This window comes from Patagioenas fasciata, chromosome 16 (genome assembly GCF_037038585.1).
Source record: "Patagioenas fasciata isolate bPatFas1 chromosome 16, bPatFas1.hap1, whole genome shotgun sequence".
Taxonomy (NCBI): Eukaryota; Metazoa; Chordata; class Aves; order Columbiformes; family Columbidae; genus Patagioenas; species Patagioenas fasciata.
This window is the reverse complement of record NC_092535.1, coordinates 5,165,621-5,294,417: the sequence shown is the minus strand read 5'-3', so window position 1 is coordinate 5,294,417 and position 128,797 is coordinate 5,165,621. Positions and strand designations below refer to the sequence as shown.

The 128,797-nt window shown below is 51.1% G+C and overlaps 7 protein-coding genes across 13 annotated transcripts; 4 read left to right on the top strand and 3 right to left on the bottom strand.

The window, feature by feature from the left end:
* The first annotated feature begins 10,808 nt into the window (after window positions 1-10,808).
* LOC136108253 (thyrotropin-releasing hormone receptor-like) lies at window positions 10,809-21,101 on the top strand. Its single transcript, XM_065849895.2, has 2 exons — window positions 10,809-11,966; window positions 17,694-21,101. The coding sequence occupies exons 1-2, from the start codon at window positions 11,181-11,183 to the stop codon at window positions 18,078-18,080; spliced, it is 1,173 nt and encodes a 390-aa protein (XP_065705967.1). The 5' UTR covers window positions 10,809-11,180; the 3' UTR covers window positions 18,081-21,101.
* A 3,124-nt stretch (window positions 21,102-24,225) lies between these two features.
* JPH2 (junctophilin 2) lies at window positions 24,226-56,799 on the bottom strand. Its single transcript, XM_065849750.2, has 6 exons — window positions 55,934-56,799; window positions 47,819-48,602; window positions 33,044-33,162; window positions 28,880-29,664; window positions 27,739-27,836; window positions 24,226-26,758 (listed from the first exon to the last, which is right to left on the bottom strand). Exons 1-5 carry the CDS (start codon window positions 56,310-56,312, stop codon window positions 27,756-27,758), a joined length of 2,148 nt encoding a protein of 715 aa, XP_065705822.1. The 5' UTR covers window positions 56,313-56,799; the 3' UTR covers window positions 24,226-26,758; window positions 27,739-27,755.
* Window positions 56,800-60,336: 3,537 nt separating this feature from the next.
* Window positions 60,337-66,821, bottom strand: LOC136108429 (oxidative stress-responsive serine-rich protein 1-like). 5 transcript variants are annotated; one of them, XM_065850204.2, is made up of 5 exons: window positions 66,740-66,756; window positions 65,187-65,262; window positions 63,719-63,833; window positions 61,915-62,028; window positions 60,337-61,152 (listed from the first exon to the last, which is right to left on the bottom strand). In XM_065850204.2, the coding sequence occupies exons 3-5, from the start codon at window positions 63,793-63,795 to the stop codon at window positions 60,459-60,461; spliced, it is 885 nt and encodes a 294-aa protein (XP_065706276.1). In that variant the 5' UTR covers window positions 63,796-63,833; window positions 65,187-65,262; window positions 66,740-66,756; the 3' UTR covers window positions 60,337-60,458. The 5 variants fall into 5 exon arrangements, with proteins under 5 accessions (XP_065706276.1, XP_071671702.1, XP_065706280.1 ...); XM_071815601.1 differs by lacking the exon at window positions 66,740-66,756 and adding an exon at window positions 66,613-66,732 and having other exon boundaries at window positions 65,130-65,262; XM_065850208.2 differs by lacking the exon at window positions 66,740-66,756 and adding an exon at window positions 66,613-66,732.
* A 43-nt stretch (window positions 66,822-66,864) lies between these two features.
* Window positions 66,865-71,874, top strand: LOC136108368 (oxidative stress-responsive serine-rich protein 1-like). Its single transcript, XM_065850109.2, has 4 exons — window positions 66,865-66,950; window positions 67,692-67,812; window positions 69,468-69,578; window positions 70,217-71,874. Exons 2-4 carry the CDS (start codon window positions 67,736-67,738, stop codon window positions 70,896-70,898), a joined length of 870 nt encoding a protein of 289 aa, XP_065706181.1. The 5' UTR covers window positions 66,865-66,950; window positions 67,692-67,735; the 3' UTR covers window positions 70,899-71,874.
* A 3,077-nt stretch (window positions 71,875-74,951) lies between these two features.
* GDAP1L1 (ganglioside induced differentiation associated protein 1 like 1) lies at window positions 74,952-87,980 on the top strand. Its single transcript, XM_065850235.2, has 6 exons — window positions 74,952-75,447; window positions 77,999-78,191; window positions 81,354-81,527; window positions 83,428-83,525; window positions 83,693-83,807; window positions 86,610-87,980. The coding sequence occupies exons 1-6, from the start codon at window positions 75,268-75,270 to the stop codon at window positions 86,951-86,953; spliced, it is 1,104 nt and encodes a 367-aa protein (XP_065706307.1). The 5' UTR covers window positions 74,952-75,267; the 3' UTR covers window positions 86,954-87,980.
* A 7,272-nt stretch (window positions 87,981-95,252) lies between these two features.
* FITM2 (fat storage inducing transmembrane protein 2) lies at window positions 95,253-99,691 on the bottom strand. Its single transcript, XM_065850201.2, has 2 exons — window positions 99,504-99,691; window positions 95,253-97,981 (listed from the first exon to the last, which is right to left on the bottom strand). The coding sequence occupies exons 1-2, from the start codon at window positions 99,674-99,676 to the stop codon at window positions 97,339-97,341; spliced, it is 816 nt and encodes a 271-aa protein (XP_065706273.1). The 5' UTR covers window positions 99,677-99,691; the 3' UTR covers window positions 95,253-97,338.
* Window positions 99,692-120,469: 20,778 nt separating this feature from the next.
* On the top strand, window positions 120,470-125,439 carry R3HDML (R3H domain containing like). 3 transcript variants are annotated; one of them, XM_071815659.1, is made up of 6 exons: window positions 120,470-120,635; window positions 121,264-121,603; window positions 122,977-123,095; window positions 123,615-123,747; window positions 124,600-124,715; window positions 124,804-125,439. In XM_071815659.1, exons 2-6 carry the CDS (start codon window positions 121,343-121,345, stop codon window positions 124,934-124,936), a joined length of 762 nt encoding a protein of 253 aa, XP_071671760.1. In that variant the 5' UTR covers window positions 120,470-120,635; window positions 121,264-121,342; the 3' UTR covers window positions 124,937-125,439. The 3 variants fall into 3 exon arrangements, with proteins under 3 accessions (XP_071671760.1, XP_065706064.1, XP_071671759.1); XM_065849992.2 differs by having other exon boundaries at window positions 121,261-121,603; XM_071815658.1 differs by lacking the exon at window positions 120,470-120,635 and adding an exon at window positions 120,648-120,936 and having other exon boundaries at window positions 121,261-121,603.
* Window positions 125,440-128,797: the final 3,358 nt, after the last annotated feature.

Below are 128,797 nucleotides of genomic sequence, written 5' to 3'. Positions count from 1 at the left end.
TGCCGAGTTGGGCTGTGGTGTTTTCCCTGGGTGGGGAGGCTGGTGGGAGTCAGAACTGCTGGAAATTGCTCTGCTTGCTGCAAGGTGTTGTTCATCTGCAAGATACGGGCATGACAAAATAGAAAATGTTACTCATTGTAGAGTCATATTATGTGCTTTAGAGGTAAGCTGCTTTGCCAGTTTGCTTAATGGTTCAACAGAGAAATACCGAACAGATTTAACCGGCATGCAAAGTTAATTTATTCACATATTTTTATTAAATATGACTAATTTACAAGCCTCGTTATTTGCTAAGGGATTTTCATCCCCCAGAGCCGCTCCATACTCCCACTCTCGCTTCTGCTCACTGCAGCTCTCATTGCCTTTGGTTTTGCTCAGCACCACCTCCCATCTCACAGGAGGAGAAAGCGGTGGTGGGGCTTTGCTGCCCCCCCAGCACTCGGTCTGGAGCCCCCGGGGCAGGTCCTGTGTGTCCCCATCCTCCTCAGGGTCCCTCCCCGCCGGGCAGCGCTGCTCCTACGCTAGCACAGTGGCTTGTTTACTGTCTCTAACCGCTTTCTGCAGAAAAGGATTTCATCACATCTGGCTTTGAGTTTTGGAAATACGTGAAGTTGAAAGTTCAGGATCAGATGTTTGTGTGCAACAAGGCAGATGCAGGGCTGGGGTTCTCTGAGAGAGACTGGGGAACATTTGCTGGTGGGTACCAAACCTCCTTGCCAATGCCAGCCCACATCTTTGCTGATGCCAGCCTTGACCCTGCTGTCATGGCTTGTCATTGTGACTCTAACCTGCTTCAGCTGCCAACTGTGGAAATGTTGCCATTGATTTTGGGGAGCCGGAGCCTCCCACTGTAGCTGTAGATGCCCTTTGCTGATGCTTGCTGTTATAGATCTAGATGCTGCAGTAACCCACCAAGGACAAGGGGGTTTCTGGAGCACCCTTCTCTGTGCGAAGCCGTCTTTTGAGATGTGAGGTCCTGGTGATTTGTAACATGATTGAAAGTGTCAAATGAAAAATGACTGCAGTGAAGGAAGACAAAAAAATGCTGATGCGAAGTGTTCTAGAAGGGGAGATCTTATCTTCCTCTGATTTGACCGCTGCAATCTCTTGCTTTGCAGAAGCTGGTGCTGTGTCTGGCCACAAAGAATCGCTCTCCGTGTCACCAGTGCTGCTCATTGCAGCAAGGCTGGGGGCACAGGGCCAGCTGGCACCGCACACCCGCAGGGCGCTGCCAGCAGCACCAGTGCCCAGCGGGACACAACAGGCAGAGAACTGCCGAGTCAGCACTTATTTAAGGGACTGCTTTGTCCACAAGTAGCCCCATCTGAAGGCAGCTCCGTTGTGCCGAGCGCTGTGTGGCCACCCAGCGAGGGCAGCTCCAGCTCAGGACATTTATCTTGTAAACAAGGGTGGGAGAGAGATGAGGAAATTCCTCAATGGCAGTTGATGAGGGGGAAAGCCCCTTTCAGATGGAGTTTTCCTTGCCTTTCCCCCAAGGACAGCCTACCCTGGGGCCTTGGCTGGGCTGTGAGGTACTGGTGCCAAAACAAGAGGTAGGGAAAACAGACAAGATTATCTTTAGAGGTAAGAGGTGATAAACAAGCCACTATCTAAGTGCAAAGGTTGCCAAAGGCTGATTTGAAGCAGCAAAGAGGTGTCAGCACCATGTTATCATGAACTGATGCCTGGCACTGGTGAATAGTGACTGTGTCTTGATTTGGGGCTGAAAGAACAAATCCATGAACCCCCAGGACTACTGCACTCCTGTGGTGTCTGCGACCTGCACTGGGCTGGCAGATGTGACCCAGGACTGTCAGGACCAGTAGCTGATGACCAGGCATCTCATCACTCCTGAAATGATACCCGAGAATTATCTTGAAGCAACTGCTAGGAGATGTGATGCAAATCAGGAACTGGCATCACAGCTGGTTCTTGTTCCTTTGAGCAAATTCTTTTAGAGACCAACATTATTTCCAAGGAGGTACCAAAATGTTTCAAAATGAGTTGGAGATGTGAGACAGCTGGAGAAAGCAAGAGATTTGCAATTCATAGGGAGACTTTCCCTAGTCCTGTCTTTTTTGAATGCAGATTGTGTCAGCATTTCACTCTGAACTCAATGCTTCACATTTTGCAACAGAAAACTTCCAAATTAGTTGTAACAGGCCTTTAACCTGCAAGAAAAGGAGCGGGAATGAGGAAGAAGCAATGCTGGTTATCCCAGAATCCCAGGATGTCAATACAGAAGCCAGTCCTCCAGGCATGTTTCTTAGCCCCGTGGTTTTCAGGAGTCTGTTGCACACCACTGATTTCTGAAGGTAACAGGAGATTTGAGGGCCAGCTCGCTTTTTGGGCACTCCGAGAAACCCCAAGATGTGTGATTTGAGCCAGCAACTGCAGTGGTTCACGGGGGACATGAGGTGTCACGGCACATTGAGAAGATGCTGAGGAAATCGAGTTAGTCGGAGGTTGACGTCAGTCACTTCAACAGCCTTTCCCAAGGACCAAGGCAGAACAGTTCTGGGTTTCTTTGCAGATAAGTAACTGAGGAAACTAAATCACCAGAAGATCACACACAAACATAAGGTGGGAAAAAGTGCCACGTTTTCACATTTTCCTTACTTATATGCTACTCCAGTCAAACCTTCTGTAACTCCTCATCCTACCTGGAAATAGCTGAGGAGGTGCCTTCAAACCTCAGAGAGGAGAGAAGTCATTTCTGTAAATTTATTTTCCAAGAGCTCTAAAATAAAAAGCACAGCGGTATAGCTAGTCAGGGGTGATCCATGGCTCGGCTAGGACATTTTCCTTTGAAGTAGATTGAGAAGCTGAAATGGTCAAGTTCAAAGGCTGAAAGCTTCATCTTGCTTTATTGGGAAATATGCCGTGGCTGTGCAGACAATAAAGTGGGAACTCTGTGAATTACAGGAACGAGCAGGTCATAGCTGAGGGCTTGGCTGGGCTGGGCTGAGTCATCTTTTCCTTTTACCAGGGCAGAGAAAAAATTGCTCTATGTGCCTGATGCTTTGTGCTCTGCATTACCAGTGCAGCGGGAACGCCAAGTTCATGGCCCCAGTCAGGTGGGTGTGTGGAGAGGGGGGAGCTTTGGTCCCACCTAGCCCTTTCCTAAACAAAAGGTGCCTAAAACCAGCATGGGTTTTGCTCTCTCAGGAGCAGCTGATGTTGTATGTGTGGTCCTGGGCTCCATGGGAGGTGAGCACAGTGCTCCCCGTGGGAGGAAGGAGCTTCCTCTGGATTAAAAAGGAATTAATCTCTGAGCAGGGAGAAATTTCTCCTCTGCTGGACACTGTGAGCAGCGCCTGCAGGAAAAACTGAGAAATGATCAAACTCCCCAATCAGCTGAAACCCTTTGAAACCACTAATTGGGTGGAGGAGGCTGCCTAGCACCAGGAGCTGCTGTAAAGTCCCCCCCTGAGCTTTGGGACTAATCATACTGGCAGAACTAGTGGGTAAGGCACAATCCATGCAGCACTGAGGTGTGAGGGCAGGTGGGTTAGAGATGCTTATGGGGGGAGCATCTGTGATGTGAGCTGCAACCAGACGTTTTTCTGCACTTTCATGCCATATAGTGTTACGCAGGGTGCAGTGACGGAGTTTGCTGGTGGAGAATAGTGTTGGAGTTCAGTGATGCAGAGCTTTATGGACACCAGTTCAAGTGGGTTCCTGGATATTTGCATTGGTGCTGACTAAGGACTCGAAGCATTTTGCCACCCCCATGGTGGACGTACTGTCACCGCCTGGGCAATTCTGCTGGGAAAGGGGGAGGGTGCAGTGCTCAGTGTGACCCCTGGTCACGGTGTGATCCCCCAGACCTGGGCTCCAAGTCAGGGTGGCCTCATGTCTCTCGGTGCACGTTGTGGCTTCGTGTGCTGGGTGGAAGGGGAGCAGGAGCAGAACTAAAGGCGGCTGCACCTCTCCTGGGCCGCGTACCTCAGCGCGGTGCTGCAGTCAAGTGTTTGTTGTTACAGGGTTGACATTTAGATGTCACAGAATCTGAAATAACCTGTAATTACAGCCTGATTATTCTGCCAGTGTTTTCTTCTTTCATAATACTGCATGCAGTGCTTTTGTCTCCCTGCAGCGTTATCACTGCTATTATCCCCTCAGGATGCCCCTCCAGCACCTCATCCACCCTAATTTTCTGTTTCTGGGATCTGCCTGTTTCTGTTCTTGCCCCAGGTGTATCCTACCCTGTGTAATGTCCTGAAGATGAGCACTGGGGTGGGTGATTCAGGTTGGATGTGACGCAGCCAGTGCCAAAAGGCACATTGGAAGATGTCTCATTTTTCACACGCAGCATGGCTTCAAGCCTTGCTGGCTTTGGCAAAGGCTCAGCTTTGGTTACCCAAACCAGTTTCCTCTTGCAGCCATCGATTTCTGCTCTGAGTGGGACATTTGGGAAAAACCCGTACTCTCGGGGCTTGCCCTTTGTTGTGCTGCCATGAAAGCCAACGCCTCCACCCACTCCTCTGGCTTTTTGCTCACCCAGATAGAATTCCTGGTGGATTGGGCACAATGGAGCAGGTGGCAGAGCTCAGCAGCAGCCGCAAGAGTTCTGAACCCCAGCTCGATGCTGTGGGTGATGCCTGGAGCCCTGGTCGGGCCATGGGCTGTGAGCTGATGCCACATGTGCTGGGCTCGGTGGGGTGGAAAAGGGCACTTTGGGCTCCTCCTCCCGTGGCTGAGTCCCCCGAGGCTCCCGCAGTGGGCTTGGAGCCAGTGCTGCTGGTGACACAGGGCAGGGAATTCCTCCTTGGCACGCAGGATGACAAGAGGCTTTGTAAAGACACACTGTGCCCCACGCTTGCCTGGCTTAAAACAAGCTGAACATCTGCAGCAATGGGGGGTTAAAAGTGGGAGGAAAGTGGCACCCTGAGAGCTGCACACAGCATCCTTTTCCATGGTGCTATTCTCTGCAGAGCTGTATAAATCGCTGCAGTTTGGTTTATTCCTCTTATCCAATCAGTCCAATACAAATTACTGCGGAGTCACTTTTCTTTTTTTTTCCACTATTTTGGTTGTGTATCTGAGAGCTCAGCCCTTCCAGGAGCTACTTGGAAGGGAATATGAAGGATGTACCTATTAAAATGTTAATAGGAACAGTTCACAAATAAGGTGTACCCAGAAGCAATGACTTAATTTGGGATGCTCCTGGCTGTACCAGGCAGCTGATGAACTGGGGGGACAGAGCCGGTGGCACAGAGAGGCAACATCCATCACACAGCTCCAAGAAGAGCAGCCTAATTCCTCTTTTATTATTAAAAAATTAGCCCTGTGACCCAGACCTGACTTCCTCATGCTCTCCTGCATCAGCAAACTACTGCTGCATTATTTTGCTTAAAAGCCAAACGCATAACGCTGGCCAAGAAAAGGCGACGTGGTCCTTCCTTCAGGCTCCAGAAGATGAATCTAATTTTGCAATGACTATGTGGTGATATATTTCTGGGGAAGAATCAGCAAATATCACCTCTTATTGTACTAAAAATTCTTGCCTTTTTATTCTTCAGCAGGACAAAGCCTAGTGCTGTTGGCAGAGGGATGGCTCCTGGCAACTGCTCCCCATTGCCTGTGCCACCAGTTGGACAATTAACCCTGACAGCAGCTCCCTGCTTCAGAAATGCAGGTTTTTACACCACTGCGAATCCCTGATGTGAGCCATGGTGTGTATCGGGAAGGGCTGGCCCTGGCCAAGATGCTCATTGCAATATCTGTTTTCATGTTTTCATCTGTTCATCAATCTCTGTGCAGTGAGTGGCTTTTTCCTTGAGGACTCAGGCTTTGAACACAGCAGGGCAGCAGGGGAGGGAAGATGGGATTTTTTTTTCCCCATAGTTTGTGAAAGCAGCCTCAATTTGCTTTCTTTAATAGCTCAAATTATACTTATTAGCTGAAGAAAAATCATGAAGTTCCTCTCTACCCTGAAGGCATTTCCAAGACATGGTGCATCAGCATCATAGATTTAACAAATATCTTTAGAAGAGATTATACAAACCAGAGAGGAGGGTACCCAGAAGCCAGGAGATGACTGTGCTGGCCAGGCAGGGCAGAGAGGAGGCCAAGACAACCTGCAGAGCTGCCTGTGCTCACCGAGTCTGGAAATAAGACAAACCATCCCTGTCCTCATTTGGGGCTGGGGAAACATCATTTCACCACGATAGCATTGCCCCAAGCTTTGCTACAGTAATTGGAAGGAGCTGCTTAAGCCCGGCACCCCCAGTCAGGTTTTCCTGTCCATCCATTCAGCACCTGCTGCCCCGGTGGGAGATGCTGCCTATCCTGTTCCTGGATCTACGAACTTAGAGATATTCTTTGTTGCCTTCAAGACTGAATTGTTTTTTACCCACAGACATCTGTATCATTGCCTTCCTCTTGTCTTTTTTCATTCCCTCAGCTTTCTTTTCATCCACAGAGTTTTCCAGAGGGACCATATGCTGTTCCCTTCCACATCACTGGCACAGATGTGATGCAGCTCGGCTCCATGGGCTGGTCCCTGTGGGGCTCTTCAGGACCTGCATCCTTCCAGGGATGCTTCCCTGATCACAAGAATCATTAGAAAACCACCAGATAGTTCATTTCTGTGTGCCTGTAGCATATACCCATGTCAATATTGCATCTTTTTAATTCCTTGACAGCTGCCTCTTTGCTTGGGTTTGATCTCGGCATTAACCCATAAAGCCCCAAAGCGATTTGCTTTAGGCTGTGACTCCAGAACAAGTGAAGGTAATTTTGACAGAACTTCTCTCTCCTTTGTCTTTCTGAGTGAGCAATAACTGCTGCTTTTAACAGACTGACTCATAACCCATCTCTAATAGTATTTGTCAGCCCTTGGGCTGCTCTGCAAAGCTGCTGAGCATCTCCCTGCCTGCTCCATGCTGAGCTGTGGGGGTGCAGAGGTAGGAATCACCTCCCCACCATTGCTCACAACTTAAAATTTGGCAGTTCCCCAGGGCAAAAACATCCTGTAACCCAAACCCTCAAAACCACTTGTGGCTTCTGCGGTCCAGCTTCTGCATGTTCACTGGCACCATGCAAATGTAGCCTCTGTGCCCCAGCTCTAAGAGTTTTATTGGTTTAATATTTGTAGATTATGAAGCACCAGAGAACACAGAGGAGTTTATCACAGATTTGGGTAAGAGGATTGCTTTCTCCAAGTGTTATTTAATCTGCTGAGATGCTGAGGTCTTTTCTCTCCATAGGACTAAATGAGCTGCCCGGTGAGGCTGAATGAAAGGGGTGAGGAGCATGGGGAGGTGCTGAAGCTGGTGCTGGACATCCCAAGCATGCAGCCTGGTCACAGTGCTGCTAACCCAGCCACAGCCACCCGTCCCAGGATGCCATTGCCATGTGGGTACACCCCAGAAAGTTAAGACTTTTCCTTCCTGACGATTCAGGTGGTGGGTGATGGTGGCTCAAGGCAGTGCTAGTGGAAAAGGAAACACTTTTAACAGTATGTTAAGATAACCTAACATGAAAGTTAGTTAAAAGAATCAATGTCTTTGGAGACCAAAATATTTGGATTTGAGAAAATATTTTATGTAAGTGCCAGAAAAGTTAGCTTGAGAAACCTTTACTCTCAGCTGGTTGGCCTCATCTTAAGTACACGCCTCAGTCGACTATGTCCCAAGCATTACAGGTATTGAAGGAGCTTATAATGGGAAATGTTAATGTCTTCACAGCAAACCTGACCATTCTGATGATGTAGGAGACCTCACCCAGGTGTGTGTGTCACACATAGACAGCACCAGCATGACGATGGACACACGATCAGCTCGGGGCCTTGGGCAGGAGGAGCTGGTTCAGCTGGGTGAGTTAATGCTGTTGTTATTGCTGTGCTAATAACTACTGAATTGTCAGTAAAAAGCATCAAGGGAAATAATTATCTGCAATGATCCCACACAATGTTCCAGGTTTGAACCAAAACAGAAACTTTATCTAGTCTCTCTGAGAGGTTTTTTTAAATTTATTTTTCTTTTCTGATCCCACAAAGGCAATTTCTGGAATGGGTTTGAGGAAGCAGATGAACCCCCAGTTCCCCCTCAGGACGTTTGTGCCTCTCCCACGCACAGTGCCACCATGCTGGCAGCTCACCCACCCATGTTTTGGAGTCAGGGATGTGCCAGGAACAAAGTTCCTGCCCATCTGTAACAGCTGTTCCGCTGCTCAGCACAACCCAGAGCAAACAGCTGTGGCTGTCCTGCGAGTGCCAGTGCCCTCAGAGCTGAACTCATTAGATGCAAGAACTCATCTTTTGGTGCTTGAGAAGCATTTCTCTGTAACTCTTTCAGTGTCTTTCTGAAAACCTGTGGGAGTTTTTATCATGGTGAAATTGTGCTGGGAAGTAGAGCACCCCATTGTGCACAAACCCAAGCAGGAGTGTCACACTGCGCTCCTGCAGAGCAGGGCAGCTTTGGCCAAGGTATGGCCAGATCCAGGGGACAGGAGGGTCTTCTCCCTCAGGAGGATGCTGTGAAAACCTCCAGCTCCCAGCCAGTTCATTTGCTTGTTGGAGGCCAGAATTCACAGGACAGAGATTACCAAATCCTCTATAAAGAGGAAGGGCAGACATACCTTTCCTCCTATTTGAAATAAATGTGGTTTTTTTCCCATAAACTCATGAAAAGCAGGTACTAATGACTGTATTTCTGAGGTCTCAGCTATCTCTGCCACAGTCTGCATCCAGAGGACACCCAGCATCACTGTGATACAGCAGCAGACTGACGAGCTGTTGGAAGCCTGTGTTAGAGCTGCTCCAGAGCAGCAGAGTGTGCAAATCCTTGGATTATGTGAGCAAATACACATGCCCACGCTCCCCATCTTTCCCACAGACACCTGCAATAAGATTAATTCTTGTCATTGCTCACTTATATCCTGTTCTTGTGCTGCTTCACAGCTAACTCCCAGTGCCATGCAGTGGCAGAGGCCGGTTTCTGACCACCACGATCCTCAGATCTGGGTGTTTCCTGGCAGGATCCATCATGGCACAGGGACCTGCCAGTGCTGACAGATTAACATCTATTGAAATAACTGTGTGCCAACCACAATGAACAATATGCAGGAATGGGGGAGTTTTTCAGCTTGGAGAAGGGCTGAGGCAGATAGGACAATGTATTGCAGCTCCGCTAAAGACACCCAATAAAGCAATCTGGATGCTGCACTCATAATAACCAGGCTGTGGTTATAACCAGAGGACAGAGATGTTGATTATTATGGATAACTGTAGTAGTACCTTTTGCCTGACAGCTGCCCAAGCAGAAGCGTGGTGGATGCCATCAGACTGGTCCTTACGTGGAGGTAGGAGATGTCTGTAACGCATACTGGAATGGCTGTGACTGCAAGCGTTTGGGTGGCTCCTGGAGAGAGGCTGCAGGGTGATGCAGAGAGAGAAGCAGGGGAATTTGGGCTGTCGGGATGACTAAAGTGAGCATTGCCTGGCTTCTGGAGAGGTGCCTGCCAACTCCAATAGGTGAATGCAGTCTAAATGGTATCATTAAACAGCTGTAATTTCTAGGAGGATTTTAAAGTACACGAAGTGCAGCCTGGGGAAGTCTCCAGGTGCAGGAATGGGACCTGCCATGCTTTTCCATGCCAAAGGTCAGGGGTGTGAGGCTGGCAGAGCCTCACGGGCAGGCCCTGGTACAGGCTGCCGGCAGAGCTCTAAGGAAAGCAAATAGAAAGAAGAGAATATTTGTCCTTTATAACTGACCCAAAGGTGAATGAAATGTCATGGGAGGGACTGAAAAATGATAAGGATTGTTCTCTGTGAAGTCAAAGGTGGGCACAAGATTTCTCAAAGAAAAGGAAAAAATATTATCTGCCACAGCAAGCCAGAGCTTGGGGCAGACTGGTGCTCCCTGGGAGAGGAGCGTGGAGCTGAGGCAAAAGGTATTTTATCCACTCAGGCAGCTCCGGATTGGAAACTGCCTATGAAACCCTGGGCTTGACTCACCCATCATCAGGACAATCCTTCACATTTTTGGATATGCGCCTCACTGTCTGGGACTAATGGGACAGCTCTGTCTCTAATTGAAAAGTAACCCAATAAAAAAACCAAGCTTTCCCCTTGTTCTTTCCTCCAATCCACAGGTTAGGGAATGCTTAGCACTTTGTCTTTGCAAACGCAATTTCTCTTTCAATTTGAAAACGCATTTTCTGACAGAATGTGGAGACATCAGGAGCAAGCATGGAGCTGGCAGCAAATTCTGGCTACTGCTGGCCATCGGGGAGGTACCAGGTATTCCAGTCTCATTGTTGGGGAGATAGAGGTTCTCCCAGCCCAGGATCGGGTAAGCCTTTCCCCAAAGGAGTGATACTCGTGTGCCTGTTTGGGACATGGGTGGCTGTAGGAAAGATGACACGAGGAGGTCACTACCTTGTGTTTAATGACCCCCAGGGAAGGCACACCTCTGCCCCAGCCCGAGGGAAATGGGAAAAGCCATGGGTGTCCATGGCATCACCCTGGTCCCATCCCCTGAGGATGAGGAAGGACCCTTCATCCTCAGCTCTCCTTGCCTGGGGGGGACCGTACAGTCAGTGGCTCATCTGGGGACACAAGGCACCCACAGCCCTGGGTCCCGGAGCGGACCCGCTCATTGCTGGGGTGCTCTCAGCCCCTGCGCCTCTCCGACAGCGGGTTTCCAACCTGCCACCCTTACCCCATGCCTGGGCTCCTTCCTCCTCCTCCTCCTTCTCGGCTCGGCGGTGCGCTAGGACCCGGCGGGTGCAGGCGGGGGGTGGAGGGCGGGAGGGGGATGGGGATGGGGGGTCCCGGGGCTGGAGTGGCCCTGGGGGATCGCGGGAGGTCCTGGCGGTTCCCGCGGGTCCCTGCGCCAGGAGGAGGTCCTAGGAGCCGGCTGTCCTCTGGGTGTCCTAGGTGGTTCCGTGTGGTTCCCGGGGCTGAGAGGTCCCGGGTGGTTGCGGGGGTGTCCTGGCCGTTCCCCGCCCCTCCCGTCGAAGGCTCGGCGGGGGAGTTTGCAGGGGGAGGTGGGAGCGAGGAGCCGGGCAGCTGCGAGACTGGGGGTGAATCGTAGAGAAGAAGAGGAGGGAGGAGCCGGGGAGGGCGGGGAGGGGGCGCGGGGGGCAGCGGGGCGCCGCGGTGCGGCTCCGGCTCCCCCCGCTCCCCGCCGCAGGGTGCGCGGAGCTCCGCCGGGAAGGTTCGGGGGGCGATGGAGAACGGCTCGACCAGCCCGGGGGCTGCGCTGGGTGGCAGCGGCAACCAGACCCTGGGCAGGATGCCCCGGCAGCCCCTGGAGCTGCAGGTGGTCACCATCCTGCTGGTGCTGCTCATCTGCGGCGTGGGCATTGTCGGCAACATGATGGTGGTACTGGTGGTGCTGCGCACCAAGCACATGGTGACCCCCACCAACTGCTACCTGGTGAGCCTGGCGGTGGCCGACCTCATCGTGCTGCTGGCGGCTGGGCTGCCCAACATCTCCGAAGTGGTGGCTTCTTGGGTGTACGGCTACGCCGGCTGCCTCTGCATTACCTATTTGCAGTACTTGGGCATCAACATCTCTGCCTGGTCCATCACCGCCTTCACAGTGGAACGCTACATCGCCATCTGCCACGCCATCAAAGCGCAGCTCCTGTGCACCGTGTCCCGTGCCAAGCGCATCATCTCCTCGCTGTGGCTCTTCACCTCCCTCTATTGCCTCATGTGGTTCTTCCTCGTGGACACGACCCAGGTCACCTTCTTGGATGGGACACAGGTCAGCTGTGGCTACCGAGTCTCCAGAAGCCTTTACATGCCCATTTACTTCTTGGATTTTGCTGTCTTCTACATCATCCCATTGGTGCTGGCAACTGTACTCTACGGCCTCATTGCCCGCATCCTCTTCATGAGCCCTCTGCCTACCACCCCACAGCAATCCTCCCTGGGCTCCACGCACCAAGGCGGCTCTCTCAAGCTCTCCTGCCGGGGCAACAAGGGGGCCCTGGGCTCCCGCAAGCAGGTAGGGGCTCCCTGCCGGGCTGGGGTGCACCGGGTTGCAGGCAGCGCTGTCAGGGTCTTGGTGCTTTGATGCAGGGGGTGGAGTGCCCCGATATTTTGCTTCCCTTTGTAGGGACAGTTGGGTGGGTCAGTTTGCTGCATGGAGGGTCCCTCTCAAGCCCAGCTGGGGTCTGGCAGCACAGATGGGCTCCCCCTGCCTTGGCTGCACTTGGCAGGGCTCCAGAGCTACTTGGGAGAGGCAGGAGTGCAGGGATGTTTGCTGGCTAATTAATTACTGATTGCCTCCCTGAGGAGGAGAGTGCTAAGTGATTTTATGCCAGTGGGACTCTCCCAGGCAGAGTCCTGGGCAGGTGACCTCAGATTTAGAGGAGCCAAGGGAGTGGAGAGTTGGTATAAACCTGCTCTCTGAGCCCAGCCCTGGCTGCAGCCCTCTGGTTCCTGCAGCCGGGGAAGGCACCTCGGTGTCACAGTGGCATGTTTGTCTCATGGTGACCCCTGTCATTCAGTTCCCCATCTCCTTCTCCTACCACCTCCTGTCCTTGTTCCTCCTCTTTCTTTGTCCACATGGACAATTACTCTTGTCCCACATGGGACACTCCTGCCTGCTCACTGGCTGTTTGCAGGAGACCACCCCATTCTGGTTCCAAATTTTGCATAGGCAGAGGCATGGGCTATTTTAAAGGAAAGGGCTGGATCTGGGAGTCTGGTTTAAGTCCCTGAAATCACCAGTTCTTTTGTGATTTTGAGTGAGCAGGATCTGATTTCCAGACAGCCTGAAATAGGCTTCAGCCTGTCTTCAAGTCTTCACTTTTCCAACTCAGTATCTTGTTGCCTGACTTGCACAGGAAGCTCCGTTCCCCAGGAGAGACAATTCAGTCACAGAGGAAAAGCAAACAGCCCAGAGGACGTGTATTTCTTCATGAACTTCTAAGTCTTCCCATTTCAGCTTTTTCTCCCTTCTGCTGTAGCAGAGGAAGATTTAAAGCAAGTCCTGACTTCTGCAAAAGTACTTGACCCTCTCTCACGATCATTGGCTGTTGTGGGAGTCTCAAGCAGGGGATTTGGCAGCGAGATCTCTAGTTGCTACAAGGCAGTACCTAAAGGTGCAGGATGATGGACCTCTCCTTCCAGAGCAGCCACTGCAGGGGCCGTGCGCTCCCCCCGCAGTGCTGTGCCAGGGAGTGGCCGTGCTGCACACAACGTGCTCCAGCATCATTAGGACGAGTGGCTGAGGCCATTAGTCCTGATAGGGTTGGATGACAGGCACTTCAGCTCCTGGAAACATCTTGTGCTCTCTTTCTGTTACATCAGGAGCTTTCTCAAGACAGCCATTACTTTCCAAAATATCTTAGCAAGAAAACACTTACACTGGTTGGCCTGATATTGCAGAGCTGGCGTCATTAGAAATAAAGATGGCACTGAGTTTTTAAGGTCTAAAGCAGTTTCTTGGGGCTTCCAGCTATGGTTTGTTGGATGCTTCCTTCTGATTTCCCACCAGCAGCTCTTCAGAGGAAGCTGTGCTGAGAGTGATGGAGGAAGAAACCCCAGCTGTGCCACTGGTGGCATGTGGGCTTGGTGGGTGACACAGGGCTTGGTGACTGTCAGATGGATGCAGTGCTGCACCCCAGAGCTGGCTGCGATGTCTGAAAGGGGCTACCCCAGAGGTGCCCATTTCTCTCGCTGCTTTCTTTTCAGAGCATGAAGATGCTGCTGTTCCCTCACTGGTGCCCCTAAAAGACGTAAATCCAGAGCAGGACAATGCGCGGTGTGAGTTTTATTGTGTTTATCACCTGTAGAAGCAAAACACCACAAACACCAGCCACCGTGTATTTCACCTGCCAGAAAAGGACCACTAGAGGGAGTGGGATCCCTAAAAAAGGACGCTTCAACTCAGGGGTGATGGTGCCTGAACACGGAGGGGTGACACTGGCTGGGAGAAGCATCTGTGATGTCCAGGACAGGGGCAGAGGCTGGGAGGGGTTGGAAGGGCTGTGTGAGGATGCAAGATGCAGATCACCTTGTGTGGAGCCAGAAGGATGCTCACAGGGGGTTTGCTCTAGGAGTTACATCGGGCTTGGCTCATGGAGGTGGAAGGTGAGCTGCCTTTTGTCTTTGGCTACCCCAGGATATAGTCAGGGGTCTGTACAGCAGATATCCTTGGCCAGCCAGCAAAAACACTGGCTTATGTTCTGAAAAATAGTTTCCAGCTAAATACCAGCTGTTCTAGTAAAACATCCCCTTCTGCCTACAAACCCATGTCTTCTATCCATAGCTCCTTTACAGCTGCTGTGTGCACGCACTGTGTGCAAGAGCTGTTGCAAAAATTGATGTCCCTGAGCTGGTGTTTCCCTGAGGGATGTTTTGAGGCTACAGCAAAGCTTTGGCTTTTTGGGTGCAGCTGGTTCTTGAGGGCCATAATTCAGGACTGTTCTGGTTAGGGATAAATGTTGGAAGCTCTCCTCAGTGCTTATTAGGTTCATTTTTCACATGAGCAGCAGAAGTTCGGATCACCTCAAGTGTGTTACAGTTACTCGTCTCAGCAAGACAGAGTGAGGAAAGGCACAGAGGTGCCATGGTTCCAGCCATGCATGCAGACAATGCTCGAGATTTATTTCCCCACAATGGAGATACAAGAGTAAGTTTGGGATGGACTGTAAGGTTTTATGGAGGGGAGACATCATGTGTTGACACAACTTCGCTGCAGTTGCACTCAGGAGAACATGGTCTGTACAGACAGTTTTCTTTAAAGGGCAAATTTCAATCTTATAGTGAGCTCAGGAAAGGGCTGCCCATCCCAGCTCGTGGTCTGGATGCAGCGTCCTTGGGGAGCATTGATTGGCATTTAGTGAAACAGAGGTAATAAATCCTCATGATGCTGTTTCAAGCTGGTGTCCCCTCCCAGGACGAAGACAGCTTTTCTGCAGGGCTGTAGGACGTGTAGCGGGTGGTGATGTTTGGATGACAGCACTTTGTGGTCTTCTGTGGTCTGCATGGAGGTGTTGGGAGCCAGTTTGGGCAGGAGCTGGGCAAGCGATCGCTGACACTGCCGACATTTCCACAAAAAACAGCCAAAAAACGGGGGCAGTTATGGCTAAAAGGAGATGAATCACTGGTTCTTTTCCAGACAATATTTCTTTCAGTCTCAGAAAGGACAAGAATGAGCTTGCTTTTCAGCCTTATTAGGATACTCTCTTCCTGGTGTTGTCACTCGGACGCAGAGTTCAGATCACTGTTCACAACCATCCTGGGTTCCTGAGCAGTAAAATAAGGCAGAGTTACAACAACTGAAAAGCCAAAGATGTTTCGGTCTCGGGAAACAGCACCTGAGCAATATGAATGGATTAGCTTTAAAGGAGACGTTTGGGGCATACAGAAACCTCCCGGCCAGGAGGGACACCTGCAAGGGAACTGAGCTAAGTGTATAAAAGCTCAAGGATTTATTCTCCCCAACACTGCAGAAGGTAACTTTGCATCTCAGGAACAGAGACAATTGCTGTGTTGGGTGAGGAGTGTCTGTGTCTCAGTGAGGACCTGCAGAACTGTTGTATTTTGCTTTCCCAGGATATATTTTGCAGCAATCCTGCTGCCTAGGGCTGTTGAAGTTGAGGGAAAGACCCCACCAGCCTTACCCGTAAGACAATCCTTTAACATGGACCCCTCCAGGCAGGACAGGGATCTGTTCAGTTTCCACATGGGATGGAAAAGCACAGAACCTGCCCTCATTGCTCAGGACAAATAAACTGCTTAGTAGAGGGAAATTAAATTCTGATTGAAATGATACTTAGGATCACTTAAGCTGAGGAGTTTGTTTCATTTTGCTGTAGGGTCCATCTATTAGCACGGTTTTGTATGGATCAACTTCATTCAAGTTCTTGGGGAACAAACCTCAAATACATCAAAAATATGGCAAAAGCAATTCTTTCTGCAGCCTTGAGAAGTGTTTTCTGTGGAAGGCAGTAGGGCGGCTGAATGTCCGTCACTGCCATGTCTATTTGCTATAAAGATACTTAGAACAGTAGAGAACGTGGGTCGCACCCATATGCACTGCTCATGCGGCATAGAGTGTTGAAGCAAAATTTGTGCCTCTCTGGGCTGATCTGGTATCTGGGAGCTCTCTGCTCCCAGGTCTTTCAGCACAGACCTCAGCGATATCGTCTCACCATTGCTGTCAGGATGCTCCTTGCTTTGGCAAGGGATGGCTGAGCCTGGGTTGCCCTGCCAGCCTCGGGGGGAGGCAGCAGCTGCAACCATGCTAGTACGCAGAGATTTTGACCATGGTCAACTGTGCGCTGAGCAGCTTCTGTCCACCCCCAGATTATCTGTTCAGGAGTATTTCTATAAACCAAATTATCACCCCAGCAGTTGCATGCTAGCTAGGGTGGCTTGAAACCGAAAGCTTCTGAGATGGCTCTTGCTCTTCTGCGTCCAGCCAGCCCTTGCAAAAGGCACTGAAAAGCTCCGAAGCTACTTTTTACTGACACATCTTGTACAATCCCTCATGTCTTTCCCAAAAGGCATCGAACATGCTGCAATCTTAGCAACAGCCTCAGCATTCACCGTATCACTGCAAGATCTTATTCTGGGAAGTCTCCCCATATTCCCGTTAAACCACACACAGCAAAACTCTTCTATTTTGGCCTCAGCTTGACAACAGTCCCTTTCTTGTAGGGAAAGTTTTGTCACCACTGCCAACCACCCCTGCTGTCTGCTCAGAGCAGTACAGGAGGGCGTAGTTGCTTGTGACTAAGTAAAAACAAAACAAACAAAACCAAAACACTACAAGAAAAGCTGAGAGACTGTGAACATGATGTAAGTGCTTATTTCCATATCGAGAACTGGAGTCATTGCACAACTCCTGTTCTGACGTTTGAAATGCCACTGTCTTAATATGTGTGCGGCACCAGTGTTTACTCATACTTTCCTCCTTGGGGACGTGTGTATTCTGTATTTGGTGAAGGATGATTGTCACCTATCAGAAATAGCTGTTGAAATTATTAGGATCACTGGAGTTTCTGTACAGAACCCCATTTTCTTAAACAATCTTGACTCGAGCTAAAGGCAATTACTGCTCCCTTCTGAATTCTCAATATCTTTTCGTTCCTAATATGTTAATGTAGTACTTCCTCAGTGTGCTGCAAATTAAAATAACCCATACCAATTAGCTAAGTAACTCCCACATCAGCACAAGTAAGAATTTGTGCAAGATCCCAGGCAGCCTCCTCTGCTCCCAGCGCTGCTCTGTACTGGGAGTCGATTCCTGGGAGCAGCACAGCTGGTATAGGAAGCCAGAGTTGATGTAGGCAGTGAGTTGAGTTATACCCCATCGCACCTCAAAAAATTAGGAGCCCGCTTTTGCACAAGTTATTTTCCCCACTGATTTATTGCTATGCGCAGTTTTTAAATTCGCTTTGTCATACAGAAATTCCTGTTATTATCCCAGCCCGTTTCCAGGCTGGTGGAGGCCTGCCCTGAAGAGTAAGAGTTTTAAGGGCTTTTCAAAGGTATGTGAAAAACCTGTCATTTTACAGGTTTATTTATGCAAGACTGTTCCATGAACAAAATGGATTCAGAGAGGATAGATTCAGTGCCTATTTTAAGTACTTAAAGAGAGATATAAGCAATTTGTGGACTGAATTAATTGTCTGCATCATTTCTCCAGGTGGGAAAGCTCTGCTGGCAATTTAGTATCACCTGACTATTTTTCTTTTTGCATATCCCCATTGGCAAGGTGACCAAAATGCTGGCTGTGGTGGTGGTCCTCTTCGCCCTTCTGTGGATGCCTTATCGCACTCTGGTGGTGGTGAACTCCTTCATGGACCCTCCATACCTGAACATCTGGTTCCTTCTCTTCTGCCGCATGTGTATCTACCTGAACAGTGCCATCAACCCCATCATCTACAACCTCATGTCCCAGAAGTTCAGGGCTGCCTTTAGGAAGTTATACAAGTGTGAAGAGAAGAGTGCCGAGAACCCCGCGCCGTACACCGCCCCGGTGTACTACAGTGTTATGAAGGACTGTTCTCATGACAGCTCCATTCACATCACTGAACAAGAAGATCTCAACAGTCTCCCTGCAAAGAAGAACAAGCCTGTCAAAGAAATCCTGGGACCCTGAGACAACACAGGCAGCGGGAGCTGTGTGGCTGTATGCGTTGTGTTGGAAAAGTGCCAACAGGAGTTGCTTTGGCATCACAGAAGGCTTAATTTAATATGTCTCCTGGGCATTTAACAAAGCAGATTCTTAGAGGCAAATTAATTTGCTTTTCCTTAACGCTAGCTTATTCTTGCTAGGTGAAGTGTTAGGTGCAGGTCACTGTTCAGCATCTTTAACGAATCTGTAGTTAAACACAGAATGCCGGTGGTTCCTGGGGTTGTCCGTAGGTTGACCCCAGTGTCACGCCAGAGGGGGTCTGGGCTTGACCCCGGGTCATGCCAGCAGAGTCCTGGTGGGGTCCTGGTGTAGACCGTGGCATCACACCGTGGGGGACTTGCCATGAGCCCAGGGTCATGCCGGCCGTTCCGGGAGGGTCCCTGGGTTGACCCCAGGGTCCTGCTGGCTGGGTCTCGGTGGGGTCCTTGGTCTGACCCTGGCAATACGCCGGGGGGGTCACACCATGACCCCGCAGATGGAGACTCCTACATCAGGAATGACTGAAGCTGGGTGTCATGGACCTCACCCCATGCTTTTGGAAATACTGCATAGCACATATACCCAGGGTCCAGACCAGTTGGATTTGTTACAGAAAAATGGACAAACTAATCATAAGTGTTCCCTAAGGTAATAGTAATCCTTCCGACATTGTGGCCTAAGCTTCTTTTGGCTAATTTTACACTTTCTGTCCAAATTCCTCTATTTGCTTCTGCTGGATACCGTAGCCTTGTCCTGTCAGCCCCAGTGTGGTGTAGCATTGCTCTCCATCCCAGCTACAGTTCTGTTCAAATGGCAGGTAAAGCAAATCTCTTATTTCCTGAAAATGATTTGTGGAAGTCCATCAAGTGTTTTGTGATAAATGACATGCTGACTATAAGACATTAACAATACTCACTGCTACTATCATCTCATTGATAAAGTGGATATTCATAACCTGAGGCATCCAAGAAAGCAGCACAAGGACACTTGCAGGAGACTATCTGGACTAGTAGTAAAATATAAAATTACACGTGAGCCAAACTCGAAGGCTCTTGACAAATAAAACGAGTGTCAAACACCAGTAACTGTGCAGTGACTGTAAAAAATTATTTGGACAGCTAATTCAGTTTCACTCTTCAACACTGTTTTTCACCAAACTATAGTGTTAAATGATCTTGGAATTTTGCATCTGCTTTGAAAAAGATTGGTGCGGTATTTTTAAGAGCATAAGAGGTTAAGTAACCGTTCTGTGTCTGTGGGAGATCAGTTCCCTGGGTGAGTCAGAAGAGGACCTCACATCCCCTGATGTGTTGGGAACTGTCTGGTATTGATTTCATTTTGGTGTAGGGTGGCCTTGCATGTATGATTATTATATTGTGAGTTATTAAACTATCTACTTTGTCCCCGAAATAACTGTAGGATGAGAAAAGAGAACATTGTGGGGGGTTTTTTTGCAATTATTTGAAATGGTTTGTGTTTGGAATGTAAGGATTAGTGTCATTTTTTGTGCTTTCATGTATATTGGGAATTTAGGAACACATTCCCTCTGTTGTTGTTCAGGTAGTTCTGAACGTAGATTTGGGATTTGTTTCTTGAAGGAAATGGAAATGTTTTTGCTATGATGTGAGGAAATTGTTCCACTTAGCAAAAGAAACAAGGAAATGAATCAATTTGCTTGCAACAATCTTTTCTCTAGTACAGATTTTTTTCCCTTAGAACAGATTTTCCCTTAGAAGCTCAGAACAAACCATTGATAAAAGCATCTGCAGACAAACCAGAGTGGTAAGGACCAGGGTGCCTTGAGGTATCACACAAGTAAGACAGAGGAGGAGGAGGGGGAGCCCTGGGGTGGCTGCTGGTCCCCTCAATGTGGTGAAATCCAGGGCTGAGGTTTGGATGTGTCAGCTCTTACCTTCAGATGCATCGGCTCCTATGTGGGCTGTGGGCTGGGTTGAGGTTAACAGGAACAACCGACTGCATAGCCCAGAGCTGACCTGGACTCTTGTGCTAAGAGATTCTTCTTCCAGCATGTCGGAGTTATCCCCTCAAAACACAACAGCTTCTTCCTCTGAAGCTGCTCCATGCCCTGTCTAACCAGCACAGGAATTAAAAAGGGTGTGCAGTTTGACAGACAGCCTTGATCTCTGCAAACCCAAGTGGCAGATCAACTCTGAACCACCTCCAGCAGGATATTTTCTGCCTCCCCCCATCACATTTCCAGTCTTCACTGTTTCCCTTTATGCTTTTTTACCCCTGACAGAGACATCCTAAAAGCAGTATTCTCTTAATTAAATCTCAGCTCCATGCCAACAGCTAATTGATGCTTCTGAAATTTTTGTTCAGCATACTTGGGATTCAATTAAAACCCAGTTCTCTTCTCCCCTTTCTGTCCTTATCTGCCAAGTGCTGCATGACCCTTTGCTATTTTTTGAGAAGTAATTGGCAGATAAATCCCCCTGGCACCACGAGATCTCCAGCAAATGCACCAGAGCATTAAACCCTGTAGATGAGAAATGAGTTTCTGCTCCTTCTCCCTGCATGTATTCTGACATGTTAGGAGGAGCTGAAAGAGTTTTCGGTGGAAGTGGAGGTGGAAGGTCAGCACTCAGCTTGCTAAGGAGATGCTGGTTGAGAGGACAGGCAGCTGCATGCTGTCAGGAAATAACTCACCAGCAGAAAGGAATTATAAGTAACTCATCACCGTAACTTCCTAAGGATTTCCAGGGTCTGAATAAAAACTTTAATTCCTTATATGAAATCAAAGAGCCCCCTTCAAGTTTGAGCCTGGAGCACCTTGTACCCTGCAACACCCACCCTGTTCGTAAAGTCTGACTCTGTATTTTACTCTCAGCATTTATCTAGTCTCGACAGCATGAGTGTAGGCTTTGAGTTTATAAATATGCCACCAAATAGAGAATCTATTACTACTAAATAATGTACCACATTGAAGCCACTCCTCAATTTGAACTAACATTAGTTTCTTAATTAAAACTCATTATATCTAAACCCAGTCCTTGTTAACCTGGTAAAATGCCATCTGCTTTCTTCAATTACAAGCAAACAAGTCCCCTGGCAGGAGAAGGGCAGACCTGGCACTGCGGCAGAGCTCCAGGGAGAGGGGATGGATTTGGGAGCGGTAGAGAGAGGGGGATGGAGGAGGCAGCAGCTTGGGGAAGGGCTGGCGGGAGACAGGTGAGTGAGGTTTATGGGCCTGAAGAACCATGGGTTGGCTGAAACTCAGGTTATTAATCAGAGACCTCCAGTGTAGGAGACACCACGTCCAGCATGTTCAGTCTGGTTGGTCCCAATGCAGTACTGGTGATAGAGGCCACGGAGTAATTGCCTCTATATAGTGCACAGGTCCTCAGCAAGGGCTATTCCCTCCTGCAAAATACAGAAACATAAATAACTTCTCAAAACCCTTCAATTTAAGCCGCAGTCAGTTTGTCTTCTCACCTCATCTCTAGATTTGGGTGGTGGAAAAGGTGCTTTCAGGGGCCAAATTGGGCATCCACGCCAGTCTGTGCTGGCGGAGAGTGTGGCCGCGCTGGTGGATCTTTGGGGGCACCAGCAGTTCCCTAAAATATGGATAAAAAGACCATGAGGGCACCCAGCAGCTGCCTGCAACCAGAGCAGATTGGTAGCTTGGCTTTTGCTCTGAGGCACAACCCTGCAAAGAGCACATTATTTTAATTAAAATAGTGATACCTTTAAATTAATAATCCTCAGGTCACTGAAGAGGATGCTGAGCAAGTGCTTAAACTTTTCAGAGCCACAAGAGAGGGTGGACCACCCACTAGGGAATGAATTAGATACAGCCCCTCTGAAGAGCCTGATCTGGCCCCTGGTTGCTGCTTTGAACTAATTAGTTCAGACAGGCCCCATGAAGGAGCTGCTAATAAAGCCCCAGGGAGCTTAGACTTAGGTTAGGGTCACGATCACGGTCAGAGGCAGCGTTAGGTTTAGGGCTGGGGTTTGGATTAGGCTTAGGTTATGGTCAGGGTAAGGGTTAGGCTTAGTCATTGGTTTAGGCTTAGGTTAGGATTAGGGTCAGAGTCAGGGTTAGGTCAGGGTTAGGGTTTGGATTAGGCTTAGGTTACAGTTAGGTTTAGGGTTAGGCTTAGGTTACAGTCAGGGTTAGGGTTAGGCTTAGGCATAGGTTTAGGCTTAGGTTAGGGTTAGGGTCACGGTCAGGGTCAGGGTTAGGGTTAGGATTAGGCTTAGACTTAGGGTTAGGTTTAGGGTTAGGATTAGGCTTAGGCATTGGTTTAGGCTTAGGTTAGGGTCACGGTCAGAGTCAGGGTTAGGTCAGGGTTAGGGTTAGGATTAGGTTTAGGCTTAGGTTTAGGTGACAGGGTTAGGCTTAGGCTTAGGTTTCAGTCTGGGTAAGGGTTAGGCTTAGCCAGGCGGGAGGGAAAAGCCAGCACTTGCAGAGCCAGGACTGGGGGCTAAACCATGGCCAGGCATGGAAAACTTTCTCTGGAGTCACGCACAGCAGGTATCCCCCAACGCATTAATTCTCCCGTGGCCTCACTTCGGTTTCATCCAGGAAGGGTCGTGGAGGGAAGGCAGTGGTGCGGAGCCAGCCCCGTTCCTACCTGCTGGGCCAGAAAGAAGCAGTAACCCCTCTGGGCTTCCCAGCATCACAGCCTGGATCACCTGCACCACAGCTCTGGCCCTTCTCCTCACACGAAGATGAAGTCTAAGAGAGGGGGTTGCTCCCACGAGCCTCCATGCCCCACAAGGATGGTGGAGGGTGGTGCGGCCATCCCCAGGATGCCTGAGCAGGTCAGTCTCAAAGGACACCGGGGCTCAGATTGCACCTTCCCTCCCGCCGGTGGAGGCTGAAGCTGCTGCCCTTGTCACAGGATCAGGCCAGCGCCTTTCTCCTGTTCTCATCTATCGGACACCTCCCTGCCTGTGCCCAGGGACGCTCAGCCAGGAGCAGTGTGGGGGACGTTACCCCTGAATCCAGCAGCTCCTGAAGCAGAGACCCAGCACTGTTCCCCCTACCCTGGGGAAGGGAAAGGATTTTTTGTTTTCCCTTTATTAATATTTTTGAAGCAATACGTCATTCCCTTAGCAGCAGACCCACCCCCCCTTCCCGCTGCGTCTGCCACACACACAGGCCAAAGATCTGCTCCGTTCATCAGCCTGAGATTTATGAGGTGCAAAGGGCTCCGGTTACCCTGCTGTCCCCAGCCTCCTCCCAGAGACTAGATGAATGAGATGCTGCTGGTTCCTCCCATACCAGAAGCAAAACAAGCTCAGAGGAGAGTAAAGCCATTATTTCAGCAAGCTCAGCTCCTTAAGTCTCTACCAGATCATGAAATGTTCTACCAAAAGACCCCTCATGTCCTGCAGAAGCCAAGGGAGGCCCTGCTGCCTGCGGGGGCTGAGCCTGCGTCCCGCCAGCCCCTCTGCACAGCCCAGCTTTGCTCATGTGAGACGCTCCAGAAATAGAAAAGGGATTGAAGGTTTTGGCTACTCTGGATTCCTCAGGCCCCCAGGCTCTGCTGTTCCTGGGTTCTGCTCTCCCATCCTCCCCTATAAATCACTCTTCCCTCGGCTGCCACTTCCCTGTCCTTTGCTCTCATTTTGGCCATTTGAAGCAGCTGAGTGAGAGGATGGCCGCAGGTGGAGGAGAATCGCTGCTCTCCAAATGCAAGAGGACTGTGGTGCCGGATGAGCCGGCAGCGACGCGCAGCTTGGAGGAAAGTTGGCAGCAGCCCTGGGGTCAGGAGGCAGCGAAGGGACTTGTCAGTGGCCGTCTGCATCGGCCGGGCAGGCGTGGGGCCAGTGAAATTCCTTTGCTCCTGGCCCTGTGCAACCCCTGGCAGAGGCCAGCACGATGGTAACACACAGAACTTGCTCAGAGAGCTGCACGTGTCCTCAAACATCGGGCACCAGACTTTCAAGAAGCAGTAAATGGAAACAATTCTTTTTGCAAAGAATCCCTCTATCAAGAAAAAGGCAGATTCTTAAATATATATTAGTGAAAAGCTAAAAACCATTCAGATGCCACCACGCAAATTCTGCACCAGATGTTGATGAGCTCGCCTGTAGGACTGGAATGAGCATGTCAACCCAAAATGAAACCTGGACATTGCCCTGCCAAGATCCACATGGGTACAGTGAGCAGATAACTGTTTATTATTGCACATAATCCAGCAGAACAACCAACAGAAAACTCTGGACAGTAGTACACAGATTGTAGTAAACAGCTTGCAAAATCTGTGATGAAGGTATTTTTGTGTGAAGAGTGAAAAGTATCTGCATCTTTGTAAGACCTGAAAAGTATAACACAATATCCTAGTCAGTTTTGAAAGCATGCAGTTTGAGGTAAATCTGTTATTTTGCATCTAAGAAAACGAAATCCCTAAGGGGCTATATATATATGTATATATATCCATATCTCGGCGCAATATGGATATATTTATACGTCACATAAAAGCAAATCTACCTACTTTTCTCAGAAGGTTACTAGGAGGAAAGCACATTACCGAGTGCATATCACATGCATAAAAAATTGAGGCGGGGGGAATTACCTTAGCACTGTTGAAAAAAATCAAGTTTTGTGCTTAGTGATAAATAAAAGCCCCTCGGGTCTCTCAACGGAAATTGTCTGGGTGGTTAATAGAAGCAGTCGGCATATTGAAACTGCAGAGCTGGCAAGTGAATGCCAGCAAACGTGGATAAAACGTCAAAAGCAGCAGAGCCTGGGGTTTGCAATACATTTATACTTATGAAAATTTAAAATTAAAAAAAAAAAAACAAAGTAAAGAAGCAAATTGCTACTGAACTATGCTCTGTGGAAGTGTAGATGATGCTGCACAGCTTTCTCAGGACTGGTATAGCCACGTGGCTTTTAGAAAGGGATCACATTCACTTCTCCCACAGTTAACACCATGTATTTGCTACTGTGGCAACATTCCTGAGCTGAATAAGGTTAAAAAATAAACTTGGTTCACAAAGAAAAGTACTGAATTATTCTCACTCTCTCATGCCATAATTAGAGCAGATAAATTAGGCAGGTTTTGCCCTATGTCTCCAGTCAGTGTAAACCCCTGCCTGGCTGCCACCCCATCTCTGAAATCCTTTCAGACTGACCTTTGGAGCAGACTGGGCATCTGGTTTTTGCCTTAACCTTCATTTCCCCATTCTTTCCAGTCCCTCAGATTTTCCCACCCAGTCCTGCGCTGTGGGACTTCAGGATACACAGAGGTGCACAGCTGACTATAAATAACATTTCCGGTTATCTCAAAAAGGGATAAAAAATACATATTGCTCTTAAAAGAAGGAAGAAACATGTCCAAGCACTCAGCTTCACACTAAACTGTAACTTCATCTGTGCCGACTTTCTAAGATCACACTGCTAAGGATCAGAGCAGATCATGGTAGAAACGTCTCCTTTCAAATATCACTCACTCTCTGTCACAGCTTTGGGAATATTTGATGCACATCGCCCAGGCCTCTAAGCCTCGCACACAAGAACAAGAGCTAGAACTGCCCCTCTGTACGCTACCACTGCTGAAAGTCTGGCTGCTGTGCATTTTTGAGCGTAACACCCAAATACAATGGAGTCACTCAGGTCTCTGCACCTTTTTCCTTCTGGAAATAACATAATTTCTCCCACGAGAGCCACCCTGCATCCTCTGGCTGGAAAGTCTGTTCACTGTTGCAATGAAAGAGCACAGGAGCCCCCCTGCAGCTCAGCACACCAAGGGGAGGAACCTGCCAGCGTGTGGAGGTATTTTTCAGTAAGAACCTCCTTTTCTTTGTACCTTGCACCATTTTCAGAGGGGAAAAAAAAAATGGGAGTAAAGGGACAAATTCGGCACACCTATTTCCAGTCTCCCGCTGCAGGACACTTCTGTGCAGAGCATTGCTGGTGGCAGGAGAGCGTTTGGGTAGCAAGTGGTCCCAAAACGGGCACCATCTCCACCCACAGCACCCCCTGCACGCACAGTGTCAGATCAGTCTGCCCCTCACACCCCATCCCGCAGCCCCTGTCCGTGGCACATCGGCAGGCACGGGCAGGACTCCGGTTACACTTCAACAAGCCCAATTTCAACTTGCTCCCCCTCTCAGTCCTCCATACATGGAAAATTACTCCAGGCGATGAGGAAAGACTTTTAGTTCATCCCGTTGGATGACTTACAAGCATGGAGGGTGATGTTGTCCAGTCCTAGCCATGGCATGGCTCTCATGAGTCATTTTGGTTGCTGTGTATTACTTCATCTCCATGCCATGGATGACATTCTTTGGGAAATCTCTGACACTGTGTCAACTAAGGGAGTTACAAAACACATCAGTGTGCATGGATGAGACCTTCTCACTAGCTTTCCTACAGCTACAGATAAACCCCTCATCCCTGGCATGGCAGGACAGTTGATGGCTTTGGTGAGAACAATTTAAGGCAACTGCTATTTTATACAAAGAAGAGAAGGAGGCTGAATTGCAGAAATCCTGGCTTTTCCTTGGCAGATTGCAGAGGCCAGCCACAGCCTCAGAGCAGGGAGACTGAACTGATCTTCAGGCACTTTCATTTAAGGTTCATGTTTGCCGTGCGACCTTGGGATTTCAAGTCCTCCTCTTTGGTGTTTCCAGGTGGCTGAGATTTGATCCCCACCAAGGTCTGTGGTCTCCATCAGCAGCAACACCTGTCCCAGACACAGATGAATGGGAGAGTCAAGGGGGAGCAAAACACATGACCAAGATGTAATTGCAGCAGTCTGCAAGGCTTTCACCTGTGCAGGCTGAGTGGGGACTAGTAAAGCCACAGAAAGCAGCACCCAGCAGAGCAGTTTTATCCCCAGGAGGCCACAGGAAGGCACCCCAAAAGCCTCACAGGTGCTTGGGAGGTGCCTATCACATTATGTTCATGTGAGGCCCATAGGTCAGGTTCAGCCTTGGTGGCTGAACCCAAAGCAACAGAAATCTTGTGCAACCCCATGATGCCTTCCTACGTGCAAGAACCCCACGGGCACAAGGAACTTCACAAGATTTTATTGCCACCAAATCCAAAAGCAAACCCTCATCCCAATTCAAGTGGACGACCTGAGCAAGCTCCTGTTTTGTTTTACACACCTTGGCTCATATTTACCTTTAGTAACACAGGTACATAACAACAGCTGCAGAACTAGCACTGGTGCAATTAGAGCTGCGAATTTCACAGTTGCAAGTTCTGTTTGTGTTCCTGCCTCTTGCTGGGCTGAGTGTCATGACATATTGCAATGCACAAGCCACCTGGCAGCAGCGGCCACAGAACAGCAATTTGAAAGTGTTTCTTGCACAAAACAAATTTCAAATTTAACATCACACATTCTTGCACTGGAAGTCTCCATGAATCATGTCCATATTGTGGGATTGTATCCAATCAACATGTTCAACTTTGAGAAGTGATTGTGTGAAAGGACTTGAGAACCATCCACTGAAATTACTCCACAAACACTCTTGGAACAGACCAGATGTAACAGAATCTCAGCACAAGACAATTGCATCTATTGAATACATGTCCATGCATTTCCATCACCAGGGCATCTATCAGTGAATGATTTGCATTGGCAATAAAGCCAGTGAACCTTAAATCATCTACAGTGAAGTCTACAAATAGAGGATAAAATCTTATTGCTCATCTTACCTTGTCCGAGGGGCATATCATGTCAAAAAATGTACAAATAGGATGGCCAGACCAATGTTCAATAAGATGACCATGCAGATCACGATTGTGTTGGGTCCCTGAAGGAAAAACCCAAAACAGAGTATTATACACCACAATTCCTGGTGAGGAGACCGATATAGCTTGATTCTGCTATTCAGAAAAAACAGAATCATCCCCTCCCAATGCACATAAATCGGGCACTTTGCAACCAGTCTGAATTTCAAACTAGTTGAATATCTATATCAGTCCCCATTCCTATCTATCATCTGCAAATTCCATCTAAGGAGGGTAAATCAGGCTGCTTCTGAGGCTGAACTAGATTCAAGGAGACCCTAACCACAGGCACTCAAAACCCATGTCAAACTGCTCCTTCCAACCACCTTCTCCACCCACATAGCCCACATTTGTGAAGCTGCCATTTTTAAGATGAACAAACACATCCGTATCAGATTGCTCTAATTTCAGACCAAAGCATTTCCAAGCTGAGCTTTTCTAAAGTCATGTCAGAACCATTCGTATCCAAAGGGCTGCAAGATGAGAAGCAGCAGGCTAACAAAACATCTGGTTTTACAGCTGTATTTGCTAACACCAAACTACACTTCAAACCTAAGGAATTAGCTAGTGATTTGAATCCAGAGATCAGCTCATGAGGTGCCCCTACTGCACAAGAGTAACAGGTAAAAAAGAAACCCCACTCAACTACGTTGTCCTACATTTCCCCCGGCATTTCCAGATCCATGTTGGCTGGAGAAAGGGTGAGAAAGAAAGGAGGGAAAAGTGTAAATAGTGTATCAAAAAACACCTGTTTTCCTCAAATTTTGAAACAGTGACATATTTGAAAGAATATCTGCCCCGGTGCAGAGAGGAGGTTAAAGCAAGAGGGTTAGGAACACCAACCAGGGCAGGGTAGGCTGGGAAGGTGGTAGGAGAGGTGAAACCAAGACCTTCCTCCAGCAGGTTTTGGGATCCTGGAAAGAGCCTCTGGGTGCCGCTCAGGGCCCGCTCAGCCCTGAGGCCATGGACTCTGTGACCCTCTGGGCCCCTTCTGACCTTCTGGGGAAAAATAAACTCAAAAACATAAAAGCAAAGACGGCTCCCAGGGGCGCCATCCCCACATCACCTCTTCGTACTCCTCCACCTCCTGCGCTGCTGCCACCATGGCCGGGCCCCTCTTGGCCACCGCCTTGGGCTCCATCTGCCCTGGCGCTCTGGCCTCAGTCTTCCTGTCGGCGCTGGGCTCGGCCCGGCCCGCGGCCCTGCGCTCAGGGCTGGGGCGCTGCTTTGGCTCCTTGTGCCGCGGCGGCTCCGGCTTGGCCTCCACCCTGGCCGCCGGCTTCTCCTCCCGCTCCTGCGGCGGGACGGGGGTGTCCCCACGGCGCTGGAGGTCCCCCCGGGGCTCAGGGGATGGGGGCAGCTCAGGCTCGGGGAGCGGCTGCTCCTCATAGTCCTCAGTGGGGGAGACTGGGGAGGTCCGGACGGCGTAGCTGTGGTAGCCCTGGAAGTGCTCAGCATCTGGCTCGTGTGCCATCCTCTGCAGCGGCCCGATCTCCATCTGCTCGGCGGGACGGCCATGGCCCCGTGAAGCCGGCCGGCTCTCGCCCTCGGCCAGCGCGGGGCTCCCACCGCCTGCCCGGCTGCCAGCCTCAGCCCAGCTGCCTGGACGGAGGGCACCGTCCTGGCGGGGAGCCGCCTTGGCCCGCTTGGGCTCAGGAGGGGTGGTGGCGGGGCTGGGGGCCGGGCTGGTGCGGCCGTGGGTCTCGTCCTGCTCGTGGAGCTGGGGGCTCTCAGGGGGCGTGGGGGGTGGCGGGGCGCCCTTGGGCTGCGGCACCTCCTCCTCCATGTTGACGGCGTGTTCCGCATTCTCCATGATCTCATGCAGCAGCTTCCGCTTCTGGTACTCAGGACCTGTGGGGACAGGGGTTGGTGTGAGGAGCTGCCCTGGGTACGGAGGGACAGCTGCCCCAGCTCCACGCCACCATCATGCCTTAGGCAGCCATGTCCCCAGCCCCGAGCAGTTTGGGGACAACCGCAAGAGGGTCTGGGCTGGAGCTACTGGGGCTGGGAGTGGAGCTGCTCCCAAACCAGAGCCTGCTTCCAGCAGGGATTTCCCCAGCAGCCCCACCACCTGCGGTCTGGCTGGGAAGAGCCAAAGGAGCAGATGAGGCACTCCAGATGAGGAAGAAACACTGAAAATCTGCAGCCAGGCTTTTTTGCGGTCATACAGATGGGTTATCTTGGAGCTAAAGGATCCAGGGCCCATCCAAGTTTAGATGCTTTTTTTTTTAATGGCTGGAAAACTCCTCCATGTGGCTTCTTTGGTGTCTAATAGTGTGGCAGCTTCACAAGTGATACAGGCAGTGCCTCATCTCCTCAGGAAAGGCAGGTATCCCCAAATGATCTACCTGTTGTTCCTCATGATGGGAAAACCACATTTCTCATGCTTGGTGCAGGGATGGCATTTTCGCAGCGCTCCTCTCTGCACTGAGTCACCTGGCACCATCACACAAGGTGGCTCAGGGCTTTGCCTTTCCTTCTGGCCTCATCTCCCATGCTGGCTTGTCAGCTCCTAGCAACATTGCCCTCACTTCAGCTATTCACCTATCATTAAATCTTTATTTCTTGTTAACCCTAGGCCATGTCTGAAAAGCAAATTGCAGCCCAGCTAAGGTATGGGGGAGTCAGCTAGAGCCTGACGCCAAAGATACCCATGATGCTGGGCAGATGGCTGAGGAAAATTCACCACCGAACAACTGGGAATACCTTTTGGAATGACAAACCTGCACAGTGCTCTGCAGGCTGGGACCTGCCCTGGGACAGGGGTGCCCTCACAGCACCGCAATGCACATTGCAAGTAATAACAACAAGAACATGCTCCTTATGGGCAGCGCAAGGTCACAAAGCAGCTTGTTTGAAAGCAAAGTGCCGGCTCTTGAAAGTGGCTTTGGCTTCATTCTGCTAAATCCAAGTGATGCTGAGGGGTGCAGAAGTACAGGGCTTGCTCTGTGCTCCTGAACAGCACAGACCCTGGAGCTGCACCGCCCCCAGACACCTCACGGTTCCTCCTCTCATCTACTCCACCCCAAGGTCTAATGCAGATTGGGTCTGGCTGCTTTCCCTCTCATCAATCAACGGTGTGATCCGCACACTGCTACCTCCTGCCCACGTAGGCAATGCCTCTGCACGAAAGGGGCAGTGGGGAGAAATTGGGCACTGATTATAGCTGCTCTGCCCTGCCTGCACGCTGCTGTCAATCAGCAGGCGACCCATTCAGGGCCATTTATTTCTGGCTGTGAGTGGATTATTTGGAAGCCATTTCAACAGTTGTTCAGACCCCTCAAAATAGGCTGCCTGCAGCTCCAGGCTCCTTGCTCTCTCCTGCTGCTTCTGAATAATTCACACCAGAAAAACCCAGCTGCCTGGAGGGCACTGCACAGCCCCGATCCTCCAATCCTCCTCACCTTCACCTCCCAACATAACATTTCAGCAAAGGCTTTGGCTTACATCCCTCTCCTCTAAGCTACCAGAGTTGATATTATAAATGAAACTCACAGCTAAATAGCTGTTAGAGAGGTGAGGCTTGCTGAGCAGCATTGCCTTGTGCCAAACCCAGGGACAGCAAAGGGAAACGCAGGTGCCGAACACTGCCAGGCTGTCCCGGCTGTGCGACCAGTTCTGACTCCCAGCAAAATCCAAGGATGGACTTTTGCCTGTTTGTTTCTGGGCAGTGCAGCCGTGCAAGAAGAGACATTTCCTCTTGTTGTGCATTTAGGGTATTTAGAGATTTGAAAGAATCATAGAAGAAAAATGCGCATCAGCAGCTTACAAGACAATTGAGAGAGACCAGGACGCAAGTGATGCCCTACATAAAAGCAGTGAGAGGATTCAGCACCCAAGGAGCCAGGAGCAGAGGCCAGGCTGCTTCAGGCATTTTGCAGCGACTGTTTCAATTGTCTCATTCAATTGCCATGGGTGGAAAAAATAATCTAGCTAGATGTCAAAAACCTCCCATCAGGAATTCCAGTTTCCTTTGCCTCTGAGATATAAATAACCCAGTGTGCGAAGGGTGAATGTGGAGCAGTGAGTGGCAGCTGGGGGGCTTATGTCAGGATCAAGCAACGTTTAACTATTGTTAAATGAAGTGCCACACACTGGCTCACACCCATGCCTGGGCATTGTGGTGTTTCTCCTCTCAAAGCCAAGTCCGATGGGCCTCGCTGGGCTGCGGGAAGGAACGGGCAGGCCTGCAGCACAGCATCTGCCCAGCTATCAGCTGCACGGCGAGGTGGGAGTACAGGGAATTTAGGCAAATCTGTCCGTATAACTCTCTCCTTGGCCAAGCACCAGGTATGAGCTGTTCCCCTTTCTGTGTGCCCTGTGCTGGGGCGTAGCACCAGAGACCTGGGGGCACCGAAATCAGAGCAAGAGCAGGCAGCAGGTTTTGCTGAGTGGGAACAAACATTTGGCTTCTACCCCCAGTTTTGCGACCGTAGTGGTCCCTTGTGATCCTGCCTCAGTGGCCACAGGGCACTTGTTCTAGGTAACAAAACAGTATAATAACAAAGGCAGGATAAAAATGTAGGAACTTGGATCCTTGTTTCCTGCTCTATTACCTTCCCTCTCTGGAAAGGAAAGCTTTCCAGGAAGAACATATCTCTAGCTAGCTCGGTCTAGAGAAAGGTAACAGCATTCACAATGCTGCTTCTAATATTACACTTCCTATCTACTAATCCTCAGTGCTCGGTTGCATAGAAAGAACCTCCCAAGTGTTTTCCCAGCAAAAAAAAATCAGCAGTGATGCTAATAAGTAAGTAGGGAATCAGGGAAGTAGTATTTTGCATTAGCAAACTTCTTATAGAGTATTACAACCCCTAAATAGCTGCGTCTGATCGTATTCTGGTGTGGTGTGGGGCCCCACAGGGTGTGTGCTGTGAGTCAATGTGCAAAGACGTTCCAAGAAAAAGCCACGAGGGATGTATCTACAGGAGCACTGCAAATAGACCCGAGCCCGCTGCCTGCTGCCAGAAGGGCTTCAGCATGTGGAGAAACATGAGGGGAAGTGGACAGACTGTTAGTTTTCCCTTCAGGCTACGGTAACATATTCTAGCAGGTAAAACAGTGGTGTAAGGAGGACAGCGGATCATCCAGGGCAGGGGGCTGGCTGAACTTGCGCAAAAGAGGATTTAGGATACACAGGAGAGCAACATGTGGAGTTACAAAGTGGGTGAATCATTTGAACAGATTTGCAAATTGCAAAATGCCTCTTAAATAATGCCTCTGATCTTACCTGGCTGGTAGAAGTCCGGAGAGAGCTCCCTGGCCATCATCCTGGCTATGCCCGACTCACTGTTTGCTGCCTGAGCTGCCTGCTCAGACCCTTCAGCCTTGGCTTTGGCATGAGCTGTCCTGCAGAGGGAAGAGGGGACAACAGTGAGCAGCAGCCGAGCTGAGATCAGCCCAGCTCGAACAGCAGACCTTGTCCAGCAACAAAATCAAATCAGCCCATCTGGCCTAACACAGCGCTCTCAGCCTGCCCACTCAACCCCCAAACCCCACACTCGAGAACAAAGCACCAGATTTTCAACAAGTTAGGGGCACAGATGCTTACAGTTGAGGGTGCAGGGTGCGCTTAGCCACACAAGGAAATGGGGCAGGTATATTTGCGAACACAAGGATGTTCATGTGTTGCAGTAAGGTGGCAGGTGCTGCAAAACAGGCTTCTTGCTGTGAAAACCTTGCTCAGAGGAACGCCTGCAGAACCAACACAGCCACCTTTGGAACATAAGGGGACAATAACGCGATGGCTGAACACTGCTGTGCTGTCACCAGCTCTGAGCTGCAGCGTGTCCCTGCCCAGCATACCAGACACGTTTTACCCCCAATGCTTGTGCCGTAGCTCTCCAGCAAACAGCACAACTCATCCAAGGGGCTCCTGCACTTGCCACAGCCTGGGCAGCTGCTCTCCCCAGCGCTAGAAAAGGCAGAGCTATTGCCTCCCTCGCAGCTTGGCTCCCCAAGTCCTCGCCACTCCTTCCCAGCACATCTCCTCCTTGCTCCACAGGGCTGCAGGGCTATCAGAGTTATTTCGCTGGCCGGCTGTCATATTCCTTGCATGCCTCGCACTCGAGGATGTGTGATCTTTATGCTAAAAGCAGGGCTGGCTTTACAGGCCAGCTGCTCGCAGTTTGGGAAGGAGCTGACTTCAAACAGCAAAATTGCACCTTCAATAAAAATAAGGGAGGGCAAAGCACTGTATATTCAGCTGCTTTGTTGCCCTCAGTGCTTATGGAGAGCTGCTTTCCCCATGCTCTCACTATCACATTTGCCGAGGCTTCCCATATCTCCCTTGCTGCACATAAAGGAGCACACACTGGCTGCACATGCAGAACCACATATTTTTGTGTGGACAGTTAGATAAGCAGTTAGCAGCCCGCAAATGTCAATTCACTACAAATTACAGCCTTTAATGTGGTCTTATGGTATCTGATGAGCTGTTTAAATGGCACCCAGACACCGTTTTCAGACTCAGGTTGGTCTCTAGTCATGTTTTGGGACAAGAAATGAGGAAAGATGCCACTCAGGTTGGTCTCTAGTCATGTTTTGGGACAAGAAATGAGGAAAGATGCCATTCTCATCCCCACAGTGCAAATTCTCCAGAGGAATTTGGAATTTTTGGACTGTCAGTCAGGAAATCAGGATTAATTCTTTCCCATTAAACTGAGATGCAGCACGAGGACAAGACTAGCTTTAATCTGAATACTCAGTGGGCGCAATGAAAAGGTCATGGAAATGCTATTCTGAGACCCTTAGAAGGCAGAATACACACACACACACAATTATTAGTAGCTGCAGGGAAAGAATTAAATGCAGGGCCTTATCCCAAACGATACAGGCAACAGTGTGACTTGACAGGGAGCCGAAAACACTGTTCAGGGCTCTGCGATAGAGAAGAGGCTGCGGAGCTGCTGCGGCTCAGCCTGTCTCTCCCTGGGATGACGTCCCGCTCTGCCGGAGCCATGATTCACCTCCCTGCCCACACTCACACGTTATCTCCCTGCTTTCTCCGCAGGCTGAGCTGCCTGGGATTGCTGTCATTCTTGGTCTTTTTTACCCAAAATTGTTACAGTTCCTGAAAAACCCAGAGACAAGACACGATGAGGCAGAAAACAGCAATTTTAAGCTGCTGCTCGCAAGCAGGAGGTCTGAGGCAGCTCTGAACAGAAAAAGCACGTCCTTTTTTGGTAGCATATAATCAGCGTGATTAATTCCGCTATAATCTGGCAGGGGCCAAGGGGGATGTTTCTGCGCTCTCCATGCCTGGGGGATCAGAGCGGGCTGGGTGCGCTGTGTGGGGGACACGCAGCCTGCCCGGCGCCAGCCCAGAGAAGGACCTTGCAAAGTGAGCATCCACCCCAGCAAGACGTGCTCCGACCCCTGGCTTTGTCCTGCTGCTCTCAGAGGATGAGTTTCACCATACAGAGACAGAATTCCCCCTTTAAGGTGCTCGCTGAGCCAGGCAGAGGCTATTCCAGCCACTTCCCAGCCAGACAACCAGCCAGCTGGCCTCAGCTGGGGAGCAGCAAGCAGCTCCTGGCAAGCAGGTGGATGCTTTCCTAAAGGTGACTTACAAAAAAGCCATCTGGAGTGGGCTGGATGCAGGGTCTGCTCCCTCTGCTAGCAGTGACCTAGCCAGGCTCAAGCCAATGCGTTCTCAAATGGGTGCAGATGGCTCCCACATACTCAGCTGTCCCCCTGCAATGTTGGACAATGCAAGGGAACAGCCTGGGGGTGTCAAAGGTGACAAGGCACTTCCCAGTTACACTCATTGCCTGATGGAGATTTCCTTTCCTCCAGAGAAGCTCCTGGATGCTATCTGGCTACTGCATGGGGCTTGAGTACTGTAATTCCCACAGGCAAAGAGGTGGTGATGCCAGGGAGACCTCAACCTGGGTTGCAGAGGCTGCAGCAAGGACGCTGTGGGGGCTGAGCCATCGCTGCAAGCCACCATAGCCCCAAGGCTACCAGGGCTCTACAACGAGCCCTCTTGGGCACAGAGTGGTGCGAGGCCTGGGAAGCAACAGGGCAGTTCTTGAGCTCCAGGTGTGACTTTGGGATCCTCCGCTGCCCTGGGCCACAGCAGCTTTGCCCAGCTCCCTTGCTCGGGGGGACATGCCTGACCTCTGTTACTGTCCCCCTGCTTGCAAAATCACTCAGAAGCACTTGATTTGGGGGGACTGAGATCACCACAGCTGCAGCTTCACATCTGGCACCTCTGTCCCACCATGTGTTGGCTGTGCCAGCATCCCGGGGAAGCTGTGGCACCTGGCAGAGCACTGTTTTCCCCCCACAGGGATGCTGATGCCCTGTGCTGGGTACCATCATCACTGAGATAACTTATTCCAGCAGCAGGCAGGTGACAAACATCTGGCTCACAGAGACACAGCACAATGTTTTAAATATGTCTTCCCCAGCTCCCCTGGTCATGCTGTACATCCCCAGGGCAGGAGAGGAAGGCACTTCTGCTCACAACCCTCCAAAAACCTGCACTGAGGGCTTAGTAATGCCCTGACAAAGCACAGCCTGGATAGAAGGGGCCCCGTCATAACAATAACATCTAACTCATGTAGAGTATTTCTGAATTAATTATTTATCCACAGGGCTGGCAGAGCCTGGGAGCTCAATGCACAGAAAGATGTGGTCCCAGCTGCAAAGCAGGAGACAAATACCAGGTGCCCTGGGAGAGCTCAGCACATGCAACAGGCAGCACAAAAGCCTCTCCCAGCCCATGGCCCAGGGTCTGCCAGGTGCAGTGGTGAAAATAAAAACACACCAAAACACAAATGCTCAGGAGGTTTAAAGGAGGCAGGAAGGTGATCTTTGAACCTTACACATGAAATTTGTAAGTGGAAAAATTTCTTTCAGAGTCAATATCTGCTCAAAAAACAACCAGCTTTTGCAAAAAGGCAAATGCTGGTCTTTTATTATATGCATATAAATTTGATACTATTTGGGTAGCACTTTAATAAGGGCCCCACTTTTTTATCTACTGCTGGTTGTGTTGTCAGCCCCCATCCCCTCTGCAGAAAGCAGCCCCTGCAAAAACCAGCAGAGGAGAAAGTCTGAAGATGAAAGAGGTCAGGATGAAACTGAAACAGAGGTCCACGGATTTTATAGCACCCAGCAGCAAAATTCAAAAGCCACTTTTCCAAGCAGTGCTGGAAAACAAACCATGAACAGTAAAGATGTCCAACTGGCAGCAATAAACACAAAGAAGGGCCTTTACAAACCACGGCTGGTGGTCTCCATCCCAAGTCAGGCAGCACCACCTGGGATGAGCACTGCCCGGTCTCACCATGAGCCATCTCCCTGGGCAGAGCTGTTAAAAATAGCTCTGGTGAATTCTTTGCAAGGAGCAGCAGCCCCGCACAGAGCCGAGGGGAGGGATGTGGGCAATGCCTGCAGCCCCCATCCCAGCCCCGCTGACACCGGCTTCACACCCGGGCTGGACGGGTGGGAAAGGGAGGGTTAAACACGCCTGCTGTTTTATTTGCTCCTCTGGCACGACTCTAATGCTCTAATTGTTTTTCTACGATTCAGGACTGAGCACTGGTCCTGTCGGTCCTGGCCGCCTCCCAGGAATGCTGCCCAGATCATTCCTCCGACTGCGACTAAAATCCCCTGGGGACACACGAGCCGCAGCTGAGCACTGCGCTAACAGGTGAGACCCAAAGCCAAGCCAGCGTGCCCGTCTCTTTGGACAGTTTATGTGGTTTTGCACATCCACATTGGATTAGACTGTAAATGAGATTGGAGTTAGCAGAGAATACTGCAAATACCAGACGGGTCTGGCGTGCCTGCAGGTGCAGCAATGACCTTGTGGCTAGAAATAGGGGAAGAGCTCAGCTCTCTGCCCAAGCTATTGCACATTTGCTTATTAAGGAAAAGACAGACCCATCCAGAACTGTCCTTCCTTCTCCAGGGTCTCTCTCAATCCACTGCGTAAGCAAACCCTGAGGAAGGACCAACCGAACACCTTTTTCTTGCCATTCTCAATAAACTGGGAAAAAAACCCAAAAGGTCATTAAACAAATAAAAATCACCAGTCAGCTCTAGGAAGGAAGACTTCTGCTAAACTCCCCTGTCCTGGAAACCGGCTTTTCCACCCTCAGCCAAATTCCAGCTCCAGTATCTAGCAGGAATAATTTTGTCCTTCTGAAGAAACTTAAGATAACAGTTTGTCTTGGCAGGAATGTTTGCAGCACTCAAAAGGGATACAGGGAAAGCTACAGAAGTGTTTTTACTGATGGCAACATGGTGCCTTCTGCATTCACATTGTGAAGGGCAAGGACACACAGACCTGACCAACACAGACCTGTGTTGGGGGTTGGACTAAATGACCTTTAAAGGTCCCTTCCAACCCAAACCATTCTGTAATTCTATGACCTGAGCAGGACAGACACTTTCCAGCTTCTTCATTTTCCATACTGTCTTTGGACTTGTGCCACCTCTATAGTTGGGTCATTCTTTTCTGCCTGCTCAGTCCCAACCCATCTCCTTTGTGCCTCTCCTCCTGCCTCCCTGTGCATGCAGAGCCCAGCAATACAGCTCTGCTGCTCTCGTTTGCCTGTAACCAGCCCATGGGACTGAAGATCCTTTCTCAGTTCATCACTTCTGTCACTTTCCCTGCCCACATTCAAACCCACCCGTGTTCCAGCCCATGGGTGTTCTGCCCTGAGAGCCAGCAGTACCTTTTACTCTTCTCTTTTTGCTCCATCACTGGTGTACATGCACCCACTCAATTTAGACCCTGACATCCCTAGAGCATGCGAGTCTTTGCTGGTTTATATTATGGACTCTGCATTTGCAAGGTGTGGTCTTAATGGTGAATTAAGCATAAAAAAATTACAAACTGCCTCCTAGAGGAAACACGTCCATGCCACTGTAAAAGGAACACAAAAAGAGAAGCCACCCTGACCTCGCAGAGCGGCTCTGCCCTCCAGCCTCCCTTCCCTTGCAGCCAGCTGACACGATGCCCCAGGGTTTTCACTCCTGGTACCAGCACTTAGACAGAAATGGTGGCACTCTGTACATGCCCAGGCTGCTTAGCTGGATAAATCAGAGCTTCTCTCCTCCCTTCCACAGAGAGGGCACAAACAGGCCATTCAACCAGGGGAAAAGCATCCTTTTCTGTGCAGTGCTTCAGGAGCACAGACCTGGCAGAGCTCCTTGCCACCTAATGAGCTCAGCAAGCATTAGCCTTTATGATTACTTGGTGAATTTTTAAAATACCGAAATGTTATCCTCAGCTCTAAATAGCTCAGAGCCACTTGCATCTTTCACCAGGGGATACTTCCCCTCAGAACAGTTAAAGTGATATTAATCTTACAGCAGACAGATCTGCAGCTGTCTTCAATAAGACGACAACCTACGCACCCCAGCCCTGCATACGTGAGATTTGCTCAATTAATCTCCACCACCCTAATTGCCCCGCGAGCCGAGCGGGGCTGGGTGGGCAGCTAGCCATCAGGGCTTGGCCGTGCCAGCCCGCACGGGAGCCCGTGGGCTGCGCCGAGCCGGCGGGACCGGCACAGACCACAGCTGCTCTCTGGTTCCCCGCAGCCCTGGGATGCCAGCGGCAGCTGCCCGGAGCCAGCTCTAAATGGAGCGGTGCAAGCCAGAGCCTGCCGGCTCAAAGGGCCACCGGCACCATGGTCCTGGGGCCACTGCACTGGCTCCTGATGGGCAGGACAGGCAGCTCTGCACCCCACCAGAGCCCGTTCTGCCTGCACAGTCAGGCTGGGGCAGCTTTGAGAGCATCCAGAGAGACATCTTTGGGGTAAGAAAGGGGTGATTTGCAGTTGTCAACTGGATTCCCTCCTCCCCTTGGATTTTAGGTCTTCACTCCTTGTGCTGCCCTGGGCATGGGTCCAGTGGACCCCAGAGAAGCATCTCCCAGAGCAGCACAGCCTTGGGACTTGGCACAAACACCACTGAACTAGTCCAGCTTCCACCACACCTTGAATTAGCTACCACAACAAGATCAAAGCAACCAGGTTATGCCACTGACAAGTGTATCAAAATTTCTTTAGAGCACACACACAATCAGGATCTTCCAGCCTTTCACCCAGCTGGTGCTCCTGCCTGCTCCCTGTCCTGCCCAGGGGAATGAATTCCCCCTCCCGAGACAACACCAGGGTGCAGCAGCCATTGGTTTTGAGGGAGCCCAGCCTGACTGAGGAGCTCCTGCCCAGGCTCAAGCTCTGCCAAGCAGGGAGCATCCACAATCTGAGCACGTTTTACCTGATTGCCAGCCTTCCCAGCACTATAAAAGGTCAGAAAGTGTGTTTCTCCATAAGATTGTCGATTTTCTATATTTAAAAGTTTTAGCAGCTTCTAAGTCCAGTATGTTTCAGATTTCAGCAATCCAAACCAAAAGAGTAAAGAACTGCATTATCTGTTTTGTCATTTATTTTTCCCAATCAAGAAAGAAAAGCAGGATTATTTTTGAATTATTTTTTTTTAGAAAATGAAAGGAAGCAGTTATCTCAAAATACTGAATTTGGTGAGAAGCCCAATTATTAATGAAAATTTAAGGCAGAAGCATTTTTCTCCCAGGCCCATAGGTCTCTCAAGTTGACATTCCCATATCTGAGGTCCAGGATAAACAAGAGGGAGGAGGGAGCTGCAGGGGCGGCAGTGCCCGTGTCCTCTGCCCCTGCACCTGGGGCTGCTGAGGACGCCCAGGTGAGTGGCACACCAGGTCCCTCCTGGCCCTGTCTGAAGGCTCAGCAAGCCTCGTAGGAGCAAAACAACAAAAATTTGGACTCAGAAAGCCAAAGTGCTCTGGCTCAGCACCAGGATAAACTGAGAAAAAAATGCTCCTCCTCCAGGAGGAAGGAGGGTTTCCGTATCTCAGGCTTTATATTTAAATTGGACATTTTACTTAAATATTTCATATTTTTCAAGATTAGCCTATTTCACATTCCACTGAAATGACGATAACCTCTGAGCAAAGCCTGACTGGATCAGATGATTTTAAAGCCCAGCTCCCTGCCAGCTGATTTCAAGCACTTGGACGGGAGTCAAAGCCTTCCTGCTCCATGCGGCAGCAGATCAATTGAATGACAAACTACCATTTTCCACAGCCATTTTCAAAAATTGAAGTCACACTTCATTTTTCCCCTCTCTGTGTTTGTAAGCTGTTGAGATAAGGATTTCCCACAAGGTCAGAAGAAACAGCCCGTTAATTCCACTTGCCCATCCCTGGCACTGATGTCCTGCCACCCGACTCTGCTCCTCTTGAGAGGATCCCTGCAAGCCACCGCCCCACTTGCTTCAGTCCCAAAGACTTGGGAAGTCCTGGAGAAAGCAGTCTGCTGCCCAACAGATGCTTTCTCCTTGGACCTACTGAAAGTGCACGCTCCCTCTTACCCTAATAGGGCATGAAAGCGCCTAAGGAAATTCATGCAAGGCGGGTGGAAAACAGATAAAGCCGTGCACACCCTCATCTGGAGTGAAAACGCATCTCAGCGTAACGAGCACGATGGGCCAAAAATGTGTCAGTGCCGGAGCCGCAGCCAACCTGGGCTGGAGATGAGGCCATTCCAGGAAAAGGTTGAAAGAAAGGGGTGAAGGCGTCACTGCCATCACTCATGTCATGGCACCAAACCCCTCCAGCCCGCAAAGTCCTGCACAAGGTGGGGAGACATGGTGGGGGTCCTGGGGCAGATGTCTGATCCTGGTGCTGGACCCTGACCTTGGGGTCCACTGTCCCCACAGGACCAGGAATGGAGAGGGGCTGACTGGTGTTCTGAGGCAGCAAAACCACAAAAACCCAGCCCAACTGAGCTCAAACCAGCCCAGCTCAGTCCTGATCATGAAGCTCTAAAAACCAAGCCCTGGCTCTGGGACAGGGCTGCTTGTCCCCTGTCTCCAGGACACAAATGACGCAAACTTCCTAAGCTCCTCATCCGCGTGCAAGGGAGCTCATGTGGAAGTATTCCTCCTCACCAAGCCACATGCAGTGACAACACAACACCATGGCACGAGGCAGCCAGGGGTGTTCTTGCTCCAAGAGCTGTGAAGGAAACCCAAGCTGAAGTGGTCCTGGCCACAGTGACACAGCCCAGGCAGGTTTCCCCTCACAGCCCCCATGGATAGTTATCCTGGACACTGACTTCAGTTTGTGCTGATAAGCCATGTAGAGGAGGTCATGCCTGCTCAGGACCTGCAAGGAGAAAAGGTCTTTATTTGGTGGTTTTCACGGGAAGGAGGGAGCTGTCACCAGTGCCATGCAGAAGGCAGAAGAGTCCCAGCCCTGGGCTACGGTTGGTGTGGAAATAGATGCCAGTGACTGGGTTTCTATTAACCAAGAGTGAATTAACAAGATAATTCTTTTTATAAACACACTGAGCTTTGCTGGGAGAGCAGGACCAAGGAGCATCCCCTCACCACTGTGTCCTGGCACCCAGCTATGGCAGGAGCCATGCAGCTGCCCTCATTTCTGCCCTCCTTCCTCCCTGCCCACGTGTGCGCTGGCTCTCTCCAAGCCCTGTCTATGGAAACACCGAGATCCTCATTCCCACTACAGGGGGTGTGGGGCAGCCAAAAGATCTGGCCAACAAAAACCTGCCCTCAGGTCCCCCTGCTCAACCACCTCCAGGTGTGTCTGCACTTTGCTTGGTGTGAGCCTCCCCCTGCACCCCACAGGGAGTCTGGGTGGGATTAATGAAGCCAGGGCAGTCCTGTCCCCACTTCACCTGCACTCACCCATCTTTTAAGCCCCTTGAGACTGTGGCATCTTCAGTGTCTGATCATACAGCTGCAGAAATGCTGCTCCCATCGCTCACGTCTCTCCCTGGCAGCTCCCACTCGGAGGCGAATCACAGCCAGTACCCCAACCAGGGCCAGGACAACTCTGCCCATCTCCTGCCAGCTGCTGCCTCCTCATTACACACAGATCCATCACACAGCGATGTCAGTCCTGGAGCAAAAGGAGGATCAGCAGCTCTCCTGAGAGGGGAGCCTGCCCAGCAGGGACCACCTTGACCCCCTGCTGCGCACTCTTGCAGGATGGCTGTGAGCATCCCGCTCTCCAGCCTCAGCCCTAAAGGTCTGGGAAAGCCTGTGCCCCTAGCTAAAAGCTGAGGAAAACAGAAAACAAAGGATATTTTTAAAAAATCCTAAAACTCTTTCAGAGCAAAGTCCCAAATCTGAGTTTGAGGGTGCAACAGACCTGAAAATCCCAGGTGCGAACTGGCCTCAGGGGAGCCGAGCTGCTCCATCAGCCCCAGGATGGTTGAGGCCACCGTGGCCATCAGACCAGCCCCACTCTGCTCTCACCAGAGCGCTGCACCAGGAAGACATTGCTTTGGTGGCTCATCTTCCCCACTGGTGGCACAAACCCCCAAGGGTGCCAGGGGGACTAGCCGAGGCAGAGTTGTGCCAAATAAAGCACCTTATCGGTGTAATGTGCAGCTGAGCTCCAGCAGTGTGGGCTGCCATGGGCCTCGGCTCTCAGCTGTCGCGCTCGGGCAACGCTGATAAAGCTCTGCTCTGCCTGCCCTTATTTAGTCAGAAGGCTCTGCTGACTCCAGCGATTTCGGGACGTCATTTGCACCATACACCCGCGTTCCCCAAGGAGCCGCTCGCTGCTGCCTGGCCACACAGGCTGGAAATGCTGAGCACAGGGAGACGGCAGCAGCGCTGCCGAGAACGCGGCTGGGCAGGGGAGGTTTGGAAAGTGATACGGGAGCCATCGAGCACTCTTGTTATTTGAAAGGAGAGCTAAGACATGCTCCAAAGTCATGGGTATGGACAGAAAAACAACTTGGGCTTAAAAACCAGGCAACAGCCCACGTGTCACTGCCAGGGAAGCCTCATCAATGTGATTTCTGGTGCCAAGTGCTCACCACAGCTCTGGGGTGCCTAAACACAGCCCAGGCTCACTCCAATGAGTAAACCCTACGTTAACAGGAATGAAAGCCTAACATTTCAGAATGCAGTTCAGAAATTCTTACAGGTATCTATCCAAGCAGCAGCATTGCAGGGCCTCTATAGATATAACATCAAAACAAAAAATAATTCCAAAATGTATTCGTTTTCAGTTGTACTCTCCAGGCACAAAACACCTCAGGTGCACAGTGGCTTCAGAGTCAGTGTCTGAAGACAAACAGGTGAAGCACCAGCCATTATTGCCTCTATTATCTTGCTTTCCTATTGATCCTGGGACATCTGGCAGATATATCTGAGGTGTTGTTTACAGGGCATACTCCTGTCAAACGATTTCAGAGTCTGGCCAGACCTGTGCCTTGCAGGACACACAGCCAAGTCCTTCCATTGATTTTGGTCCAAGTCACTGGAAAGCACAACCACGTGCAGCAGCAGACCATGGCAGACACTACTGCAGTGGGACAGAGGTGGGATTTGTAGTAATTGCGCTCATTTTGACCACCAAAAGCACTAACGAGAAGGAAGCGTCCTGTATGAGCTGCCTGGTTGTGAAGCATACAGCTTTCAAAAAAATCAAAGGTTCCTCCTACAGTCAGTCCTGCCCTTCCTCTTGTTTTTTATTTCATTTTAATCTGTTCTGAAGGGACAAAAGCTGACTACCTCCATGCTCTCTCTCCCTGCTCTCAATGGGACCATCCTCCCCACCCAACAGGCGAGCACATGCTGCTCCCCAAGCACCCAGGGGTGCAGAGCACCCCATGTGGCACCAACTCATGTGCCCAGCAAACACCAGGGCCACCATTACACACCTTGGGGTGGTTTTTAACTGGCTCACTCACAGCTTGGCGGCGCCTTCACCTGGCACCACGGGAACGGATGTGTTCCAGCTCCAATGCGAATCCCTTGGGACCACAGGAAGGCAAGTCCCAGGGCACCAGCAGCACAAGGCAGAGCTAACAGATATCCTACAGCATGTGTTAACCCCATGTCCACCTGTGGTTTCCCCTGGGCAGGAGTAAAGCTGTGTCTGCTGGCTGCCGCGAAGGCTGCGCTCCAGGATGACTTTTCTCCCAGCAGCCTGGGCAGGATTCAGCACACTTGAACTTCCAGTAGCTCCAGCCCATAACTTGATCCCCAGTACTGCTGACAGATGTGCCCTGGGTTTCTGTCTGACACCTGAGCAGCACCAAGGGGCTCTGCCTGGGCCGAGCTGGGATGGGCTGTTCAGGACACCATGACCCCATGCCAAATGATTTTCATCAAATTAATTAAAAAAAAAAAATCGCCATTCCATCATCCAGTGGCAAGGAGATGCCAGCTCTGTCCTCATCCTCTTGCACAACAGGGAAAGCAGCTGGATTTCCAGCCCGAGAGGATTCAGGAGGGAGCCAAGGAGGCCAGGGCAGTGTCGCTCAGGCAGAACAGGCAGCAGGGCAGGCAACAGCTGGCCACTTGGGCTTGTTTTCCTCAGGATTTCTATGCCTTCTATGGTACAAAAGAGTGAAATCTGGTCTTCTCCTGATGTTTCACCCCCAGACAGCAGAAGGCTGGGTATCACAGTAGTTTAACTCTGCAAGGGCCGCCGCCACAAGCACCAGAAGCAAATGTAACTCAAACATCTGTATGCAAGAGCACAGGTATACGGAGACTGTCAGGCATCTGCACAGCTGGGTCTTGCTAATAAGTTCCAAGAGATAACCTTACATACAGATATGTCGTATCTCCCTCAAAAAAAGGATTTGTGTAATTTGTGTAGCCTTAAGGACATTTTTTTGGGTAAGGTACACACTGCCATCTCAGGAGAAATACAAATGCCCCATCTAGAAAATGCCACCAAGTAGTTACAAGCCAGGGCAATGCTAATGATAGTACAGCCCTTTTATAAACCATAATAATTGATTTGCACAATCTGTCTGCAATTACTCTCTGTCCTGGGTGTGGAAACCGAGGCAAGGTTCAAGACCAAAGAGACAGTCAGTGGCAGAGCTGGGATTTAATGTGAGGACCTTCTCAGGGTAGAATTATCTATTTACTTCTGACTCTAAAGCTGAGCTGAAAGGAGGAAGAAGGAGAGCATGAGCCAGATTTTCAAAGCGCAGCAGGTAGAGAGAGTGGCTCTGCCCAGAGCAACATACACCAGGAATAAACGCTGATGGAAACGGTGAGTTATAGTTGACAGGAGCCCAAGTTCTCCTCCTTGTAGAGGCTCCAGCTCAGCCGCAGGAACGGGACTGGGGGCTCCGCACGGCTGGGGCGAGCGGCCGCCTCTTCCCTGCACAACAGCCGCTCTATCGCAGGGTCTGCGAGGGGAGGACTCCCTGGAGGAAAACTGGCTTAACGTCTTATTTCCTCCAGCTCTGAGGTTTCCTTAATAGGAAATTATTCCCCAGCCGTGCCGGGGAGGGATGCAGTCCCCCGTCAGGGCAGCAGGCGCATTCCAGCCCCTGATGGAAAACACTGCAGAGCTGCTTTTGATCCGAAGTGTAAATAGTGTATAATAAAAAGAGGCTTGTGTAAACCGGCCGAGCTCTCGGGGAGCAGCTTTTGCAGCTCCAGCCTCTTTATTTACGGGCACCCTATGCCGCAGCCGCACGCTTTTCCCGGGCAGGACGAAGCTGGTGTTGGGCTGAGCCTGCCCTGCCAGCAGGATCTGGTGGGCCCCACGCCACCCCAGCCTGTTATTTTTATCCTAGCTGGCCCTGCACGGCGTTTCACTTGCAGTCCTGCTGGTTTGTCTCTGCTGGGCTCCGAGGAAACTGGGTTTTGCTAAAAAAACAATAAAAAAAATCACATTCTCCACAAAACCTCGGAGCAGAAACGGCCACGGGAGGAGTCCAGCCGGAGTTTCTAGGAGGGGAGGGATAGGGCTTGGGAATTATTAGTGGCCATCATTCCCTATCTCTGCTTTGTAATGAAGGAACTTTGATAATTAAACAGCACTAAAAAGGAACAAGGCTGGAGAGGCCTTGAGTCCCACCTGCTGCCCAGCAGCTAAGCAAAGGCTGAGCGGGGCGAGGTTTTGATGGAGAGGCAAGGTAAAACCTCGAGGTCTTTCGTAACCATGTTTCCCCGAGAAAGAGGAGAAGAGCGAAGACTCCAACCCTGCTTGATGATCTCTGGTCCCTGCCAGGCCAGCATGCTGTGAGAAGAGGACCGTGCTGCCAGCACAGCTTGGACACGGGCAGGAACACGAGCAGGAGGATGAGGTTTCCCCCTGCCCTTCCCAGGCAGACCCCAGAGCTTCGCTTTTATCTCCTGCCTCCTCCGTCCCAGGAGGGATAGTAGAGCAATTAGCACTACACTTTCCTGCTAATTTCTAATGCAGCTAATTCTGAGCAGGGCCCATCTGTCTGGTCCCAACATACCGGGCAGTGCAGGGACAACACAGTGCCCACGTGCTTGCCAACACAAGGGACACTGGTGTGACAAGAGATGCCACATGCTGCAGCAGCCCCTCGCATGTTCCCTCTTGCACGCCATTGCACATGCATCCCCAGGCATGCTGCCGGCTGCCGCAGCCCCCTGCCCACCCCTGGGGTCTGGCCAGGACAAACTGGGGGGACAAAAGGGGACAATCCCAGCTAAGTTAAGCCAATGCATCACATAAACTCCACACAGAGCCACGCTGGTGCCTCTAGGGCTGAGCTGCGCTCTGCTGGAGATCCGATTCATCTGGGACATGTCCCACCAGCTGCTCAGGAGCCTGCTGGATTTACAATCAAACCCCACTGCCATCCTGTCCTGTCAATGACACCCAGCAGCTCCAGCAGCCTGGCATAGCGCTCTAGAGTGCTCCCCGTCCCACCAGCTCCCGTTCCCTGTCCCGCTGAGCATCCCTGCTGGCCACTGGCTCCCCCAAGGACTGGGCAGGTGGACAGGAGAGGAAGCAAGAGAGCTGACAGGTCCTGAGCACTCCTGGGCTGCCAGGAGCGACCTCAGCCCCACTCTGCCAACATTCAGTGAAAATAATTCGATAGAAATTGTGAGGAGACACACTTGACCCCACTGCCAGTGCACAGCGAGGAGGCACATAACACAGCTCCAGAAGGATACATGGGATGGGGACCACCACCACCATGGGGACCTGTGCATTGCAGCCCCAAACACCTACCTGGATGCTGCGATCTCCGACTTCTGCCGGGCAATGGCCGCGGCTCTCTGAGCCCCTTCGACGCTCCTGTCCACCTTCTGCCGGATCTTGGCGCTCTTGAGGGGTATCACGCGCTTCTTCATGCCCTTGACGAGGACATTGTGGCGGTACTTGCCCTCCTCCTTCTTGCCATCAGGCAGCGTGGTGCAGCCATAGCCGTGCCGCAGGTTGTCCAGCCACTCACCCTCGTACTTCAGCCCGCTGGAGCGCTCGCTGACACCAAAGCCGGCGCGCTTGTCATTCTTCCACTCACCCATGTAGGTCTCCGTGGTGGTGGCATCGATGTCGGACTCAAAAGGTGGGTACTCCTCGCCTTCGGCGCCCTCGCCCAGGCTGACGGTGGAGGTGGCATCACTGGCGGCCGAGCTGATCCCGCTCTCGCTCTTGAGAAAGCTGACACGACTCTTCTGGCTGGCCAGGGACGACTTGGACTCGGACTTCTTCAGCTTCCCCAGCAAGGAGCCCCTGCGGAAGAGCCCCCCCTTCTTGGGCTTGCCAGCCTCCGCGTCCGCGTAGAGGCTGAGGGCAAAGCCCCCGCGGGTGATGGTGGGCGAGAGGGGCAGGTTCTCGGGGTTGGCGGCGGGGGAGTCCTGCTGGGGCAGGGTGCCATTGCTGTGCTCGCTGCGCAGGGAGGACAGGGAGGTGCGCAGGGGGGAGCGCACCACGGAGGCCATGCCGTAGGGCACGCTCTGCCGTACCCCGTAGCCGTGCCGCATGCCATTGGTGAACTGGCCCTGGTACGTGCCTGCGGGAGAGAAGAGGGACAGGGTGAAAAGGCAGCTCACTCCTGCAAAGCAAGGTGGGCTGAGGGGCAGAGCTGCCCTAGAGAGACTGCACCCCCCTTCCCTCCAAAAGAAAAGCCACAGGTCTGCTAGTGCTCACCCACGTGCAGCTGTCCCCAGGGAGCAGAGGGCAGAGGACGCGAGCCTGAAAGCCGCTGCTGGCAGGTGACACCTCACTGGGAAGGGGCTGGGGTGCCAGGGGACATTGGTGCAAACCCAAAGTCACTCAAGGGATGGGGTCTGGATTTGCATCCAGAGCTGGAGGCAGCCCCATGGGGCTGGAGTGTGGGCTGTGCCAAGAGGATGACAGCAGCCCCAGCAGACACGCGAGCTGCAGTGACACAGCTCTCCTTGGCTCCGTGACAGTCCCTTTCAGCCCATTCTGCAGTTCGTCACTCACAGGGTGCCAGGACCGGCTCTAGACCCCTGAGTCGGGCACCTGGCCCACAGCAGTGGCTGCCTCTGTACCTGTGGCTGCATCTGCTGGGCTTCTCCATGGCCCCAAGACCAAGGCTTATGCCACACTGCACAAACCAAGAGATGGGTGAAAAAGGGAGGAGAGGAGCAGAGTAGCTCTGTGTGGGGTTCCTCCAGCTCTGCCTTAGAAACCACCACCCTCCCACACTCCTCCAGACCCATCTTTAGAGGCCACACAGTGTCAGATGATGGGAGACACAGAGAGGATCATGCTCACCATGGCCAGGGCTGCACCCTGGGTACGAGACCCTGCTAAGAGCCAGAACGACCTTGGCAGCAACACCTTGAAAGACTGGGAAAAGCACATCACTCCTCTCCAAACCCCTTCCAGGTCTGCACCTTTGCTGGCTCCAGAGGAGTGAACTGAAGATGACCACTCTGATTTTCTCCCCAGGATGTCAAGAGACATAAAGTAGTAGCATCAAAGCCCCCTGTGGGAAGAGCTCCTAGGATGGGCAGGAGGGCTGGTGGGGCAGCACCCACACCCCGGGCCAGCACAGCGGGTTGTGGGGTCAGCACATCCCACCGAGTCCTGAGCGATGGGACGGGACAGGATGAGCTGTCTCCCCAGCCCCGCTCTCCTTGCTCTGTAGATACAGTTGCCTCAGAAACCAGCAAACCACCCCAAACAAAAGCAGCATTCAGCTCTGGTCCCAGCATTACAGGACCCAGAACAGGCCATCTCATCCCAAACCAGCATGCTGGGGGCAGAGGCCGCTGGCAGCCCTCCTTCCCGGGGTGCAGGAGAACAGGCAGGGTGTGCTGGGGGAGGACAAACACCCCTGGAAAGGCCACCCCACTTCTTTACTCTCCTGGGTGCTGCTTCGCACAAGTGAAGGGCCAGCCACACTGGGGGCGTTTTCACGGGCATCTGTCCTAAACCTGGTTTTCATTAAGCAGTGACCTACCAGGAGGCACCAAATTTTGGGAGAGCAAGCACTCCCAGGGCCCTGGGGAGGCTCAGCGGGGCCAGGCTGAGAAAGAAGGGGGTGACCTATCTTCAAGGCATTTATCTCCCCCCTCAGATGCTGTTACTGAGACCACAGATGACCCTGCTCCCCAGGGAGCAAATCCAATTCCTTCTTTGGTGATTGTGGGAGTGCATATTTTACGGTCTCCCAGGCTACTTCTGCAGCATAATCTCTCCTCCCAAGCTTCAGGTTTCATTGAAATCCTTTTGGACCCGCCTGTGGAGTGTTAACTTACAGCGCCAGGGGCCAGGAAAGACAAGAAGTGCCCGAGCGGGCAGCAGCTGCTGCCCCGGGGTGAGCTGCCCCCTGCCAGCCCCTGCCCACCCCACAGCACAGGGGATTTCGGGCTCCCTGCAAACATTTGGTCTCTTCTATTAAAAACAAAAATAAGAGTTCGGGTAGTGCAGAGCATCTGCGGGATGTAGCTGGGCACGGGGAGCAGGCTGCCAGAGCAAGGGGCCACTGCCCAGTTTCTTGGCAGAGTTTGAATCTCTGTTAGGAAAAATAAGATGGGTAGCATGGATCAGGAGTCTGCGCATGAGCAGGGAGCCAAGGACCATTGCTGGAGATGCCCAGGTGTCTGGGGGTGTTCCTCACTGTGCTCCCAAATCCCTCTCTGTAAAATGGTGATGACTCTTCCCAGCACAAAATGAAGTTACAAGGACCCCTGTGGTGCCCCCATGCCCCTCCCCAGCACCAGCCGGTGAAGCCAGCGCTCCATCCTCGCCCAGCCAGCGAGCAGGGCTGACACACGATCGGGGTGACATTGGAGACCTCCTCCTAGGAGGGGACAGCCTTGCACATAGCAGGCTGCAGCTGGTAGTGCTGCCGTGTTAACCCCATGGAATAGGAACTCTGGCAAAGTCTGGCAGGTTTAGGGGACTCAGCTGCTCCTCGGAGGCCCTCCAGCAAGTCCCTGGCCCCCTCGATGCCCCCAGGCAGCACCGGGGTCACCTGGATTGGAAAAGCCACGTGGTACAGTGGATCTTCAGGGAGCAGAGACTGGGGTGACATGTCTTGGGGCCACATGTGTCCACCCTCAACACGAGGTTTCACACCAGCTCTTCAGACTGGCCCCAGCTGCCTGATTTCAGCCCACACGGCACAAGTAGTACTGTCCCTCCAGCACGTGGTGTGACCAAACCCTCCAACCCAGCCTGGCTTAACAGTGGGCACCAACACACAGCACTGCCCAGTGACTGTGGGGACGAGCAGGCGGTGCCGTGTCCCTGTCACGCCACCGTCCAGTGCCCGGCTGAGGCTTCGTGCCAGGGCAGAGCCATAAATCACCCCTGGAGAGGAGCCAAAGGCTGCTGAGAGTGGCTGCAGGCGCCGGCAGCCGTGCATCGGGGCACGCAAGGTTTGAGCAGAGCCAAGCCCTGGCTCACCAGCACGTCCCAGTGCAGCCAGTTCAAGAGAGAAAAGGGGCTGTGCAAACCCCCTGTGCACCGCTTAGCAAGGCTGTACCTCCCCGAGCCACTGACACCCCCTGAATATCACAGCAGCCTGGGCATGGGGGGACAGGCAGGATGCAAAGCTGCCAGCCAGGCAGCTCACATGCATCTGAGGTGCTGTAAAAATTAATCTAAAAAGCAGTGGATGTGCAAAAAAAAAAAAAAAAAAAAATCTCTATGTAGGAAGAAAATGGGACAGTGTTGCCACTTTCCCGCCATCCCTGATTCACCAGGGTGGTGGGACAGAGTCACCTAGCACCATTGAGGTGTGGTTACTGGGGCACAGGACCCCAATCACCCTTTAACTGGTTGCATTTTTCCTCATCCTAATGACAAGAAAACACTGGTTCCTCTGCAATCCCCAGGCACATGGTTCACCACCTCTGCCCATCCCCAGCCAAAGTGGATGGTGGCCCTGCCTGGGTACCTTCATAGGATGGGGAGGATTAAATGATGGGATTGATGGAAATGGTATCCCTGCAGCCTTGCCCTCCAAACACAGCGGAGGGGTGGCAGCACCCTCCATTTCGCCCTGGCAGCAGAACAGGCGAAAGCTTGAGCTCCTGGTGCACACCCAGCCTGGCAGTGAGCGCCCGCTGTCAGCAGCATCACATCTCCACTTCACAGCCACCTCTAAGCTCTCGTATAATTAGCGATGGATGTAAATAATACAAACAACCAGGTAAATAATGCAAACAACTCAAACCGTGTCACTGCCCTACAGTCTTCTGCTGTTACCCAAATACTGTGATGACAGACGTGTTGGAAGAACTCAGTGTAAAAAGGCCACGGACATTAAATCAATGCACAGCATCACGCGTGAGACAGGCGAGCAAAAACTAAGTGCTTGTTTTTTGTGCCAACAGTACTATCTGATGGATTCTGTTGGAAAAGAGAGAGGGGTTGGAAAAAGAAAATCACAGCATTAATTCATGGGGCAAATTCAGCCACATAGGAGATTTGCTACAAAGGCAGCACCATCTCGGCTCACCCAGAGCCCATTCCTGCTTTCCCGGCCGCTGCCCCACAGATGCTGCTCCCTCTGCCCCATCCCAGCCCCTTCCCACCGCCCTGCCCGGGCACCCGAGGAGCTGGCGCTGCTCCACATCACCCCGGTTCATCTCTCCCCGAAAAGCACACTTCTGCATTTCTTTGGCCCTTTCTTGTAGTCTGGTGATTGCTGAATGGTCCAATTGTTTCTGCACAGAGTTAATAGACACAGCTATTTTCTCTTAGCACCCTAGAGAGCAAATTGCAGTGTCAAAAATAAGTTGGTTTTAGGCTGCTTCAATTGTTTTTCCCCCCAATATTGATATATAGACCGTTATTTGTATAGCAAAGTCCAGCTATGGGACAGATCCTGGATACATAGCATCATTCTGCATTAGCAACAAGATTTTTTTGTTTTTTGCAGTTTACTGGGTCAAGCAGTCGGAGTCAAAAGCAGAAAAGTATCCCTGAAACGAGGCCTTCCTGACAGCGAACACAAAACTTACAGGTAGAAGCCAAATAACTAAGTATTTACTCGTAGTTTAGTTTTCAAAGTGATGAGTTCCGTCACACTGTGCCTTCCACAACCCCAATCACTGCCCACATTAGCTGGTGCATCCTGCCCCTATAAAGGGCTCTGAGGTCTTTCCTGGTGACAGCAGCACACACGTCTATTCAGTTTGGATACCCAAGGAACTACATCATAGTGCTACTGTCTTTACCCCACCACATCAGCAGCTCTGAACTCCTTGGCTGATTTCAATCAACGTTACACAAGGCAAGCTCTCCAAGCCATCCTCTCACAGAGCTTTAACGAAAACAGGCATTTGGTAGCAGAGAGAAAAAGCAAAATGATCCACACAGTGCCTGGGCTAAACCATACCATGAGTTCACTTCTTATTAGACACCAAAAATCTAGACGGGGTTTCAAAAAGCTGCACTCCAGTTTTGGGTTTTATTAGCCACCAACCTCGGCCAACCACAAGCTACAGATCACAAGCAACTCTATAAGAATATTCTAAGTATATTTTGAAGTATAAAGCTTTTACGTATGTGTATATATATATATAAAGTTAATGTAAAGTCTATTTTAAAACATTTGGAATCAACTGCAGCCCCTTGAAATCCACAGGCAGTTCAACCATGACCTCAACCTTCTAACGACCCGGCAGGACCCACGCGTTCCCAGAGCTCTCTTCCTCATGTGGCTGCTTCCAGGGGGCTTGGGAATCACGTCCCCTACTCAAGGGACGGCAGATTTCCAAAGCCCTTCCAGATGTTTATCTTGGCAACCTCGAATCCAAATATTAACAGGTCCAACCAGCAGCCTGGTCACATCTGGATCTTGCAGATGGTTACTGTGTGCAGGTGAGGAAACAAAGCAGGGGTGAGCCCTGCAAGTCCTACCCATGTGATACTGCTGGCAATCTCCACCCTGGCTTTGGGTGCAGCTTTCTACACGTTCTTGTAGCATCAGGGAAGCTTGCGTGTTGAATGAATGGCTCGGACCAGCCCAGACGTGACACCCAACGCAAGGAGCAGCAGCTGGGCACCCATGGCACAGCCCTCATAAGCCAGGTCTGGCTGGGCTCAGCTCAGCACTGCCCAAGGTGGAGGGCACATCTTCAGAGATCAGGGCTAAACTGTCAGCCCCAGGCAGCATCAGGGATCACAAAGACAGCACTTTTCTGGGTGCAGGACAACATCCTGGGGAGCGCTATGCTGACAGAAGCAGTATCATATATATCCTTACAGGAGAGAACCTTGACTCGTCTTTTTCCCTTTCCTGTCCCCAGTTTTTAGTCCAAGATCTAATCAAGTTCAAACTCTGTCAATTTTTGCCTCTCAAAATTCTCTACGGCATTAACTTGAAATCCAGTTGCCTTGCACCCTTAGAAGAAGATGCATTTTAGGAAGCAGGAAGGAAACGACTGCAGATTCATAGGAGACCTTTCAATCTCCAGAATAAAAGACCCAACAGCAGCTGTTGCCAACAGTTACCTGACGGCTGGCTGTTACTCATCAGAGCACCTTACACGTAACCTACGTGTCTTACAGCCACATGTGAAGTTTCTGCAGCACACAAGTGTGTTAACCTGAACTCTCACTGCCGCAGTTCAACCCCCACAGCTTGCGGTTTAACCGGTCCACAGCCACGGGGCAGAGCGGGGAGAAAATTTAAGGGGATGGAGGGATGAATCACCTTGTATCTGTACCTGCAACTTCAAATGGCACAGACAAAAATCAGTCAACTTCGGGACTACATTCCCAGGGGTTCAAGTTAGCCGCGTACCTAGGCAACTCATTGAAAAATACATCTACAAAAGCAAAACCCCGTCAGCCAGTCTTGAATTAGTCCATTTTTCTAATCTCTATGAATCTGATGTTTTTCATTCTGAAGATTTACATCATTACCACTATTTTTCTTTACAAACTAAATTAATTGCCTGTCCTAGATAAATATAGATGTAATTCTGATCCATATTTTGAAGAGTATTTCTTTCAAATCGCCCTCTCTATTTAGGTATCCTAAATATGGCAGCCTGGAACATTACAGTACTGAGGAGCCACAGAATTACTTGCAGAGAGATTCTTGCAATGTTTCTAACCCCTAAATTGCCACTAATGCAAAAACACAATCAGATGAAGCAATTACAGAGCACAACAAATATCTGACTGCACAGCGCGTTTGTATACTAGCAAGGGTTGAGAGCATCCAAGTAATCGAAGGGATTTATTTTAGGGAAAGGCGTGTGACTACATATTCTAGACAGCTTAGATAAACTCAGTGAAAACAGTTCAGTAAAGCAGATGTCCAGGCAGCCTCTCAGAGGCACACCAGCAGTGTTTAATGCATAAGCAAAGCATGCTATGGTGCTGTGGGCAGCTTATATGCAACGTGAAAACATTCGCAGCTTGCTGCCCGGTGAGCAAGTGAACAGCTCACTGTGGTAAAGCACCAGTGAGGAGTTTCTGTTTTGGTTCAATGATGAACTGCAATAACCAGTCCCTGGGGAACCAGGAGTCACAGACTACACAAAACCAAGTTGGTTGGTGTTAATATTGATACAGACGCTTGAAAGCAGCTCCCGAGGGAGGGATGGTGGGTGCAATGCTCCTGCTGCTGCTCCCTCGTGTCTGCAGACGGCGAGCTGCACACGCCGTGCCCGACAGCAGGGATCAGGGCACAAACACGTGTTTACAAGGGGGTTGCCCCCCAGGTCCGGCTTCTTGACCTAAGCACACCAACGGCTCCTTGTAGGCCACTGTGCCTGTCTGGATCTCACTAGTAGGGACAGGAACAGGTCACCCCTTCAGCGGGGACAACACGTAGCTTCTGCCACCGCAGTCTGGGTATCATGCTGTTCATCACCCTCCCAGCCCCTCCGGAGTCACCCTTACCTCCATCGGCGTATGTCTCGGTGCCATAGCCATCCTGCAGGCCGTTATTCCAGGTACCTTCATACTTGGCTCCGCTGCTCATGCTCTGCCTTGCGCCATACCGTCCCTTAAAGCCATGGGTCCACTCGCCTCTGTAAACCCACCGTCCTTTGGTCTCGATTCCTAGGCCGTGCCTCTTGCCTTGGGACCAGTAGCCTTCATAGGTGTTGCCACTAGGCCATGTGTATACACCCACCACTTCGAAGCCGTAGTTCCAGGAGCCCGAGTACTCGCCCTGGCCCTTGGGGCCGGTGCAGATGCCGTGCCCATGGGCTTTGCCCCCTTCCCAGCCCCCACAATAGGCACCTCCATCATCGAAATCAAACCTGCCGCCACTCATGGTGCCCCCCCAGCGCCCACTCAGCCGGGCAGCTCTCTCAGGGGCAGAGCTCCGGGACGCGGGGGCAGCTGCAGCATCCCCGAAGGAGCCGGGCTGGGCGCCGGGAGCAGCCGCTCCTGTCTCGCCTCGCCCGGCCGAGGGGCCGGGGAACGGGAGGAAGGAGAAATTGGAAGGAGGGGAGAGGAGAGGGGCGGGCCGGGTCCGAGCCCCCCCGGGAGGGGCAGCCGAGCCGCGCCGCTACCTGCCCCGCCGCCGCGCCCCCGCCGCGGGCATGGGGCTGCCCGGGGAGCTGAGCAGCCCGGGGAGCGGAGCCCCGCGGGGAGCCGAGCAGCCCAGGGAGCCAAGGAAGGGGGTCCCGAGCCGACTGCGCTCCCCCGGCCGCCGCTGCTGCCCGCCCCGGCGCTCTGCTCCGCTCTCCTCCCCCGCCGGGAGAAAGGTCAGCGCTGCCCTAACAAGGCCATCGGATCCCAGGAGCTGCTCCCAAAAATAACCCCCCAGAGCCCGGCCTCCGCCCGTGGGCCCTTTTATGAAGGAGGGAAGAGACATTCCCCCCCGTCCCGTCCGTCCGTCCCCCCCCCGCCCCGGGCAGGGATCCAGGCAGAGAACAGGCTGGGAAAGTAAACGTCTGCTTAAAATAGAGAGAGCATGGGAAGGGGGCGCGTCCCTCCCGCCACGCTGCCCGGCCGGGCGCACCGGCAGCCGCCCCGGGACGGGACGGAGCCGGCGGCGGAGCCGGGAGCCGCGTCCCGGGGCGATGCCCCGGGCAGAGCGCAGCCGCGGGGCCGCGCCGGGTTTGCTCACCCCGTCAGAGTTACAGCAGGGAGTCAGAGCACAGCTACACCTGCGTTACAGCGTACGTTCTGCTCAGCCTGGCCACTGCTTTAAAGTGAACTTCGGAGCTGCTGTAGGGTATAGAAAAGGATTCACAAGGAGACATTCCCTCCTCTCCCAAACAACAAACTCACCAAGATCACCCACTGCGTAACAGCTGGCAGCATAGCTTACTCTCACTGTATTTGGAGAAGGTGAGACCCTACACTTGGATAGTTGCAGACACATAGTAGTGACAGCTCACCTTGCTTGTAGTGATCCGTGTCACCAAATGCAGCTGATGGAGAAGCCGAGGAATGAAATACCAGGGTAACAGGATAATCCAAGCCCTCCCTTCTTCCAGCCACACATGTCCCATCTCCTAAAGACACTGGCACAGCAGGACCGTGAAGAGATGACCTTCCCCTCTCAGACCACAAGCTGCTGAGAAGCTGCAAGAGTTGTGAGGTGAGACTGCTGTCGGCTGTGCTCTGCCCTTTGAGATGGGCCCCGGAGACCTGCGCTGAGCTCTGGGGCAAAGCTGCCACAGACAACAGCGAGTTTCACACATATAACACAGCTTTACAACTTGCACAACACCCACATCGGTGTTTCTACAAAGAGGCATGGGAAAAAAAACACATACAAGAAAAGCTCAGTGTGTATATACAGCACAAACTATGAAATACCTGCAGGCACAGGTGAGACGGACCAACCGCTCACTATAAAGCTAATTACAAAAGTACCCACTTGTGTTCAGCCACAGGAGGGAACTGGCACTGCAGTAAGGGACTCTGGCACAACTGCGAAGTGCTGCTTGGCACAATTAGCCCTCTAAAGCTTATTTTTTTTTTCTTAAGTCAGATTTCTTAATTGGCTTCAGTTGGATTTATTTTTTCTAAAGCTAAGCTTTTAGACTACTCAGTCATGCTTTCAAGGTCCTCTATGCACAATTAAGGGTTGGAAATCCACATTTTCTTAAAGCAAAACCCAAAGTTTTTGTTTTGTGGTTTCTGGGTAGACCAAATCATTTTAAAATGCCCTGTAGTAACAGAAGGGAAAGTGTTAAGGCAGCAGTGGCAGCTGCCCATGGTCTTCTATTTCATGGTGTTCCAAGATTTACCAGCCCAAATATGTTGTAACTGGCCTAAGAGGATGCCAGATTCAGGACCACACAATTTACTTAGCAGCTCTTCCTAATTATACAGCACAGTTATGAACTGATAGTACATGCTGTTTCAATGTTAATAATTTATGCAGATGTTGGCATTTAAAAAGCCTTTCCTGACCACTAACGTACCCACACAGCCAAACCTCAGAAAGCACTAACACTGCCTGTGCACCACGGCACCACCCAGGGCTGCTCATGTTCCTTCATTTTGGCAGAAAAACTCAGATTCTTTCCCGAAAGCTGCGGAGCAGCATGCAGCACCCGGCCGGCAGCACCCGGCCGGCAGCACCCGGCCAGGCCTGACCTCTAGTGGCTCAGCACAACTTCATGTCTCTCCATTTTTTTTTTACATTATGTCCTGGATTTCAATTCACTTTATTTAACACATTACTGAGCAGTTGACATTGCAATCCTAAACCCAGCAGGTACAGGTCTGTGGTGACTAATGAAAGAAATTATATAAAGCAGCACCGTATTGAAGATGTTCTCAGCCCCACAACCTGTGCTCTGGCTGCCGCCTGCAAGCATTTGGGAACAGTGAAGAATCATTATTTGAGAGGTAAGGTCATTCTGCACTTCTCAGCCCTGTCCATTGCAGGAAATAGACAGCACACAATTGCCTTGAATTCGGAACACAGAAACACAGCTAGCTACGAGCAGGGAAGGACCCAAGTACGATCTACAAGGGATAGATGACACTTCAGAACTGGCAAACAGGTAAATATGCACAGCCACTTAGTTAAAATGTTAGGTACTGCCACAGAAATATACACAAAAAACCCCAAGACTAACACCAAAGAATTTCACAGGGCAATGTTTGTCTCCATTTCTTTTCCAGACCTTACTGTTAAGAAAAGTTCAGGTACTGCAAATAATAAAGACAAACTTAACTCATGCCCCCCTCAGCAAATCATTATTTGATGGGATGTCCCTTTGTTAAACACATATCTATGGAAGACAGATTGTGCTGATGAACACCAAGTATGGCAAACTGTTTGCTCCTGAAGAAGTAGATTCCAGGAAGAATACAAAGTTCCACCAGTATTTTGGACCTGGATGAGGCATCTAAAGTGACAATGGACAATGGTTTAGCAAAAAGACTGGAGGGTAAAGAAAATACAGTGCTCAACATTTTCCTACTGTGCATCTGACAACTGTTTGCTCAAGTCTACAAATCTTAACACTGGAAGAATTATACTTGGTTTATAGAGCAGGCTGAACAAAGCTGAAAGTATAGTGCAGGAAGTAGCACCACCGAAGGCTGTTTCAGCCTTCATAATAAATAAACTAAACAAGGTCCATCAACTCATTTCTCCTTTGGCTAATGAAGCAGCAATCCCCTTGGGGACAGGAGGGTATTTCTCCTGCTGCTGACAAGTCTCTAAGGCCTGTTGGATCTGCAAAAAAACTTACGCTTACTTTACATTTTCCACTAACCAACAATGCAGAGATCAGAACAAGCTCTCGAAACAATCTTGCTTTCATCAGAGTTCTTCTCATCGGGAAGCCTTGCAAACAAATGTTATGTTAACCTAAGAGCATCTGACTACATTGACATCAAAGGTAGGGCAGGGGGACGCCTGTTCAGCCTGTCAGAAATAAAGCCCCTTGAAGCACAAAGAAAAAACAGTGCCCCCAGCCCAAGAAAAGACAACTCTGCCTCCTGAGTTTGCCTGGAGTGGTAATAGTACCAAGGAGAGGACAGGAGATGGTCACTCCTTTATGAAACAAAATCAAAGGCATAAGTGTTCAGAACCGCAAGTGTCAAGTGTTAACGACCAGAGATCAAAGCAAATTCAAAGAAGCCAAAACCACACCAAGTTTCTCACAATAATAGGTCTAATCACCAAGCAATCTGGAGACTCTTCCAAATTGAAACAGGAGGACTTTGAAAACAAAGCAGAATTTCCCAAATGTTAGTCATTTAATTATAGTCAGGTATGCATTAAACACGTTCACCGTGTTTATTTCCTTACTTATTCCAAGCTGAAACTATAACACTTAAGCTAAACTGTTTGTCCAGCTTAAATAATGACCATTAGCTAAGATGAGAAGAAGTGTTTTTATTGCAAGCACAGTGAGCAGGGACTGGGTTGCATCTCACATGAGTGTGACGGGGAGCAGATTTAAACCACCCACCCTTCTGTTTCTAGTGCTCGTTGCTGTCAGGTGTACATCATTTCTGCCATGTGAGACATTTTCTTTGGGATATACAGGTAATATTCCATGTATCCTGAAAGATCTTCAATAGTCACATCATCCACAAAGGCCCTGGCTTGCTCAGAGCAAGAGCGTGGAGAACTGGAGGGAGTTCTTGATGGCAAAGCCTGGGACTGGTCCTCAGAAACTGTTCTGCTATCAGGTGCCAGCGGGAGGGTGTTCTGCAAGCCAGAGAATTTGTACACTTCCATATCTTGCCATCGTTTACAATGACAGGCTTTACCTGCACACGCACATGGCTTATTTGTGTTCAGCTTGGACACGGACTGAAAGTCAGAAAGCTCCGAGGTCTTTAGGCTCGCGTTGGATACCACAGCAACGGCAGCTGCAGAGTTCTCCTGCTTGTTCTCTGATGCCAGCGGTGTAACAGAAGCTCCCAAACACTCAACATCAGCTCCCTCCTGGCCAGCATCAGGAGCAGTACTGCATCGTTCGTGTGCACAAGCTTCCTTTGGCACTGGCATCCCAAACCCACTGCTGTCATCTGGGGCATCGAGCTGGCTCTTGTGCGCTAGCTGGTTGCATGTGGAATGTGATTTTGTGCTGCAATGGATAAACTTTGGAGGATGAAGAATTGGAGATTTGGAACGCCTGCGACGCTGGGTTCTCACAACTCCTCTTGAAGGCTTCTTCACAGACCTATCAGGGAAAGATACACCAGTGAAGATTCACTACAAGACTTGTAACCAGATTACAAACACCATTGTGCAAGATCTCTACAGTATATATATTGCATGCAAGGGTTTTAAGCTCAGAGTATTTGTTCAGGGTATTCTGTCACCTTGGAATTTGACTTTGTTCTAGTCAAGCAGCTGTATAAAATATAAAACACCTGAGAAATGAAACTTGAAATTTCATTTTCAGATTTTAAGGTTAGAAAAAAAGATTAGTAAAGCATGTGAGACATGACAAAACAAGCTCTAAGAGAAGGACAAAGCACAAGACAACAGCACAAAACTAATGAAGCACGGCCAAAGGGTTGTTTTTTTTCAGTAGAAGATGAGTGTTAAGTTCTGCATAGACACTCCAGAAAACAATTCTTTATTTTAATCTAGTTCCCAAGGCATATTGACAGTTTCTGCGATGTCAAACAATTACTGAAAGAGATGCTTTTATGGTTGTCTGATTCAAAATCAGCAGTTCACATTTATAGTATGAAACACCTGCAACATCTAGAAAGCTATAGCTGATCAGCATTTCCTTTCACTTCATATAACTGTAAATAAGAATAGGAGCCACATATGAACATAAAAATCTGTAGAGTACTTTAAGTAGTCTCTTTAATAAAGAAAACTTGGGTCCCTTGGGTAGGGGTGTAGCTACTAGAAAACTTGTCTATTTAAAATTCCCTTTCCATGCAGTATCATTTGAAGCAGTCTGATAATCCCAAGCTTCTCTCACCCATGCCACGTGTCCTTGGAAGTACACACAGTCTTAGGTTTGGTATCATCTGCTGCTGTTCTAACCAGTGCTCTTGGACTTGTCCCTTCACCCACAGCGAGAGGAGCAGTAGATCTGTGAAAGAGAGAAAAGTTAATAGCCTAAACCGGTCAGCATTATGAATACCAAAAAGCTTATGAACCTTCTTTCCCAGAAGAGGTGGCGACAAATCACTTACAGTATGTCTTAAAAGACCCACCCACAAAGGCAAACCAAATCAGAAAGTGTTTACATATTCCTATCTCAGAAGCGTGTACAACAGACTCTTTCACCAAACGTGATTCCGTTCTGCAACTGGACTGCAAATCCCAACTCCACAGACCAATGACAAAGCATACACAATGGCCAAATTTCAGTTTCCCGGGAGAGGGGAGGGCAAAACCACCACCACTGAGGAAACATGTCTCTTTTTCCAGAGACAAGTAAGCCATTCTTTCCTAAAAATAAATGTTCTTTGGACACAAACAGACTTTGTTTAATTGAAGAATACTTAGGCCTCTGTCTAGAACATAAGATAAAACTCTTCATACTATTGCAAGTTCAATCACTTGAGCAATAGAGTTGTCAGATCTTCAAGTTCTATTCAAGCCAGGGACCTTAGAAGATTTACTAATTTTTCTGGCACTACAAATTCATACCAAACTCCCATTTTTTCTCTTCACATATTACACCGGGATCCACAAGGAAATAATTTTCCAAATCCTCTATCAAATTGGTTTGTAAACAGGGCCGACTCCCTGCAAAGTGGAAGTGAGTCTCCACACACTGTTCTTTGACAGCTTTAACTGACATTTAATAGAGGCTAAATTATTAGTCAAACACCTGCTATTTTCCATTTAAAGAATAATGAACACAGAGCAGTAAACTGAAGGCCAACAGTAAGAACTCCAAAGTAACTAATGCCTGACTTGGGGGTGGGACTATAGATACTGAAGAAATGCGAGGCACTTGGGTACATTTCTAACAAGCTTAATTATTTAAACGAAAGATGGCTTTAGAAGCCCATCTACTCACCATCTAAGTTCCAAGGTAATTCTCGTTACCACACTGATTTTTACAAGCTGCCTTACCTACACTTTCATTTCCGTCACTAGCATAATTGCATCACTAACAAAACCTTACAGAAACACGGTACTATAAAGTAATATGCAATGGTCAACAGAAGACACGCTGCTTGTGTTCTTCCACCTGGGACAGGGAGGGTAAGTGCCACATGGCAGATCTCCCACAAAACAACACAAAAAGCATTCTTTCCCATTTAGTGATTTGGGTTATAAATAGGATATTTGTAAGTGACATCAATAAAAGTAGTTTGTGTGGGAATCATGCATTGCATCTATCATTCTCCTTTACTGACATGGAAAGAATGCTTCTCTTCTGGGAAAAGATGGGAGTTTATTCTCATGACTCACCTTCAGAGCCATGACAATACACTAACTGCAACAGCAGAGTTTGAGTGCTACACATATAACCTCTGGCAGCCCGATTAATGCCAAAATTCACTTCAAGCATGTTGTCAACTGCTGATTATTGTTAGGTTTGTTTCAAACCTGTCGGGAGCTGACAGCGATCAAACAAATTATAATAAGATTTCTTGAGAAGTGCAGTCTACAGGTGGTGAATTTATTTCAGTTTAACTAGAATGAAGACTTTCAGGGCTCAACCTTTTGGAATTATCTCACTCCTTCAAACTGAACAGCAAGGGCGTTCCCCTCGAGTCCCTTTGTAACATGTTAACTCCGTATCTCCCTGTGGTGTTACTTACGCGGCTGTGTCAACCCTTAGCTTTTTGAATGCTGTCTGCAGGCTTTCCTCTTCTCCGTCCTTAGCTTCTGTTTTCATTATTGGGATGGCCAGAAGTTGACAGTTACCATGTACTGCTACAAGCAGAAAAGAGACATGAATGTAAGAACCTTGTTAAAAACATTAGTTGCCCAGCAGCATCAGAATACACAAAACTAAACTCAAAATAGCACACTGAGCACACAAAGCTGAGGTCATTCTAGTAGAGCGTTTTTGAAAGCTGATTCAGAACAAGCTTTATGATACCCAAGAATGGAACAAACAGTCTCTTGTACAACTGCTTAGGTGAATTAGCAATTTAAAGTTAAATTAAAAAGGAAGTGATTAAAATTATTATTTTTTAACCTATTCTGGCTATCATTTAATCTACCTACAAATGAACTTCAAATCTTTCTAAATTCAATGGTCTTCAGTACCTCACAGTTCTACAATCACATGCACGTCTTACACCAGCCATCCTTCCACTAAAAAATACTCCATAAAGATTTGTTCCCTTAGCAAGGGCTTTGCTTTTGTCAAGCAGAAACCACCAACAGTAGCAAGTCTCAGATCTACACCAGACCACCTCAAGCTCTGTATTTCTTTACGTTGACGTGGCTGATTAGCCCCCTTCATTTAAAGCTTTTGACTTTACAGGGAACGTGCCCATGTGGCAAAAGGACTAACGGGCTGCAGGTGGAGGGAGTTGATCCTTCCCTCCGGTCAGCACTGGGCTCCCCACTAAAGAGACACCGACATGCTGGAGAGAACCCCCTAAGATGACAAAGGGACTGGAGCATCCCTCCTATGAGGAGACCTGGGACTGTTCAGCCTGGAGAAGGCTCGGGGGGATTCTCATTGATGTATATAAACACCTGAAGGGTGGGCACAAAGGGGACAGTGCCAGGCGCTTCCCAGTGGCACCCAGTGACAGGACCAGGGGCTGTGGGCACACACTGAAACACAGGAGGTGCTGTCTGAGCAGAAGGAAACATTTCTTTGCTGTGAGGGTGACTGAGCACGGGCACAGCCTGCCTAGAGACGTTGTGGAGTTTCCCTCCTTGGAGATGTTCAAAAAGCTTGCTGGATGTGGTCCTGGGCAACCAGCTTGGGGTGGTCCAGCCTGAGATGGGGCACAGGACCTCCAGGGTCCCTGCCAATCTCAAATGCTCTGTGATTCTGCATCTTCCCAAAGCTCTAAGAATACATTACTAAGATAATTATTCAAACCCAGCAAATTATAACAGCTCCTGCAACAAGAACACAGAGCACTAACTCCACCTAATAATACAGCAGTAATACCTATATTTGTTCTACTTTTACCAACTAAACACCAGCTATTTTGTATAACGGAAAAGAAGAAGTCTCAGTGAAAAGGGAGGAGCAATCTGAACCTCTACAGCTCAGTTACTTGTGTAGACACAGAGTGGGGATTTCTGTTCCCTCCCCACCTCATTCCACTGGAGGCGGCAGCTCTCCCCGCTGTTGCTCCAGCTGCTTGCTTGGCTGCGATTTCATCCGAACACCCTGTAGTGCAGACAGCTATTATGACACATGCAGGAGGATAAATTTATAATAACACCTTCAAGGCACATGCTGTCCAGTGAGTCAGACAGTAAGTAAACACGAGAGGAGGAAGCTAACACAGAGACTGACAATGTGATGCTCATCTGAGCAAGTTTTCATTCTAGACACTCCCCCAGTTAAATACTGCTGAGCTGGTGAAACATATGGTCCCTACTTCAGAAAGTCGTTTTTCCTTGACCCAAACAAAAGGTTCCTTAAAATTAAAAGCTTAGTCTACAACTTTTCTTTTTAACACCAAACCCCTGTATTATATAACCTTTGCAAGAAAATCACACTAGAACATTGTAAAATCACTGTACATTATTCAAAACATACTACCAGTATTGGACAAAATATTTCATTTTGCTGCCTTCCATCACTGACAGAGTAAACGCTCAAAACAATGCAGAATTCATTCAGATAAAAACCCACTCTGTGATAACTAACTATAAGATTAAGCATTTCAGACACACCAGCCAACTAGCACTGATACAAAATAAAAAATTAATTATTGTGAAAACAACCAAAGTTTAGTGTTGTATCAAAAAACACATGAAAACTTTTGCTCTTTATCTCCTAGGAAAATACAGTCATCCTTTCCCACTTTATTTCCAGCTGTTTCCCGGCAGTACAGGACTATGAATCCAGCCTTGTGCACTGCAAGACACCTGCCGTGACTCACAGAACCATTTTGGTTGGAAAAGACCCTCAAGATCATCGAGTCCAACCATGACTCAATCCCATGTCCCTGAGAACCTCATCTCTGCATCTGTCCAACCCCTCCAGGGCTGGTGACTCCAGCACTGCCCTGGGCAGCCTGTTCCAATGCCCGACAGCCCTTCGGGGAAGAAACTTTTCCCAACGTCCAATCTGAAGTTCCCTTGACACAACTTGAGGCCATTTCCACAGTTGATGAAGTTACGACGGTGCAACAAACCCCGCGTTCGGTTGTACAGACAGGCCCGTAAAAGGCTCCGACGCCCCGAGCCGTTCCCGAAGAACGCCCTGGCAACACGACAGGCACATGGCGCAGGGACCCCGCACACGGAGCAGGGACCCGTGGCCCCCGACTGCCGCCCCATACTGCCCTCCGGCCGCTTCACGGGCTTTCATCCCCCGGTCCGTGCCCGCCCGCAGCCCCGGGGAGCCCCCGACCCCCGTCGTCACCCCCCGCCCCCGAGTCGGGGCCCAGCGCACACCCCGCTCCGGGCCCTGGGCGGGGGAAAGGCCCAGCCGGCGGCGGGGGTGACTCAGCACAAGCCCCGCGCCCCGCCGGGGCTCCCCCAGAACCCTCCGCCCCAGCCAAGGCACCGGCGGCCGCTCCAGGAACCCGCCACGGAGGATCGCGCTGTGGGGACACGACAGCACCAGCCGCAAGGGAACCGCGGAAGGACCGCGGAGGGAAAGGCGGCGCCGCCACCCGCAGTCCCTCACTCACCGCGCTGGCCGGCCCCGCCGCCTCCCGCCGGGCCGCCCGCCGAGCCCCGCCCTGCACCGGAAGCGACGGTGGCCGGACGGGGGCGGGGTTAACGACGACTCTCGCGCACGCGCCCTCGGCAGGGCGGGGGTTCGGCGGGCACGCGCGGGGCGGTGACCTCACTTCCTGTTGTGTTCCGAGCAGCGAGCTCCGCTCGCCAGGCCGGGAGGCGGTGAGTGAGGGACAGGGGGCACGGACACCCAGGGACCGGGCACCCGGGAGCCGGGCACTCCCCACCCCGCCGGGAGAGCCCTCAGCGGCCCTGGGGAGCGGGGAGGCGCGGGGACGGGGCGGGGAGAAGGGGCCGGACGGTGCGGCCGGACGGTGCGGCGGAGCAGAGAGGCCTCCACGGGCCTTCCCGCCCAGTCGGTGAGGAGAGAGAGGCCGCGGGGCAGTTGGCGGAGCCGGGACAGGGCGCGGGTGGCGCGAAACCGCGTCGCGCTGTTTCAGGGGCTTCAGACCCTTCTGGCGGAGACGGGCCCAGGTGACGCGGCAGCGGCGTGTCCGTGTGTCCGCTCCGGCGGCGGTTCCTGCCCCTCGCTGCGGTGTTGGGTTGTCACCCGGGCATGTGCCACAGGGACCAGCCGGCCAAGGCGGCACTGCCCATCTGTCCCTGGCTGTTTGGGCGGTGTCATGCTCACAACTTAAATTGAAGTTATACTACTTGACAAAATACATATCTATATATCTATATGTATGTCTTGTCTGTTCACCCAGTGTGAAAAAGAAGCTTTGTTATTTTTTGATGGAGGCTGTGCTTGTTCTGGGAAGTGTAGAGTTCACAGTGAAGAGTACTGGTCAGAAGGCAGCGGGACTGCCGCAGAAGAACGAGCATTGTTCACGTGTGATTTCAGTTTTGTAGAGACCGTGTGTGTTCAGACCTCAAAATCAAGTTCTAATCTCTTTATTTCAGTCCATTCTGTATGGCACAGCTGGTTACACACTGATAGCTCATCAATGGACTTGGAAGCTAAAGATGAAGAGGAAGAGAGTCTGCAAACAGCTTTCAAAAAGCTGAGAGTGGATGCAGCAGGGTAAGCAAGCAACGAAAAGGACTGTGTAATTTGTCAATTTCTTATTACGTATTTGTAATTGTTTTCCATTATTTTGAATCTCAAAAATAAGTGACACAGTTTGGTAAAAGGTACCTTACTCTCCAAGAGGAGACAGCTGCATCACTTCACATGAAATGCAGTTATAATAGCCATCTAATAGGCAAAGTAATACTTCATTACTGACCAATTTTGACACAATATCCAGCTGAAATTACACAGTGACTGCATGAAAACATGAAATGACTCACCCAAAGCAGTGAACCTGCTCTTAACTGTTCTGGTAGCCGAAGTCACCTTGTGTGATACAGAACGTGTTCATCCATTCATGTAAATGCTGGTGTCTTGAGCCACATTCTCAACCTTTGCTGTAGCGCATCAGGATTTGCTTAGAAAGTGCCCAAAGGGTGTCACCATCGCTTTGCGGTGTGCTGGAGGGCCCAGTCTCACTGGAAATCGTCTGGCTAAATATTAGCACTGATTGTTTCAGATTTTGGGGGTTTTGTAGAGTAAAATGTCTGCAGACATTCATACACAAAAAACTTACTCCAAAACGCGCTGATTATACTGGTAATATGTAGGATAAGTGTCTTCCTTAAAAGTAGGAGTTTAGAAAATCAGGCAGTCTAACATTTTGTGAGATAGTTCACTCGAGATCTTTTGCGAATCCATAGAGAGAAGAGGAAGCTTTGTGTTGATAATTAATGTTATCGTGTTAACTCGCCTCCATAGCCACCAATACTCTGAACTATTGGCTTACTCTGCATGTTAAAATACATTTTTCTTTGCTGCTCGTTTCCTCTACTTCAGGCGATCTTCTGTTTAAACGTGTAGAAAAATAACCATTCTCTAACAAGGAACTATGCTCATTAAACATACCATTTTTGATGTATGACCAGTGACAGACTGTGTGGATTTCTGGTTGATTCCTAACAATATTTTCTTCGGCATAAAAAGATCTTGTTTTCCAGGCATGTGGTTTAAACAGCTCAAGTCTTGTGACTAATGCCTTCAGGTCAACTTTGGGCAGAGTACTTGGGCTATTCTGCTAGAATTTCAGCCCCATTTCCTGTCCTATGTTCCAAATCATACATAGAGCCATGCTAAATACAGATTTGTATGCTGAGGCATTTATGTTTGTTGGACCTCTAAGGCCAGATGTATTTTTCATTCCATGTTTATCTGGGAAATTTAATGAGAAATAAAGTAGTAATCTGCCCTTTGTTGTACCCCATCCGCTGCCCCACTGACTCCTCCCTAGCCTGCTGCTGTGGGTCCCTGACTTCACGTTTGAGATGAGTAGGAGTCCATCCCTAACAGCTATTGTCTGACAAGAACATTTGGAACCCAAATTTACATTCCTGCAGTGTGTCACTTTGGTACAAATAGGACATGACATCAGCCTCTGGGCATTTTGGCCTCCTTTCATTTCATCTCACCTATCTTTAGACACTTGACTGAGGTCATTATAGTAAGAGCAGTTGAATAAATACTTGTGATATACCATTTGTAACCACTGACTAGAGGAAGTCAAGGCTGCAAACTTCCATGTCTCAGCCAAGCACCTGAAGCGAATGGGACAAATCAAGACCTCATGTTCAGGCACCGCTGTAATGTGGCATTCCCTCTTCACTCAGATGTATTGCAGCCCTCTCTGTGTGCGACGGGACGATTCTCAGAACGGCGACAAGAGCAGCCATGGATGGAGCCAAGCACCAGCACGTCTGCTCAAAGGAAGCGTGGCACGGGTAAAACACACCGTTCACCGCACTGGGCCCATGGGTCTGGTTTGAGACATTTAGCACTTGTGTATTGTTTCCAGTGAAAGCTGTTGTTAATTAGTTGTTTCAACACATCTTTTCTCTCCTTTCAGTTACAAAACTTTACCATAACTGTTTGATAATATGTTTTTTAAGGGGTTTTTATCAAAGACTTTAAAACCAATATTGCCTCTTCTTTTAGAAAGGGTACCTGAAATTTTCTTTTCCACTAATTTCCTGAGAAATCCTTTTCTTCAATCTTAGGCCTTTGCAACCCCCTCTCACCTCTTTCCTGGGTTATTTCTTTACTGAAGTATCTGGATATTGAGTGCAATTCTGCCAGCTGCTGTTTGGGATGACAAAGTACCATTTGCTTAACACAGAAGATTTTGGGGGAAGTACCTTTAAAATGGGGCTGTTTGTATGCATCTTTCCTTTGGGGGAGCCCAAATTTCTTCAGACTCCTCCACTGTTCCTCTCAGAGATTTTAAGTGACCAGTCACCTGTTTTTTTCTAAGCAGGAAAAAAAAAAAATGTAAACTGTTTTTGTGGCACACTTTAGAGCTTACTGAGCTTTGGTGCAGATTCTGAAGTTACCTACTTGCTCACCTGTTCCAACCCTGCAGGTGCATACGAAAGCCTTCCAGAGGATCGGCCAGAGCCCCACGTCGCAGGCGCTCCAAGTCCCCTGTCCTGCATCCTCCCAAGTTTACATATTGCAATATGAAAGCCAACGACCAGCTGAAACACAAAACCCAGGCAGACGCAAAGGGTAATATCAGTTCCGACGTTTTTGTTACAGCAGAACACGGTACGAAGGACAGACACGATTCTCACTTTGAGGCCAGCGATGACAGAACTGACCCTTTGGAAGCTTTCACCACTGAAGAGCCTTTGGAGAAGTCAAGAGAAAATCACCCTCCTCTCTCCTCATCCTTTGAAACCAGTTTGCATTCTAGCCAAACCTCGGATTTCCAGTCGTTATCCATGCTGAGCAACGGCAAGCAGTGCCCTTGTACGGACAAGAAATGCCAGTGCAAGCAGTGGCGAACCATGGAGGTGTACTCCTTCTCCGGCTTACGGAGCGTCCTGTCGGAGTGCGAGAAGGCAGTCCTGGGAGTCCATGCCCAGTCTCTTCAGAACAGATCTCCTTGTGGGACAGGCTCATCAGGTTCTCCCAGATCTTGTTCTGAGCAAGCTCGAGCCTTTGTGGATGACGTGACTATTGAAGATCTTTCGGGATACATGGAATATTACTTGTATATTCCCAAGAAAATGTCCCACATGGCAGAAATGATGTACACTTGACTGAAAGCAATAGAGAATCCTGAATTGGAGTTTGTGATAACGGTTGGGTTAAATGCCTTGTCAGTGCCACGCTTTCACTGTTGTGTGTTTGATCAAATGTTTCTTTGCCTCATACAGTTGGTTTTCTAATAAAATGAGAAGTGGAATATAGTTTCTGAGCTTAGTTCTAGAAAGAATGCACTAAAGTCTCTGAATACCTTAACAAAAGCACTGTAGATCAAATGAACTCCCTTTGTTTTTTGGTTTGTGCTGTGGATATTCAAGCTCTGTATGCTGTTTTCATTATGTTTTGGGGAAAAAAAAAAAAAAAAGAAAAAAGCCTTTTAGGTTTTGTTCTGAAATTTTGCAGTGTTTGGAAGGTTCATTCTTAATGTGTCCCAGTACTTAGAGAAATGTTTCATAGCTAGAGCTCTGTCTTCCTCATCCTGCTCTGGAGAGAAGAGTGAGAAGGCGTTCAGTATTTTGGATCGGACGGATCTCTTTTCCTTGAACACTGTCTGGCTCCTTTTTAGTTGGATTGAATTCTGAATGCTTCCTCTTCACAAATTTTTTGGGAGGTGCGGCGTGTGCAGGTGTGTGCTTGGACCCTTTCATCATCTGACAAGCTCCCTCTTAAGCAGTTCTATTTTTCTGTAGATGGGTGAAGCTCTTAGAAGCAAAGATATATTTTGTTATTTGTGCATTACAGATGGAATAATTTAGGGGGCAGTGAAACAGGCCAACAGGGTTTTATAGGCCATGCTGTCTCAGGAGTGGAGATTGTGGAGCCATCTAGACAGGTTGTTTCTGAGTATGCTTGATACACGAAGTGTGGAAATAAAGTAAATGAGATGTGTATCATACAGGCTTTGTGGTGCAGAGCTATAACGTTCCTGCTGGTTGAAAATATTGAAATAAAAAATGTTGTTGCTGAGACTTGCATTAACAAATGTTTGTCAAAACCCAGCAAATTAAAGCCTGAATAATTTGACTTACACTCGTCTCTGCTCATGACCTTTTTTTTTTCTTTTTTGAAGAAAACCAAGCCACTAAATGTCTGCTTTCAGTGTCAGCACACGCTAAACAACTGAGGAAAATACTGCAATTTTTACTTACACTTTAAAAATTATTGGTCAGCAAGCCAAAAAGTCACAAACAGTTGTACAAAAATACTGTGGCAGATGTAGAAACTTGGCCTTGTATTCTCTGCTAGAGAAATCTCAGACATGCTAGATGATAATTGCTGTCTGTAGATTTTATTCTAATAATCCCTAAAATTTACAGTATGGATCCAGGAAGTTCAGATAGAAAGTTCAAATACATCCAAATAAGTTAACATGAGAATACAACTAAAACTGGTCTTTTGCTCTGAAGTGTTGTGCAGCTATTCAGTGTGCACTGTTGGCTTGTACTCTCACATTAGATCTAGTTGATTTCTCAATTTTTGGGGGCTAGTACTTTACATCTCCTTCCTTTCACCTTCTTCTTCCAGCACTATCCTGCAGACCCACACACACAGTTTTGGTTTTCTTCACGTTCCCTCCTCCTCCAGTCAGTAAATCTGGTACAATACATACTTTGCTTTTAAACTTAGATGTTTCTAGGTATTCACTAGGCTGCCACTAACTTCACATTGCTCAGGCACTTTCTCTGGGAACTCCTGCAGAACACAATTAGCTTGATTGACGAGCATCAGCACTCAGCTTCTGAAGTGCCCCACTACTGCTCCAGACTGCCACCATACCTGCCCCAGCCAGCCTGGGACCTTTTTTACTGTCCAGGGATGCTTTAGGATGGGTCCCCAATCGATCTGTAGAAGAATACGTCTAAAATTTTCTGAGAATGCACCAGTGGGCTTGTAGTGCCCCCAAGACTTTCCTCAGCTCAGATCCCAACTCTACTTTCTACCTCAGCAGATCCAGGTTGGGGTTTTTCAGTAGCTCCCCTGCACCCCCAGCACTTCACAAGTTATTTGCGTGTCCTGTTTCAGGACTAATTCAATTGAAGCAGGATGCAGAAGGGCACTCTGGATCAATGACATTTATTTCTCACTTTACAGAAGCCAAACCAAGTCCCAGCTAAGCTTTACATTGGCAGACGATGAATCAGGCCACCGGGGGGGTGTGGAGGGGAAATCAATGGAGCTGATTCCACCCTCTCCTTCTAAAACAAGGAAGCTGCTTCTGTGCCTGCAAAGTCCTGCGATCAGCTCCGTCCACCTGCTCTTTCCCCTCTAACATTTCAATCAGCTCTGAGATGAGATGCCCCAGATTGCTTATTCCCAAAGTGCCAGCACCCACAATCATGCCCCGATGGCACCCTCTGCCAGGGCTCTGCTGATGCCACTGAGTCCAGCTGCACAGCATCCTGTGGGGCAACCCAGCATCGTCCCCTTCCACAGGCAGGAACGCTGGGGACAAGAGCTGGGAATGATCAAGGTCACTCAAGGTCAGGACACCCCTGAAGGGGACTGGCACCAGTCCTGCCCCTCAAGCTTTGCTCAGTTTGGGAAGCCCAAACCCAGCTAAATAAATAAGCACCTCCAGAGGCAACCCATACCTGCAGGACCCAGAGGGACGCAGCAACTTGTCATTTTTTATTCCCAACGGCACAACATTCATTCATCACAAAATATACCACTAGATGGGGCCTTCTAGACAGCAATCCACAGGAGAGAATGGCTTTTGCGTGATCAAGCTGCTCCTTTCCTAAACCCAAAGGTGTCTTATTCCAGTGAAAGGAGTCCCCAGAGATGCTTCTTGGGGAGCGCAGTCTCTCCTGCACAGCATGGGCAGGAGCAGAGGCTGCAGCACAGGGCAGGACAGCACCAAGCAATGGAACCAGCGCTTTGATCAAAGCCCCGTTTGCTCTAAGTTTGCAGCAGCACAGGCCCCTGACCTGACAGTGCAGCCCCAAAGCAAAGGCCAAGCAAGAGCCTTTCCCTGCGGGTGTCCCCAAGGCCAGTGCAGGGTCTCCAGCAGCACTAGGGGAGCCCTGGGCTGGGGAGGGAAGATGGTTTTGGGGGCTGCTGCCTGCAGAGGAGGAGGGTCCCAGCCTCACTCCTCCACCATCATACCCCTGCATGTCCTCGGGAGCAGGACATCACAACATCAAAGAATCATTTTCATTTCCCAACCCTCGGAAAATAGCTCCTTTCACTATGTTCCTGCAGCCAGGTACCAGTTTGGCCCTGCTCCCTCCCAGCATTCAAAGCGTGCCTCAGTTTCCCCACTTGAACCAGCTCTTCCAAACCCTCCTGTTTCCCTCCATATCTGCGACAACCTCACCAGCTCCAGCGCAGGTGTAGATGGGAGCACTGCATGGAGGAGCCACATTTGCACCCAGAACCCTCTCACAGCCCCAAGACCAAGCCTGCAGACCTCTCTCCTCTGTCTTCTCCACAACTTGCCGCTATGATCCCCAAACCAGGCTGGTTTTATCTCCCAGAACTGACAACTGGTCCCATGCATGGGAAATTATCTCAGGCTGCCAGATTTCCACAGATAAAGTGTGATGAAACCAAGTGTCATAAGGCACAGGCTCATGTGTCCAGGTCACTGTGTCTAGAAATGTGTCAGCTGCCTATGAGCATTTGTCTGCAAACCTCTGGGTGATGTTCATAGCACCCAGAGAGCAGCAGCTTCAGAAGCCTGAGCACATTCCAAGCAGTGGAAATCCAGCTGGTTTGCAATTGCAACACACCTTGCTAATTCTGGAAATGACCCCCAGCCCTGCCTGCTTTGGTGCAGGAGGGCTCATCCAGTTTGGCCTGGCATCATGGGGCTCTGGTACACACCAAGAATTCCTGGGCTTTACCCCGGTACAGGCTGCACAACAACAATGAGGCAGTAATTAATCTGTGCTCTACAAAAAAAACCTCTGAATACTTTTAAAGAGCCATTTCTGCTCCTTTCCACCAAGGTTGCAAGGCAGGCAAGACACCTGCCAGGCATTTTAAAGCCACGATCCACCAACGTAGCTTATTTGTTATATATGTGCCATATCTAAGCCACTCAAAATAAAATTGTCATCTCTGCCGCAAAATATTCCTAGGGAGCCGCAGGGGTTGGAGCTGCCCCGGATTGCTGAGCAGGCAGGCAGGCAGGCAGCAGGAGCCTCGGCTGCGGACTCGCCTATTGAAGCGATGCCTGCACGTTTCCGTGGGAGCCCCGCCACGAGTGGGGACGGGCTGCGATTTCACACACGGCACCGCCACCGCGGCCACCATCCTCTCCCGTGACCCCCGGCGCCCACCGCCCCACGCTGCCCACCCCGACCCGGGAGATGGATGGAGCTGCCCCGGGAGTGATGCTGCTGGCGGGAGCCCATGTGATGCTGGGCTAGCGCCGCTCGCTGCCTCGTCCCTCTCCCCGCTCGCTCACAGGCTGTCATGGCGACTCCCAATAATGTTACTCCCACCAACTGCAGCTGGTGGCCCATCTCGGCGCTGGAGAACGATGCAGGGAAATCCACGGAGGGGGAGGAAAACCAGGACCCGACAGACCCCGCTCTCAAATCCCAGGACAGACTGGTTTTGTATCACTGGACCCAGTCCTTCAGCTCACAAAAGGTAAAAATAATAATCACCCGGCCGGTTTCCCAGGGCAGAATCACCCCCAGTCCCCAGGGCATTCCCTTGCCTGGGGGATGGATGCACTCTCGGGGGAGCAAGGGGCTGGTCCCCAGGGCTAGCGAGGGGAGTAGCGTGTGGCCGGGCAGCTCTTTGTACCTGAGGTTCTGCGTTTTAACAGCATCCACCTGGGGAGGGGATGGAGATAAGGGGGGGCTCAGCCAAATTCTGCTTTTGCTTTGGGGTCACGGCTTGCACCGGCAGCCGCCAAGGCTTTGTGCTGGCTCACAACCCCGCTCCGGCGTGGCTGGGAGCGCAGACAAAGGCTGAGCCAGGCCCGGGACCACCCTGCTGTCGGGATGGGGGGGGCAGCCCCCAAACCGGGCTCGTTCCATGGAGCGGACCCTGGCACGCAGCAATTTACCCCTGACATTGCAGCAGCGCCCTGGAAATCCCATTTCTGGGCTGCCTCAGTGAGAAATCACATTTTCCAGGCACTAGTAAATGCTCATTTTGCAGCACAGCACATGTGTAACAAACCTGACCTTCTCCTCCCAGCCCCAACCCCCTCCATTATTCCCACACCATAAATCTGACATGGGGAATGGGCTATTTGGAGGGGTGGGGGGAACACAAAATTCCCCCAGTGCAAGGGTTCCCTTGAGCCCATCAGGGAGGCCAGGGACAGATGTTTGTCCCTGCTCACAGGCACAAAGAACCGGGAGGGTGCCCAATGCAGCAGGGTGGCTGCACATGGCCTCTGCTGGCAGCGGGTGACTAACGGGATTCTGATCTGCACCGGCGACGGACGCTCGCACCCGGTTCCCCACCTTGTGCTGGGCTCTCTGTCATTTTTTGTCTTGCTTGTTCGGCCACCAGCAGCAGGGAGACAGCAGTTCAGACACCTCTGGTATGGGGTTTCCTACAACCAGCCTCACTTCTGCGAGGCTGGGGACAGAACAGGGCACACTTAGAGCCACTGCCCCCGGCACTGCTTCCAGCTTCAGTTTTGGGGTCACTTGCAAGGAAAGAGCATTTACTGGAAGGTGACAGAGACCGAGCTGGTGTGACGAACAGGGCAGGGTGGGGAATGGCAGGGGTTGCACGGGACCCCCGTGCAGAGGAGTTTTGCTCAGATCCAGTTGTGGGTGAAGCTTTTCCTGCTCAGAACCACCCCCCACGGTGCTGGGGCTGTTTGTGGGAAGAATCCCGAGCCCCAACCAGGATCTGGCCCTCCCTGCAAGGGATTTTTGGAGTTTTACAGCCAGCATTGGGTTATACACAAGACGCCTCATTGCAGCCGTGCCGGCACTGCAGGGACCAGTTGAGGGGTCCAAGCATGTTTCATTGTCCCTGGCTGGGACCCCTCCTTGGGGTGCTGGCAGGGGCTCCCCTCACCCATAGGCACCAGGGTTACCCCAGAAGCTGAGCCCTCCTGCCAGACCTTCAGCCTCAGCTCTTGATGACAAAACAGGGACACTTGGAGAGTTTGGGGTCAGATGCCCTGGGTGGTCCTGCCTGGGGTTTATCCATCAGCTGGGAGGAAAAGGCCAAGAGCAAGCTGCAGCTGTGGGAGCCAGGATTTTCCTTGTTTGACTTTAAAAGAAAAAAATTAATTTGCCAGCCCTGTAAATAATTAATGACTAATTCCCCAGAAACTCTGAAGTACTCATAGAAATGCTTATATTTGTTAAGCTATATTTTTAGCTGCTGTTAGCTGGAGGAAAACAAGCACTTTCACCTCATTCAGCAGTTCTGTAAAACACGGCTGCTCACGGTCCCACCAAGGGTTTGGTTTTTTGTTTTGTTTTTTTCCTATTTGACACACTTAGTTCATAACAGTCAGGTTTTTATAACCCAGAGGCCTAAAATGCAACCCCTGAGTGCACATTCAGCACCATCTGGAGCGATGCCCATGGGCCAGTGGCCACATGGAGCAGGAGGGATGCCATGCAGCCTGCTTGAAACCCCTACACAAAAGGGAGCATTCTCCCTGCTCAAAGCACAGCTGGTAAAGCCAGAGAACACCTTCAAGTGCAGGACATACCTGAGTTAGCATCCAGGCTTCTTTCAGCCAGGCAGTAGCACCTACTGGGTGTAAAGCATAGCATTGCTGCAGCCTCTGCTTCCTCCTCTTCCTCCCCAGATGTGTGCTGGGACCCATATCAGCATCCCTGATCCCCCCCAGCTGGGGAGCTGCTGCCTCGCTCCACCTGCTGCCAAGGGCTGGGCTCTCAGCCCTCCAACCCCTCTGCCTGTCACAGGGGCCACCAGCTACCAGAGGGAGGGTGGTCCATGATCCCACAAAGTTAGGATGGGTTTGGGTCTCCCCCGTTCGCTGGGAAGGGAAATCCTCACTTGGCTGCCCGGATTTTGCAGTTGCCCCGTGCCAGGGGCTGCTTGGCTGCTTGCAGGATGAGTGCGTGTCGTGGCACATCGCTGTGCTGAAGCAGGGGAGGGCCAGGGAAGTGCGATGCGGTGATGGTGGTGTGGCTCTCGGGGTCAGATCGGTGCATGGGGCTGAGCCTTTTCTCCCCGTCTCTTGCCCCAGGTGCGGCTGGTGATCGCGGAGAAGGGGCTGCCCTGCGAGGAGCGGGACGTCAGCATGCCCCTGATGGAGCACAAGGAGCCCTGGTTCATGCGCCTCAACCTGGGGGAGGAGGTGCCTGTCATCATCCACAGGGACAACATCATCAGCGATTACAACCAGATCATTGACTACATGGAGAAGAATTTCACAGGAGGTAAGAGGGGGGTGAGGTCTGTCATGGGGTAAATTTGGGTCTAATCCAGATGCTGCTTGCTAAATTCACCAACTTTGTCCTTCAAAGTTTCAGCTTTATCCCAGAAGAGCAGCAAGCCACGAGCACACACCAAACTTTAACATTTTTCCATGAAAATGAAGGTTTCCCGGCAGAAATCCCCAAATGTCCCTTAGAAGTGCTCCTAGGGGGACCTGGAAGGTGTAGCTAGGTCCTTTCTTTTTCTGCCTTGGAGGCCACCCTCCCAAATTCGACCGTTTTCCCCCATCCCCATGGTGTGTAGTGACATGTCACCAGAGCCACCAGACATCTCACCATGGGCATGGCCCATGGAAATACTTCTAGGTTTGGCCACCTTTCTACTTTGGCCTCAAGTGCAAAAACCTCAGTAACTCCCATAAGTGACTCCACAAGGGAAGATGGGTTTGAGCTGGGTGCTGCTGCCCTCGTTTCCTTCCTCAATGAGCCCAGTGCCACCAGCCATGGGCAGGGGACCCCACTGTCCCCCACCCCGTGCCACCTCTTTAGAGTCAAAGAAAGCCAGCGTTGCTGGGGACCATGGGAGGATGATGTGACACAAAGCCAGAGGAAGGGACAGCCGGGAGAGGGAAGCTGTATTTCCCCTGGAGCAGGGCTGCAGTCAGCGGCTGGTCGAGCTCAGCACACCAGGATGCTGAGACGGCACTCGAAGGCAGCTGTTTGCATGGCTGCTGTGGCAAAGAGCCACCCCTGACATCTCGCGTCCCTTCACCCTCATGTCCCCCAGACCTGCGGGCTGTCAGGCTGGGATGCTCCGCTGGGGAGGCTTCAAAGCTGAGCAGAGAGCTCAGACTGTGTCATCACGATGTTCACCCCAGCATCCATCCCCCTTGCAACAGAGACATCAAAAACATCTCAAAATAGCTCCCAAAGCAAGGGCGTCTTGCCAGCTCAGCTGCTGTCCTCTCCCGGCCCCGTCGGGAGTGCTGCTCAGCAGAGACGCGATGCTCGCTCCCTGGCAGGGTGGTGGGGATGGGGTGGGTCAGGAGGAGCCCATCCTGGCAGTGGCTTCCAGGGAATGGCAGCCACTTTCCTGCTCAGTGGCAGCACTGGGGCCAAGGGACAGTGGGGAGCATCAATTCATTCGTCCTCTGGTCCCCATGCCACTTTGCCCGGTCTCTGCGAAGGGCAGGTGGTCCGGCATATGTGACAACAGGCCGTCCCCGGCAGGAGGGTGACACAGTGCTGCCTGTGTGCTGGGAAAGTCCTGACACTGAGATTTTCCAGCCAGGTGCAATTTCTTACATTTTCACTGAGGAATGGAGATGAGAGCCTGGAGCATCCCTCCCTGCTGCCCCCAGCCATCACCCCCCAACACTGGCTGGCAAAAGCATGACCAGGGTGCTGCAGGCTTGGTCTGAGGAGAATCGCCCACCTGGCAGAAACCTGCAGAGCTTGAAAATGCCTTGATAATGAGGTGTATTCACTGAGTTCCTGGGCTGGGAGCACGGCCTTATTCAGCTGCTTACACACAACCGGAGGGGCAGCTGGCATTAAAGGGTGGTGTGATGAGCAGTGACTTTTTTTTCCCACGAAAAAAGCAGTGAATAGCGCCAATAAGCCACCTTTGAAGGTGCTTCTCACTAGGGCACAGCCCATCTGTGCCAAGAAACCACTGGTTGGCTGGTGCTAGTGCATCGCAAAGCCTGGGCAAGGGGCTTTCCAAGGGCTGCACCCCAGCCCTCTTGCAGAGCCTCCCCCATCCCACTTTTGCACAACTGATCACTTGCTGACTAAATACAACAGCCACCCATATGTGCAGCTCTGCTGTGGCACGCAGAAGCAGAGCAAGCACTGTCCCACCAAAAAACCCTCCCTGGGACGCGCTGAAGGACAACGGCTGGCAGCCAGCAGGCTGCTATTTCATTGTGGTCGCTCCGTCTTGCTGCTGGACGGGGTGGTTGCTCTGGATGTACTGGTTTCCAGCCTTGGCACCAGCCCATTAGGTGCTGGCCAGGAGCCCTATGGAAGAAGCACACAGGCTATGGGTTGGTTATTATTATTTCATTGAGCCGGTGGCTTTTTCTCAGATGGAAAACCCCTGCCTGGCCCAGGGCAGGGCGAGCTGTGTCTCTGCTGGGCATCGTCAGGCTGTGCCCGCAGCCTCGCTCCTGCTGCTGGCAGTGGGGGCAGGCAGAACTGTCATTAAGGGCCCTTAATTAAGGAGCCGTGTTGGCTTTGTCTCCCCAAGTCCTTCTGCCGATGTACCCTTAACTCAGCCTGGGATGCTGGTGTGCAGTGAGCCCTGCACTGCGGATGGCATGTGGGCAACCAGCTTTACTGAGTCCTGGTTGTAAATCTACTCACTACCTATTAACTGCTGTCTGCAAATGCCATAAACATTTATGATCTCATAAAAAAAATGAACCTGATATTCTTGGGGGACATGAGCAACATTTCACTTCTTGTGGTGTCATCTGCCTTGTATTTTGAGCTGAAAGTGTAATAAAAAGAGCACGATGCAAACTGCCATCCGTGGCAGATGAATAAAACCCGACAAGGTGAGGAGGAGCAGAGCCGGCTGGGCCGAGGGACACTCCTACAGCTGAGGGACCGGCTAAGCGTGGAGGGAAGATGTACTCGGCTCCTTTGGTCATCTGCTCCCTGATTACCCCTTTTAAGTGGGATTTTCAAGGAAGCCAGAGATTTAGGTGCTTCATTGCCACTGATGTACCAAGTGTGTAACTCCGAAGATTCCAAATTCAGATCCCTGTGTTTCACCCGTTTTCTGCAGAACGGAAAGATTTTGTTCCCCTTCTGAGAGAAGTGAAACTGCAGTGTACAAATTGAGGGGCTGCAGAGGCGAAGGGCTTGCTGCATGGAGCTCCTGGGGACACAGGGGCTGCGGGGATCGGTGACACCATGTGTAACGCCCCTGTGTCCTGTGGATTTGCCCATCTCTGGCACAGGCTGGACACGGTCCTGCTTGGGATGAGCAGAAGGGAGGGAGCAGAGCTGAGTGTGGGGTCCAGTTTTGAGTTAATGCTCCACCACAGCCAGCCCAGCTCCGAGATCGCTCAAGCTAGGACCGCTCACTGCTGTCCACGCAGGCTGACAAGCCACTAACCAGCGTCCCGCTAACAACTTTCCCCTTTGCCCTGGCAGAAAACGTCACCCAGCTGATCCCTGAGCCAGGCAGCGTCCTGCACTCGCGGGTGCTGCAGTACCGGGAGCTGCTGGACTCGCTGCCCATGGACGCCTACACGCACGGCTGCATCCTGCACCCCGAGCTCACCACCGACTCCATGATCCCAAAGTACGCGACCGCTGAGATCCGCAGTAAGTCGCCTCTCCAGCAGCGCTGCCCAGGGCTGGCGTCAGTGGGACATCCTCCCCAGCCCTTCCTTTAGGCTCGGCTTAGCTCCACAGCCTGGGCAGCCACCCTGCTCACCTCCCCTTTCCACCAATGCAGGGGCAGAGCTGGGAAATGGCAAAGCATGGCTAATTTGGGAGATACAGCCACTCTGTAGAGGCTTCCTAACCCCATGACCCATGGATGCTTCTTGCCCAGCTCTTTCTGGGGCACATGAATTTGCTCCCCTCTGCCTCCGATGGCTGTAAAGGCAAAGATGGGTGAGCACAGCCAGGCTGAGTTGCAGCTGGTGGATGAATCGGCACAAGACTGTGTACCTGACCTTCAAGCGCTCATGAAACATTGACGATGCTTAATATAACTCAATGGCAAGGATTGCTCCTGGAGAGAGTCCATTGCCAGAAAAGAGACCTTGTCAGGAGAGCATTGGTGTGCCCCACGTCTCTCCCATCCCAAGCAGCGCCCATAACAAACACTGTTTCCCCCACTGTCCCTTCAGCTGCCTGAGTCGCAGATGGTCCCTCTGAAATGTGATGCACTCAGCCACAAAGAGAAAAAGGCTGTTCCTGAGGTGTATCTCATGATCTGTCCTGGCTCAGCTGGCACCCTGCACAGGCAGATGTCTCCACACCCTGAACATCACCTGCCCACCCAGAGCCTGTCCTGTACCCAAAGGGTGCTGCTGCGATGGCTTCAGAGCCTCCTGCCTCACATCACTATCCCAGCACTCTGCCGAGGTCTTAAAAATATCTCCCTGTCCAAACATCCTCACTGGTGGCATTTTTCCCCAACCACCACGAAGGAGGGTCTGTGGGCAGATTTGGGGGTGCCCCATGCCAGCAGTGCCCTTGTCCCCAGCACATCCCCTATGCCCAGACGATGGTTGGGCTGTCCCATTGCAGTGGGTGCCAAGGCAAATCCACACGGTTGAGTCCCAAGGAGGGGGTGAACCACGGGCCAGAGTCTCTCAAAGGGAACAGGGGAATGGAACCAAGGTGATATCCAGGTTTCGCTCCAAGTCAGAGCTCCAGGAAAGCCAGCTGGGAGCCTCAGCAAGCATGAGCTTCAAGGCTCATAGTGGAGAACAGGGAGCTTCACCATTTTGTGGCCAGGTACAGCCCGCTGCTGGCTGCCACCCCAGCCAGCCCTGGCACCTCCTGCACAAACGTGTCAGCAGAGCCAAGCCCTTGTTGGAGGGAACAAGGAGGGAGAGACAGATGGTCCCTGGCAGGAAAAGATTAGCCCAGCTTCGGGTAATTTATCTCGTCCCTAAGGTGTTACTCTGCATCTTGTTTTATCTTCTTTTATCTACTCAGCTCCCTCGCACAAAGCCCTTTGCATCCTCCCCATGCCCTGGGAGGGAGGAGTGTGGGCATCTCTCCCGATCTTGCGATGGGCTCCACACTACCAAATTGCATCCCTGGGTGCTGAGCGGGGGTACGACAGCTTCATTTGGGAGGGAGCTTCCCCTCCCATGCTGCTCCACATGCACCCATGTGTGGGCAACCAGCCTGGACATCCCAAAGGATTGACCTGCTGGGGATAGAGCTGCAGGAACCAGCTTCTGGGGAAACTCAGGGATGTCCTTAAAACAAGAAGAGACAGAAAGAGACAGAGATCTGCTGGCAGCTCTAATATAAATCCAGCAGAGGAAGGGAGAGGGTGCAGTGTCCCAACTACCTGCCCCTATAGTGGCACGGTGGCAGCAATCAATTAATTTGGCCCAATTTAGCTCTCCAGGGTGTTTTTCTTGGTGCCACAACATTATTTCACCTACAGGACAGGCTGCTTTTCTACTAGACACAAGATCATCCCTCCCCCTGCCAAACACAGCCCCCCCCAGCCTTGCTGTTTGTCTCCCCCCAGGGCACTTAGCTAATGTCAGCACAGATCTGATGAAGCTGGACCATGAAGAGGAGCCACAGCTATCAGAGCCCTACCTCTCCAAGCAGAAGAAGCTCATGGTAAGTGGGCCAAAGCCACACACATCTTTGTTGGTGGGGGGGATGTGACCCACAGACCTGCCACGGGCACCTGGTGCCTCCTGTCCCTGTGTGGTTGCAGGGACACGTGTCCGTCCGTCCATCTGTCCAGCCATCTGTCCCCCATCCTAACCCCACTCTCCACCCAGGCGAAGATCCTGGAGCATGACAATGTGAACTACTTGAAGAAGATCCTTGGTGAGCTGGGGATGGTGCTGGACCAGATTGAGGCTGAGCTGGAGAAGAGGAAATTGGAGTATGAAGGTAGGTGCTGGGCTGTGTTTATGGGATGTTTTTCCAGACGAGGATGAGGTGCAATGCCAAGAACAGCCAATGGCTTTGCGCCTGATGACTATCCCCCATAGGGAAACAACTCGCGGGGCTTGGACTGCCAGTGGGCTCTCCTGCTTTTGGGTGCACTGATGCCATTGCAGCTGTGGTCTTACCTCCAGGAAACCACCCCTGCTTTGGGGAACCCCCACACTCCTTTCCACAGGGGACAGTGAGACTCCTGTCCTCATGGTTGCTCTCTGGGAGCTCCAAAGTCATCACATGGCAGTGACAGATTGCCTCTGCCCCAACAAGGGGCTGCCAGTCACTGGTGCCCTGGCTGGCTCAGGAAAGAGCAGGCTGGCCCTGCGCTCTTGCACCATGAGTAGCACAGACTGACTAACGCACAGGGCTGAGGACGTGTCCCACAGGCCGGTGTCCCCCAGTGATGGGGCAGTGGCACATCCCAGCAGAGCATGGGCAGGGAAACCTGATGGGGATTTGCGGAGCCCTGGGAGGGTGGGAGTTTTTAAAGTACCTGCGTCAAACACCAGCGGGTGGGGGAGAGTGACACGAGCCATCCCTGACATCAAATACACGCTGCTGGGTGCCTGCCGAGAGCCACCCCAGCACACTGGCAGACAGGGATGCTTGGGCACAGCTGGGCATCGCTTGTCCTGCCGTCACCTCTGGATGACGCTGTCATCCTCCCGTCACTGCCGCTGGGAGGGTTCGTGACCCTGGCCCCGGGAGGGCTGGCAGCTGCCAGCATCGTGGTGCCAGGTCCGGAGCCAACCCAGACAGAGTTAATCAGGGGACGACCCCACAGCTGCCCCCACCCTCGGGGCCAGCCTGGGCCTCAGGGAGCCGTGCGTCACGCTTGGGGTCGCACCAAAGGGCTCTTGAAAGTGCCAGGGTCGGGGATTTGCTGAGTGCCCTGGTATGTTCACAGCAGCATCCCCTGTTGTCCTAATTGCCTCCAATGAACACCCTCATTAACTGATCCGAGAGCTGGGGTGGCTCAGCAGAATTCAGCCTAATGAGGTGCCCTCAGAGAACATTCCTGGTGCCTGGAGCAGAGGGGTGGCTGCTCCGCTGCCTTCAGTCCTTGCTCCTGCCCTCTGCCCTGGCCCCTCAACTCTCCTTGCTGCACCCCTGGCCAGGCTGGGATCTTGGCTGCAGGTACAAGCACCCGCCCTCTGGCAAGGTCCCAGGAGCCGCAGTGCAGCAGCTCTCCTCCCACGCAGCCCAGGCTGCCAGCCCGACGCGCAGCCGTGCAGGCAGGAGGAGCGTGGGAGATGCTGCAGGAGCACAGGGTAACCCCTGCCACGGGCACCCCCTTAGGCTGGGACAGGCTGGTCTGAGTGGGGCAGCTGCAGATGTGAATGGGACAAGTCGCCCTTGCCCAAACTTCTGCCCCAGGGCACCCAGAGCTGGGCCCTGACCACAGCAGCGGGTGCAAACCCAGAGCCAGGAGGGGCAGGGCTGGATCACAGCTCCCTCCCCAAATCACCATCCTCACATGGGCTTTCTCCTTCACCCACGGCAGCATCCACGAGTGAGGCAGGGACCCCAGCCCTGCTTCCCTTACCTCTGAGCCAGAGCATCCTCAGGGTCACCAGAACATCCCCACAATTCATTAGTCACTGAAAATATTTATTGACTAATTAGGCACAGGCAATCTGTCCACTTGGGCTGTGCCTCTAGCAGGATTAGGCAGTCTGCCAAGCGGCTACAAATGAGGGCTGCTAATTACCAGTAATTCCCCTGGCCTGGCCCCGCGGGCAGCCCAGCAGCACCAGTGCCTGCACAGGGGCACAGGAAAGGTGCTGGTGTTTCCACCCACCCCTCCCCAAAATAACAGCCACAGGGCAGTGGAAGAGCTCCCAAATCAATAATTTGGTGCAAAGTTGGGGGCTCAGGCTGGATTGGGCCAGGTTTTGTGCCCTGTTTACTGTTCTTCCTTATGTGTGACTCCCTCAGCAACCTCCCAGCCCTGGTCCTCAGTACTGAAAGGGCATCGGGGGATGTTTAACACTATCCTGTCCCGAGCCCTCTTCTTCCAGCCTGACAACAGCTTGTTTCATTCCTGGACATCTCCCTGTTGAGGTTATTTCCAGGGTCACCCCTCATCAGGGGCTGCTAATGCTTTGGTGCCTGTCCTGACACTGAGTTCTGCCTCCCCCAAAAACCTGGCTCCCGGCAGGGACCTGCTGCTGGTTTTGGTGTCCTGGAGCAGGGTCCCTGGTGCAGGAGAGGCGACAGAGGCAGGACACAGGGAGAACAGCCAGACCAGGCCCCCAAATGGTTTTGATTCCTGAGGATTTCTCACATCCCTAAAATAGGACAAGTTAACATGACACTCCTGAAACAGCTCCTGGTGCAGCCGAGGACAAACACTGCTGCCCTCCCTGAGCACAGCTGAGGGGTCATTGCACCACATCTCCCTTCAAGGGTGGCCAAGGGCTCTTTTCCAAGGATCTCCTGGGTACAGGAGGATGCCATCTCCTCCTGCTCTAGACTTGGGAGAGAGGCAACAGAGCCATTTTGCACACAGCAGTTTGTATCTGCACATGTGCTATAAATAATCATCTCATTTTCCCAGCTCTGTGGCCCCACTTATCCTCCATTACACAGCCTGGTCAACGGGGTCTGATCTCTTGACACATCAGAGAGCTGAGAAAAGACACACCAGGCCCAACGCTCCTGCCTTCATGGCTCTTTTGAGCAAGCCTTTATGTGCCCACCCAGGCGTTTCTTCTTACCTCACCCGCTCTGTCACTCGTCTCTCTCCAGGGCAGAAATGTGAACTTTGGCTCTGCGGATGCGTCTTTACTTTGGCCGATGTCTTGTTAGGAGCTACCCTGCACCGCCTCAAGTTTCTAGGACTCTCTAAGAAATATTGGGAAGACGGCAGCAGACCTAACCTACAGTCCTTCTTCGACAGGATACAAAAACGCTTCGCCTTCAGGAAAGTTTTGGGAGACATACATACCACGCTCCTCTCCGCCGTGGTACCCAATGCCTTCAGGCTGGTCAAGCGGAAACCTCCCTCCTTCTTCGGAGCCTCCTTCCTGATGGGATCTCTGGGAGGAATGGGATACTTTGCTTATTGGTACTTAAAGAAAAAATACATCTAGTGCTGGCTGCTTGGTGTTTAGTTTGGTGTCTCTGTGCTGTGTGAAATTATGATGAAGCCTCAGTAACTGTAATGAAATTTGAAGCAAGGTAATGAATAATTATATTGTTTAATGTAACATTCCATAGTCTAGAAGTAGAAATGTATTCTGCAAGGAAATAAGACAACAACAACAACAAGCGTCAAATTGTAAACGCCTTTTTTAGGTTTAAGTATTTGACTCCAGCTCAGGGGTTCACGGGCTCAGCTGTGCCCACTGGGAAGCGACGCTGCCTCTGGCTCCCGTGGGGGAGACGGGAACCCCGGGAAGTTTCCCAAAGTCTGAGTTAACTAACGGGACTTGGATATTCGGTCCTGTATGTCTGTGTTTCCAAATTGTTCACCGGCCACATTTCACACATGCGGGTAGCGGGGACTGTCCTCTCCTAGAAGGTGTTGTGTTGTCGTGCTCGGAGGCTTTCCTGGGAGCCGGGTGCAGTAGCTGGTCACAGTCAAGGTGGATTTGCGTTCTTCAAGTATCCATTTTTTAAATTATTTTCATTACAAGGAATATTTTTTATTGAGCTGCTCTTAGAATGTATCCACTTTCTACGTCTGGTTTTGGTGGGCTTTTTTTTAAAGAATGTCTGTCTTTAACTGCTGCACTTTTTTCCTGAGATAAATCATTTTGACTTCCATCCTGAATTTTGGCACATGAAGGAGATTATTGTTTCAAGCCTTTTGGCTCTGTCTCTTGAGTTTTCTTTCATGGATTTGCAAAGCACCTTTCACAGACGGAGCATATCTGGACTCTGAAAAAGTACAACCATTTTCAGAACTGTTCAGCACCTTCCTGAAGCCACTTTGGCTTCTTCCATTGGGGGCATTTTTCTTGTCATTTCCTCGCTGTGTGTTTTCTTAGAGACACTTTGCACAGAATCACATTGATGACTTTCTTGTGCCTTTTGCATGTTGGAAAGAATAATGGGCCTCACTGCTACTCATGCTTTGAAAACTAAGATCCTCAATAAACCATATGGGAGGAGTAATGGCTTCACATTTCTAAATGTGTCCAACATCCTTCTAGTCTTATCCCAAAGCATGTCCATGGGCAGAGGGGTGTGCAGGTGCTTTAAGCTTTTTCTCATGTACTGCATCAGTATAAAGCTTGCATGGAAACACTATGTATTCCTCTTCCAAGGCACTCAGTTCTGTAAGGCTCAGCCTGCTAGGATCTCCTCCGACTGGTTTTCCAAGTGCTACGGTGATCCCCAGCGAGTAATTCTGCATTTCTAGGCTCAGGAATGTATGCCAAGCATGGCTGAAGCAATACGAACTGCATACGCCTCCGACTCAGAAATTAGCGTGGTGTATTTGAAACAGCAGGATTCCCCAGGAGCCTTGGTTCTTGATACAACCTGGCAGCCATGGAATCGTGAATATTTAGCAGGAATTACAAGGTGTGAGCACATAGCGATTACACAATGCAAAATGCACAAATTTATGGGCTTGTCACAATTGTGTAGGCTGGTCTGAGATACTTCTGGAATACAATGACCTGTGTAGCTGCAAAGGTGCCACGTTATCCGTGTTACCCCCCAGCAATTAGGGCCACACTTCAAATTGGTGTGTGAGAACCCAAATCCACCACCTGCCCATACAGACCAGGCACCTCCACCTGAAGCTGCTGAGTGAAGTGTTACAGACACACTCCCCCTAATCCGGTTACACATCTGCTGCACGGCATTCAGTGACTTCGGAAGAAACAGATATTTTGCTTCATTTTTAATAGGGAGGCAAGAGTGTCCCCTGAGGTGATCCCTTTTGCTGAATCTGAAAGGTGTCAAAACAATTATATGATGGGCCGTGGTTCATCTGGCCCATTAGCTGATGCCAAAAGAATTTATAAAGATACACTGACATGAAACCCTTACCAGGATTTCATCCTTTTACCTTTGTTGTTCTACACACACATTCCCTGGTGATCTCCAAAAGCTGATGATTCCTTTCTTTTCTGTAGAAAGGAATATTAATGGGGGTACAAGGCCAGGAAACCCAGAGAGAACAAGAGCAAATACCCTCAGTTCTCAGGATTTCAGCCTGAGAAGGAGGTAGAAGGTGTTAGAGCTGCTTAGCCAGGCTGCTGCTTGTTTCTTTGCTCCTCAGTTTGGTTTTGGTTTTTGTTTTTTAAATGAAATAATAAGCTTAAAATCATGGAGCGAAGCAGAACTCAAAGCACTGTAGACAATAGACATTTGTTTTGTTAAAATGCAGCTGTGATAAGGAAGCCAGATGGAGGCAGCAGCTGGGAGAAGGTGCGGGTCAGTTTGGACCAAGACGTGACAGCTGTCAGTCATGCCGCTTCCTGGGCTGCTGGAGGCTACAGGTGCTATAGTGATGAGTTTTGTACAGGTTCTCGGCCAGGACTATTCACTTACAAGCCTTTGTTTTGGACTAAATTTTTTCAAAAGCAAAAATCAGAGAACACAGCGCCGCTCCCTGTCGCCGAGCCTTGTTTCTCTGCCGTGGTAATGAAAAAACACCAGGACTTTGCTCCGAAGAAGAGCAATCTGCGAGAGCAATAACAGACAACTGCTGTGACAGGCAGAGGCTGGACTGATGTTCAAGACCGCGTGGAAACGAAGCGGGAGCTGAATGTCACCACCCCGACCGATCCCGATCAGCCCTGCAGTGATTACCGGCTGTCATTAGAAAAAGCTGCTTTCACTCTCACTGATCGGAGCCTAATGAGACTTTTTCTGCTCTAGTTCCATCTAAAAGGGGAGACCACCGTGCTGCGTTGCCATAAACCAGGCACTGGCCTGATGTTTGCTGCCCAAGGCACTTTCCATACTCAGAAATAGGAAAATAAGAGCAAAAATCTGCTTTCTCACTGCAGGACTTCAGGCTTTGCTCTCAGCAGGTGTGGGGTAACACAAGCACCCAAGGGACAAGGGTAGAAGGTGAGCCACCTCAGAGATACTATGGGGAGTAAATGTCTGCTCTGGGACACCTTGTAATTTACTCCTGAGCAGTTCTGTAGCAAAGTGCTATTGCTGATGCATGGGTTCGGCTGCACTGGACAACAAGGTGAATGGTTTGTGCTGTGTCTTGCACCAAATACTTCTGTGTACATGATACAACCCCAGTCAGCATCCTTCTTGGGCTTTGCCCTGTCCCTGCATATTAGCCAAGCAAATTTTTAGTCTTCAAAACATCTGGTTTTTAGAGACAAATGTGTCTTTAGGCACCTCAGGCCTGAAAATCTGTATCCACGCTGAAAAGCTGAGCTTGTAATTATCAAAGGTGTCCTAATTTCAGCTGGGCTAAAGTCAGTTTTCTTCCTGGTAGCTGGTATAGGGCTGTGTTTTGGATTCAGGGTGAGAAGGATGTCAATAACACACCGCTGGTTTGGTTGTTGCCAAGCCGTGTTTGCACCAAGTCAAGGGCTTTTCAGCCAGAAGGCTGGAGATGCACAAGAAGCCGGGAGGAGACATGGCCAGCACATCTGACCCAAACTGGCCAAAGGGATATTCCACACCATATGATATCATGCTCGGTATATATTTTTGGGGAAGAAGAATGAAGGGGGACATTCAGAGTGACAGCGTTTGTCTCCCCGAGTCACCGTTACGCGTTGTGAACAGGGACAGATTTCACATCGCTACAGGATTTCCCAGAGCACGATCTCAGTGATAAGTCAGAGAGGTTTCAGACCAAGCTGCTTCTAATACTGAATCTAAGGTTTTAAGCAATAGCGAAAAACCAATAGAACATGTATTCTCAGGTAAAGTGCATTCATGACAAACAAATTTCCTATTTTTTCCCCTCAGGCCGATTTCCAAATGTCATATTTACTATCATTGTCTTTTACTCTCCATTTTACAAGCTCTGAAGGATTAAACAGAGAGAAAACAGTCTGCTTTAAATGCCTCGCAGTGACAGAAAGAATACCACGCATGCCGTAAATAATTCAGGTGAGCAATTGCTTTGTCAGAACACAGATGCCGATCGCTGCGGCGATGGAGAGCAGGGGCTGCGCCTGCGGCTCTACCTGCCCGCAGCAGCTCCTGTTGCTAAAGCAGATCATTTCTATTATTTCTCTTTCCGTACAACTTTGACGCTGAAGAGCTTCGATGAGCAAAGTGTCGACCTCCTTGGAAGCTCACAGGAGGTTTTTTCTCTTCCTTTTTCTCTCTCCTCTGTGCAATGATCTACTTTCAGCTCCTTTTTTGCTTTACCCCTCTCTACCATCCAACCCCTTTCCTCTCTCCTGAACTCCCTCGATTTCAATCTCGACCATTTTCAGAGACATTTCTGTGGCCAGGAGCCCACGGGTTGTGAATCAGTGGACACAGCACCTCCCATTTCCACCTTCCGAGAAAAAACTGCTAAGAAATGAAGGAGATACAGTCTTGCTGAAAAGCTCTTCACACCGCGGGGTAGTGATAACTTAGAAAGTATTTATTTAAAAACAACATCCATCCCCCTACTTCCATTGCCTCCTGTCTTAGCCCTTTCCTGCCAGCATCTCATCTCTCCCGCGACCTAAATCCTTTTTAGCTCTGAGAGAGTTATCCAAATAAAGCTACTTTGCAATCAGAACAGAGCGTAACCAGGTTTGCGGGTGCTGTATAACGCCACAGGCACTTCTTGCGATAGAACCAAGCATTCTTCATGGTTAAGTGCTGTTCTGCACATACTCTTTACATCACAAGGCCATGCCACTCCACTGCAGCCTCCTGGAACGCTCTTCTATTTTTACTTACCACAACTAATTTCTTTCCATTCCATGCCCTTGGAGCCAATCGCTACAGAACAGCAACAGGGAGGATTCTTGGCCACAAGCAGAAAAAAGTAACCCCAAACCAAAACCAACCAACCAACCAAACAAACAAACCAACCCCGACAACAACCAACAAACCCACAGAAGAAAAAAAACCAACAAACCCTCAATGAAACAAACATAAAACCAAACAAAATCCCTAGAAAACAAAATAAAACAAAAGACCACCTGGGCATAATATTTTTATCTTCCAAATCATGACAATAAACAAAATCAAAAAATATTCTTGAAAAGCTCAACTCTCCATCACTCCCATTCTTCCAAAAACCAAACCAGGCAGGTCAGGCAATGGCAAAGCTGGAGCCCGGTGCTCAGTGCTGGGCAGAGCTGTGATCTAGAATGACAACACCAAGCACACATTAAATGTGTCGCTTCCATCACCTGCAAACCACAGAGGGCAGACCCTGGGCGCCATTCCCCATCAGTACCACCCTGATGGGTTTGGCTGCAACAATTCACACATTCGGATAAGGCTAACAGGGTTTGTGGGCTTAGCATCATCTTTATTTTCCATTATTTTACCCACCTTTCTGCACCAGAGCCAACTATTTTGAGCCACAACCTATTTAAGCTGAGTTTTCCCCAGCACCGAGTCTCAACCTATTAAAGCTGTGGCCAGCACAGCCACATCGCGTGTAACCTCTTGCGCTGCTCTGCTCAGGGAAGGCACCGTGGAACGGCAGAGGATTCGGGAAGAGATTTCAGCTGACATTTACATTGAGGATATGCCTATTTATTGCTCTGACAGCAACCGCGCTTCGCACAGATTAAATGCATTGAATTGCGTAACTGAGGGAATACATGACCTGAAACTGCAAAATCAGCCGAGACTGGATATGGAAAAAAGGCTTCAGAGAGATGAGATGAAAAATAACTACCCGTATTTACTTTGTTCCACACTTTTTTTTCCTTTGGCCTTACAGTACAGCTGCAGATCTACCACTGGATACATGGTCAGGAAAAGCAATACAGAGAAAGGACGTTTTTCTGAGTATTTCTTTCCCTTGATATGCAACTCTCCTCTAACACCGGTAAAGCCCGTCAGCTACTTATTTTCTGTGCCATATTACAGTTCCAAAGCTTTACAGAGAAGTTGTTCAGCTTGCTACAAGGCTTATTCCATTGCTTGTGTTTTGTGATGGACAGAGGGCAGCTAAAAAATGAACAACAATCTTTCTAAATGTTACTACATAACTGCCTGAAATTTCAGGGATTGCACTCAGTTCCAATAGTCATTTCCATTTCTGCTGTCTCAATTTGTAAACTCTACGTTCTCGTTGCGTATTCTGTTTAAGCACCGAGGTACCCTTCCCACATTCAAATTAATTCATATTTTCCCCCGAAGTACCCCGGTGAAACTACTTTTTAAAGAAAATGAAGTGCTTGCTCCCTGAGAAACAGACAAAGCAAACTCTGCTACACCAAGTGGCACCGTCACTTCACCTGCTCCTTCCTTCCATGAGTTCAAACACGCTGGGTGTAGTTCTGCTTCAATAAATTAAGGTAAACGTGATTACAGTGACAGAACAACTCCTTTTAACAACAGTTAATTATGAATTCAGAGTCACAACAGCCTTTTTTTTTTTTTTTGCTAGTAATAATTCCTTTCATCTTAAGTTTTGGCAAAATACTTAAAAGAGGGGAAGACAGAATAAAGATAGAGCGAGCATCTAGCAAAGGGAAAGAGTATTTATTACTAATCTGCGCTCCAGGACGTCAGACGAAGCTCGGAAAAGAAATAATCCCAGGGAACAAGTTTCTGAGTGCACAGAGATAAACACAGGCTGATCAAAGGGAAAGAGCTGGAAAAGGCTGATTGCAGAAGAGCTGCAGGGATCTGCTTTAAGCCATGGTGGTAAAAACGTATTAGTTCACTACAAAAAGTGACCAGAGACTTGTGTTCACAAATAAAGCCTGATTTTCCAAAACATTTATATATCACAGCAAGCTCTATAGTTTTTCCATGAAAGTGCGACAGGGCACAACTGGGTGTTTCTCACTTTGTCATAAAAACAGGGGTTTTTTTTACAGCTGCTCCACAACCTAAGTTTTAGTACACACAAATAAATTGGCAAACCCAGAATAACATTGAGCGCCAGTGAAGCATTCACTGAATTGTGGGTTTGAACAAAGACTCTGAGGAAGAATCAGACCCCAATGTCAGATGTTTAGTCTGAACTGTTCGAATAGTTCTTACGAAAGACCTAAACTTTCCTGTTTGCCTGATCTGGCCTCCAGTGACGCCAACATTTGCAAGAGGGCCAGGTGAGTGAAGAGTGAAATGAATCCTTACCCAGTTTATCTTCCCACCATGTCCTAGCTGAGACTCCCTTCTTGCTGGTTGCAGTCGAGTAAAACGCTTAAGGCCCCAAGAACAACCTCAGCCCCACCAGTCAGGCCAAACGCTGCTCCTGTGAAAACCCCGTGATCCAGAGCCCACAAAATAGGCTGAATTTAAACACAGGCATTGAAAAAATAGCACATGAATGCTGAAACATGTAATACGTCAGAAAGATGTTGGAGATAAAAGTTCTCCAAGTCATTCTACAGACAAACAGTTTAGCAGGAATAAGAGGAACACTGCGCTGAATTAACTTTAATGTAGGAAAAGAAAGGAAAAAGATCAAGTGTTTCTCGTGATTACAGCTGCTCTTTTGGAATCTACTACAAAATGTGAACATTTATCATTTAACATATTACACTTGAACAAAACCAAAATCAAAACTTCAAGCAAATTAACAATGCCTGTTGACAACTGAAAGGAAGGATCTGTGCCTTGGGCAGAGGACATCAAATTCAGCTACACACAGCACTGTGTCTCTTTGGTTGCAAATCTGTTGCAGAGAGGCTCTATTTTTATTCTAACGATAAAAGTGCTTTTATGGGAGGGAAGTCAGATAAAGGTGATGGCAAATACACAAACAGAAAATTTGCAACCTTTGATTTCCAGTTAAGGTACAAAAAAGCAAAGACTGACTCTGAAACAGGAGTCAAAAAGTGCAAAGAAAAGGTCTGGAGCACAAGGGAACCTCCTGAGCCAAGAGCTGGCACAGGGTCTGTGGGCAAAGAGAACGACACGCACGCCAAGATTGCCCAACTCCCAACCGGGATTGCAGCCCACGAGAACTTTTCCACTTATTGCAAGGGATTAGGCTTTCACTTGGCTACAATGAGCATCTGCCCATGTCCGTGTAATGAGCTGCCCAGTGGAAGAGGCACACATTCGGAAACTTGCTTTTGTCAGGCATGGCTTTTGTTTGCTTTGATTTGTTTCGTTTCTTTTTATACCCTGTGCTTTTCACAATCTGTGCTATATTAACCCATTCAAATACTGCAGAACTATCAGTGTCGGTTGGATCCTGCAGCTCAGTAGTCACAAAACCACTAGGAGGCTGGATAATTTGAGGAAATGAAGAGCAGCAGCAGCGTCTTTATGGACATCAGAAAGAGATTCTCAAAGACACAAACACTGATAAAGTTTTCAAGTGTTTTTCTTTCATTGTTTAAATAAAAGTTTTGAGAATAAACATATCCCACATTATTCCCATAATAAAAAAAAAAATCGTATTACAATGGTTAGAAGCGCACAGAAATACCCACATAGTGATTGCACAAAACGTTTCTGAAACGGAAGATAATTTCAGCAAGTCAGTTGGTTTAAATAAATGGCATTTCCTGTTGCAAGGCCTTGTCTATACAGCAAAGTTACACAAAGACAACCTAAAATAGAAATTTATATCTAATTAAATTAATCAGAAAACCTTCTGGGTATATAATCCTTTTTCATGGTGAATGTGGCTTGCGGTCTAGCTTAACTGTATTGGGACCAGGCTCACATTACATCAAAAGAACATCTGCAAATTAATTTGCATTGTTTAAACAAATTTAGTTAAACCCAATATGAGTTAATCAGTGCAAATTTCCCAAAGAATCAGCTTAAAAGGCAATTTGACGCAAAAACAACAGGAGGAGCTTGATAGAAAACACACAACCTCCTGAAACAGCTTCCTTCTGCGAGGTGATTTGTACTTTCTAAGGATGCACAACTCCCACTTGCCACTGAATTTAGTGGAAATCCCAGCAAATCCAGCTTTCCTAGAGATAGACCACAAGTGTGGGATTAACAGTGCTGGACTTATTGCAAACGCTACCGCTCTCTTGCTGGGAGAAAGCTGTTGAGACGACAAAAAGAAACGTGCTGAGATCAGACTACGACACGTCATATCCTGTATTCAGCTAAATATTCACCTTGCAAACGCTACAGACAGGTCCCATTCTCTCGCAGATCAGCAGACGGTACCTGCAGCCCTGCCCGCAGACCGTCCTGGCTGTCCCGCTCACCACTACAACTGCCAAACAGATTTTGTGCAACGGCAACATGGATAAGCCTCTTCAAGATATAAAACGCTAAATGTTTCATTGATATGATGAGTAAACCCATCCCACTCCATACATTCATTATACAATAGTAGTGTTTTATTCAGTAGTGGGTTTTCAGCCACATCAAAAGTGGCCACAGCTTCATGTGCAATTAAAACCAAGTAGTCTATTGATACTGCTGATAAACAAGAATAAATATTGCTTCAAGCGCAGGGCTTGGCAGCTCTTATGATAAATAATGTGCTTCACTCATTACCAAGCAGGCTATTTGGGGAAATAGCAGGTTTAGGTAACTTGTTCATGACATCAACATTTCATTGTTCGTCTACACACCACATAGTACTCGTTGTTGCAAAGTGTGCAACTCATAAGATTAAAAAAAAAATTAAAACCCCAATTCTCATATTAGACTTCTTAGCAAAATTGGAAGGGGTTTTTTTTGTGTGTGTGTCAGGAATAAAATGGCAAAATACTATTACAGATACTTCACCTAAGGAGAAAGTTAAGGCTTGTTTTCCAGGAGTTTCCTTTTCAAAGGCAGGCATGAATTTAAGGTCATGGTCTGCTTAAGACATCACATCTCAAATTTCTCTCTTTGTTGCAGAAGGTGCAAACAGCTAGGAAGCATTTGTGGCAAGTTAGTGTATTTAACACTTGATAACGTGATGTTCTAGTTTCACAACAGAGCTATATACTGCTTTATAAGTACTGATATTTTTGCCACATTTAGCATCGCTGTCATTACAGCTTTCGCGTAAGGCAATACAAATAGGAGTATCTTAAAAAACATAAGTATGAGATTTGGATCACTCATGATATTTTTACATAAATAAATCAAAGAAAGAGGGAGAACTAATTTGAGATCAATTAAGCTCTTAAAGAGCAAAGGCCTCTGTCAGCCTTGGACCCGCTCCTCCATTTATTAGTAAGAGAAACAGACCCAAGTTCTGATTTCTCTGCTGGGACTGCCAGCTCCTGAACAAGGACAGACCTCTTCCAATACCTTTTCTTTCTTTTTTCTCCTGAGGAAGAAGCTTGTTACCACCTGCCAGCCCTCAGCTAGTACAGATTTGGTTTCCTTCAGCCCATCACCTTGCTCCTTACAGTGGAAATACTGTAACCATTCCTACATTCAACTACTCCAGTACTGAAAGCAAAGTCCAAAAATTTTAAAACTTATTTTATCTGCTATAACTGTACTTCTTTGAACTCAAAGGTATACTGGGTAGAGGCAGTCCAGGAGAAAAGGGTTTCAAGTACCAACATCTGTATGTCCCATACCAAGCTGACAGACCTATCAGCACACCGAGAATCTTTTGACTGAAGTCATGGAAATACAGGGCAGTGCAGAGAAACATGAACACCCAGATCATGGTGAGAAAACACAAGGACACAAACAGAATGTTGACCACAACATGCAGCTTGGAGTTCTGGTCTATGGACAAGCCTTCCAGCACCGCCACTTCCTCCATGATCATCAGAGCACAGTACGAGAGCAGAAAACAATGCCCTGAGATATCAAAACCATCCCAGATCCCGTTGTCCTGGTGGCACTCCTGCTTGGTGGCATACAGCCGGCGGGGCTCGCGGAGCTCACTCGATGTAGAGCACGCGCCGGTGAGATTCTCGATGTAGATGAAGAGTCCGGTGCAGACGTACCAGATGGCAGTGCCCACCAGCAGCGCGCTCAGACGCCGCAGCACCATCAGAACGCTCTTCGTGGGGCCGTAGAGGAACTTGCTCCCGGCAAACTGGTAGGTGGTGACTGCGATGAAGGGTAGCAGAAGCCAGAATGTCCATGCCCAAGCCACCTTGACAAAATATCTGCCAGAGAAAAACCAAAAGAGAAATATGCACATGTGAGACTTCACAGCAGCTGGGGTGAGTGGTGGTGCTAGAAGAAGTAGGTTTTCAAGGTCAGTGTTTAGAGCTAAGTCAGACACTTGTGCCCTCCCCTCAAAGCAAAGCAGAGCCAAAACCTTAACCCACTGCCCTCTACTTCTCTCGGGCTCAACACCTGAATATTCTCTCAACCAGCTACTTCACCAGTTTCCCAGGCAGCGTTCCCTGGGACCTAGAGCCCTTGTTCAGACTGGCAGTTCAGTTTTGCAATTGCTTTTACCCTATAAACCCGCTCAACTCTGCCCTACTCAGAATGCAGCTGCAAAGAACGTATTTTTAGCTTGCCAGCCTGACAACAGCAACCCGTCCTCTGACGCTCCTCCTCCATCTCAATTATCTTTGCTTCACAACGTCACCCTCTTAACACTGAGTAAGGCAGTCAGGAGAAGGGCTGACTCTTTTTCTTAATCAGCCTTTCCTCCGTTATCACCCTATAAAATAAATGAAAAAACACAAAGTGTTTGTTTCTTCGCTGTCCCTCCAGTTGCAGAGAGCTTTCCTTGGGCATACACAAATCCTTGCCCAGGATTTTGAGGAGTACCTCCTTTGCTCTTAGTTTTACAGAAGTCGCACCTGTGTGGCAACTAGAGTTGCTACCATGGAATAGGAATTGTAAATAAAATCCTCATTTTATTGAGACACTTAAAAGCAAAAAAGGCTGTGAGTATCATTGCTGCCGGCAAACCCACAAGCAAGCAACCTGTGGGGAAAAAAATTGCTTCAGGAACTGCCAGTACAGATTGCCTTCCTCAGTTTAAACAGGGGAAATTGAACTGTAGTATGTTTTTATTGCAAGGTCCATTTCACTAAGTGTTCCTGCCAACCCTTCACAATCGCACTAAAAGCAGCTCCTCTCCCACATGTCAACAAATGACAAATTCGAATCAATAAAGTAAAAAGTGCCCCAAGTATCCGGGGAAACCAGCAATTTTAGCTTCACTTTCCGACCCGCAGCAGGCGAAGCACCGGCCCAGCTCATCGCCATCCTCGCGCCCTTCAAAACATTCAAACGCATTTGTAAAGAGTGACTAAACCAGCTAAATCATTGCCAAAGTACGGGGAAAGGATGGCGGGGACTCTGCTTTTGCATGAGATGCTAAAAGACTTATTTCCTTCAGCTTGCTGTTAGAACAGCTCAGCAATTCGCAGTTTGCTCAAACCTGCAGAATTACCTGGGAGCTGAGAAAGGAAAAAACCTGTTATTTTTCTTTTTCCCCTCTTCCCGTAAAGACTGAGCAAGAAACTCCTCTTATTCTGAAACTTCACAGTCGTGTGGACTCTACCGGACCAGGAAAGTGAACAGCCCCCCGCCCCGGCACAGCCCGCGCTCCCCGCCGGCCCCGGCTCACCCCCCGTCCGGCTCACCCCCCGTCCTGCTCACCCCCCGTCCTGCTCACCCCCCGTCCTGCCCTCCGCCCGTCCCGCCGCCCCCGCCTCTCCTCACACGTTGAGCGGGTTGCGCTTGTTCTGCATGGGCGTCTCGGGCACCAGGTCGCCATCCTTGAGGGCGGACCCGAGGAGCACGATGGCGACCAGCAGCCAGGGCAGGCGCCGGCGCACCCGCCCGTCGGCCAGCCCGGCCCGCAGCCCGCGGCCGCAGCGCTCCAGCCGCTCCATCGCCGCCACCTCCTCCTCCCGCCGCCACCGCCGCCCCGCCCGCTCGGCCGCCGTACCGCGTCACACGCCGCGCGCCCGCCCCGCCCGCCGCCGCCGCGCTCGGGCGCCCCCTGGTGGCGCCCGCCAGGCTGGGACGCGGTGGGGCGGGAGGGGGGTGTGCGCATGCGTGCCGCGGGAGGGAGGGCGCCCCCTGCAGGGCCCGGTGCGGGTCTGCTGTGTGAGCGGTTCCGTGCCGGTGTGGGATCGGCACGGGATCCATATGGAATCCGCACGGGACCCATATACGATCCATAGGGCACCCGCACGGGATCTACATGGGACCCATACACGCTCCGTAGGGGACGCACATGTGAGCCATACAGGATCCACATAGATTCCATACATGATCCATACGGGATCTGTGTGTTCTGCACCGGGTGACCCCTTGCTGTCTGTCAGGAGTGACACGTGTGCTCAGGAGCTCCCAGTTCACACTCTCCCCTGACAACACGAGAACACGGGATGTGTTTTACACCCATCAGCAGGTGGGTGGTTCCTTCCAGAGCAGCAAAGAGATGCACCAAGGGGCTCATGGCCTATAGTATCCATACCATAGAGGCACAGAATCATAGAATTGTTTAGGTTGGAAAAGACCTTTAAGATCATCAAGTCCAACCATTAACCCAGCACTGCCAAATCCACCTGTAACCCATGTCCCTGAGAACCTCACCTCCGTGTCTGTTCCACCCCTCCAGGGATGGAGACTCCAGCACTGTCCTGGGCAGCCTGTTCCAATGCCCCACAGCCCTCTCCAGGAATCAAGTTTTTCCCAATATCCAATCTAAACCTCCCCTGGTGCAACTTGAGGCCGTTTTCTCTCATCCTGTAAATGAGCAGCCACTACTTCTGAAGTGCCAGCTGCTCTGAAGGAGTGTCTTACCATAATATTCAAGAGAAAATTTGAGAAATTCCTCAGTAGAATGTTTTTACTTTTTTTCCATGGTGCTCAAGAGAGAGGCAGAAGGTACGTCTGCGGCTTTTAAGGCTCCTCTGCCCTTTCACTGTCCATGTTTAGCTGAACGTGGTCCAAGCACTGGCCGTCACTGTGGTATTTGAGACCTGCTTCATCTATTGAACTGCTGCTTCTGTCATTTCAACTTAGTTTTTTAAAAATGAAAAAAGCATCAGCAAGCAGAGAAGTGGCTAAATGAACAAAGAGCCTCTATTTATCCCAAGGGCCTCAGTGATAAAAATGTGAAAGGGGGAAAAAAAAGCAGACCCTATCTGAGACAGGATGGGAAAGTATTTCTTGCCAGAGCGCATTTCAAAGCTGGTTTGCAGTCATTGTCAGCAAATCTATGACAACATCTGGGCTGAAAGAGCAGCAGGACACATCAAAGCAGCCCTAGTAGATATGGAGAGTTTCAGCTAAGGAGGTTATCCAGGGTAAAAGGCATTTAGAAATTTATTAGATGTTGTTTTTAATGAGAATGCCATGGCCACGTCTAGCACTTCCAGCCACAGCATTGTACCCCCCGAATTAGAAAAGACAGCCAGCTGCGTTCACTCAAACGAGCGAGGATAAGAGGGACTGGGAGCAGGTTTTGCAGAGTCCAGCATTGTCTGCCTAAATCCCCCCATGCCTTTGAAACCTGGCCTCCTTCGCTTCCCAGGTTTGGGGCTCTGATCTCCAGACTGTTTGCAAAGCCCGCGAGCTGGAGGTGGCGAGCGGCCGGGCTGGCTGCTAATGAAGCGTGCTGTGGTGTCTACCGCGCCGCAGGAGCGTTTCGTAAGCTTGGCACCTGTTCCAGATGAATGGAGTTGATGGCATGGGCTAGAAATGTGTCTATCTTCAGCCCAGCTGGAAACGGCGGAGGATTATCTCTGCAAATCGCGGATTCTCACAAGCGCAGCGAGCAAAGCTCAGCTGGGTCCAGGTGTCCTGCAGATTTAGAGTGAATCTCAACTTTCGGGCTGTGTATTTTCTGCCACATGCACCGGGCAAGGCCAATAGTCCTCCTGAGGGGCCGATCGCTGTTTCTCTGTAAAGAATCAGAAAAGCAGAATTTAGGTCTTTTAAAACTGCAGAAAAAGCTTTTATTCATAAACAGGGAATAAGGCTTGTTCTAGGGGAATTGCAGAAGGTTTCCAAAGAGTTGTCACAGACACCTGATCAAGCTGTGACAGGTATAAACCATGCTAAACTGAATTAATTTGTCAGGTATAGCAGAGGTGGCTGTCCTTCCCTTTCTTTGAATCTTCTTCCTTAACCTCACCAAATCACTACCAAGTTGAAATCTTCCTGGCCTTCCACTGCCAAATCAAGTTGAAATCTTCCAGGCTGCTTTTTGTTTGTTTTAATTTGAACAAGGCCCCCAACAGATTGTTTCGCTTTCACTGAGAAATCACATTTTGCCTCTGAAGTACACAGGGATAGATTCATTAGCGGCTGTAGAACCACTTTTGGAGCTGAAGAGTGGTTGCTGAGCCTTGTCCCTGCACACCCAGTCACCCAGAGTTTAGGGCACTTATTTGGATGGGCAATCCGGAAATCCCAGTCATCTGAGCAGAGATTTGAAGTAAGATTTAACATACCTGGGAAGAGCATCCTTAATCCTGAGCTGTAGCACATCTGGGGAAAATATCTCCTGGTCCTGGAGCTCATGTCATACCAGGTATTCCACTATTAATTGGAGCAAGAAGAATGACACTCTGAGTTAATAATTATTTTAAATAATGAAGTTATTTAGAAAATTAATTTGCCTCATTTTGGTGATTCTCTTAAGCATCTATTAATCACTTAGCTGTGGAGAAATTCAGACCTCCTTGTGAGTCAGTGGCATTTTGCTCATGCTCATGGAGCTGCACTGTGATCTGGTGTCACTCCCATGCTGAGAAGATGATGCTGAATCTGAACACACTGCAGTCGTGTCACAACGAGAGCCCCACTCACAAGTTCTTCCTCCTAAACACACTCAAAAATGTTGCATGCTAGAAGGTGGCAAGATCATTACTGAAAAGTTGATTGTGCCTTAAAACCATCTGTGGGATGAGTTACTAGGATTTAATTGTTCAGCCCTGCAAAACTTTCAATCATCGTGTGTGCCCCAGCACAGGAGCCTCCCAACACTGAAAAAATAACCTGGCAAAGGTTTGGAGTTTTGCTATGGAGCAGGACCAAGAAGTCTGAACTGAAATCTCAGCTCAAGCAGTCAAACTAAGCCTCTTGACTGTGCTAAATACGTTTTTTTCTGGTGAGGTTTCTGGGTCTGCTGCTCTCTGTTGTGACCAAGGCAGCATGCCTGGAGGAGAAGGAGAGAAAAGCTACAAGCAATGTTTCTCTTCTGAGTTTGGGTGAAGGTGGGTTCTCACAGGTTGATGGACACGGCAGGGAAGTGTTCTGGGGGGAGATGGTGGGTACCCCCTGCAAATGGGACCCCCAGAGCCACCAGCCTGTGGCCACACACCAGTAACGTTCCCTTCAGCCTGGGAGAGCCCCCCCTCTGCCTGCCAGCGATTCCCACACCCCAGCAGCACCTGCTGACCCCCCATTGCCTGCCCGGGGGGGTTGGTTGTGTCCTCCCAGCCCATCCCTTGGGAAGCCAGATGCTGGAGGTGTCCGTGCCACCCATTCCTGCTGAGCTGCCCCTGCTCTCTGTTTTCCTTGGCGAGCGCTGCTCACATCTCCATGATTGATTGTGTTTGAGTTTGATCGTGGAGCGTCCCAGGATGTTTGCATGAGAGGTGCTACATAAGCATAATTTGTGTTGTATTTTCTTTGCCTAATAGGAGCTTAAGCTTGGAGTTTAAGATAGTTTTGGCCCTTTGCTGAGATACTGTCCATCGGCTTCAGTGCTTTCAGCTCCACAGCTTTCTCTAAAAAAAACCCAACAAAATCACCTGATAGTGGATAAAGTTTTGCTCTTGGTTCCCTTATATCAGTGATAACTTTGAAATGCAGCCTTCTCCTTGCACTGGTCTAGACCTTTGCTGCCCATCTCCAATAGGGTGGATGCTCCTCCTTCCAGCCCCAGACTTACCAGTCTGGGCACAACCAAAGTTAAGTCTTACTCCCATGAATGGATGCTGCGCAATTTACAGCAGAGATGCTGAATTGGGGGAACAGAAGGGTGACGATGGTAACTCACCACCTGTGTGGCCATCCAAACACCTGACAAAGGTCTTTCCCAGTCCTGGAAGCCCAATAACTTTGGGAAAAGGTGTGGAAATTAACCCCGAGGGATTTGCACAGACTGAACCATCACTGGACCTGGCACGAAAACCTCTGCAGGTCACACATTTCCCCTCTGACTCTCCTCAAATGAATAGGAAGGGTATGATCTGAGCTGCAGGGAATTTTCAGCATATTTAGTGGTTATATCCAAAGATCAAAATATTTTGGGATATGGGGCAAAGCATTATAAAGAACCGATTCATTCCTCAGTGCTGCAAACTTTATTAATACTACAAATTAAAATATACTGCTACAAAATATTTACATTTCTTGTTCCGCACAGCCAGGTCGCAGCAGAGCAGACTAGTGATGGGCTTTAATTTACAGGAGAGAACGGTCTTGTGATGAGCACGGGCTCTGAGGAGCTGGGTTTAATTCATGGCTTTGTCAAACTTCCTCTCCAGCCATAGGCAAGTCCCTTAATTTCTGTATCCCCATTCCCCAAGCAGGATACAGGCGAGGTTCTGTTCTCCTCCCCAAATTTATTTCAGAGATAAATGTGAGGTTGCAGAGAGATATGATAATGATCTGAAGAGCTTAAAAATGAGAGTTCACAAAGATGTAAAATAGTTACTCTTCCTACAATACAAGTTAAACAGCCCATTAGCAGATGAAGTGGGGATGAGACTACACATGAAAAAATACATAATTCATACAATTAAGTGTACATGCACTTGGGCATGAAATCATCTTAATTAGTCATGTGTATCTATAATTACCTGACTTCCTTAAGCAGCTGTGGTGGCTACATGTGCAGCACCTTACTCAAATAATCACCTTTTTTTGCACAGCATATAATGTGCACCTTCTGCATTTGCCAAAGAAAATCCTCCCTGCAACACCTGGGTATTTGAATTAATTTGCTTCTTGCTGTGTTGTATTTTGGGGGTCGGTGTTGGGCAGGCCTTTCCCTCTGAGCAGCTCCGTCACTGGGAAGTGACTCCTGCGCGGTCTGATTGACCTTTCTGTTAGCCATGTGCTGAAAGTGTTATTTGTTGTTTCCATTTATTCCCCTTCCTACAATGATTATCAATCACAGATCAAACATCACACAAAGCTCACAACAACAGTTTCCACGAAAGCCTTTGCTGGCTGGCCCTTGAGCGGCTGTACAAATATATAGGAAGAAACTACTGTTTATTGGAACTGATCAAATATGGGGAGGAAATGGCTTGTACTTATTAATTCAAATTCAGAAATATGAACTTCTCAAACTTTACTGCTGCATTTTTAGGTTGTATGTTTGCAGAAAAGAATCAGAGTCATATGTTCAGGTGCAAAATTTGGAAGTGAGTTTGTGTTGATTACCTGCAGGAACCAGAGTTAATAGTTCCTGTTTCTTAACTGGATAACTGGTACAACTAGCCACATAACAAGAGTTGTAGCTATTTCAGTCAAGTATATAATTACAAATATTAAATGAAAAACTAAAAAAAAATATATCTACATAATATTTAATCTGTGCTTTACTGGCTTGCCTAACTACATAAGTGTTGGCTGGAAATGTGATTTGAATTTGCCCTGACCATAATCACCATTGAAATGCTCTGTAGGTGTAAAATAATAGTTACAGAAGCTGTTCAAAGAGTATGCTGAATAGCCAGTGCACTCCAGGTTGGCAGAGTCTCAATTTGGCTGCTTGTTTTTCTTTTTAGTTTTTTGGTGGGTTTTGTATGGTGTTTTTCTTCTTTTTTGCAACTTATTTATTCAGTTTTTTACCTGTGTTCTTGCTGTGTCCAGTCAGCCGAACGCCGCCTCCTGCTCTTGCACCACAGGGCTGCCCCACATCTCAAGCTTTCTTAGAAGAGACAAGGATGCCTGAGGCCGAGGAGTTTATCGGTGTGGTCACCAGCCACAGGGACATCTGAAAGACAAGACAGACAGAAGGACAGTGAGGTGTCAGCCCAAGGAAGAGGCAGGTGGTGAAGTTATGATCCTGTTGTCTGGACTCTACCTGTTCTGAGAACAAACACCACTTCTTTCCCCACACTAGCTTTAAGCTTGGTAAAAAATAAAATCAAAGCCAAATCCTAGTACCTTAACTAAATCAGAGCATTTACCAGCTTCACTTAAAGAAATAGGATTCTTTTCGCAAGTGTTTATTTGTACAGACCAAACAAGCTATTTTCTTTAAATATGAGCCCTCCCCAGATGTGCCACTCAACCCAATCTCTGTCAACACCATTCAGAGGTCAGGAAAAAAAAGAAATTATGTGAGAAGCATGTTCTGCCACTTCTCTGGAAAAAGGCCTTTCTTGAGGCTGTTTAGTCGATGTAGGCTCCAAACACTTGGCAAAGCAGATCTTACCCTGGCCCAGGGAGGTGAGCAGGACCCTGTGAGATGATGGGAGATGCCAGCGGCACACCGGGTGCCCTCCCAGGAAGACAGGGACACGGTTCCTCTCCTTGTAGAGCAGTGTTTTTGCACACCAGGGAGAATTCAGCTCCCCCCGAGACATTGACGTTGCTGAGGCTTTGAACTCCACTTCAAAGCCAGAGCAAGGTTTCTGTAAACCCAGAGAAACAGGTAAATATTTGTCAGGGTCAATTAACCCTCCTCATCACCTCAACAGTCATCTGTATAAGACAGCTGGAGGGGTTTCGGCGGGCACAGAGGGGAGCCTTGTTGATTTATGGAACCACTCCAGGACACGGGTAGACACAAAACACAGCACGATGGAGACCTGGAGGTTTTCCCCTTAGCACAGTCCATGAGCTCATAGAGACATCTCATCCTTTCCATCCCTGGAGCAGGCAGAAGAGGAAAGTCCATTCTTGTCTGGGAAAAGGGGAGAAGACCCAACACTGCTCCTGTGGTTTTATAACCACGTCATTCATCCCAGTTACTCCAGATGGGCATCAGCTGCTCACAGAGCCTGAGGGCTCATTTTGTCTCCCACCTGCTCTCGCAGGTTTGATGGTGGACATTGTGAGCCAGTCATGCCAGAAGATGTTACATCATATAACACCTCCATGAATTTATCAAGTTCCAGTTTGTGACGTTCTCACAACCCAGTTACCAAGGTTCAAGGTGTTTGCTTTGGAAAGAGGGTTTTACCGGACCCCCCTGTCCCTGGTGTTTGTACTGCAGCAGCCCATGGAGGGGGAGATGGGGACACCCAGCAATTCGCCTCAGCCACCAAACCACCCAGCAGCACACCCAGCCTTCCTCTCTCTTATCAGCACAGCATGAAAACACCAGCTTAAATAAGAAAAAAGGAAGGGAAAAGCTAGAAACAGCTGAGCAGCAGATGAGAAGGATGGGATTAGGCTCATTCCTCATCCCCCTGCCCAAACTTGACCTAACAACCCCCCACACTTGGACACGGCCCCTGGGGCAATGCCACCCTCCCTTTCTCTCAGCCAGGAACCACAGCTGGATGCTGACAAGCCCAAAAGGAAGCACCGGAGCTGTAATGGGTCCAGCTGGGAACTGTGGAGCCCCTGCGGGTCTCTTTCCCCTCCACTCTGGGATGCACATTGGGAAGATGCTGTGGGAGGCTCTGGGGGTGCCCAAATCTCAGGGTGCGGTGCTCCCACATGGCTCTTGCCTCCCCTGAGTTCAGGGCAGGGAACACCATGCACTAGGGGCTCAGCCACCCCAATGGGCTCAGCAGCAACACATGGGCAGCAGACGGGACGCCAGGGTGAAACCGCGCTCCGTGTCTGCTGCTTGCGGTAAAGCAAGTGGAGCAGGGAGAGGGACGTGCCAAAGGCAACAGCTGTCTGGGTGAGCTCAGTGTTTGCTGTCCTGCGAGACGCCGGCTGGGCAGATGGGCTCAGTCCTGTCCTTCACCGAACACCTCCCTCCGACCTGCCAGGTGCCTCTGCGGGAGCTGGCACCAGCACCTCTGTCCGCAAAATGAAAGCCGGATTGTCCCAGGCCTGTCTGCGCAGGCAGTTAAATCTTGCTTGCAGCAGTGGGGGTGGATGAAGCAGCATAAACCTTATCAGCCGTGGTCCTTATCAGCCACCACAAACCCAGGTGGCACAGGACATGTGTTTCAGGTACTGGTGTGTGCCCAGCTCTGCTGCCCTTTCCTCCCTGTTACTCATGCCATGTGGGAAGGTCACACTCCCATGGATGTGCCAACTCAAGTCATCATCAGACCTTTGTGTTGCTGCATGGATACAGCCCGAGCTGCCAATTTGCTGCAGGAATCCCCCCTCCGGCTCCCTCTGCACTTCAAAGGGCAGATGCTGGGGAGCAAGGGCTCCGTGGAGCTGCCAGCACTCAGCACCCCCAAATCAGACAGTTCAGACGAGGTGTCACAGTGCCAGGGTTTTCAGGGTCTTACGTGTCAGTGCATCCCCTAGTTGGGGAGAAAAGACCTCAGGAGAGCGCATCTCCGCACTGGGAGAGATGTGGAAAGAATCACTCCCATTTTGGGTGTGCTCAGTTAAACTTCAGATCACTGGTTTGGACCTTGCAAGGCTTTGATTGGAATCTGATTCCCTTCTATATCTTCCTATGTATGTTTTGTTTCTTTGTTTGTTGCCGCCACCCACCCCCCCGTGTATTTTAAATGCTCTGATTTGTCCCAGTAGACCAAAGCACATCCTTCTTGCAGTGTCTGGCACAGGCTGAGCCCAGGGAGCTCCTTTCTTTATATCACCTGGTAAATACTTCCGCAGTCAGAACTCTTGATTTTTGTTCCTTTATGCCTCACATACACGCTTGGCTTAGCCTCAGGACAGCAATTCAAAAAGCAGAAGGTTGCTTTGTGGACAGTGAAGCACATGCAGGCCCCCAACATGCACATTGTGCTATAATAAACGTGGAGTCCAAGACAGAGGAGGAACGGATGATGCCTCAGTAAGTCTGGCCCAAGGCAGCAGGGATGGTATATCCACAGGCTCTGCAATCCCTGCCTAGTGTGCCAGAGCAGGGGCCGCACTAGTTCTATTTGCAGGGCAATGTGATCTTCCCTGGGTGAAAGCTGAGGAAACAAGGCAGAAAAGAGCATCTTTGGGGTCTTTGGTTTCTGTTTTTCTAGCCTTTGTCCAGCTTTGAATAAAATGGTTCTTGCAAACATCTGAGCCTCCATGGTAGAACCTGAGAAATTTCATGTCTGGGCAAACAGAAATCTGGTGGCTTGGATCCAGCCATCTGGAGGTGGGAAAGCTTGGAAGTCCCATGAGAAAAGGGAGATTTCTTGGCAAAGAGTCACAATAAATCTTTACGGGAGAGTGGAGGGGTAAAAATACCAAGTGTCCATCAAGCTGCTCCCATTCTGCGGGCAGAAGCCGGAAAGCCCTGAGATGTACAGGTACAGCAAGACATTTCAGAAATGAGCAAAAATATCTGAAGCTCAAATTCAGCTTCAATGCCAGAAACAGGCAGATGTCACAGAAATTCTGCATAGTTGTGCCCTGCTCACCTGGAAGGGCAGGACCAGCTCTGATGCGATGCCGGCCACTGGCATTGCTCACATCCTTCTGGTAGATGTGATCTGTGACAGTATGGGTGGAGAAAGGTGTATAGAAAATGGTTTGCTCAGTGTCACTTGTGAGGGAGCCCCAGGAGAGCTGAGCTGTTGCTGTTTCTTAGACTTGTGTAGAGATGTTAATACTCTGAGAGCCCATATGGGCACATTTTCCTTGCCCAAAGCCTCCCCATCTCCTCCAGACACCCGTGGCAGCTCCTGTGCTGTGTCTTTTCTCCTGCACCATCTTTCTGCCCTCACAAAAACCTGCTTTTAAAGCTGGTCAGGCTTTGAGTGATCACCACCCACCTGAGCCATGTCCTCCTCCCTGCCAGGCGTGCCCCAGATGGACCATGGGGAGAAGAAACACTTTCAGGAGACCCCGTCACAACATCCCGAGGAATGATAAACCACTGCAAACACCCCCTCATCCTTCAGAGCCGGAGAGGGAAAGCAGCATCTCTTTTAGCTTCACTTTTTAAAAATCTGAGCCAAACAAACAAACAGCAGCAACATTTTTCTGCGGAAAACCTGTTTCTCAGCTGGGGACGAACTGTGCACTGGTGGGGATGGTTGGGGGGTGTTTGCTGGTGTCGCTGTGGGAGCCTGGGCACGTGAGCACCAGGGCCACCCCCGAGGAGAGGAGCAATGGGAACAAGACCTCCCTGTGTAGCCGTGACAAACCCGTCTGTGAACCGGTGCCAGGTGCTTAGTTTCTATCTTAATTTTGGTCTTGGAAAAAAAGGGTATGGACTGAACACACAGGGGCTGCAGTCAAGCTGCGGCACACACCCGTCCAAGCAAGAAAATTACACGGTGAGGCTGCCAGGGTGTCCTGACTTCACTTCGCCGGGTCTGGGTTTTTGGGGCTGTGATCTGCTCACCCCTGACCAGCATCTGATCCAGCCCTTTGCTGGCGCTGCAGCATTTCCCAACAGTGACCATATCCTCTGGGACACGGGTTAGTGCCAGGGTTGGGTTAACGGTCGGACTTGATGATCTTGAGGGTCTAGTCCAACCAAAATCATTCTATGATTCTGTGATTCTATGATTCTAAGCGAAACACCAAGCCTGGCTTGCCAGTTTGTTTACAAGCTCATGTTGTTGAACACACCAGCAAGTGGACTTGAAATCATGCAGGCCATATGTGTCCCTAACAAATCTTGTGCTCTGTCCAGAGTGATCTGGACATGCCAAACTCCAAGAATGTGTGGCGGCTGGACAAGCATCTCATCCCACCCTTGTCATGGGTGATCCTGCTATCATCCCCCTCCCCATCATGCCTATGAAGTTGCCAACTGAAATAGTCCTGTGGCCAGAAGTCAAAGACCACGTCCCATATGCAGGGGTGAGCTGAAGTGAGAAGCAGCTCTGGACAGGCCTTGGGGTGGGAGGCCACACAGGCTTCCTCACGGTCCTGATGTCCCTGATGGAACAGCATTAATTCTTCATTCTTCCCACTTCCCAGCTAGCAACAGTAACCACAAGTGGTGGTTGTATCCAGTTGATCCTTAATTTCCCCCTGTTTAGGAAAACGGTTCCTTAATTCAGCCTTTTATGCATCTGCGGGACCTTGAGACTGTTCCTGTGTGGGCACCGTGCGTGTGGATGCCAGGTTTTCTGCAGCCTTGTGACTGCTCTTTCTCGTCTGTTTGAATGAGGAAAATCTTAGTGTGTCCTCCACAGGAACTAAAGAAATTGAAAGAACTGATGGAGAAAGTGGTGCTGATCAGGGAGGGAACATCAGTTAGTTCTAACTGTAAATTTTCCTGGCGGTAGTTGCAGCATTCCTTTTTAAGGCTTTTGGCACAACACTAGAGCTGCTTTACCAAGTTGGAGTGTACTCAGTGATGGGTGCTGTGAATGTTGGTGATTCGTGCAGTCTGAAGGACTGAAGGGCATCAGAACCAACTGTCTGCCCTTGTAATTCCCTACTTTGTGCTCTGGCCTCTCTCCTCAGTCGGCACGAGATGGGTGCGAATGTTCTGTGAGAGCAGCTTGGGGCCTGTGACGATGCTGCTGGGGCAGTGATGGAGGCCTCGGTAATCCCAGCACTGCTGCCTAAACCGTCATTTCTCCCCCGGGTGACCATCCCCTGGAGCGATACCCTCTATCCCCATCCTCTCTCTGTGTCCGTTCCCAGCCCAGCTCAGCCACCCTCAGGGTCGGCAGGGGCTGCGTTCACCCCCTCCCACCGCACAAATGACGCAGGCAGAGGCGCTGCAAAGCCAACACCCAACTGGTTTAATGAATGATGCAGGAAAGCGGCATCTGAGAGGGGCTCGGCTGGAGAGGGTGGGTGGGTGCAGGTCTCTGCCTCCATATCTCCTCTGGGTGTGGGTGCCACGGGGACGGCGCTGGAGCGGTGGGTTACGTGTGGCCATACCGGTGGTTCTTTCCATATCCATCTGCCTCTGTACAAACCCCAGCAGCTGCCCAGTGACATCAACAGAGCGTCCAGCTCCTCCTGAGCCAAGTTCTTCAGGCCTGCTGCCGTGACCTCTTTTGGGGTGTGATGGGCAATGAGTCCTCCTGCTCCTGAGCGCGGTGGGTGCAGCTGTGTGGCCTGAGGGTCGGGGAGTCGACGGAAGCCGCGGCAGCTGCGGTGCCCGGGCAGCTGCTGCCACAGTCCCTGCGCTGGGATTGTCCCCGTGGGCACAAGCACAGCCAACTTGGCTGCTGGGGTTTGGATCCCTGCTGTTCAGTCTTGTGAGTCCCCCGGTGGGTGCGTCCTCAGCCCGGGTGGGGATGCTGCTCCTGGGGACACCGGTCCCAGCGGGTGGTGGGGATGCCGGTGCTGCGGCTGTCAGCAGTAGGAAGGGGTAGAGGTGGCGGTCACAGTGATGGTGGTACCAGGCCGGGGGGTCCTGGTTATGGATGGTGGTTCCCCTGGGTGACCGCAAGGTGCCGGGCAGGGCCGTGGCCTCTTCTCCAGGGTTGGGGCCAGCAGGGTCGCCAGGTGGAGTTGGCGAAGCGGCGCTTGGCGGTGCCGGGGCCAGCGCAGTCGTGGTGGCCAGTGAGGGCTCCTGGTCGCCATCACGTTCTTCTCCGCTTCCGCGGGATGGTGTGGCGCGGAGCGGTGTCACGGCCCTTGGGAGCTCTCACAGGTGCGGGGCGCTTGGTCTTCTGGGGCCCCGCAGCTCCCGGTCCCGGCAGCCCCCGGCAGGTGACCGTGCCCGGTGGCAGGGGCAGGCGGGTGAGCAGCACCCGGAGCTGCCTGCGTTCCATCTCCTCCATGAGGAGGTCCATGGAGGGCGGCTGAGGCTGGGGCACAGGCAGGGGGCTGGCCAGGGGGGTGTGCAGGGGTTCCTGCAGGGGGCTGAGCAGAGGGGACTCCAGAGAGTCCGTCACAGGGTCCCTCCAGGGACTGTCCAGGGGACTGTCCTCTGGAGGTTCCTCAGGAGACTCTGGAGAGCTCTGCTCAGCACTCTGCAGGGGATCCCTCTGCAGCCAGGGCAGCAGGTCAGTGACCCCAGCGTCCTGTGTCCCCTGGGGAGCTGGCGATGGAGAGGCCATCGCCCCCCAGAAGGGGTCCATGTCCCCCATCATGGCCGCTGCCAGGCGGTGCTCCAGGCTGTCACCCATTGCCTCGTACTCCCAGAAGTCCCCAGTGACAGGGGTGCTGCTGACCAGCCTGTCAGGGCCTTCGGGGAAGGTGTTGTCCCCGCACAGCAGCATCTCCCCTGTCACTGGGTCCTCCATCCAGGCACACTCTGCCCTGTGTTCCAAGAGGTGGGGAAGCTTGTTGAGAGAGGGTGTCAAGTGTGGGATGCCAGGGACATCAGTGACGATGTCCTCACCATCCCTCAGCTCCCCCAACGCCACTAGCTCCTTGGGACAGCTGCCCTCTGCCACGTACTTGGGGAGGTCTGGGAGCTCCTCGAGGACCTCAGCAGTGATGCGGGGGCCATGGATCGTAACGCTGGCATCCCCGCTGTCCCCAAGCTGTGCCAGCGCCACTTCGTCCTGGGAGCAAGTGTTCTCGGCCACGTGCTCCCAGAAACCATCGAGCTCCCTGAGGCTGTTGGGGCAAGGAAGGACATCAGGGATGGTGTCCTTGCTGTCCCCCAGCCCCACGGCCACCACTCCATCCTTGGAGCAGCTGCCGTCCGCCACGTACTCGAACAGGTCTGGCGGCTCGCTCAGGAAGGTGGGAGCGCTGGGGACATGGCTGGTGTCCTCGCCGTCCTCCAGCGCCACCACCGCCACGCGCTCTCCGGGGCTGGTGTTCTCTGCCCTGTACTCGGAGAGATCGGGGAGCCCGTTGAGGCAGGTGGTGGGTTTGTGGTGTCAGGGACATGGAGGCTGGTGTCCTCATTGTCTCCCAACCCCAGTGCCACCGTTGGCTGCTTTGGGCAGCCGCCCTGTGCCACGTACCCAGAGAGGTCAGGGAGCTCAGAGAGGAAGCTGGCCAGGTCGGGACTGTCAGCCGCGGTGTCCGGGTCCAGCTCCTCAGCAGCCCTGGTGCAGCTAGGTGGTTCCTGCTGGGGCAGGTCCCCTGGGCTCCCCAGGGCTGCCTTGGTGGTCACCGCTGCTGACAAACCAAACAAAGCCACCCAAGGCGGGTGATGCCAGCTGTCCTCAGCTTGGCCACCTGCCCACAGGCTCTGCCAGCCCCAGCACTCACCTGTGGGGTCCCCTGGCGCAGGGTAGCGCTGGGCAGGCTGGGGGGGCACCAGCAGCCCTTGGCTGGTGGGCCACCTGTGGGCAGACACGGGTGCTGCCATGGCCAGGAAGATCCTGGCTCGTGCCTGAAACGCCATGAACAGCTGGCGAGGGATCCTCTCTGTTGGGGGAAGCACAGAAGGGAGATGGGGTGAGATCCTGGGGGTCACAGCCGGTTGGGGTGACCTGGAGGGCAGGAGCAGCAGGAGTAACGGGAGCTGCTGCTGCCCTGGCCATGTCTGTTGGTCAGTGTGGGGTTGCTCGGGGAGAAACAACCTCCATCCCCATGGCCATGATTCCACCAGCATCAGCCTCAGTGTTGTGAGGGGTTGAGTTTTCACACCACATCCTCCCATCTCAGTGGTTTCCCATCCTGCTGGTGATTGCCTGGCCTGGCCTGCCCTAAGTGGTGGTTTCTCATCCCAACAATATTTCCCAGTAATGATTTCTCAGATCCGCAATGGTTTCCTGTCATGATGGTCTGCTGTCCCCATGATTTCCCATCTCGAGCGTCACTTTTTGGGGGAGGTGGATTTCCTCACCCCAATTTGTTGGAGTGAAGAGGGCCGGGAAGGAAAGATGTCACTTTTTTCGTCACCTAGAGTTCTTTTTATCCTGTTTTTTTTACATGAGGAGTAGTCTCTAGGGGCTAATTGGCTCACGTTTGCCTCAGACCCACATGATCATTTGCCCTGTGCTCCCCATGTGCTGCTTTCCCTGCAAGCGGGGCAAACAGGAGGAGGATTGACAGCACGGAGGTTCTGGCTCCTCATGAAGAGCAGCCTGACAGAATTTCTCCTGGTGCCCAAAGTGCTTTGATCCTGGTGATGAATCTCCCATCACACCCAGTGGAGCCCATCACTGGTGCTAAACTGCGGCAGGGAAGCTCTGAAACCTCCCCCAGGACGAGTCCTGCTCCATCACCTGGCTCAGCTGCGGCGATCAAACGGGATGAGGACGAGGGTCGGCGAGGAATGACGAGGAGGGTGGTCACGGACGAGGATGGGGATGGATGAGGAGGAGGATGGACAAGGAGGAGGACAGACGAGGATGGGGACGGACGAGGATGGGGACGGACGAGGATGGGGACGGACGAGGAGGAGGACGGACGAGGATGGGGACAGACGAGGAGGAGGACGGACGAGGATCAGGAGGGATGAGGATCAGGGTGGACGAGGATCAGGATCAATGAGGGTGAGTCTGGGTGCGTGTGCTCTGCTCACGGCGAAAGACACGTGAGAGCGCAGGGAAGTCCGACCGGACAGGCAGGCTGTCAGTGGCCAGATGGGCTTGGGGACAGCGTGGGGTCGTCATGGCAACACGCGGTGACATCACAGAGGCTTGGGAGCCAGAATTTTCCAGAAGCTTTTCCACAGCTGTTTAGATGTGACTTGAATGAGAAAATTGCTTCCTCGTGTTCGTCCGCACCAGCCTGAAACAGATTATTTTGTTTTCTTGTTTTTCCCCTTTTTTGTCCTTTCCATACCACTAATACACCTGAATCCTCCAGAACCTGGAAATTTGTCTCTTTGTTTCTAAGCTCATGGCATGGGGCTGGACTAGATGAGCTTTGCACGTCCCTTCCAACCCAAACCATTCTGTGACAGAATAAAAATAGTGGAGATGAGTGGGTACTTGGGCTGTGCAGGGTCGGGATGAGCAGGAGGTGGGAGCAGAGTTTGCTTGTCTGGGGCTGTGACTGATAGAGCTGGAGGGAGTTTGGAGTATAGATAAAGCTGGATTCATCATGTAGCTTTCTCCTTACTATCTTATCTGCTTTCATTTTATTTATTTATTTATTGATTGATTGATTTATTAAATTGTTTGTGACCCTGACACCAGAGATATGAGCAAGCAAGCCAGTAACTGTGAAATAAAAAGACATGGGTTAGTGCCAGGGTGTCAGATGCTGAGAAAAGAAAAGATCTCAGTTTGCCCCAGATGAGACCCTTTGGTTTTGCTGGAGGTGAGCAGTGGGGATGGGGCTGATGGGCACAGTGCTGCTGTGGGCTGGGGGGTCCCAGTACCCAGCTTGGGTCACAGTTGATGTTTGGCTCCTGGGTTTGGGTCTATGTTGGTCTCGTCTGACTCGTGGTGTGATGGGCTCCTCTTTCCATTGACCTGTTAGATTCTTCTCACGTTGGCAGAATGCAGCAAAAGCAACACGCACCCACAGCGCCAGGCTAAAAAATAAATTGTTAGCAAACAGCAAATTAACTGTCTTCTGAAGAGTGCTGAGGGGAGCTTCCGTGCTATTTATTAAGTGGATTTCTAAACTTAGCCCAGTTACTGTAAAAAGTACCTTCACAAGAAACTACCGTCCGCAGCGCTCAACTTCAGAGACATTTATTTCTAGACCCAGCGGAAAAAATTTCTCACCTTTCAAAGGCTCCAATTATATCTCGGTGCTGTCTGGAACCAGTGGCCTTTTCTGCTTCCTTGCCAGCAGTTGCGGGATGCTGGTGGGGACCACAGATCCGATGGTGCCACAGGGGATGTGGGGAGAAAGGGGGAGCTGATACCCACCTATTGACCAAGGAGATCACATAGGATCCCATTAACCTTGATGGACACCTTATTTAATACCCCAAAACAAGTGGGTTTCACTTTGCAGCACCAAGGCATTACTCCTGGTGGGTTTTCAGCCACGGCTGCAGTGCGTGCTAAAGACTCTCAGGATCAGGCTCCTACCAGGACCTGGTCAGTCACACCAGTAAAAGGAGCAAACTGCAGCTCACAGAGGTGGATTGATGCTCAGGTGGCCTTTGGAGAGCGGATCTGTAGCCAGGCTGTGGGTCAGGCTGCCCCACGCTGCCCCACTGAGCCCAGCTTGGGTGGTTGGACCCCCACGTGCGGGCTCCTGCTCACGCTCCCAGCAGCTGGCTCCCCAGCACTATACATAAAATGGGAATTTTCTTTTTTTCACCTTTATTTTTAGTTTTTCTCATGTCCTAGCAAATATGCAGGCGGAAACGGTGGGATATGAGAGAACATTGCACCTAACGCAGAGGCAGGCGCTGGGCGTCGTATGAAAGGCTCCAGAACTGTGGGCTCAACTGTGAAGAATACAACTGCCTGTCCCTGCTGATGGACCAGCCTGGCCTGGCACAGGAGCAAGCCCATGGGTAGATAAAACAGTGCTACAAATCAAAGAAATGTTCAACATCTTTGTGGCTGGAAAGAATAGGAAGAAGTAGTGAAGTGTCTCACTTTTTTAATGGAAATGCTCTAAATCCTAGAGTTTGGGCTAGGCTTTAGAAGGCACCTGCTGCCACTGTGTCACCCTGCCATAGCAGGCTGGCCATGACACCTTGAGTAGTTGAGATAAAGGCTGGAGAAGAACTGGCCCTCTCCAACCCATCCTGCTGATCTCTCCAGCACGGTCTGCGCTGCTGCGGCCGCACGTTCAGGGTCACACACGCGGTAGCCCCGATGTGAGCTGTGTCTCACCGCCAGCTCAAGCTTTTCTCCCTCTCCCCGTCCCCTGTCCTCCCGCAATCACAGCCCCAGCAGAGGCGAAATGTTCCTCTGCAAGGGGCTGGTTGTGCACAGTCTCAGCTGCGCTGCTGCTGCCAGCTGGCCAGGAGCAGCAGAAACGCTGCCCAGGAGACATGATCACTGCTGGATCTCTACGGAGATCTAGAAATGCAAAAACCTGTCAAATGCCCCAGTTTTCTTCCCTGCCAGGGTGAGCACCAGGGTAGCTGGAGCTGTTGGTGGTGTTCGGGGCAGGATTGGTGGAAATGAACAGCTTTCAACAAAGCTGGAAAATGAGCCTTTCTGCCATTCATAAGAGGGGAATATTTTACTAGAGCAACAGAGTTTGTGTATTACCTGGGGAAACAGTTTTGTTCAAATAAGGCTTTGTTTTGGCTTTGGTTTACCCCTGCTAAAAAGAAGGCTGCTACTGTGGAAAGCCACATCAACCTTCTTTGTGTCTGGTGGTGCTCAGAGATCACAGCAGATCCCGTCCCCCAGCAAAGGGCAAGGCCCTGCTCAGTCCTATGTGGGCTTGTGTCACCACCTGCCCCCTTGATACATGGGTGAAAGACGATGTCTGAACCCAAGAGATGGGAGAAACAAATGACAGAGAAATCCTGCAAGTCCCATTACAGCTTATTCTGGAGAGAGCTGCGATGTGTGTCAGTCTTAAAAGCATTGTTGGGCATTTCTGCCAAGAGAGTGCTGTGAACCCTGTGTTTTATCTCTTTTTTTCCCTCTGATGCTAATTAAAAGGAGAATTTGCCGGCGCTGCTGCTGTATCCAGCTGAATGCATGTGCTTCTTGGCTCCCAGCAAGGTCCTCGCTGCAGATACCGTGTGCTTTGGCAGCTGGGCCAGTCTGGGCTGCAGGATATTACGCCTGGCAGGGACACAAACCCCTTCCAGTTCCTGGAATTTGGATTGTCTCGTGGAGTGCTGATTAAGCAGTGATTTCAGTCTGCACCCAAGACAAAACCCTTGCCTTGTCTCCGCGCAGAGGCTCGGTGTGGCTCGGCTGCTGCGTGGCAGTGGGACCTGCAGTGGGTTTGCTCTCCCTGAGCCCTGGGGAAATGAAAACTCAGAAAAATATCTCAGATGCAAAGCTTTTCAGTTCATGGTGCTGGACGAGCATTCGCTGCTAAGGACTCTGTCTTTTGTGAAATAATAAATCATTAGGAAAACACTCCCTACCTTGGTGTGTATTTGGAGGCAGCTACTCCTCCACGTCCCCAGTCTGCCCACTTGAGATCACTGCTACTTTTCCCCATCTGCCTTTCTAATCCACTGGGAGTGAAACAGCCTTTACCAGCCTCCCTAATGAGAGATTTGATAGCTGGGGCTGAGCAGAGGGAGGCAGTCCCAGTGTGTGCCATCCTGGTGCGGAGCGAAGGGCTGTCCTGGCACTCGCCTCCGTGTAGGGGGGAACATAAAATACGGGTGTCGGTAGAACTGGCAAACTGGGGATGGTGCTTTGCCCAGCACCCACAGAGAGGTGGCTGGTGTTGTAGGGTGGTCTGGTGCTGGGAAAGGGAAGCTGAGCTGGTCAGACCCCCTGCAACAGGCAGCCTGGGGGGTCAGTGGGCTCTGGGAGCTGCACCGACACCCCGGCGTGCCCAGCACCGGCACCCACAGCACGGCAGAGCCCCGGCACTGTGCACAGGGATCCCCTCCCGCAGAGCTGCAGCGGGGCTCAAGATGCCTCAGCAGCCGTTTCCTTGTCTTCTTGCTGGCATGATGATCATCACACACGCTGGGCGGGGAGTGGATGGAAATATCCCCCCAGCATGCCTCCAGCCGCTCCCCGGGACCTGCAGCATCTTGAGTTGTTTTACGAGAGAGTGGATGCCAGGAAAAATATCCACAGGGGACTATTTCGGCAGGATCTCACAGCAGGGTGAGGCTGTATTGATACAGCACATCAGCTCAGCACCTCAGCATTATTCCTGCTCCACACTTGAGTCTGTTCCTCCCCAAGCTCCTGGTCATCTCCTGTGGCACCACGGGTCCCTGGGGCGGCCAGCTGGGCTCTGGGATGTGCCATTAGCCCCGGCAATTTCAGCTCAGTGCTCCCCTGCCAGCAATCAAAAAGCCAAATCCTGGCTCCAAACCCACCTGTGCCCCGGTGAACCCAGGCCTGGTGAGGTGCGGGGTGAGCACCTTGCTCACCTGGGGCACCGTGACATGGGGTGACAGTGGCAGAGAGCCCTGCCACGGCTCACACGTGGCCACGCACGCTGGCTCTGAGCATGGCAGGAGGAAGAGGGGATGTGACGGGCATTGCAAGCAGCGCCCCAAGCCCGCCAGGCTTGCATTTTTGTGACCTGTAATGATTCAGCCAGCCCCAGGCATCGTGGCTGCTCAGGATGTTGTAGGGAAACACTTGATGCTGCAGGACCGTCGATCGCTTTCAGACTTCTCCAGCTGTTTCCCCTCCCTGGGGACAGACATCTGGACAAGGTTGGGCTGTCTGGGGAGCACAGCCCCCCAGGGAAGGGCTCTTGCCCTGATAAGATGGCCCTGGCTGGGTATCACCAGCCCAGGTCAGTTGTGGGCAACCCCAGTCCTTGGGGAACCCACCCAGCAAGCGGCTTCATTTCTAACGAGGAGAACTGCTGGCCCAGGGACATGCATGGTCACAAGGTCCCCCTGCCCAGCCTGGCAGGGGACATCTCTGCCATTTGCTCGGCTCACACCAAAGCAGCCACCAGCCCCGCTGCCCCCCTGCTGGGGCAAAGCCCCCTCCACATCCCTCCCCAGCCGGGATTCGCGTCCCCATCCACAGCTGCCAGAGGCAGCCAGATGAGGGGGTGAGCAGTGCAGAGACGATTCTGGGCATCTTCTCCCTGCAGGCAGCTGTAAAACACCAGCTGACAAGCAGCCCCTCTGCCCGCTGCAGCCCGGCTCTGCTCGCTGCCCCCCCGGCACCCTGCATGCCTCTGCGCGCGGGGCATCCACCCGCCTATAAATCTCCTCGCAGGGCCCCTTCCAAACTGCAGGACGTTCCCCGGGGGAAGAGTTAAGATGCAGTTTTTGCGTCAGAGGCCGCGGCGGGCTGCCCGGCGGGGCTAGGCAAAACCTCTCTCCCGCCTTTGCCCCAGCAGGTTGTTTGCAAAGGTCAATCCCAGCGGCTGCCGCCACCACCGGGCTCGGCTGCTCTTGGCTCAGTCCTCGAGGTACGTAGTTGGGGGAACATCCTCCCCGCTGCTCCGGGGAAGGGCTGGCAGGGATGCTAGGAGGTGCATTGGCTGTCAGATGAGGAGATATTCCAGAATTTTCCCTTTTTTTTTTTTTTTTAAATAATTCTGCTTATGCTGTGGTTTATTTTCCTTTCCCTGAGATAAAGAGTCGTTAGGATTTCTCGGCGATGCTTTTAAACCTTGCTGTGCATTTCTCTATCTGTATGAGACTTCCACTTGTGCTGGGGATTTACTCAACACACCAAATGCCTGAGAAGTTACAGGGCAGGCAGCTGCAGTGAGTATCTCAGCATGTTCTTAATTAGCCCCTGCCTGGCAGGTATGTCGAATAAGTGAAAAAATGGGGGAGATTTTGTATAGATATATATTTTTTTTTAAGAAACAACAAGAAAACTGGTTCCCCAGACATCTCCCTGCTGATCCCAGGGAATTTGCTGTAATAAATGAGTTATCAAAGAGATTAACTTTAAAAATTTATTTTGAAAAGGGAAAAAAAAAGGAAAATTCATTTCTCTCTTATTTTGGAAAGTGGTGTCTGCATGGGAACTGCAAACCTGAGCGGTGTCTGTGTTGTTTCTCTCCTACATCCCCGCACTGGCAGCAGGGACCAGTGATCCGCCTCGTCTTCACTTAACTCAGTGTGGGAGTAGAAGCCACTGGCCAATCCTGCCAGCCAGGCCAACATGTCTGTGCTCCACTTGCCCCTGTACCTCACTGCCCTGGGCTTCTGGATAACGCAGCAGTCCAGCTCTTTCCTGCTGCCCAATGCCACCGAGGTCCTGTCCCCGCCTGGGGGCAGAGCTGCGGGGCTGCTGTGGGGCACGGGGGTTCCCCGGAGCCGTCGGAAGCGACACCTCTCCCCCCGCGACATGAGCGTGATTTTGGACTACCACAACCAAGCGCGGGCACAGGTGTCCCCCCCCGCCGCCAACATGGAGTATATGGTGAGTCGGGCTCCGGGAGAGTGGGGTTTGGGTCTGCAGCTCTTGGGTGCTGCAGTGGGGTCAAGGGGCTCGTCTGTGGTGTGGGCACCCAACCTGGTGGGAACAGGGCACCCACACATGGGGATGTCAGGGGCTGCCCCAGATTTGCAGCTGAACAGCTGTCCTAGGGGACGTTTTGCACCCTCAGTGCAGGGCAGACCCATGCAGCCTCTGTGCAGGAAGGATGGAGTCCAAGGGGGTGATGTTTCCACCTGTGGGCAGATTTAGGACCACTGATCCCACGGCTGGGACATATGGGAGCTTGCTGGCAATGGGATGGCAGGATCCATCCAGCCGAGCTGCAGAGGCAGTGTCAGGGGGAAGAGGAGGCTACAGGCATGAAAAGCTCTGCTCCCAACCCAGAACCCGGGTGGAAGCCTCACCCTGACTGCAGCCGGGAGGGACAGCCCTGTCCCGAGCTCCGTGGTCCCTGGGAGCGTGCCCAGGGCTGCCACCTGCTGGAAGAAGAAACATGCAGGAGCAGGTCAAAGACGGGCTGCACAGCCTCGCTGGGTCAGGTACCTCCTCCAGACAAGGGCCACTCTGGGCAGAGCTGTCCCCAGGTTGTCTCCACCCTGTTTGGAGCTCCTAACCCAGCCCTACAGAGAGCAGAAATGGGGAGGACCAAGAGGAAGGACTTCCAGCCCTACCGAGTGGGACCCTCACGGCAGGAGGTGCCAGATGCTGCTCTGCTCCCAGAGAGGGGATCTGAGCTCTGACAGAGTGGGTGGGTTGTCCGTGAATGCTGGTTCAGGAGAAGCACGTGGCAACCCAGCTTGCTGGGTACCAAAGCAGGTCAGACGTGCCCAGGAGCATCCTGCGTTGCTTCTTGCTTGGCCTAAATTCCTGCCTTCCAAAATAACTCTCCCAGGCATCTCCCCAAAGCTGTTCAGGATGGGTGAGGAACCTGTAAATAATGCATGAAGGAGCCAGCTGTCCACACCGGTTGGGCTGCGGCCAGGGCTGCGCTGGAGGGCTGGGGATGGCAGTGCAGGGCTGGGGGGTTTCATCCCTGGGCTCAGCTCCACCTTCCGCAGAAGGAGCTCATTCCCACAGGGAATCAAACACGCAGGGCTTGCACTGCCTCAGGACACCCGTGCTCTGCCTGGGCAGCACCCAGCATACCTGGGCGCCGCGGTGGGCAGCTGGGGTGGTTCATCGCTCCTGGACACGCTGCCATGCTTCCCTTGGGCTTCTTCCAGCCTGATGTCTCAGTCATGTTTCTTGGACACCCGTGGATGCTCAGAAACCCTCCTTGAGTCCAAGGGTTTATCCTTTTCCCTCCTCTGGGCACCCGAAACCTCTGCCTGCCCTTTTCCTTTCCTCCTGGCCAGGTGTGGGATGAGCAGCTGGCCAGGGCAGCGGAGGCGTGGGCTGCGCGCTGCCTGTGGGACCACGGCCCCCCCCAGCTGATGAGATACGTGGGGCAGAACCTCTCCATCCACTCGGGCAGGTGAGTGCCCATGGGCAGAGTGGGCTCCTGGGGACCCCCTGCACCCCATGATGCTGGAGGAGAAGCAGCAGCCCCTTGGCTGAAGAACAGAAAGGTTCTGAGCTGGGGCTGCAGAGGACTGAGATGCAACCGAGGTGCAACTAAGATGTAACCACCCCACCCCCCCCCCCAGGATGGAAGTGGAAGGTCCAACTCTTGCAGCAGAGTAAATGTGGGAAACCAGAGGCTCCTGCTGCTCATTTGGGGAGTATGACATTAATCCCCTCTCTGCTGGGCACACAGACCAGGAGACATGGGCCCTGGATATCCACCATCCACCTGAGAGCTCAGGTGCCTCCGGTGAGGGACAGGTCTTCTGGCCTTAGGCACAAGTGGGCTTGGCACAAGAATATCACTGCCCCTGCCCCATCGCACTTCTCTCCTCCATTCCCTCAACGAAGAGCCTTCCTCCCCCTCCTTTCCCTCACCCACAACTTCCAAGGTAGGGAATGTCCGCCTTATTCATGGCACCTTTTGCAGGTACCGCTCCGTCGTGGATATGGTGAAATCGTGGCACCAGGAAAAGCAGCACTACTCCTTCCCCCACCCCCACGAGTGCAACCCCCGGTGCCCCTCCAAATGCAGCGGCTCTGTCTGCAGCCACTACACGCAGGTGAGCCCCACAGCCCCCTGGGACCTGGCTGCAAACCCAGGGCAGCTCACAGTGCCTTGGGCTGCTGCATCATCCCATGCAGTAAGCAGCCCTTCTCCCCACAGCAGCTGGGATGTGGGATGGAATCCTGGCAGCTGCCTGCTTCAAATCAGGCAGCAGGGAAGACCCTTTGTGCTTTTGATGAGCATGAATCCTCTGTCATGGAGCAGCTTTATAGCACCTGACCGTATGCAGGTCCCTGAATGCAGCTGCTCCTTCCCTGGCACATCCAGCAGCAGCCTGGCCAGCACAAGGTGGAGAACCTCCCTCTGCTCCCCTGCTGGGTGGCAAAGCTGTGCCAAGCCCTAATTCACTCCTCTACACACTACAACCTTTACCAGAGCATCTGCATCTCTGTGCAGCTCATCTATGGGGATGCTCTGGGTTGCAAATGGGCAAGATATATATATTTTAAGGAAGAAATTCAGCCTGCAGAGGCTTTAGTAGGAGCTTCTGTTCTGTTTGACCTCCCTGTGTGCAGGGTAGGCAGCCAGTGATGCTCCAGGCTGAGATTTGGGAACTAATCTGGGTAAACTGGAGAAGTGACCCAGACTGTGCGGCTCATTTCAGTGAGCCTTGCAGGGCAGCACCTTGCAGGGCAGCAGAGGCTGCAGGCAGGAAAGGTACAGGGAGAAATCACCCTCCAGTGACAAAGCACTGCCCATGATGGACACAGCATCCAGGCTGAGAAATCCGGGTGGATGGGATGTGATTCCCTAGTGGGACGGACCCCTGAGCTGGGGCCCTGGGGTGGCCACTGCAGGACATCTGGGCGGGTGGTGGCTGACAGCGGCTGTTCTCTGTCCCGGGCAGATGGTGTGGGCAACATCCAGCCGCCTGGGCTGTGCCCTCGGCTCCTGCACCAACGTGCGGGTGTGGGGCAGCACCTGGCGACACGCCATCATCCTCGTCTGCAACTACGCCATCAAGTAAGTGCGAGGAGGGCAGCCCCCCCTGCCATCCTCCCTCACCGCAGCGAGGGGGGTGCTCAGAGGTGATGTCCTCCTCTCTTTTTAGGGGCAACTGGCTGGGAGAAGCACCATACAAGGTGGGGCGGCCATGCTCAGCCTGCCCCCCCACCTACGGCGGCAGCTGCTCCAACAACATGTGCTTCACTGGCCTCAAATCCAACCAAGTCAGCTGGTTCTAGGGCTGCAGTGCCACAAAGAAGCCCCCAGGGATGGGGACAGAGTGAACCAGAATTATTTATAACACTGTGTCTCTCCGCAGCTGCTTTGGCCACCCCTCGGCCCCCTCCCTGCCCCACGTTCGGTGTCCTCAGCAGCCCGGCTCTCTGACCTGCTTCATCCCTAGAGCCATATAGGAAACGGCTTTTCTAACACATCTCCTCCGGCAGCGCTTGTGTTGTGCAGCTGCTTCCCATTTTGGGGAAAACAGGGATGGTTCAGGTCCCTATTTCCTGAAATAGGGATGGTTTGGGGGTGTGTGGAGGGAGCAGGGCTGCCTGGCATAGTCCCCACTCTGCCGATTTGGGGGGCTTTCCCCACTGCTCCCCGCCTGTGCTAAAGCAGAGGCTGGTGTAAGTGAATACAAACATCTTCCCCTCGTAGCAAGGAGCTGGAGAAGTGGCAGCCCCTCCAGCCTCAGGACCCTGGGTCCGAGCCCCCCAATAAAGCAGTCTGGAGACCCCGATGCTCTTGTCAGTCCTCTCTCACTCGCAGCCTGGAGCCTCGGGGTTAACACCAAGCCAGCCCCTTTGCTCTGGTTTTGGTGGTAAACAGCAAAGAGGTGCAGAAGCCCTTGGTGAAGCCACAAGCCACGGGAGATGCCTGGGTGCTTTGCTCCATCGTGTGGGAGAAGCCAGCACTGCTGGGACACCAGATGACAGGGATGCTGAAGGCCCACAAGCTCCCTATCCCACCTAGGCTGCCCTGCACCACCCCACTGCCCTGCCTCACCCCCAGTGCCACCGAGCACCCTGTTATTCGCACCCCTTCCCTCTCTAGGACCTCTCAGCACTCAGTAAACTTAGGGGTCCCCAAATTCCCAGGCCATGGGGCTGAGCCCTCAGCTGCAGATTCCCACGCCGCAGCCCACTGCATCCCGGCAGCCTGCTCCCCATCCACCCCTCTGCACTTTCCCAGCCAGAGGAACAGGGGTCCCTAATTTTGCCCCTCGGGGCTGCAGGATTTATCCAGGGTGCTGAGGAGTCCTGGGGCTGCCAGGGACCCCTTGGTGCATCCTCCAGCCTGGCCCCTTCTCAAAATGTACAGGAGGCCCTGTGCTGCTGGCCGGTCACTTTCAGCTCCAGCTCTGGATCCCCCATATATTTGGCATCATCCCAGCAACACCTCTTGTGTGTGACCCTGTTTGCCTCAGGACACCCCCCAGGAGTAGGGGCTGCTCCTGTCACAGAGCCACCCACCCGCAGCACAGGGCCTTCCACAGCCCCACGGGAGGTTGGGGACTGCACCTGCGCAACTGGCCACCGTGAGGTCCCCATGGCTCCTCCTGGGTGCTGCAGTCCTGGAGGGAGCACAGATGTCTGTGAACGGCTGCAGCACTTTGTGGGTCCCCCCGATTTGCAGAGCAGAGGGAGACAGGGAGGAGCTGCAAATGTCCCACCACCCGGCCCTGTGCTCAGGGTACCGCAGCTGCTCCCTGTCCCCAAGTGACCCCTCCAGTTTTGCACCGAGTGGACAAGTCTCAACTCATGGCTGGGACATTTTGTCCCTTGTGCCTCAGTCAGGCTCTGCTCTGGCCATGCCAGCGTGTGACAGCCCCCACAGCTCATCCCACGGCCCCCAGCCCCCCATGCAGTGCTGGCCCCTTGCCCACAGGCAGCCACAGACTCGCTTTTCCCATCATGGGCGGGTAATGGCACAAAAACCGGCAGCGCCCGTGTGCTGTGGAGCCAGATCTGGCTGCTCCATTTCCCCCGCGGCTGGGGGTGAACCCCAGCCCGGCAGCTGCCCCGGCCTTGACACCAGGTGGAATCGGGAGCCCCAAAAGAGTCCAGTAAAAGCCATGTTTGAGTTTCTAGCTTGGCAGCAGTTACTATAGCTACAGCGACGGCACCTTGCAGATTGGTTTCCATAAGAGCTTGGTTACTATTTAACATCTCCACCCACATTAGCCCTGATTAAGCGAATCAATAAGATAACAGGAGAGGCAGGTTTCCTCGCCCTGCCTCTCCGCGCTCCCTCCTGCCTGCACCTAGTTCCTTAGTGAAAGACATTTTTATTTATTTATTTAGATTTCTTTTTTTATTCCTCTACTTCCTCTGGTTTTCACCCCAAGTCCCCATAGCAGTAGCCGGCGAGACATGGTCAATGTAAGCACCCAGCTAAGCGCTAAGATGGAGGCTCCATATGGTGAGTACAGCGTTCCCATCGCCCGCGCTGCTGCCCCGCCGTCACTCGTGGGAAGCGGGGCTGGGAGCGGGCAGTAGCCCCCGGCCCCACGTCCCGGCCCCGCCGCGCTGCCCAGCCCCACCAGCACAGGCACCTGCAAAGCTGGAGATGGAGGCAGAAAAAGGGTTCCCAATTACCTTTTATATAATATATACATATATATGCATTTTTTCCCTTTCACTCTGCTCAGCTTGAAGAAGAAAGCACGTGCCTGAGGGAGCAGAGCCGTCCAACCTGCTGGCAGAGGGGCTGCTGCAGGCTTTGCAGCAGGAGTGGCAGCAGTTTAGGAAGGAGGTGACACGCTGCCCCAGCGCAAAGGCTGCGGGAGCGGGCACAGCGGGTGCCTGCCCGTGCTGCTGCTCTGGCTGAGGCTGGGCTGGTGTTGATGCTGGGCAGGTTTGGCAGCAGGGAGTGTGGTGCCTGGACAAAGCGCAGCCTCCGGGCTCCACGGTGCAGAGCATCAGGCACATGCTGCTGCTCAGGGTGCCCCAGCGCAGGGAGATGCCCACGAGGCCTGTGCTGTGCTCCCCGGCCGGTACCAGCCATGGGCAGCCCTGTGCTGCTGCTCACCTTGGCTGTGCCAGATGCCAATGGCAACAAATGCACATGGGGGAATGGGTGTCCATCCCTGGGCTATCATCATCCCCCTGTTATACTCAGGACAGGTCCAACCAAGTGTGCCTGTGCTGCAGCTTTCCTGCAAGGCGAGGGGCTGGGGCTGTTTTGGTCCTGTATGATTTGGGAACCCCAGTTCCCTGGGCATGGCCAGGGCACAGAGTGAGGCCCCAGCAGGCAAAATCTGACAGTAACAAGGTTCTTCATCCCTTCTCCATGGCTCTCCATCACACTCCATGGCTCTCCATCACACTCCATGGCTCTCCATCACACTCTGTGTCTATTCATGACTTCCTCATGGCTCTTCATCATTTCCCTTGGCTTTTCATCACACCGTGTGGCTCTCCATCACATCCCTTGGCTATCTATCACTTCCCCATGGCTCTCCATCATAACTTTTGGCTCTCCATCATTCTACCTTGTCCTCTCCTCACTGTAATTTTCACATCCTGTTCCTCTTTTCCGTTACCACTCCCTACTCATGAACACTCCCAGTGCCACCAGTCCACACTCCAGCTGCTGCCTGTGCTGCAGCCAGGTCCCAGGAGGGCTTGCGGAGCTCCCAGGCCACCACTTGATGCTGTGCTCATGGCCTCGTTCTGGGTGGTGGCTTCTCTTGCTCCAGGCCTGCAGGCTCCTATGGGTGCCACATCCACCCCTGTGCTGGCCACCCTGCTGGAGAGAGATCCTGTGTCTCCATGCCCCAGCCCCCAGCATTTCACAGCTCTCCAGATCCCTTTAGTTTTGGCTTATGTGGCCCCATGGTGAGCCGCAGCCAGATGCAGGAATAATCAGCGTTTTGACGGGTCAATTGGCTTATTGCAATGAAACATATAGGAACTGTATAGGATGTGCAAAGCATCACTGGGACTCAGACGAATGCTGAGTTTTTCGTCTGTTCAGTGCAGGTTGTGGTTTTGCGTCCAGCTGGTGCTGCTCTGACAACATACAAGGAGCCACATGATGAAGGCTGCTTGTGAGCAGGTACAAGAAGGGCTCAATGCTTCTGAGATGTATGAGGG

Bases quoted from the DNA above. Each gene is read 5' to 3' on its own strand.
- LOC136108253 (XM_065849895.2), top strand. From the start codon at position 11,181: ATGGAGAACGGCTCGACCAGCCCGGGGGCTGCGCTGGGTGGCAGCGGC. The intron at 11,967-17,693 runs GTAGGGGCTCCC...CCCATTGGCAAG, and splicing joins CCCTGGGCTCCCGCAAGCAG to GTGACCAAAATGCTGGCTGT.
- JPH2 (XM_065849750.2), bottom strand. From the start codon at position 56,312: ATGAGTGGCGGCAGGTTTGATTTCGATGATGGAGGTGCCTATTGTGGG. The intron at 33,163-47,818 runs GTAGGTGTTTGG...TTCCCTCTGCAG, and splicing joins TCGGAGATCGCAGCATCCAG to GACAGCTCATGCCAAAGCCA. The intron at 29,665-33,043 runs GTAAGATCAGAG...CTGTCCCCACAG, and splicing joins TCCGGACTTCTACCAGCCAG to GTCCTGAGTACCAGAAGCGG.
- LOC136108429 (XM_065850206.2), bottom strand. From the start codon at position 63,795: ATGAAAACAGAAGCTAAGGACGGAGAAGAGGAAAGCCTGCAGACAGCA. The intron at 62,029-63,718 runs GTAAGTAACACC...TCTCTTTCACAG, and splicing joins CTAAGGGTTGACACAGCCGC to ATCTACTGCTCCTCTCGCTG. The intron at 61,153-61,914 runs GTGAGAGAAGCT...TTTCCCTGATAG, and splicing joins TCCAAGGACACGTGGCATGG to GTCTGTGAAGAAGCCTTCAA.
- LOC136108368 (XM_065850109.2), top strand. From the start codon at position 67,736: ATGGACTTGGAAGCTAAAGATGAAGAGGAAGAGAGTCTGCAAACAGCT. The intron at 67,813-69,467 runs GTAAGCAAGCAA...CTCTTCACTCAG, and splicing joins CTGAGAGTGGATGCAGCAGG to ATGTATTGCAGCCCTCTCTG. The intron at 69,579-70,216 runs GTAAAACACACC...CCAACCCTGCAG, and splicing joins TCAAAGGAAGCGTGGCACGG to GTGCATACGAAAGCCTTCCA.
- GDAP1L1 (XM_065850235.2), top strand. From the start codon at position 75,268: ATGGCGACTCCCAATAATGTTACTCCCACCAACTGCAGCTGGTGGCCC. The intron at 78,192-81,353 runs GTAAGAGGGGGG...TTGCCCTGGCAG, and splicing joins GGAGAAGAATTTCACAGGAG to AAAACGTCACCCAGCTGATC. The intron at 83,808-86,609 runs GTAGGTGCTGGG...GTCTCTCTCCAG, and splicing joins GAGGAAATTGGAGTATGAAG to GGCAGAAATGTGAACTTTGG.
- FITM2 (XM_065850201.2), bottom strand. From the start codon at position 99,676: ATGGAGCGGCTGGAGCGCTGCGGCCGCGGGCTGCGGGCCGGGCTGGCC. The intron at 97,982-99,503 runs GTGAGGAGAGGC...TTTCTCTGGCAG, and splicing joins AAGCGCAACCCGCTCAACGT to ATATTTTGTCAAGGTGGCTT.
- R3HDML (XM_071815659.1), top strand. From the start codon at position 121,343: ATGTCTGTGCTCCACTTGCCCCTGTACCTCACTGCCCTGGGCTTCTGG. The intron at 121,604-122,976 runs GTGAGTCGGGCT...CCTCCTGGCCAG, and splicing joins CCGCCAACATGGAGTATATG to GTGTGGGATGAGCAGCTGGC. The intron at 124,716-124,803 runs GTAAGTGCGAGG...CTCTCTTTTTAG, and splicing joins GTCTGCAACTACGCCATCAA to GGGCAACTGGCTGGGAGAAG.